This window comes from Silene latifolia, chromosome 10 (assembly GCF_048544455.1).
Source record: "Silene latifolia isolate original U9 population chromosome 10, ASM4854445v1, whole genome shotgun sequence".
In the NCBI taxonomy this organism is placed as follows: Eukaryota; Viridiplantae; Streptophyta; class Magnoliopsida; order Caryophyllales; family Caryophyllaceae; genus Silene; species Silene latifolia.
The window spans coordinates 20,368,146-20,512,324 of record NC_133535.1 but is presented as its reverse complement, the minus strand read 5'-3'; the positions used below and the strand labels follow the sequence as shown (position 1 = coordinate 20,512,324).

Below are 144,179 nucleotides of genomic sequence, written 5' to 3'. Positions count from 1 at the left end.
TAGAATATTGTAGAGTTAATGGTGTAGGGTATAATTTTTCTGCACCAAGAACTCCTCAACAAAACGGTGTCGTTGAACGTATGAATAGAACCTTAGAAGATATGGCACGTACAATGCTCTTGTGTAGTGGTTTACCTTGCAACTTTTGGGCTGAAACCATTAGTACTTCTTGCTACAGCCATAATCGTGCTATGATCCGACCTATCCTCAAGAAAACCCCCTACGAAATCCTTAGAGGTCGAAAACCTAATATCTCCCATCTTCGCTGTTTTGGGAGTAAATGTTTTGTACATAATAACGGTAAAAACCGTTTGAGTAAATTCGACCCTAGGAGTGATGAGGCGATTTTTATAGGATATTCAGATCATAGCAAGGTTTACAAAGTCTTCAATAAGAGAACTCTTTGTATGGAAGAAAGTGTCCACGTTATTTTTGATGAAGATAACGTGTTCGATAAGCCTTTACAGGATGAGGAAGAAGACTTGGATGAACCCAACTTTCGTCTTTCAAGAGACGATCCCCCGGAATTGGAATTAGAGGACAATAATATTGAAGGAATGAATGATGAACTTGATCGTTCCACAAAAGATAAAAAGGAGAAAAACAAAGTTATAGTTGATGATACTATAACATTGACTCAAGACAAGAACTCCCAAATCAATGTTATAGATGATGTTACTATAACATTGAATCCAAATCAAGGTGTAGAGTCCGAGGTCATAACCGGCTCAAATACAACACCCGAATTAGATTCAGGGGGAACTTCCTCTAATTCCGAACCAAATGAAGTCAGGTCAAGCTCAAATAACGATGAAGAACCAAGTACCTCAACAAAATGGAAATACAAGAGCTCACACCCCATGGATAATATTCTTGGAAATATTAAGAAGGGTGTTCAAACAAGACGTTCCTTAAACAACTTATGTTCTTTCTACTCTTTCCTATCCATGATCGAACCAAAGAACATCAATGAAGCTCTTGCTGAATCAGACTAGATTATAGCTATGCAAGAAGAGCTGTGATTCGAAAGAAACAAGGTTTGGCATTTAGTTCCTAGACCAAAAGATCGTTCAGTCATTGGAACTAGGTGGGTCTTCAGGAACAAATTAGATGATGCCGGAGTCATTGTCAGAAACAAAGCAAGATTGGTGGTCCAAGGGTATAATCAACAATAAGGAATAGATTATGACGAGACTTTCGCACCTGTTGCTCGTCTTGAAGCTATTAGACTTCTGATAGCATTCGCCGCACACAAGGGAATGAAGCTCTTCCAGATGGACGTCAAGACGACATTCTTAAACGGTTACTTACAAGAGGAAGTTTTCGTTGAACAGCCCCCTGGTTTTAAGAATATCAAATTTGAGGATCACGTATTCAAATTAGATAAAGCCCTATACGGATTAAAGCAAGCACCTAGGGCTTGGTACGATCGATTATCTAAGTTTCTACTTGACAGTGGATTCAGTAGAGGATCCGTCGACAAAACCCTATTTCTAAAAAATGAAGGTTCTGACCTTTTGGTTGTTCAAATATACGTTGATGACATTATCTTTGGATCGACCAACCGAAGCCTATGCAAATATTTCTCTGAGTTGATGACTTCTGAGTTCGAAATGAGTATGATGGGAGAATTAAAGTTCTTCTTAGGTCTGCAAATACTACAAACTGATGAAGGCATTAAAATCCATCAACAGAAATACATCAAGGAGTTGATTCGGAAATTCGGAATGGAAAATTCACATGCTATGCCTACTCCAATGGTCGAGAACAAGAAATTGACATTGGATGAAAACGGTAAATCAGTTGATGAAACTACTTATCGTGGGATGATTGGGTCACTGTTATATTTGACCGCAAGTAGACCCGATATTATGTTTAGCGTATGCGTTTGTGCGAGATATCAATCATCTCCCAAAGAATCGCATGTGACGGCCGTAAAACGAATTTTACGTTACTTGATTGGAACGGCCAACTTATACCTATGGTATCCAATGGAGTGCAATTTTGATCTAGACGGTTATTCTGATGCCGACTACGCAGGATGTTCTCTAGACAGGAAAAGCACGTCGGGTGTCGCCACGTTTGTCGGACCATGTATCATCACGTGGGGTTCGAAGAAACAAAATTCGGTTGCTCTCTCAATCGCCAAGCCGAATATATTTTGCGGGAGGATGGTATGTACTCAACTTTTATGGCTTAAGCAACAATTACGTGATTATGGTGTTGACGTAGGATGTATTCCTATTTTATGTGATAATACTAGTGCGATAATATTTTCTAAAAATCCCGCACAACATTCACGTACCAAACATATTGAAATTAGACACCATTTTATACGAGACTATGTTGAGAAAGGGAATATAAAACTTGAATTTTGTAGTACTGAAAAACAATGGGCGGACATTTTGACAAAATCATTAGCTAGAGAACGTTTTGAGATTTTACGGTTGGAAATTGGTTTAATTGGTGGCAACTAAACTTGTCATAAATATTTTATTTCCCGTATGACTGACTAGATTTGACGAGATTGTATGACTGTGTTCGTATTTTCCGCTGCAAGTACATTTATGTATAGTATTTTATTATCTTATGAGAATATTCCATTTGCTAGTCTGTTATATTTTGTGTTGTATACAAACCATAACTCAAGTTCATCACATAAACATTCTAAGATTTAGAGCTTCATAAACCAATGACATTCATGATTGGTTTCATTTAGGATGTGAGTAGTACTCCTTACATGGCATGTAACATCAAATTGCATAAGCATGAAATTTGTCTCTTATTGCCTGTATACACTCGATTTGTGGTGGTGACACATGTGGAGAGGCGACCCTTTCTTTACGTTTTACCTACTAAACCTCACTTAAGCCAAAATTTGCTTTGTTTTGACCTATTTACTTAACTACATTCCTATATAGCCTACCTTAGTCAAGCTAGTCTTGTTAGGAAGTTTGGAAGTTTTGTTGCGGTCAATTTTGTTGCTTTTGTGGTGGATATTGGAAGGAAGGTGAATAAGAAACAAAAAGATATGAATGGATTGAAAAAGAATATGAAAAAAAAAGGAGAAAAATGATACAAAAGATGAAAAGCAAGAATTTCTTGATACTCCTACTCTTATCATTTCATTTTACATAAGGAGAAGAACTTGTTGATGTGAGTGAGTTTGTGTCATACTTGGCATTGTGCATCATCTTTAATGTTGGGCTGGAAAGTGGAATATGGTTACTTTTGGTTGTGATCGGTGCTAGCTTGACTTTTACCTCCACATATCCAAATTATTTTGCCCCTTCTTACCCAATTACCGCACCTCACATTCATATGTAAGTCCTCGGCATGTGTTTTTGATCTCGATTGGTTGGAGTGTATATGTACGGTTGCTAGAGATATCTATCATGTTAGATTGCATGCATGCTTCTGTAGGTCGTAGTTAGGTGAGTGACTATTCTCATTCTCTCTTACAAAATCTATACTCTTCTTGGTTTGTATTACACACTTTATATTTAGAGCTTGCTTATGTTGAAATCGTTCTTATGCTATAATATGTGCTTTGATTAATATTTCTTGCCTCGGTTGATATCATTCTAGTCGTTTTATGTCTGTTCTCGTCTTTTCGATGATGTCAAGAGGGGGAAGAAATAACCATGATTAAGTGTTTGTCTAAGCTTGCTCCTTATCAAGACCTTTAATCTCTTAAGGTCCTTAGATGCTATACTTTGTATATAATTGTTTGATCTTGCGTTGATCTTTATCTATAAAGATGACGGTATTATATTGAGGAGGAACTATATACTTAGTCACAAATTTTAGGAGACTTGTCATCATCAAAAAGGGGGAATTTTTTGAACCATATAGGATATATGTTTATGTTTTGATGATGTCAAGAGTGCTTTATATTCTATATACTCGTTGCGCGTAATTGGTTATTTAGTCTTTTAGATTGGACTTACTAATCGCAAGCACTAAGAAATTGTGATGGAAGTATGATGCGTTTATATCATGATCAAGCCCTCAATCACAGATCAAGATATTACAAGATAGTGAAAGAATTATTCAAGCATTCATGAGAAGATGAAGCTCAATTGAAGATTGATCAAGCTTGGATGATGAAGTAGCCTACACTCCAAGATCTCCTAACGAAGATTAGAATAGCGTAGGTGATTATCTCGTAATGGTAACCTAAGAATGTGCTTCTTAAATTGGTAAAGTTATAGCTTCACAGCCATAACATTACTTGTTAAAGAGCTCAATGTTATAGCTCTTCTACTATAACATTGAGATGTGAAGTTTATATTATACACGACTAAAATGTTCTCAAATTGTTTTTGAAAAATGTTTTTGTTTCTTTTAAATGTTTTAGCAAAAAGTATTTATTTAATGAGGAAGCCCATATTCGTATAGAGTGTGATTTTATTTTAAACTTATAATTAGTAATTATGTTGGGTCAACTTATGAGTTGGGCCATATTACTAATTAGGGTTTTAATAAGGCAGACTCTTAAACCCTAAATCTAACCTAGTGTCATGCTAGGGTTTTCACGAAAAACAAGGCCTATGAGCCGTGTGGTTCTCGTGTAAGCCCAATAATATAATTTGATTATTGTTAAGATTTTATTCTCTAGAATTATCTTAACATATCTTTTATATTTGGTATGATATGGTTATATATGATAAAGATATTTTTGTTATGGAAAATCTTATCATAATCTTAGAATTTATGGTAAAGATAATAATTGAATAAGTTATATTCTATCTTTTGGAATATTCTTTATTATCTCCTAAGATTTTAAGGAAAGAAATAATAAGATATGATTTGTTTACATATCTTATATTTCGGCTATCTAGGGTTTAAGGAAAATATATTTGATTAGATTATCTTATATTTATCCTATATCTTTCTGAGAGATTGCTTAAATAAAATAAGGAAAGTTGTTATGATTTTTCCTTATTCATTCGGCATATCTAGGATATTAAGGAAAGAATATTAAGTGAATATTTGATAAGAAAATCTATTAACAACTTATATCTTTTCCTAAGATTTTATGGATTAAAATAATAAGATATGATTTTATTTCTATATCATATTATTTCGGCCTCTAGGGTTTTGAGAAAACCGAGTGCCATGCTTCCTTCTTTACTATAAATACTCTACACTTTGCAACATTGAAAGTAAGACCTTTGAGCATAACTTTCATATATTTTCACAAAACAAAAACCGTGTTTTAAAGCAAGAAAACCGTTTTGTTTATTTTCGAAAAAGGTCGTGTGAATTATAAACTTGTGCATTCGTTCTTATTTTATCGTTATAAGATAATATTTCTTAACTTGTTCATTAACGTGAACCTTTGTTAGAATCATTAGTGCTTTCTTATTAGCGTAAGTTAGTCACTCGAGTATTTAACGGTACTCATTGAGTTACAGCTAGAGTTAGATGTAAGAGTTGGGTTAGTAAATTTGTAATCCGTAGAAAGGTACTAAATTTATTAATCGAGAATAGTGGACGTAGGTTTCGACTTGTGAAACTGAACCACTTCAAAAACCGTGTGTCTCTTCGTTCTTTCGCTTGCTTCGTTTATTTCGTTTACTTTCATTAGTTGATTAGTTTTAGTTTAATCAATAAACTTTAAATAATCAATTACATTCGCATAATCGAAAAAACTTTAAAAAGTTTTAAATCCTCAATCCCCCCCCCCCTTTTGAGTATTTTGGATCAATAGACTTTTCAATTCATATAACTCTCCCCATTTCCTTATTTAGTAAAGTTTTATACATATTTTAATCACCTTACCCCACAACAATACTCATACTTTATCTTATTTTAATTACCTTACCCCACAACAATATTTATTTTAACCATCTTACCCCACAATAATATCTTCTTCTCTCCAATTACCTTACACCACCACAATGCTTTACAATAAAATATCCCTCCCCTTAATTTGCGTGACCTTTTGAAAGGGGGGAGTTATTATGAATAAGATGGAGTAACATTTTTCCGCTTTTTATGCATCGATTTTTTCATACATTATACTACGATTACATTACGATAACAAATAAATCACATATTATATCTTTTTTTCTAACCATCTATTTACATATTATCATAATCCGCATCACTTTCATCTTCACTATCACTCTCAACAACAGATCCATTGCCTCGTCAAATATTTTTGACTATGTTGTTTCTTACCTAATACATGGCCTTATTCCGCTTTTTATCAAACATGTCCAAATCTATTGTGACGCTGAAATTATTAATGAGAGGAGTGATTTTTTTTTTAAAATAATAATGTATGTATCGAATAATTAATGTCAAATGTTTTTGTATCGGTCTTTAAAAATAATACTCCTTATATATAGTTTTTCGGAACTAAAATTATAGGATCTGAATTTTTCTGAACTGAACTTATAGGATCTGAACTGAACTTATAGGATCTGAACTGAACTGAATTTATAGGATCTGAACTGAACTTATAGGATTTGAACTGAACTGAACTTATAGGATCTAAACTGAACTTGTAAGATTTGAACTGAACTTATAGGATTTGAAATGAACTGAAATTAAGTGGCTTTAAGTTCAAAAGAAAAAGGCCTTACAGTTCCAACTTCCCAAAGCAAAACAATGCCAAGTGCAAAGAATCTAATTTAAAAACCCTCTAAATGTGTGAACTTGGGAAATTGATGAACAGTAGAGCAGTGCTCTCGTGCACATCGTGTGCTGAACAGTGTTTTCTCTTTCCTCTTTCTATCTGTTTGCTTAACTCTATCCTCCTTCCATTTGTTTACTTTCTTCTTTCCATTTGTTTGCTCTCCTCCTTGCCCTCCTGTTACCATCACCAACAAAAACATTTTCTTTCTCTTTCTTGCTTCAATTCTGCAAATCGCTCGCCTTTGTTATGATTAGGGCTTCGATCCTCTTTGCTTCGCTTTTTTAAAAATAGGGTTTCGATTTCAGCTCCATTACGAATTTGATTCCCGTTATTTCTGGAATTTGGCTCAGTTTAAGGCTATTGATGATTCCCCATAGCCTGGGCACGAGCTTAAAAGAGGCTTTAGATCTGAAATTTTATCGTGCGGCTGGTTATAACTCGCTAGAGCCTAGGTATTGATTTCATTTGCTGATTTCCTCTTTTTTCATTTACTGATTTGTTGTGTTTTGATTTCCCCTTTTTTATTTACTGGTTATAACTTGCTTGCGTTACAGGCTGTGTTTTTAGGTCTTTGTAGAACTTCGAGATTACTTGCTAATTTGTTGTGTTTTGGTATTTTACTCGATTTGTGGATATATTGTTTTATTTTGCTTGCGTTTTCTCTTTACTGATCATCATCAAGCTAAACATCTTGTGTTTTGCCGCCAGCTAACCTTTACCTTATCTTGCTTGTGAAATCATATAATTTCCAATTCCGAGATAGATATACAGATGGTGTTTTCGTAGGGTTCATTACGCACGAGGCGTGGTGTGAGGTGTGGAGGTGGCAAAAGTTCCTTAGACTACCTGTTTGGAAGTGGTGAAGCTTCAAAGGCCGCCACTTCAAAGCCTGCTGCTAACAATACTTCTGTAATTGCCGTGAGAGATGTGTCCTCCGACTCAACCGAAAAGCCTACTAGCCAATAAATTGAAGTCAGGCAGACTCATGTTATTCCTGCCGGGGTTAATAGACCCATAAACAACTACAATCGTGTTGATGGTCAAAACATTGGCATTTTCATCATGGTATGACCGCAGCTGAATGACTATGTTTTTTGTTCGTTTTGAAATAATTACCAATAGTTTTGACTCTTTAGTCCTTAACATGCTGAAAGGTTATGCATTAAAATGTGTAGTTGACAGGTTTTAAGTAATTGAACATAGGTTACTAAAACTTAATTGACAGGTTTGAAGTAAACACCTCTTTAACTTAAATAGTTTTTAGGTTGAAGAGATTGTACAATGACCATAAGTCGAAACCATTAGAGCCGACTTATCATTTTCGTGAATTTGTCGTTAGTATGCGTGGCGTCTGTTTAATATTCAATCCCAAACTTTCACTCCTTACGTCTCTTAACATTACAATTTTAATCCCGTGATCTTATCCTTTTCTTACAATTTTTCCCGCGATAGGCCATTCACATGAACCTGATGCTGTGGAATATGTTATAATTGAGGTTCTCCCATACACCAGTGACAAACCTGATTCTCCTCTTCTGTAAAAATCATAATTTGCAGTAGTTAAAATGAGCTATTGGAGTAGGAATGATTATAAGTTTTTCTCCATGTACATTAAATGTTTACCATCCCTCACTCTTAGGTCCTTAGGAATAAGTGAAACTCATCACTATCATTTTTTTTCAGATGTTATTCTGAGTACCTAACAATTCCTTTGTGTGCCATATAGATAACACGGGTGTTGTGGCCTTTGTGTTACTTCTATTAAGATTGATGGGTGTCTTAATTGTTTGTACTTATTCATTGTTTTTTAGTGTGTTCTTTTTTATCGGCATGTTGGCAAGGTAATTTAGTGGGTTAGTGGTTGATGGCTTGAGCCATAGCAGCTTTAGAAGAGTGATACACTATTACCTTTACTTGACCTGGCCGTAGCTCTTAAAACACTCCCCATCCTCTATTAATTTTGTGTGTTCATTGTTAATCTTTTTTGAATTTTAGGGATTTATATCTGTTTGCAATCTTTCCCAATGAAACTTATGCTTTATCACCCTATAAAGTTCTGTATTTATATGGTGTTCATGGTGGTTTGAAAAATCTTTCTATTTTGACTAGGATTGAGTAATGAAACTAGGATTGAGTCATGATGATATGAAATATTGATATCATCTGGCTGGAAATATAGGTGTTGTGTACTCGATTCGCTACGTCAAACAAGTATTTTCCTTTCTTAGTTTATGTTCCATGACCTGAGTTATGCTCAATTCATCACATACGGATTTTTGTGTTTTTAAGACGCTCGAGTTTGATTTTTTTTATCTGGAGGTTTGGTTCTTTAGATAAATTAGTTTTGTGGGTATTGGGGGTAGTTCCTGTTTAGCTTATTCTTCTTGTGAATGGTAGGCTGAATTTTTTGCTTTATCACTTGAATTTAGTTTTGGTTTATCGAAAATTGTATATTGTCGATGGATATGGTGTCAATATTGAAGAATTACACTTTTTTGGGTTCTCTTAAAGAAGTACACTCAAGAGAAATCGCAGCAAATACCAGCATATTGTTTGTTAGATAGCATTGTAGGTACTGGTGAATGGTTCTCTTTATCATATTGTTGATCTTTTAGATCTTGTTGGTACTTTACGTCACACCACACCCAAGGGATGATCGGTTTTAAGCTTAGGCATAGATTCACATATTTACTTAAGCTCATTTCCCCTTTTTCAGTTTTAGTTGCAATGTTATTTATGGATTATTATGTTTGCTCCTATTGCACATGTTCTTCGAAACTTAGTTTTGCAAATATATTTCAGGATTTCTCATTTTCTCCTATTGCTCAGTTTATTTTTTCTTGTTTCAATTCGTTTTGCGATTTTATATCTGGGTTTATGTTTTTTCCTTTTGTGATTTTAGCTTATTTTGTTTTGGGTGACGCTGCTGATTCTGATGATGGCGGTGGAAATAACCAGGTATTTTGTCATACTATTTCTCTCTATTTTACTACTTTGGGTGGAATTAAGGTTTTGTTTTACCTTGATTATCATTGATGTGCTTAACACTACTAATTTGATTGGCGGGTTTTGATTGGGTTTCTCAATTTCCATTTTCAGTTTTGTTTCCTGGGGTTTTTTGTTTACTATTTCGATCTTTGTATTTCAGTCTCAACCAAAAAGCCTGCCAGCCAATCAGTTGAAGCCAGGCAGACTCCTGCAATTCCTGTCGGGGTTAATAGACCCTTAAACAACTATCATCATGTTGATGGTCAGAACACTGGCAATTTCATCGCGGTATAACCGCAGCTAAAATAATTACGGTTTTTTTTTCGGGCTTTTTAATTACTATAATAATTATGGCTTCGGCCTCCATCATTTTGGATCATTTATTTTTTGCTATTATTTCCTACTTATCCGGCTTATTTGTTTGATTAGGCTAAAAGGGTTACAATAATTGATGATTGAGATTGAATAACTAATCAATATCAAGCAATTTAGAGAATCATATCAAGCAATTCAATGAGGATGAGATAAGGATAAGAATAAGAATGTAGATGGGATAAAGATAGAGAAGCAATTTTGAGAATGAAGATGAGATAAGGATAAGAAAGGAGCGATGAAGAAACAAAGAGAGACGGAGCAACAACGATTTATAGATTGAGGGAGATGTAGATGATAATCGGATTTATGCAATGGTATGTCTTCTTAATTCCTGATTGCATCAATTTGGTATCATAAATTTTGATTTCTATTAACAATAGACTTCACCCATAGTTATATTCATCTTCTATACACCATAGGAGGTTAGGATTTGACATTCGCCCAACAATAAATTGGTAACTTCAAAATCAAATTGAAATTCTCCTTTAGTCTTCTGAGATATACTGAGTTATACAGCCGCTTGATTGCGTTAATTTGTTTACGTTTTTCCATTATCGTTTTTCCATATATACTACTGTTGCTGGTAATGAGGCTATAAATCCTACTTTTTTGTTGACTTTTCTTCTGTTTCCTATCAATTCGTCTCTCTTTTTTTGGCTCTAATGGATTCAAACTGGCACCTTGATGTCAAGTGTGTATCTTCTAACCTCATTATATCTATTATGTTATCTTGAGCAGCCAGGGACTGATTTTGGCATTTGGCTAATCCATTTACCAATGTTTATCAATGATGATTGACGGTAAGGAAATTGGTGATGATGCTGAGCTTAGGAACTTATCTATCAGGTATTTCTAATCACGAATTTCTTACCCTTTGGGTTGGTTTTATGTGTAGCAAATTTAATTTTGTTCGCATAAATTGAGGTCCAGGTACCTAATTTGTAAAATAGATAATTAGATCCATAAGTCATTCTTTTGTACCATGAATTCTTGATTAAGACCGTTTTACATTACGTCAACACTCACAATCGATTTAAATAACAATAAAAGAATCGTCTCATGCTGTAAGACGGTTTTATTCTATAATTTTTGCTTTACCAATCTACCATAGGTGCTTGAAAGATGGGTGGTTGAATTGGTTCATCTTATATTGGGTGATGATGGGAGTGTTGTTCATTGTATTCATGTCGAAGTTAGTGGCAGAAGTAGGGGGTTTTGAGATGCTGGTAGGTTATTTTGATGGTGGTGATTTCGTTGCTGAAGGTTAGGCTGTTTTCAATAGAGTTGTACCGCTGGCAGCATAATCACGGGCCCAGATTTAGTTGGCTTGTTGTCATAGCCATTTTTTAACAGTTCCTACTGTCACCTCAGTAGTTGTAACAGTCATCTTGGAAAAGCTCACTATTGTCCTCGACACTCCGCTTGCTTGTCATTTTTAATAGTATCGAAACTCCCATATTGATATAAAGGATATACTAAACCCATGTTCAAATTTCTCACAGCAAAGTGTAACTTCTTCGTCGTGTTACAAATGAAGAGACCTGACCTTGTTCTGGGTATGTCATTTCTTGTAATTTTTCTGGTAAAGTTAAGTGTTTTTTGTAGTGTTTGCTGGGTAGTACTAATTTGGAAATTATTGGATATCCTTTTGATTATTTGTATCTGTTTAGTATCTACAATGGTGGTGAATCATCTGAGAGACGACGTGGTAGGTTCAATGGTTAGCCCCGCAAAGGAGGGATGATGTGGAGTACATCGTGACCCACCCTTTTACGAAACCATGGGAACTGGAATTTGGAGAGGGAAACAGTTGAAGTAAATGATCAGGACATCTGATGTAGTAAAAATAGTGTAGGAAGAAAAGGTGGACACTCTTTAAGAAATAATAATTCGCGGTAGTTTTACAATGCGTTTGAAGTGAGTATAGACAAAGCTATCGAGATCAGAGATATGTTACTATACAATTATCAGCTTTATTCAATTCTAAACCATGAAAGCTCGCAAACATACCTGGCCATGGACGATGGTACTACCATTGACACTTTGTCAGTAGCAAGGCATGGTTAATATATGCAAAATGGTAGCGCCACTGTTAGTAGCAAGAAGGACATGCCTTCTACTAACTGTATAATTTACAGGTGATGAAGTGTTGAATGTCACAAATTGTGGATTTGGACTAACAACCTTTTTAGTTAACTTTCTTTACTTCTTCATTAATCTATCCCTTTTCCCTCTTTCTTCCTCCTCATTGCCATCATTTTTTTATACTTTTAGCATAGGAGCTGCACATACCATTACTGGGGGCAAGGAAGTACCTCAAGGAGCAGGATCCTGCTATAAAGGTTTTATTTTATGATTAAAAGCGTGGAGTTTGTATTTTTTCACATCGTTTAAACATTGATCCCTCTCTCCAAAATTTGTTTATAGTTTCAAACATTGTTTTAACATTAACCACATGTCAATTAGGGTTATGGTGTTGAGCCAGCTGAGTGCAGTTCTAAGTTCTAAATGGAGAAAAGGCAGACAGGCACTTGTGTCTTCAGATTCAAATTTTGTTCAATTATGGTTATCTTCCAGCTAAATTTCTGGAGTAGTTTGTCTTTATGTGGACTATAGAATCTGCTCTTCCCCGAGTTAATGTGATTCTATCCAGGTCACAGGTAACCACAAAATGCAAGGTCGGGACAATACTTTAGTTGGAGTTATGACGAGTGACCAAAAAAGTCGTTTCTCCGTCAATGGGAAACATTTAGCCAGTACTACTCTTTCGTTTAGTAGTACATTGGGTATGTATACTGTAATGTTGGGGTTGAAGTGTTGGCCAAATATGAAACTATTTATTAAAGAAACATTCCCAGTGTATTTGTACACGTTTGATATATAATGTGGGTCAAATACCGTAATGTTGGAGTGTTATACATAAGATGTACCCTGAATTATCGCTAATTAGATAACGAGCGGGCATCTTAGTCATTATCTAATCTTGTTTTCGCTAAACAAATATGTAGCCATTATTAACAATTATTACCTTTGAGAGTTTACGTAAAACAGACGTTACGTGACTAAATACTATATACAGATCATGTCAGGCTAAATATTTTTTTGAAAAGACAGAAATGGGATGCGCGCGGAAGAACAACTAGTCAATTCAAAAATCACTTCTTGGGATTGACTGAATCCTTTTTATATACTTCTAGCACGACTTAAGTTGAATCTGTGCAACTAACCCTTAGTCCCTACCTATCACTCAACCTGACAGTGGTAATCAATCTAACATTACTCTAAAACAATATCAAATCACAACCAGTGCAGCCTTCATATGGTGAGCATTGATGAATGGTGAAATTTATCGGACTCAGTGAAGGATCCAGGAACAACCTGACCTCATATAGACACCGGGAAGACGGACTACGCATGCAGCTGAGAGTCGGAGACGCCCCCCATTTACGTTGTAGCATTGTCCTCAAGATTAATGCTTGCTCGAAATTCCATTGAAGAGGATGAATAGGATAACCAATATCCGTCATGGTCTTGAAAAGATTAAATCTATTGAACAACTTGATGATGCAAGAAAAATAATCGTACGGATTATACACCGCCTGCTTACAACCATGAGAAGCCCATTGGCGACATAAGAAGTCTCCCACCCTACTAAAACTAAGCCCAGGCATAATCCTTCTAAGATTTGGCATCAAATCATGGAGTTTCGTCAAGTCCAAACTTGGTGACTGAAGTTCTTTCTCGGGCTCAGCGATGAAATTATGAACAAACGTTAAATGGCACTACTACAAATGAGCACTTGGGCCACGACTAAATTCGTGGCGCAAGTGCTAAATTTCCGTGGCTAAATCATTTTGCCACGGGAATACCTACCGTGACGCAAGTGGCCGTGGCAAATAGATAGCCATGGGAAAAACAAGAACGTGGCTATTATTGAATTTTTGGCCACAGATTCTCTCGTGGCTAATAACTCCCGTAGCCAAAAATATTTCCCGTGGCCAAAAAATAATTCCCGTGGCAAACAATATATATGAAAATTAAATAAACAAAACATAAAATAATTTGTTTTTTTTTTCACAATGGAAATTTTATCATATATAGAACCGTGACAATCTAGGTACTTGTTTCGCTAGTTAACTTGATTCATTTGAACGTTAACATGTTTTCACCAATCATCCGTGCGCATCGGAGAGGCTTCCCAGGAGGTCACCTATCCCAACACTACTCTCACCTGAGCACGCTTAACCATAGAGTTCTTTTGATGTGCTACCGAAATTGAAAGTTAACTTTGTTGATGTAATTAGCGCTTTGAATCCTTTTAAGTTTATTTTTTTTTTCTTTCAAAATTTACCTTTAATACTATTTAATTAGAAAAATGTTACATGATTTACAAATTTTTGCGAGAAAAACATTATTTTGGCCAAAACAATCAAATTTTTGATGTTAACCTCCCGACTATAATTTTGACGTAATTTTTTTTTTGCTGAAGTCAACAAAACCGTTTTCTCCAAAAAGTAAACTTAATCCTGTTTTTCTAACATTTTTTTATTTCTTTAGTTTATCAACATTCTTATTTTTATTTCTCATGTACTCATTTTTTCGTATATTTTTCTATGCAAATTCTTTAGTAAGACCGTCGTAACTGCGGTATGGAAAATGTGACAATTTGTTTGACTGAATATATAGTAGGAAGGAACATGGGATATTTGCTGCAAAAACATTTACATACTGTTAGAATGTTCTAGTATAATATCGTGTGATATTGTTATTATATGAAGACATTTAGTTTCCTACGTAGTAAATAAAAAATATGATATGGAACCTGTTTGTGTATATATACTCAAGCCTTGTATCATCGTTGATTATCGAAAGCAATAATATTACTAATATTCTAACACACCTTAGATTGTGTAAGCACCCTCGAACGTCGTGCACTAGTAGGTTTCATATCTAAGGTTTCATATCTAGGCCTCGGCTAACATGGTATGGATCAATACACATTGATGAGAGTGATATATAGTTGGGCACAACAAACAAGCTTAACTAAAATAAAGAATAAGCTATGTACTTACGAAGAAAGACTCTTAAATGACTCATCAGACGACGACTGTTGCATTTCCGCGCAAGATGCAAAGGCCTTAAAACAAAAACATTGAGCATTACTTCTTACGGATAGGAATATAAGTTTACAATTGCCAAAAGAAAAAAGAAATTACTTACATCACGCTCGGTTTTCAATTTTTTTTGACAAAGAATCGTACGACTGATTAAGGATCGCCATGTATTCTTTTTTGAGATCACTAGCAACTCGAAACTCCTTGAAGAACTATTAAAATAGATGAATATTGTCTTTCTGAGTCATATAACGATAATATAAGACAAGGAGTTAGGTTAAAAGAACAAAAGATTTACCTCCTCTGTAGATTTGTCGACATACGAAAGCCCTAAAAAAACTCTTCCTTGGATAGCAAATGTGAGCAGGAGGCATAAGTCAGTTTCCCTATCATGTCCAAGTGTGACGCCATCCTTAAGAATGTCTTTGAAGATGGTATGATCTTCCAAAATGCCAACGAAAAGCAACTCTAGCATCAGTGATAGTTTCTGACCCTTCTCTTTCGCCTCTAAACCTTTGTCCATTTCTTGTGGATTAAACCTTCTCATCAAATCTCATTTAAGCATTTTGGAGAAACTTGGGTATTGACGGTGAAGCAAAGAACAAACCTGTAGAGATTGATCATTATTTATCGTGAGAAGACAAATATTATATGGGTATAAAAACGAAATATGAATTAAAGAAATATGCGTTTGTTCATAGTAGGCTAGGCTCTTGCTCTCGTTAGTCTTGCCCATAAATTGGCTAGAAACTTAGAAAGTATGGTACATGTGTCTTCTGGTTATTTGATGTAAATTATATTACTGTATGTGCTATGTACGCAAATGACACCTACCACATTGAAGAGGTTAAAATTGCAAAATAATAAAATAAACAAATACAATACTACCTTACCTCAACAATTGTCTCAATGTCTGCCTGAGCTTTACATAAAGCTTCGACCGCCTCCATTAAGAACTTACCTATCGACATTTTCAAGTTCTGACATTAAACCCTCTTTTCCTTCTTTCGTAAGCTCCGTCAGTTTGCATAGAACTCTTGTTGCCCGGTCAATACTTAAATCACGTCTTTTACGATCTAGGAAAAAAACAAAAATAAATATCGATAACACAATGTTAACAAAGGCTATATCCATAACACGAACAACTTTTAAATACTTGAACAAATGTTAAAATATCCATACCGTTAACAATTTCTAAAATACTTGGAAAACTTACCGGGCTTTTGGTTCATGATACGCAGCTCGTTCCATTTTTCAATTGATAACTTTATTTCTTTGAATTGCACATCATCTTCATCTTCATCTTCTCATTTTCTCTTATTATCCATTTGTACTCTACTATAATACAATCCAAATCAAGTTTCTTCTTATTATAACATATACGCTTGTGAATTCCGATTAAGTTAACAAATTTAATTACAAAAAAACAACATTTTGCAATCTCCTCTCCAACTATACCAACACAATCAACAACATTTTGTTCGACCAAAATCCCACCAAATTGACAAGAATAATCCCAACTACGAGTGACCTTCTCATAATAATCCCGACTTTGTTTTATCCCATAATAAACACTGCTTTTAACTCTCTTCCAATAATGAACTCGGTAAATTTGTGACCTATAATCTCAGGTAAACATACAAGTCAAATAGGTAAAAGGAAGTTGCTAAATCCCGTGCTTTTTTCCGCCTTATTCCAAATTTAACCCCCTCATTTTCGCGTCTGGATCCTTTCCAGTAGCTAAATTAACTGGAGGGTCCAGTACCTTACCTAATCAAATGACACGTGTGAAAAGGCGAAATAAATGGCTGAGATGAACTGTTAGAAATGTGAGCCATTTGACTCCACCCAGCATATACTTAAAAGACAAACAATACTCCATCATTACCGACATCACCATTGAAGACTTGATCAAGCATCACAAAATAATGGCTCATCGGCCTCATCCCATACTTACACCAATACACCTTTCCACCCTACAAATACCCATCCCCTGAGATCCATGCCACATTCATCGACCGTCTTCCTATCCCGGATCGTCTTCCTCTACCGGACCGTCATGGAAAAAAGAGATGAAAAGTAGCAACATGCAAACAAAAATGGGGGTGGGCCTAAATAACTAAGGTTGTAGCCGGCATAAAAGTTGTCGACCAAGCAAATTAGCATGACAGACGAGTTAAGTTAATTGGCCATCAAAGTAAAAGCTAACTTTTTAATTAAAAATAGAAAAGAGGGGAGGTAGAAGAAGCATAGCCATCCATTCTTATTTAAGCACGCGCCAAATGACGAGATTTAATAAGAGAGATGACATTGATTTTGTTTTTCTTTCTTTTTTTTTTTTTTTGGTGTTTGGTAAGAGGGATGTTGAGGATGGACCATGGATTAAGGTTGACTGTGGACATGGAAGCTAAAAAAAATAATAGGGGAATAAGAGCAAGTCCAATGGTAAGCTAGTTGCAACTAGCTTACTATTGCCATATCACTTTTTAAGCTAATTTAATTTTAGGCTACAAATTTATTTCAATGGTTTAGCTTACATTTTAACTAGCTTGACTCAAATTTTAATAAATCAATTAATTTCTATTGGTTTTATTTTAGTGGTAGGGTCAATTAAGCTACTAGCTTTTAATAAAGCTAGTTGCTTAGTTTAAGTTATCCTATATGGAGTTGTCCAATGGTCTAGCCACTAGCTTGCAATTTCTTAAAATTGCAAGCAAGTCCCTAAGGCAGACAAACCATTGGACTTGCTCTAATGGGGAAGATGAATAAATGTGCAGAAATAGGAAAAGCAATCTCAGCCATTGTTTTTTTCCTTCACCCACGTGTCTCTAGATTATAAGGGTATTAGACCTACAGTCCTTGTAAGGTACTGGAGTGGAGCTGGACTCCTCATTTTCCACCCAATCTAGAGAGACAAAAAAAAACAAAAAAATAGATTCCTGTAAAAAAATTCCCCATCCCCAACTACTCCTCTTCCTCCAGCCAACCACCACTTCCCCGCGCCCCTTCCCTCCAACGACAACACCTTCCCCTGCTCCTACCAACGTCAACCAATGCCTGCCCACTCCCTCACCCCCAGTCGACGCCAACCACCGCCTGCCCTATACTAACCTTTAGAACCGGTAGCCAATCGCACCAGCGGACTCCCACCGCGTCAACTGCATGAGGCCGGCTACATCTCCGGCGACCACCGACTCCGTCCAGAGCGACAACCACCCGACTCCAGCCATGCCGACGATCACCAACAACCAATCTTTGTCCAACTTTAAGAAAGAATTGACAAAAAGAGTTATCAACCCTTACAGTCGTCACTTTACAGCCTTCCCCATCAACCCACAAACATCACCATCAAACTAAACGATCAAACCATGATGTTTATTCAATCCTATCCAAATCCCGAGTTCTTTAGAGTAAAGAGGAACCCAAATCTCATGAAAATAAACCACAGATTTGACCTAAAAACCGCTTGAAGTTTATCCAAAATACAATATCAAGAAAACCCCAAATTGACATGTTTCCTAATTAATTAACATATTAACCTTAATTGGAAATTCAAATTTCCACTCTATCTAATTTTCCTGTGTTTTTGTTCTAGGATGCTAAACAATATGCAAAACACTAGACTTCTGTTATTTTGACGAACCGAACCGAACCGAACCTTTATTGTTGTAATAAGACAGTTTATTTTGCAATGTCTTTTACTGTTTTGTGTTTAATTTGCGTATCATGATCAAGTAATTTGGTATTTGCATCAAAACTGGTAATGATTGCAAAATCCGCATTGGAGATTGGATCATTAATTGGATGAATTACCTGCTGATCAAATTAGAAGACGGATTTCTTGATTATTGATTTCTTATCTACTTAATGGCGTATTTGGTTAATATCCAATCTCAGGCGGCTGCTCTGTCTGCAAAATTCGATGCAGGTAGACGAATTTGTTAACAAAGATTTTCCTAAACCTAAACAATAATGTCTTTTACTGTTTTGTATTAAGACTATTGTTTCCTTCTACAAGAGAGGAGTGTCCATATTAGAGATTGAGTCCGTGGGAATATTTTCCTAAACCTAAACAATATAAATTTCAGACTCAACGCCTATATATATTACTCCCTTACAATTAAACCTAAAACATCACAAATTCACAATTCTCTTAATTAATCGTCAACCAAGGAAGAATCCTAAAACCTTTGAAAGAAGCAGATAACTCACCCTGACACCCGAACTCAACTCCCGAATTGACCGACCAAATATAATCCAACCCGAATGTGTATTGTTGCATACAGATTATTAACCCAAAAATAACACGAACCTGAAATGACACACCTAGCCCGATCCTGACTCGGATAATCGGATGGCCCGTTTTACCAGGTCTATTTAAAACTTAATTGAGCTGAAATTTTCTAACATAAATAGATTTGAAATAAGTTGAGCTGAACTAAAGTGAGCTAAATAAAAGCTGAATTTATACGAATCCATTTTTAAAATAATGTTCAAAAATAAAGTATTTCTCGTTCTGGGTCGGTTTTGAAATTATTTGTCAAAATGATGTCCACGTAGACTCGGATTTTCAAAACCAGAAACACGGAACAGACACGCCCTTACTAATGGCGTGTTTATAGTAAGTAGGAAAAAAACTTTTATAAAATGGACTAAAGGAAACACGCCATTCCAATGGCGTGTTTGTTCCGTATTTTAGGTTTTAAAAACCCGAGCCTACGTGGACGCCATTTTAACAAATATATTCAAAATTGACCCAAAATGACAAATATTTTATTTTTAGCCATTATTTTAAAAAATCATTCAATTTATACCTAGAAGAACGGGCCATAATAGCCTAAACTCCTACCGGTCCGACTTATACACAAAATCTCATTTGTGACGGCACGTATCCGTCACTTTGGAGTGACGGATACCATTTTCTCTCACAAATGACCCAAATAGAGAAGAGAGGGAAGCACATGGAGGTGCCCCACCTTGTCCCCCCTATTCGTTTTGTGAGTGACATTACCCGTCACTTGCTCCGACCCGTCTTCAGCAAGACTAATCTATAAAATACTATTAAAAGGCATCCTAAAAATTGCCAACTAGACAAAGCCACATAGGATGTGGAAAAGCCACATAGTCATTCACATTGCCACCTTGATTAAGATTGACACACGTATACCCAACCATTCTCCATGCAGACATATATACCATTTAATTTTATTGCACATGTCATTTTTAGATTGGTTAATATTAATTAATTTTAATTTATATTGTTTACTTGATTAATGACAATTGACAACATAACATTAACTTATAAAATTAACATTTTAATTGAATATTTTGTAATAAACCATGTTAATGAATCTAATTAAAGTTTTTCATAGTTTTTTTTTAATTTATTTTCATATGATGAAATATTGGTTGAAAATGTTGTATATTTTATTTTATTTTTTGGTTAAACTTAACTTTCCTGAAATCGTACCACTTAAAATTTACACCTACATCTATTTATTTAAGATCGTTATACAAACCCTTTTAATTAAAAATAAAATAATTGTGAAGTTTAATAATATTCTTAAAAGTAAAGGTATGACATTTTATTTCAACCACTATTTAAGATTAATAATAATAATAGTAATTTTCATTAACATTTTTTCCTATTTGTTTTACCTTTTGAGCTCCTCACTAATGAATTATCTTATTTAATAATACTCGTAACTCAAAAATAAATGAAAAGGCAAATTAAAAGATGGGAATCAATAGTTTATAATGGCTATTAAACCCATAATAGTTTCCATTCACTAATCCTCCATTTAATAACTATTACTCATGAACTTCCAAATTACAAACAATATTTCATGGTTGAATTAAAAAATTCCAAAAAAAAAAAAAAAAGATGTAACACCAAAATTCACATCAAAATTTCTTAATTTACAATTAAAATTCCCATTTTACAACAACAAAAATGTTAGTGAATTGATTAACATTTTTCATAGTAATATAGCTCATAAAAATTATACATTTATTTATTTATTTATTTAAAATTACACAAACTTGAAAAGAAAAACAAATGAGTAGCTTAATAATATTCTTAAACGTAAAATTATGGCATTTTATATTCAACCATAAGTTCAACCCACGATAATTTTCATATAAGTCAAATGATTTTCTTAAAGCCATCGTCGAATTTTCTCACAAGTCTCTTCTAATTCCCCATCCTAGCATAACCGTTATTCCATTTAACTCTCATACTAATTTTTCAATAATTCCTACCACCATAAAGATTATATAAAGCAACCCATTATATACAACCTTTAAATGCTTTTGTTTTTTCCTAATTAATATTTATGTCATTTAAAGTTTGTGAACACTAATTTTAGTGTATATCATTTAACTTCCAAATTAGCATTATTTAGCATGTCCTATTTAAGATCGTCTCATTTGTTTTCCTCTAGAACAATCATTTGGAGGTGGTAAAAATTTGCAGTATTTTCTTTAACTTGAATTTGGAATGACGAATTACTAATTTGTGTATTGTTTTTTTGTTGTACTTTTGTTTTATAGGCGGTACGAAAGGAAGACCTTGTGGTGAAATCGTATGGTTAGCGGCTAACTCTTGATGACATGCACACTCCACAGGTAAATTCACTTTTTATACAAGTAACAACTTCAATATTTCAATTTGGTTTTAAAGTTTTCTAATTCGTACATAATCAAATTCTAAAATTTATGAATTTTTATTAGATGATGATCAAAATTAAAGAATAGGAATATGTATCAATGATGAAATAAATTTCGATTTCATTTGATATTCACAAAAAAAATCCAACTATCTAAATTGTTAACTAGGTTTGTGACCCGTGAAATTCACGGGTTTATCTGTTTTCGTTTTAATATTTTTATCGTATCGTAATATTTGTTCGAGCAATTAGATGTTGATCCATTTAAAAATATACAGTCATGAAATACATAGAAATTTGTTACTTAATACCTTATTTCTTTGATAACTTTGGTTTATTTTTTTAAATCGAATCCTGCAAGTGACAATGTGGTAGCTACTAATTTTGAGAAACTTGACAACGGAGCAATGACAAAGACGACTCATTATATATACGTGTGTTTTACTCCGCAATATAATAAAGTGACTTTTTTAAATATTAAAAGTGAAACCATCCATATATAATAAATTCCGTATGGAAAAATCTTCAATGACGCCTTATAAGGTTGTAAAGTCAATACCTCAGTATAGTCATCTCCAAATTATTTCCATACCTCTCCATCAACCCTCCCATAGAAATATCTTTGAAGTCTTATCACCACGTGCATGTTTCAAATATTATTACATCCGGAAAACATTTATTATATCGATAGAAAAATATTAGATACGATTCAACGGTATGGTCGGTATCTACTCCATGTATTAAGAATTAAATTTTTATTTCAATTGCTCAATAATCTAAAAAACTATATTCTCTAAATTCGAATTATAAAAGGTTCATAAATTTTTTTAAGTTCCTTATTACGATTTCAAGAATTTGATCCATCTCTTGTTATGTCCACGATCCTATATAAAAATAAAAATAGTATTAAAGACTATAAAATAATCTATTTCGTTTTTGAAAAAAAAAACACATAAACTTAAAAATATACGGATTAAATTTAGAAACCATACTATTTAATATTTATCTGAAGGTTCACTTTCGCTTCCTTTTAGTACGCTTCCTTTTAGTACATGCCTTGATAATAGTTCATATGAAATAAAAAAGAAAAATATATGTTAGAGATGATTATACTGATGAATACAAAAATACAAATTCAAATAGGTTGATCGGGAAAGCATAATAGTAAAATTACACAACAATATACGCTTAATAACAAATTTAAAGAAATATTATAAGATCTCTATTTTGAGATCAACGATCATCTTATTATAATGGTTAAAAAAGCATAAACCACTTTAAAAAGTAAAGTAAATTTTATAGAAAAACAATCAAAAGATGGGAGTTGGAGAAAACTTAAATTAGAAGAGGAAATAACATAATTAAAATGATTAATTATTGTCATGGTGGTTCAAAAAAGTAAATTGTGAAATTTTAAAGAATTTTCATTCAATTATTTGTACTTATTTATTTACCATTAATTATGAGAGTATTTTTTTTTTTTAGGAAATTATGAGAGTAAGTTTTATGTATTATTCCTGTTTTGACAAAAAAAATACATAAACTTAAAAAAACATACGAAGTAGAATTTAGAAATGATACTATTTAATATTTACTCGAAGGTTCACTTTCGCTTCCTTTTATTACATTCCTTGATAATAGTTCATATAAAATGAAAAGAAAAATATATGTTAGAAATGATTATACTCGTGAATACAAAAATACAAATTCAAATAGATTGATCCGGAAAAATATAATAGTAAAATTACACCACAATACACGTTTAATAACAAATTAAAAACAAAAAGTTATAAGACTTCTATTTTGAGATCAACAATCATCCATTACTTATAAGTTTATACCTTACGTTTTTTTACCTTTAATTTTATCTCAGTTTTGTGCTATTTGTATTTCTTCCCTCTTCAGATTATCCACATGATGGTTTGCCTTATCTGCATTCATATATGTTTCATGGTGCTTTAAAGTTATATAAAAAATACATTGACCAAAAGATAAAACATCAACCTGGCAAAAACATGACAAACGAATCAAAACATTGTCACATATAAGTCACTTAAATTAAACCAACTGAAAAACATGAATTCAAATATAAAGTAAACGATTCATAAAACCAACAAAATAACAAATTAAAATATACTTTATTGGACACAACAACAACAACAACAACAATACCAACAACAACAACAACAACAACAATACTCAACAATAATACTCGACAATAATACTCAATATACTCAATATATTCCAATAAATAAATTAAACCATAAAATACAATCCACAACTTATAAACTCATGACAAATGGGCATATTTTAAATAAATAATTTGAATATAAACTATTATAGGTATTGTAGGTTATAGTCATTACACAACCATAAATTCCCATATTTTAATTTAATTTTTAATTTATTTTGTGGTATTATTAAATTAGATAATTGATTGCTGAGAACCTCAAGAGATGAATTAAATATGACAAAATGTCAATGAAAATTATAGGTGTTGAGTAATATAAGGAGTTTTGATAAAATTCTTAACATATTATATTACAAAAATTAATTAAATAGGAAAAACGTTTAATTAATTTGGTGTGTGTTAAGTATTATGAAGAGTTTTAATCAATTTATTACTATGTTTAAATAAAAAAAATTAAATAGAAAAATGTTAATAATGGTGGGTGTTCAGTAATATGAAGAGGTTTAATTAATTTATTAACAGGTTTTATTACAAAAATTTTAAAAACAATGAATTAAATAGGAAAATGTTAATAATGGTGAGTGTTTAGTAATATGAAGAGGTTTAATTAATTCCTTAACATGTTTTATTACAAAAATTTCAATTAAAATATCAATTTTAATTATAAATTATGAAATTTATTATCATGTTTTATTACAAAAATTTCAATTAAAATGTCAATATTAATTATAAATTAAGAAATTTGATGTAAATTTGTAAGGGTTATATAAATTTTGGAAGACAATATATTTAATATACAAAACTAATTAAAGAATAATGATAATATCTTTTCCTATTATAGATATAAGTGAATTAAATTAATTTATAGATAAATGGTTTAAATTAATGTCACGTAATAATAAATTGATAATACATGTCACATTAATTCGACATGTCACATTAAAGATATGCAACATCACATTTACATATGTCACGTCACATTAAATTTTAATCTAGGTGGCTTTTTAGATCCTACATGGTTTTGTCAAGGTGGTGTTTATTTGTCATTTTAGGTTAATGAAAATTATGGGTGTTGAGTAATATAAGGAGTGTTAATAAAATTATTAACATATTATATTACAAAAATTAATTAAATAGGAAAAACTTTTAATTAATTTGGTGTGTGTAAGCATTATGAAGAGTTTTAATTAATTTATTGCCATGTTTAATTAAAAAAAAAAAAAATAGGAAAATGTTAATATTGGTGGGTATTCAGTAATATGAAGAGGTTTAATTAATTTATTAACGGGTTTTATTACAAATTTTTTTAAAACGACGAATTAAATATGAAAATGTTAATAATTGTGAGTGTTTAGTAATATGAAGAGGTTTAATTAATTATTTGACATATTTTATTACAAAAATTTCAATTAAAATTTCAATTTTAATTATAAATTATGAAATTTTGAACATGTTTTATTACAAAAATTTCAATTAAAATGTCAATATTAATTATACATTAAGAAATTTGATGTAAATTTATAAGGGTTATATAAATTTTGGAAGACAATATATTTAATATACAAAACTAATTTAAGAATAATGATAATATCCTTTCATATTATAGATATAAGTGAATTAAATTAATTTATAGATAAATGATTTAAATTAATGTCACGTAATAATGAATTTATAATACATGTCACATTAATTCGACACGTCACGTTAAAAATATGCAACATCACATTTAAATATGCCACGTCACATTAAATTTTAAGCTAGGTGGCTTTTTGGATCCTACGTGGCTTTGTCAAGGTGGCGTTTATTTGTCATTTTAAGTTAATGAAAATTATGGGTGTTGAGTAATATAAGGAATTTTAATAAAATTATTAACATATTATATTACAAAAATTAATTAAATAGGAAAACTTTTAATTAATTTGGTGTGTGTTAAGTATTATGAAGAGTTTTAATCAATTTATTACCATGTTTAATTAAAAAAAAAATAAATAGAAAAATGTTAATATTGGTGGGTGTTCAGTAATATGAAGAGGTTTAATTAGTTTACTAAAGGTTTTATTACAAAATTTTTAAAAACAATGAATTAAATAGGAAAATGTAAATAATGGTGAGTGTTTAGTAATATAAAGAGGTTTAATTAATTTCTTAGCATGTTTTATTACAAAAATTTCAATTAAAATATCAATTTCAATTATAAATTATGAAATTTATTAACATGTTTTATTATAAAAATTTCAATTTAAATGTCAATATTAATTATAAATTATGAAATTTGATGTAAATTTTGAAGGGTTATATAAATTTTGGAAGACAATATATTTAATATACAAAACTAATTTAAGAATAATGATAATATCCTTTCATATTATAGATATAAGTGAACTAAATTAATTTATAGATAAATGATTTAAATTAATGTCATGTAATAATAAATTGATAATCCATGTCACATTAAAAATATGCAACATCACATTTAAATATGCCACGTCACATTAAATTTAATCTAGGTGACTTTTTGGATCCTACGTGGCTTTGTCTAGGTGGCGTTTATTTGTCATTTTAGGGTAACCTTTTAATTATAGTTTATAGATTTTCCTAGAGATAACCCGTGATTTTCACGGGTAACAAAACTAGTTGTGACTTATATACTTATAAGTCATATCCAACCCGAATGACCTTATTTCCAAAAGTAGATATACAATCCAATCCAGAAATCCCGTTCCCACTCTCTTTTTCCCTCTCTCCAAATTTTGTTGGAACAGCCTAGTACAACTTGTACAATCAAAGTATTAGCTAGCACACGACAAAGAAACAGCGAACAACATCATCATCATCAACAACAATGTCGAGTTGCATTCCGACAGCCGTAGCTGCAGCTACTGCCGTAGAAACCACCGTCGCAACAACCTCTTCTCTATCTCCGACACTCTCTCTACGCCGTCGCCGCCATGTTTTCTCCTCTCACTCTCTCTCCTCGCTCGCCTTCTCTCTTTCCTCTTCCTTCCCTAATCTTCGCCTTTTTTCTCAGGTTTCTTTTCTTCTCTCTTTTTCATAATTTCATTACTTAATTTACTTGTTACTTTTAACTTAGATGTGAATGCTCCTATGTTGTTAGTTGTCCAATGCTTTAGATCGACATAAATTATCAAAATAGACTTCTCGTATTGTCGTAATGCTTATAGGTCGCATTTATTGCTATCATTAAATGAGGTCGTAAGGTGTTACTCCGTCCGTCCCGGTCAATTGTTGTCCTTTGATTTTGGCACAAAGATAAAGGAAAGAGGAGACGACCAATAACTAAATGACAAGTGGAACAAATTGAATGAGAATGATCAAATTACTCATCAAGTTCATTCTTAAAATAGAAAGGACAACAAATGACTAAAATGGAAAAGGACAACAAATGACCGGGACAGAGGGAGTATAACTTATAAGTCGGTGTGTGTCTTACGGGATAATTACTGTTAGATTAATGTTATCCGTTCATATGATCTAGTGTAATTTGATTTCAAATTGAGTTGTTCATCATGTTAGAAATGCGTAGGAAACGCAGAAAGCTTGGTGACGTAGTGTATAGGGCAGGTTTATGTTATTTGGTAACAAGTGTTTTGGTTGGATCAATGATATGGTTGGGGGATTGGTGGAATATTGGTTGATTAATTTGGAATGCTATAGATAGTGAGGAGTAGGTTACGGAGACATTTCAAGCATTCAAGTGCAGTGTGGAAATTTGTTAAACGCCTATTGCGTGGTTAATCGAAGGTGTGAGATTGCCATGTACTCTCTCCGTCCCGGTCAATTGTTGTCCTTTGGTTTTGGCACAAAGATCAAGGAAAGAGGAGGGGGTCAATTACTAGATGACAAGTGGAACAAATTGAGTGTGAATGATCAAATTGCTCATCAAGTTCATTCTTAAAATAAAAAAAAGACAACAAATGACCGGGACAGAGGGAGTAGAATATAGTGACGTTGTTGTGATAGGTGGTTACATTGTGCAAATGGCAAAAATGATTTCGATTCAAGGCTGAGAGCATGACATTGGTTTGATATGAATATAGGAATAAAAGAGAGGGGAGGGGTAACATATTTTCACTCCTCATGTTCCCAGACTCCATTCAATGTTTCCTAAACAAAATGTGGTGGATTTCGACTTGTCCCCCTCCCCTATACCTCTTTTTCCTCTTCTAATCAACTGTAACTGTAACCGGTGTGTTTGCTTTGTGACCGTCACCACAATCACTATCAGTACCGCATTTTTAAACCATGATTGTGGCCGGGTGAAGGACGGCGGCCTTAGTTTTAGGAGAACATGCCTTTGATGCACTCAAGCCCTATGCTCAGTGAAGCACTAGTCAAACAAATCGGTGCGCCTTATGTGCACCTTTTAGATAAGTGCAACTAGCAAGAGGCACTACTACGCAATTTTCATATATATTTTTTTTATTATGTTCGTCTCTTTGACACGGTATCCCTAGCTTTTACCTCTTCACATTTTAGCCCTTTTTAAAATCCATAAAAAAGTATCGTTTAATTAAATTGAATTTTGAAAATACAGATTTGTTTGCAAAGATATCGTGTCTTGTGTCTATGAGGCATGACCCTTTCCATTACGTCGTTCGTCTCTGCGTGCCTTACGCCTTTCAAATGGTAAGGGGATGGCCAGAACAACAGCTCAATAAATTTGATCCCTTCAAGTGAAAAACCTTCTTCAAGAGCATGAAGTGCTAATTTAGGACTTTAGGTCTGGGAGTGATGTTTGTAGGATGCAGTCGTCTTCAGAATCAATAGAGCGATTTTCACAGGATGCTCAGGATTATTTTATAGAAGCTGAGAAGTATGCTTTGTTGTTTAAAACTTTGAATTAGTCCTTCGGGTAGAAGTAAAAATTAAAAAAATAGAAATTAACTTTGAAAGTCTGATAACTGGACTGGCTAAGGACTAAGACAAAACTACATGTATAAGGGCTGTTATGAATTATGCCTTATAATTGACGCAGTCCAAAAGCCCATTATTCCGTGGTAGATTCTATCGTACTTGGTCAAAAAGCAACTGTATAAATGCTGAATATGTAACATTTCTGAGGTGAACTACTGCTGCTTCATTGCTTTCAACCGTGATTTTGGAAAGAAAAATGTTCCTGTACTTGCTCTAGTGCAAGAAGAAGATAAGTGCATTGAAACGGTCGTGTCTAACTAATCTAAGTGTTTGGTCATGTTCTGAAACGCAGTGTAATGATCCCTGGAGAATGAGTAACTTAGAGATTGTGATACCCTACATTTGTGCTTAATTAACTTTTAAACGCTTTCCACTTGCTGTCCTGCGACATTACAGAACACACAGCAGGGTTTACGCACTGGTTCTGTTGCAGCTACAGCCCAGTTAAACAATGTAAGCTTCTTAAACTCTGTTGACTGAGCATCTTTCTTCAAGATTACTGTGCATTGATATCATTCAAAGACATTGTTACCTCAAGGCTAGCTTGGGTGGATCCTCAAGTGAAACTGCATCTACACCTGAAGCATCTGCACAGGAGATAAAGAATGGCAAGCCTTCAAGTGAGTCGGTCACTACACAAGCGTCAGAGGAATCTATATCTGAATTCATTGCCCAAGTTGCCAGACTTGTGAAGTAAATATCTTTTCCTATCTTTTCTCATGTGTTACTCCCTCCATCCCATATTTACCTTCTGCATATTACTTTGGTGGTCAAATGCTGTCGGCGGTGACTGATTTTGTTTCAACAGTAAATGATAGTTACAACTAACACGGCTTCCAATTTTTTGAAATTATAGTTGGTTTGAATAAGTGAAACCATGAACAATTTTACCTTGTATCTCTACATTTATTTGGAGAAATTGATTGTCAAAGGTCACTAACTCACAACAGTCGACCACCAATAGTTCAGCGGAGTGTTAACGTTGCTTTTGGGCTACTCTAGTTTTTTCCCTTTCTTTCTTCTAATTCCTTCTCATCTCTTTATTTATTTATTTATTAATTTTAATATCCCCTTCCCCTATTTTCATCCTTCTTTATTTGGTTCTACTATTCTTTATGGCAGTTCCTAATGCATCATAGTTTATGCCCTTTAGACTCGTAGATTCAAGAGACATTGTGGAGTTGCAAATGAAGCAATCCGATTGTGAGATATTAATCCGTAAGAAGGAGGCCATAATACAATCACCACCTGCTCCTGTGTTTATGATGCAGTCAACTTCTCAACAAGCAGCACCCTCATATGCTTCTGCCCCAGTTGCCGCTCCTTCAGCATCTCCAGCATCTGCTCCACCTGTTCCAAAGCCAGCCACGTCAACAGTTCCTCCTCTTAAGAGCCCTATGGCTGGGACATTCTACCGAAGCCCTTCTCCTGGTTCCCCAGCATTTGTGAAGGTAATTCTTTTCGTCTTCAGCTTCGCTAAAAAAGTAGTACTCCCTTAATCCCATTTATATTGTCTGGTTGTCCTCATTTGACTTTGGTGGACAGTCTTTGTCGACTTTGACTGTTGTTTCCTCAGTATATTCAATAGTTACAACTTTTAAAAAAAATTATACGAAGTAGCAACTGTGATAAATCAAATATGGCAAAGTTTACACCGTGTCTCTACTTACATTTGGAGGTCATAGTCAGAGTTGACAATGACCACCAAAGAATGGGATGAAGGTAGTAGTACCTTGAATATCAGATTTGCTTGTTGAAGCTCAATTTTCTACTATGCTTTTGGCAAACATGTCCTATAACCGAGTTTTGGTGTTTAGGTTGGAGATAAAGTGCAAAAAGGACAGGTTCTATGTATTATTGAGGCCATGAAGTTGATGAACGAAATTGAAGTAAGTTTTACGTTTATCTTGTCATATTGATCTATAGGCATCGCGGATTCGTGGAACCATTGGAAGCTTGTTAAATTGAAATGTTGTACCTGGTGCGATTGAGCATAGTTTCTGGATACATTTAACAAGCATCACCTTCATTTATTCATTTGTTATAACGGGCTATAAAACGAAAAAAATATTATGTATAGCTCTTCATACACCTTTGCCTAAGGTGTCTTATTAACACATACAACATTTCCAGCATATTCTCCTCTTGTTGTGTCCACCAACTAGTTACCATCAATTGAGCCTGAAGTTCGTTTAAACCGTTTTGTGATTGTATGGATTATGATGGACTAGAGTTAAACGAAACTATCCATGTCTTCAGGGTAGTCTGGACATTAGTTTTTCTGACATCATGGTACTACCTAGTTTCGCCCTGAATCCTGCCTTAGTGATTAGTTCTAGAAAACTTGCATTGCATGTGGGCTATAGCCTATAGGTAGGTTATCGTACAAAGTAGGATATTAAACTTTGTTTGACTATGGTTAAAGCCTCCTACGGCAGAAACTTGTTAGGGCTTAATTCTTGTGGACCAAGGAAGAGAGGTCGCTGTTTATAGCTTCTGTTTACTTGGTAGATAGGACGCTGGTACTTAAGACTTATGAGGGGAAAAAAAAGTCAAAACAAATTACAGCTCTTTTAATCGTAGCTGATTGACACAGCGCTTGTGTATTATGGCCCCATTGAAGAACAAAAGATAGTGAAACTGTGGAACATCACTTATGGGACGTTTGGTTCAAAAAGTCGTAATGGAATAAAATGAAAAGAAATGTAATACCATGAAGGCATGGACTAAGAACCCCATACCTCCTTATAAGTTATAATTATGTGATTCATTTTAAGATTATATGGTGAAGGAATGAAGTTTGAAACCTTGGGGAAGAGGTGGGTATGGGAGTCCAAGGGGTTGGAATGGAGTTAGAAAGAATCTTGCCTTTGTTGGTGTCGTATTGAAGAAAAGTTCTATATTTGTGCAGTAGGTATATTCTTTGATTTGTGCTCTAGGCATCACAGTTAAAGGTGACTTATTTATGCAAAGATGGTCATGGTTGCGAAGGAATACACTAGACTGCTATCTCAAATAAGCTTCAGTTCTAAACGCGGTTTCATTCAATTTTCTTGCATTATTTTGAAGGCATTGTGTTGGCAGTCATTCCCGTGCTTACTTTCCCCTGTGTAACTGACCTGTTCATTAATTATTAGATGATGAACACTGTTTTTCCATGTTTTCATTCTCTGAGGAAGTAGTCTTCACATTGTCCTGCAAATTTCAAGTTCTGATTCAACTTTTTGCTCATAGGCTGATCAATCGGGAACAGTAGTTCAAGTTCTTGCAGAAGATGGAAAACCTGTTAGCTTAGACACTGTAAGTTTCCTCCTCAATGTTATTCCCACAAAAATTTCTTATATATATTTAGTATGCCTCGATGTCATAGGTATACTCTAACCCGTTATATAATATGAAGTCTTTTTAAATTCTTTTGCTTTGCTTATTGTTCATGGGAAATTATGTTTCACTTTTAGAGTGTACAAAATAACATTTTACACTGGATAACCGAGTATAGAAACTCGATTTCCCATATAAAAACTTGTTCTCCTCATTCTATTGCAAACAATAAGAATCTCGTGTTATTCCCTTTTCAGCCCTTGTTCGCCATTCAGCCCTAGAGATGTTACGTCAGCAAGGAAACTGCAGAACCGTTATTATGAGGTCATGATAGTCAGTTTGTTTAAAACTCTTTCCTAAGCTTGTGGGCAAATTTATTCCAAGCAAAATGAGGTACCATTCAGTAAGAGCAGGAACATATTACATTATTTTTTCTCCCTCGTAGATAGTTATCGAGGGGTTGTCAAATTTTTGTCAATGTTGTTTGCAGTCCGTTCAGTTTTTGGTTGATTTGGTAGAATAGATTACTCTTATGATGGTGTATTTTCTTATAGATATCAAAGTTGCTCATCTTATTTCTAGGTTATTACTTCGTCTCATTTTTATTGTTTCATTTTGATTGTCAATTATGTTTGTCCAGTTTGATCTATCAAAATAATCGTTTTCATGTTTTTTTTCTCTCTGTAAAGTACTAATAAAGTCGACAACCAAAGTTGAATATGAACTATCAAGATAAGAATAGTTAGCTTTGTGTGCTCGTTTATGAGAAGTCACATGCCTCTTTTTTTTTTTTTTTTTTTTTCCGACTACCCTCAAAGTTCAAACTCTTCTCAATATGTAACGAATTCAACAGATGTACAAATTTATGATTAGGGTGTGGGTTGCACCCACCTAACTAGATTCGGTAAGTGAGTCATTTAGATCGGGGTTTGTCATCGCGACTTCAGGTCATATTTGGGTGAGTTACTATTGGGTCCTTAGGTAGAAGATCAATTGGGTTTGGCTCAATTTTTGTCAAATGTCTCGATGAAATGGTCTGTGCTAATGGGGTAATTATATGTTCGTTCAATTGTAGATACTAACTAACCACTAGGCACAAAGAGGATTATACATTTGGTAATATTCGGGTCTTGTTATGTTTGGATTGGGTCGTTTTCAGGTTTGATTTTAATGGGGGCTAAAAAAGGTCGTCGACGTTTCTTAAAAAAAGGACACACTATCCTTGACACTCTCTCTACTCTATTATGTCCCAAATTCTCCCAAATAACAAATTAAAAAAAAAAAAATACAACATTTTGATAATCGAATTCAAAGACAAGATTAAAACGTTACAAAATATCGAAAAATATTTGACATTAAAACGTTAAAAAATAAGTTCGAATCCGCATGACATTAACGTTCATTCCTCTATCTCCCATTTGCATTAACGAGATTAAAACGTTAAAAAGTATCGAAACACAACAAACAAAAAATTAAAAATTAGCAATTTAATTAGCAAAACACGGTTAAAATTAAATTTAAAACTCCGACCCATAGATGAACTTTGAATTTCAAAGTCCAAACCATGATCGGACTTTGAAATTCAAAGTCCATGTATTGGACATTGATAATCAACGTCGACCATGGTGTTGCACGTTGATATTCAACGTCGACCATAGTTTGGACGTTGAACACCAACGTCTGAACCATTGCCAACATTGAACAACATCGATCAACCCCATGAGACCATGAGCAACGTTGAACACCAACGTTCATAACCCTCACAAATGTTGAGATTCAACCTTCACCACCCTCACAAACGTTTAAGGACAAACGTTGGAAATGGTACAGGCTTTGTTTACCCACTTTGACAAACTTATTCAAGATTCTCTAAGTCTTAAAACTCTGTCACATAAACTTTCTACTAACTTTTATTATTTCTTTATTGTTCAAACATACCTCAGACTCACCTCAGACTTTATACATTATGTAACACCCCGACCCAAACCGGGTCGGGAGCGATTACTTATGATAGCTCGCCAGGCTGTGTAAATGGCCCACGGATCAACACGTGTCCTTTCCAGCGTATTTTATCCTCACTCATGCGCATCCCGGAACCTTCCCAGGAGGTCACCCATCCTAAGACTACTCCCAGTCAAGCACTCTTAACTTTGGAGTTCTTTTGCATGGATAACCAGAAAAGAAAGTGCACGCACTAGTCATCTAAGCCTATCACTGGACCTCTTCAATTAACGTGGGGTGTTACACATTATCCGTCAGATTCACCCCAAACTCTACTTTTTCACTTACTCATTTTTTTCACAAAAAAAAATGACACATGGATTCACTCATTGGTTAATTTCCCTTTAAGGCGGGGTCAAGACTCACCCAAAGTCTTAAGTTGAGTATTGGATTTCCAAGACTCAACTTAAGACTTTGTCAAGACTATGGTAGATTATTGGTAGTTTTGAGAAGTCTTGTCTTAAGACTTACCAAAGCATTGTCTCAAAACTACCAATAATCTTACCCTAAGTTTTCTAGTATTCGTTGCATTGTTATTTATTAATGGTACTATTGTTTAATATTGTCTTTCTTTTGTCATAATCATTTGTTTACATACTAGTTTAGATCCCGCGCAATGAATGCGCGGTATTTATAGAGTTACTAATATAGACCCCGTGCAATATATGCACGGTATTTATAGAGTTTTACTTTTTAGTGTATTATTTATAGAATTTAAATTGATAATTCACTTATTTTTCATGTTTCTCCTTAATGTATTTTAATTAGAGAAATAAATAAAAAATTAAATCGTAAGAAGTAATAAAATGAGTTTTTTTTTTGTTTTTTTTAACCGAGAAATTAATGATGTTAATTTACAAATATTTACTAATAACATATTTTTTAGCTGCATTTTTTTTATCATAAAAAGTCAATGAATTTTAACAAATATTTACTATTTTTTAGCCACAACTTCTTATCATAAAAAGTCAATAAATTTTTATCAATAAGTTCTTTAAAAAAAAGAATTTCTTTATCCTAAAAAGATCGGGGATAAATTTGTGCAGATTGTGAAATATTAAATGTTATAAATAGTTAAATACAAAAGATTATATCAATTTATAACTTATCATGTCCACACATATAGTATATGCTAAAAATACCAAGCACTATTCTAGGAAATATGTTTTAGGCGGAAAAAGTTGGAGTTTCACCTATTCATTTAGTAAATAGGGGATTTTATTCTATGTAGTACTTCCTCCGCCTCATTCATTAGTTTTACCTTTTTTATTCTTTGTAAGAAGTACCCTAATCAAAGGTAAACATATAGTAGTTGGGACGAAGGGAGTATAAGTTATTTTACGAATTTAAACAAATGATTGATACGGAAGGTCAAGTTTGTATTATACTAATGCTCGATGCATGTTTTATATTATATTTGAACAATATTGAATGGTGTGTGAAATGGGGTTTTGATTGGGGTGGATGCGGTGTGGTTAGTGGCGACAAGGCGGTAGTTAGGGCGAGGTGGAAGTAGAGACGATGTGACATTGGGGCAAAGTGGTAGTGGGGCGGTAGGGAATAGCGATGAATATGATGAATAAAGTGTTAGAGGGAAAGAGGAGAGAGAGTAAGAGTATGCCAATTGCTAAGGGTACCCTAAAATTAGTACCCCTACATTTTTTAAAACATACATAGTACCCTAATTGTTGTCATTATCACTAAGTGTACCCCTAAACTTTATTTTCCGTCAATTAAACTCAGTTTCAGGCGTTAAATCATAAGTGATTACTTGGACGCGTAACCAAGTTTGTCATTTATCATCCCATGACATAAGGACCCTATTAGGCTCAATATCCATCTTTGGACGTGATAATTTGGCAAGTAATCAATAAATTTTTCGTCAAATTTTTTTTAGCCCATATATATCAATAAATATTAGGATCGAGATGGATATTGAGCCTAATAGAGTCCTTATGTCATGGATAATAAATGACAAGTTTGGTTATACGTCCAAGTCATTACCTAACACCTAAAACTGAGTTTAATTGATGAAAAATAAAGTTTAGGGGTACACTTAGTAATAATGACAATTAGGGTACCATGTATTTTTTAAAAAGTGTAGAGATACTATGTAAAAAGTTGAAAAATTAAGGGATATCATGTAAATATCCAAAAAAAAAAAAAAAAAAAAGTTTGAGTGGGTTCGCAAATTCAGCATTTGATACTTGACTTGAATTGCCGACTTGATAATCATCTACCCCACCGCTCCCCGGACCCTGCCCCACTCAACACATCATCAAATTGACAACTAAACCACCCCCAGGCCTCAACAAATAACAACATTTTAGAGTTTGAACAAGGTAGATGGTCTGGTTTTCAGTCACTTTTCAGAAAATGACAATGATCCTTGATTCTCCAACAAATCAGCACCATTAAACATCAAAACCTGGGAAAAATGAAGGCAGAAAAGTTGACATTGATACTAGTAAATTTAGCAGGAATAATGGAGAAAGCAGATGAATCATTATTACCAGGTGTATACAAAGAAGTTGGTCAAGCACTTCATGCTGATCCAACTCAATTAGGATCACTTACTCTCCTTCGTTCTATTGTTCAATCTGCATGTTACCCTCTTGCTGTTTATCTTTCTGCTCGTCATAATCGTGCTCATGTTATTGCTCTTGGTGCTTTTCTTTGGGCTTCTGCTACTTTTCTTGTTGCATTATCCAACACTTTTTCTCAGGTACTTTCTTTTTAAGAATGTTATTTGAGCTTGATTTCAGATTTTTTGGGCAATTAAAGATGTGATCTGAAGTGGGTTTTTGTTTTGTTTTAATGGGTCATTGATTTTAATTTCGTTTGTTTTGTTGCTTGATTATTGGACTTGTGGGTTTAGTGACGGAACTAAGAAGGGGGGTTGGACAATGAAAATTTTGGGTAAATTACGAAATATATTCGTAATTTACCTTATTACATTACTAGTTTGCCACCCCCTGGAATTTTTCACCACCTTTGACTATAAATCTTGGTTATGTCATTTATGGGTTTGTTAGATTGTTGAATTGTTGAAAAGAGTGTGTGGATTGATGGGTTAATGTTGAAATGTTATACTCCCTCCTATTCTTAAGAGCATCCGCAAAGGAGAGAAATCACCTCCCCATTTGCCTTCTCTTTCCTCAAATGAGCAACCCCATTGTTGCACCAACCTCCCCATAAAATGGGGCTCCACTGTTTTTAGGGAAGGTCCCCAAAACAAAAAGTAAAGTAATTTGTGTTACTTTTGGGAAGGTTCCCAAAATTTTGTGTGTGAGTTGGGGAACCCCATTGTTGCATAATTGTAGTTATGAAATGGGGAGGGTAAATGGAAAAGTTAGTGGAAAATGAGGTGGACGAATAAGAAAAGGAAAGAGAACATATGGGGAGCCTCACCTTTGCGGATGGAGGGCACGAAAATTAAGGGAGGGGAGTATTATATGATAAAGTATTGTAGTGGGGTAGAAGATTGGAGAGAGGGAAGGTATTGTGTGATTAAAATAAGTATTGTTGTGGGGTAAAGTGATTAAAATAAGTATTGTTGTGGGGTAGGGTGATTAAAATAAGATAAAGTATGAGTATTGTGGGGTATTGTTGTGAGATAAGGTGATTAAAATAAGTATAAAAGTTTGTCAAATAAGGAAATAGGGAGAGTATTGTGAATAGACGAAAAAGGAAATAGGGAGAGTTATTTAGAATAGGAGGGAGTATAGTTTAGGAGTAAACATTGGCTTGTTGGAATAGTGGAATGAACTGTGGGTTTGTTGGACTGTTGAATAGTTGAGTTTGATGAAAGAAAGGAGTATATACAATTTGTACAAGACCATGTCATGCCTTTAATTGAGTGTCTCTAGGGATGGTCTTGAATAAGAGAGAGTAATGGTGCGTCGTGTACGGCATGGTTTCGGCTTAGACCCTTGATCAATGGTTCACTAGTAAATGTAATGGACCATAGTGCTGGATAAAAATAGTGGGGGTGTTGAAACTGCAGTGGTGGTTATGATTAGAGCATGTACAATAGAAAAAAGTGGCGAATACTTGTTTTTGCTCTCCGTTTACCATCTTTCCATGAGAGAAAAACCAATTTACCTTATTCATTTTATATTTAAAACATAAATTAATACAAAATTGGTTAAATTTTTTTGCTTGTTATGATCCATTGCTCATGGGAAGAGTATGCAGACCTACCGTTCATTTTTCTACATGAAGAGCATATGAAAACAATGTGTTTTGGATAAAAACATTTTTTGTTCTCTAATAATGAGGTCTGCTCGGTCTGCCTTTGAGCGCACCTTGGACTTGAAGAGCTCCTGTTGTACTTGCTCTTACGCCCTTGTTTTTTTTTTTTTTTTACACTTGCCCTTTTTCAATATGTCTGCAATTTAATAGGGAGTCACTTCCATTTGTTTGAGTTTGAAAATGACATTTAACATTCATAATTTTAAAGATCAATGATTTGAAATTCAGCTTTAGTTGCAAAATGCCTTATGTGATATTGGGATTTAATATTGTGTTGTGGATTTTAGTGTGAAATTTGGTGGAGATGTGTTGCATATAATATAATGATAAGGTTATGCAAATGCATTTTGTACCAGACCATGTCATGCCTTTAACCTAGTGTCTCCAGTGAAGATCTTGACTAAGAAAGCGGAATGGTGCTTCGAGAGTGGTGTGGTTTCTTATAGACCCTTCATCCAACTGATTCATTGGAGATGGCAATCACTGTTATTTTTTCAAGCAATATGATTTTCAGTTAGGAAGGGCCCACAAATTGTTAAATGTGAATCACCGGGGATGTGGATGTAAAATTTCTTTTAGATAAAATGGAATCGCAGCAGAGAGTGTCACCCGTGCAATAAAAACATAGGTGCCACACAAGTAGAAATATCTTGTGAGATCAATATCTTTTTTTTCGGTGGAGTGAGTGGTGCGCTATCAAGTTTGTGCACATGAAACAGCTCTTGAAGCATCTGAACTTTTTTCATTAAATAGCAAATGATTGTCCCCTTTTTCATTAAAGGGTGACTTAGAAACGGTCTGTCTGTTATTGCTAGGAAAATGATGATGATGATGAATTAGGAGGGGAGAGGGTTTGCACCATTTTGTTTATTTGCTACCTATGTCGTCTTCCCACTTCTTAAGGCTTGTTTTACTATTGCTTAGTTATTCAAGTTAATATCAATAATACTCCTCAGTTCCGGTCATTTGTTTACCCTTTTTACACTTTATGAGGGGTATTTTAATCAAAGGTGAACAAATGATTGGGACGGAGGGAGTATATCATTGTCGATATATTGTCTATCTTTGCTCTCTATGTCTTCCTCATCTCCTCTTTCTTTACTAGTCATTTTTTTTATTACTTAGTATTATTCATCAATTTTTTTAAATTTTTTTTTTTTTTTTGCATAGGTTGCTATATCAAGAGCGCTTAATGGAATAGGACTCGCTATTGTTGCTCCTGCTATTCAGTCTCTTGTGGCCGACTCTACTGATGAGACGAATCGAGGGACAGCATTTGGTTGGTTGCAGCTGACAGCTAATATTGGCGCAATTTTGGGTGGCCTGTGCTCAGTGTTAATTGCTCCGTTAACATTGTTGGGAATTCCAGGCTGGAGGATATCTTTCCACATTGTCGGAATAATCAGTGTTTTTGTAGGTATATTAGTCCGTATATATGCCAAAGATCCCCATTTCAGTAATGGCAACCCTAGTCCGCATGGCCACAATCCCAATGCATCATTTAAGATGCAAGTGAAAGAATTAGTAAATGAAGCCAAATCAGTCATAAAGATACCATCTTTCCAAATTATTGTGGCCCAGGGTGTTATGGGCTCGTTTCCTTGGTCTGCTTTGTCATTTGCTCCGATGTGGTTGGAGCTCACAGGCTTTTCTCACACAACAACGGCATTCCTTCTTGGGCTTTTCACTATAGCCGGTTCAGTAGGAGGTTTGTTTGGAGGATGGCTTGGGGACAGGATGTCAGGGCGTTTACCGAAAGCTGGCAGGATAATACTTGCTCAGATAAGCTCGGGATCAGCAATTCCTCTAACAGCTGTGCTTTTATTGGTTTTGCCAGATGACCCTTCCACTGCTGTCATGCATGGTTTGGTGTTTTTTATCACGGGATTTTTCATATCCTGGAATGCTCCTGCTACGAACAAGTATGCTTTATAAATCCGTTGCTCTCTTTATATTGTTTGAATTACAGGGCCTTGGGAATGTTTAAATGATGTAATCATTCTGTCCATGAATAAACTCCATAATTTCCATTTTGGGGTGTCCGTGAATGTATCTGCGAATATACTTCCTACCTCGAGTTTTTTTTTTGTTCTGGTACGTTAGTGGTCTTTATAGATTGTGACTTGTGAGTTGTGACCCTACTACATCTTTCGTCAACTTAAACTTTCAGCCACAAATCTCATGTTCCTTTATTTTTCGTGCAAAACAAATTGGGAAGTTTATTCATGGACGGAGGTGATAGCAGAATTGAGCCTTCGTTTAGGCGGCCTTCACTGGAGTCCTAAGTTTAAATTTTTGAGTGGGAACTTTTTTCAATTTTAGGAGCATTATAAAAATTAGAGTTTTCTTCAAATCTTTTTTCTAAATGTGTTTGCAATGATTGTGGTCTATATTTAACCAAGTTGAATGTAATGAGCAATTTTCAAAGTTGGTTATGAAAATCAAATCCTCATGGAACTGTTCTTTGGTCTGGAGTAAAGTTTTCCAAATTGACTAGCTTCGTTCAATCCTTCCCGATGAAAAGTCTAAATGAATGAATGTTAATGAAAATGTATGGACTAATCGAGCTAAGTTCGACCCTTTTACCCTGTCTTGGGAGCGATTCTCATATAACCGTGGATAGTGGCATGGTTATCATTAGTTCTTTGTCCAAGTTTCTAAAAAAACCTTTTCACTTTTCCTTGAGGTTTTGGTAAATTCCATGTTTTATGACCTTGAGATTTCACAAATCACTTTGCTCACTTAAGATTTGAGATTTCACAAATCACTTTGCTCACTTAAGATTTGAGAATTTCGCACAACCTAACCCATCGTATTGAATTTTGCCCGAGTTACATCCTTGGTCACTTAGATGGAAAAAAATATTACACTGAAGATGAAATTTTCCTTTTCTAAATGATGCTGCACCAGTAGTTTACTGTATGTGATTAGCCATGGGGTGATGCAACAATAACTTATTTTCCTGGATCTGTCCAGAAAGGGGTGATGTAACAATAACCGTAGTTTAACTGTTTTTTATCTTTTAGTCCGATTTTTGCAGAAATTGTCCCTGAGAAGTCAAGAACAAGCATTTACGCATTAGATCGTTCCTTGGAGTCAATACTATCATCATTTGCTCCTCCAGTTGTCGGCCTCTTAGCTCAGCATGTTTACGGTTACAAGCCTGTTGCTAAAGGATCAACATTATCCCAAGAAATTGAGACAGACCGTGGCAATGCTTCATCATTAGCCAAGGCTCTTTATCTTGCAATTGTAGTTCCAATATCCCTATGTTGCATTATTTACTCGTTCTTGTATTGCACTTACCCGAGAGACAAGCAGCGGGCCCAGATGCATGCGTTGGTCGAAGCTGAAATGCAGCGGCTGGAAACCGATCATTTGATTGAAGGGCAGGACCCTTCGGCCGAGTTACTAAAATCTGAGGAATTGCATTTTCACGATGAAATCGTTGACATTGATTATGAAGTGGTTGATGATATCGATGAGCGTGTTCGTGAAGATGCTGATGAATGGACGATGGTTCACCGGGGAGCATAGTTAAATTGAGGAAAATAGTGTTGTATAAAAAGTTAAAATGAAATATGTAAAGCAGATGTCATTAATCTCAGTGATAGAAGTAGAGTTTGCTGAGCTTAGGATAGTTGTTTTATAGATTTTGCTGTAGACAACAAGAAAACATGTACAGCACTACAGCAGTGCAGGCTCACTCCAATGATCATATCCTTTCTTTCAGTCTGTATATGTGAATTTGTTTTAATGTTTCAGTGAGCAGAACTCAGAAGTTACAAGTCTTACGACTTTGGCGCTGTTTGGTAAACGGCATATTGGTCAATTTTTAGCATATTCAAGGGTTTTAGCATGTTTGACCAATCAATATGCTAATTTTACTGTTTGGTAAACAACATATTGAAACAATATATTTGGGGTCAATATGCTGTTTTACAATATACTGCTTACCCCAGCATATTGGTTAGCATATTGTAAAATAGGAAATTTTTCTCCATTTTACAAACAAAACCGACAATCTACTAATCGTAATCTGCTACTCCCTCTGTCCCGGTCATTTGTTGTCCTTTTCCATTTTGAGGTGTCTCAGTCATTTGTTGTCCTTTCTATTTTAAGAATGAACTTGATGAGTAATTTGATCATTCTCATTCAATTTGTTCCACTTGTCATTTAGTTATTGGTCATTTCCTTTTTCCTTGGTCTTTGTGTCAAAACGAAAGGACAACAATTGTCCGGGACGGAGGGAGTAATTACCAAACACCCAAATTAATTCTGCTAATTATAATATGCTAGTCAAAACTTCTGATAAAATCTGTCATTTATAATCTGCTTTTGCAATTTGTTTATTTTTTTTTTTTGGTAGAAGGTAAGTTCTTCTCATCAAGCACAAAAGCAACTATTACAAACTAAGGACAATAATAATTAAGAGTAGCTCCTATACTATAGAAGCCATCCAGTTTGCATCTACACTTGTTACAATCTTACATCTAATCATTCTTAATTTGAGACATTGTTGAATCTGATAAATCACAATGCTCGGTCTCAACAGAATCCCTTCCAATCTTGCTTGATTTCTTTGATGCCACACTGCATAATAGACTGCCATGACAGCAGCCAGACAGACATTCCTCTTCAGCAGGCTCCAATTTATTCTTCCCACCCAAATTATCCCATTCACAGAGGGTCTAGGAATACAGAGCCAATCACAAATCCCTGCCAGTACCATTGATGCATACTGACAGTCTTGAAAAACATGCTCAACTGTCTCTTGCCCAACATTACACAGGCAACATATATCATCCTGACAAATGCCATGCTTGAACAGTCTAACTTTGACATTCAGAGCATTCCTAAGATTGCAATCTGTTTATGCTGAAACTAATCCGCTGTTTACCAAACAGGGCCACTCCTGCTACCAGAAAGAAACCGAGTATTTCCTCCGTTCCATTCATTTGTTTACCTTTTATATTCTTTGTAATGGATATTTTAATCAAAGGTAAATAAATGATTGGGAAAAATGCACTATTTGACAATATTATTACATTATTATTATTATTTCTTGTTTTATCTATTTAGCTAGTGAGACAACAAAGGCGGTAAAGTGCTAAAACTATGGATTTTAGAGTTTCAAATGAAGACCAGTATTTGATAAGGAAATTGCAAAAATAAGTTATCGATAATATCGTCGGTCTCCTTCTAATTGACTCGTAGTTACATCGGCCTTGTTCTTTTAGGCTGAAACAAAGCTACATCAAAAAATTACTCCGTATAAATTAATGTTAAGCTAAGTAAAATTTAATACAGCTAAACTGAAATAATTGAATTAAACTTAAACAAAAGTGAGCTGGAGGCCTTAATCTTATGGAGTAATTTTTTATCAATAAAATTGAAATTGTTCCGGGTGTAATTCCAGAGCAAGTATCGTTACCACCCGTGGCTCTCCTGCAACAATGAACGAACTGAGGACTTGGCTTTGTGCCAAGCGTACTCACTCCGACGCTCAAGTCAGTAAACTTAGAGGGATATGGTACGGCCTAAGAAGAACCAGGCCGAGATAGAAGAAGCCGATACACGGCCTAAGAAGAACCAGGCCGAGATAGAAGAAGCCGATACAGAAAAAGTTTCAGAAATTACTTTCGCAGAATATACGCTCAGCATACATCGGAGCCCATACCACGATGATAGACTACGCTGGGGCAAATTGATGGGGCATATTCGCACCACGACCAAGTTGACATATTGAGCAAGGTCAAGGATATCCACAAAGAAAGTCAACGACTTAGATAGTCTAGCCGATGCAACCCATCGGCTGTCACTGGGGTCTCTTTGTCAACGACCAAATAGGGACACATATCCGCGTACTCATATCCAAGACCTCGTAGGCCGCCACGGGTCCATCGGCCGAGGGTAGAACGGTCTTTCCACCTGCTAGCCACTTGGCCACTACGTGACAAAAGGTGAAAGTCTATAAATACTCCTCAACCTTCATTGAGGAAAGGACCCATAAATTAACCTAAGAATCACTATTCATCTGGTAATATCTTCCTTATCTCCCTATAATACATCCTTAGCCAAGTAATAACAACTTATCCTCTAAGTTTACATCGACTTGAGCGTTGAGTGAAAGACGTACGCTTGGCACAAAGCCAAGCCCTCAGTTCGTTCATTGTTGCGGGAGAGGCCGAGAGGAACGATAGAGACGAGGGATCCAACTCAAGACATCATTCTACAAGTCACGGGTGGTAACGATACTTGCTCTGGAATTACACCCGGAACAGAAATTATACTAAGCCAAATTAAAATAAATCGAGTTGAACTAAACTGAAATAAGTTGACTCATATTTTTTACATAAATTCTCATTATAGACGGACACTATCCGTCTATAATGAAAGACGGACCAAATACAATGCCACTTTTCTAATAAGACAAATAACAAATGAGGTGGTGGAGGCAAAAAATGTCACAACTTTCATTATATTTGACCCGTTTATAGCAATAGACGGATATACCCTTCTATAACAAGACTAATTTTTTTTTTTTTTTATTGACAAAGCGGATCATTAATGTGAGAAGACAGTTGCACGGGTGCATATACAAGAAGCAAACTAGGATAACAATTTTGTCTTATAGCAAGTTGCCGTGTTATCAAGGTTTCCCTGCCAAGACTTGGAACAGAAAGAACATTTTATGAAAATCTCTCTTAAATGATTTTGTAAATGCTTACTACCACATGTTAATATGTTACTCTCACATTTTGGCTTTAAAAGCTGGAGATGATTGTGTTACAAACTGTAGAATTCAAGTTGCTGGGTAAAAGGTTCACGGGTGACCTGAGAAATAACATCATTCATTCATTGGAATGACATTCTTCTTATCTTAATCTACATTATTGTTCATCTTTGCATGATTTTTGTTTTGTTTTTTTAGTTATTGGTTGCTTTACAACTATGTCCTCCGAATTTTAGATGAAAACGTGACTTTTTTAGGTAGTACATTCGTCTTATTCCAAACAACCCATATTTATTTTCGGACGGTTAAATTAAATTGGAAAATGAGATGGAGCTATCAAGTGATATGGAGTGTGTGAGTGCTACTCTTTCACAATATTTCTATAAGTGCATATTCCAACTAGTATAGTTTGGTAAAATCATAGTTATAAAAGGTGGTGCTTATGATATAAGTAAACTCCATCAGCATTAAAATCGTCTTTATAACTCTTTTTTCACAATAAAAGAAAACTTTTTCTATTGGTATTGCAGGAGAGTGAACATTCAAAATCAAGTTAAACTGAATGTAGATAAAGATACAACCGACTTACGCCCTATTTTTTGGGTTGAATAAAGTTGAACTGAATTGAGTTAAATTGAATTGAAATTTGCCGAGATGAATAGAACTGAAATAAGTTAAGCTGAATTGAGCTAACTAAAATGAGTTGAATAAGTGTTGAAATTAAGCCGAAAAAAACTAGACCTTAATTAATTTATCTTATCTATGTGTATCCACCCGTGAAAACTACGACTATACTCCTACAAATTGTCATAAACAATTGGGGTGAAACCTTCCTCAGTGCATGACATCCAACTCTGCCAGTAACCATAACTTGGCCACTTCCCCAAAAAAGGCAGGTGCTCATTTAGTTACCCCCACTTGCAAACTTGCAAAGGCACCCATCGTTTCATTTTCACTATTAGTTACTTTTTATCGATTTTTTTAACATATACCCTCCTAACGAGAAATGACGCATGTTAAATGCCTCAACTGAAATATTTTAAGATATAAAATTGGAGTTCCAATGCTATATTTATCGTCAAACTTTCTTATTCAATCCCTCTTAGGACATATGTTAGAAAAACCGTCACGAAAAACGGAATCAGCTATAACTATAGTAATAGTGCCAAAGAAACATAATAATGCAAAGTACCCGTCCTCAAAAGCCACCTACTAAAGTTGAAAGGCACCTTCCCTTTTTACTTTGGGCACACTTGCCGTGTGAGGTCATAGATTATGAGTACATAACAAACTATTTGTGGTCAGCTCCTAATACACCAGCTGTTTCACGTTCACTATTTTGAATCTTCTTCCATACTTCCTTTCACTTTTTTTCGCATACAGTGGTTACTTCAGTAATCACTAGCCGCCTTTCGCCCTATAAATACTTCCATTTCATGCACACAATATATCAAACCATCAAATTAAAACAAACTTCTTAACATATACACTTAAAAACCATATCAATATGGCTAAACTTGCTACTCCATCCTTAATCATTGTTATTGTAGTACTTGCTTGTATGATTTCCGCGGCTTTTGGTGTAGCCGATCTCTATAGAAATATAGACGTCACTTGGGGCGATGGTCGTGGCAAGATCCTTAACAACGGTCAGCTTCTGACATTGTCCCTAGACAAGACCTCTGGGTCCGGTTTACAGTCCAAGAGCCAATACCTCTTTGGAAAGATCGATATGCAACTTAAACTCGTTCCTGGCAACTCTGCTGGAACCGTCACTACCTATTATGTAAGTCCACTTAACCAACAGTTTCATAATACAATTTTATACGATATTATTTGTCTAATTCTTCGTTAAATTACAGTTATCATCCCAAGGACCTACACATGACGAGATAGACATGGAATTCCTAGGCAATGTTACCGGTCAGCCTTACACTCTACACACCAACGTATTCAGCCAAGGCAAAGGTGGCCGGGAACAACAATTCCGTCTCTGGTTTGACCCCACTGCTGACTTCCACACCTACTCCATCCTCTGGAATCCTCAAAGCATCATGTAAGTACTCACTTCACATAGTTACAATTGCAGTAAGTGGATTATACGTCTGATGCATTACCTCCAATTCTATAGTTTCTGAGCATTATAATAAAGTTTTTGAGTTTTGTTTTAAAAATTACTCCGTATTAGTTTTATTATAAAGTTTCTGAGTTTATTCACTTAAACATTAAGTTCTAAAAAATTACGATAAAACTCAAAAACATTACAAATAAGTTTAGTTAAATTTGAGTTTTGCGGAAAAAAAAAATAAAAATCTAACTTATAAACTTGAATATGTTCAAAAAAAAAAAAAAAATACACATGCTTAAAAACAAATAAATTTGAGGTAATAAGCTCAAAAAGAATACATATATGTTCCTTTTTCTCGTTACAATTGGGCTACTGAAAAATGTTATCATGAGACCGTCATATATGAGAAATTGTGAATAAAATATCTGACGTATGTCATTATATGGTATCAGATTTTCAGTGGACAGAACACCCATTAGAGAGTTCAAGAACAGGGAATCAATAGGAGTAGCATTCCCAAACAAACAGCCAATGAGGGTATATTCAAGTCTATGGGACGCCGAAGACTGGGCCACCCAAGGCGGGCGAGTCAAGACAGATTGGAGCAAGGCCCCATTTACAGCTGCATACAGGAACTACAACGCGGATGCGTGTGTTTGGGCCAGGGGTAAGTCTTCTTGCCGTGGTGCGACCTGGATGAACCAACAGCTTGACGCTACGAGCTATAAGAGAATGCAGTGGGTTCAGAAGAACTATATGATTTACAACTATTGTACTGATTTTCAAAGGTTTCCTCAGGGTCTTCCTAAAGAATGTACTGCCTCTAAGTTTTAGGGTTCAGAGTACTCTGCCTATTTTTGCTAGTGTAAAATTTGTTATTATGTATCTATTTGATTCGTTATTCTTTTCCTACTGTATTTCATTACATGTTATATAGATAGATATTCTTCCATTGTAATATAAGTGTAGCAAATCATTTTAATTGATTAAGATTAATGTTTATTCTTGCCTTGATACTATGTCTCTCTCGATTCTCGATTATTTGAATGTTACAAGACTTCAAATACAATACAGTCACTCGATTAAAATTAATCGTCTCATATGAAGAACAATCATTGGCCATCTACATCACCGCTGCTCATATAGCCATATACATAAGAGAGCCGATCATTCTCAGCCACTTGAGTTTAGTTCCGAAATAATTTGAAGTCGGTTAACATAATCCAGATATGGGAATCGTACCAACTACCAAATGTGGTGAAATAATCCAGGGCATAAAGAATGAAACACCAGCTAAGTGATGTTTGCCCACAGGGCCACATCCACCGTATATAGTATCTATGCCATTTCGAGGAAAATAAAAATGTCGGATATTCTTAAATGCCTCTCTTTGCTTGATCAACATCTAGTCAGAGGTTATACCCCCATGAATAAGATGAACCACCGATATTATTACCTCAATTTTCACACGTACAACATATGTCTACTTAAGGCCTTAGCAGCAAGTTTCTCAAAGCTACGGCTGTACATGATTGCTAGTTACCGTAGTTACTAGCCTATGTTTTCAGCCAAGCATTCCAGCTTCTGAAATCCCAAATGATCATATTAGAACCACTGGCAGAAACTAAACAACAGGATAAAAAAATCATAACGGAGTAGTGTATTTATGAATGCAGCTATCAAAAACGTTCCACTAGAACTTGCAAATGATATTGGGAGCATATAATAAAGTTTTTAGTCCACTACAAAAAACTAACTTCATCAGTTAATCTCCTATATAAGGCTATTGTATTTGACGTGAATAATCTAGGGAAATCAATTACTTTCAGATCGGACTTCGAGAGACCCAAGTTCAAACAAATAGATTTCACCAAGAAGCACCACCAGAAGACCTCATAGCATTACCAAATCAAATCATCTTTTCCCTTTGTTATTTTGGGTACTGGTAGTGTGGTATTACTGGACCATGCAGTACCAGTATAACAAAGGTATAGAGGGGTTGAGATAACGGTGCAAATGTGCAATGACCAAATCTCCCTTTCCCTTCGTTATTATGGGTACTAAATCCTTCGGCTATACGTGTCACGGAATGGTCTCTCTAGTACCCAAAATAACAAAGGTATGGAGTGGTGATTTCGTCATCACACAATTATCGTGATTGTGTGATTATCGAATGACCTTTCCCCCTTTGTTATTTACAATACTGAACCCTCCAGCTATTGGAGATCAGATGGGGGATCCAGATACCTGTCACGGGTGGTCTCACTCAGAACACGTGCAAACATGTAAACGGCTCAAATAACATATCAGATATTTGCCACCCCATTGACTCCGACCTCATGGTAGATGGCGCTTATAGACTGTAAGCTCCTGTATAAATAAACTTATTGTTTCCTTTCCACAGTCATATTAGTTTTAGACTGTGTGTGCGTGGACAATTGCTTAGCGAAAACATAATAAAAGGGAGAAAACAACTACCCCATATGTTTTCGTTAAGCATATAATTGGAATCAACTAATCTTAGGGTACAGCAACATAACCCAGTGCTTATTACACATCTGAAGTCTGAAGATAGAATACATGCATCAGGAAAATGTGTTAGATGTAACCAATTGTCTACATTCAAAATTTCAGATGGAATGCCTTTTCTAGAAGCACATAATCAACATAACTAAAGGGAAACTTGAGCTTACTGACAAGAAACGTATCCTGTACTTAAAACTTCAACCTAATCGTTTCAATTCGCTCTCAATTTGTACGTACATAACAGCAACATAACCCAGTGCTTGGATCCTATCTGCGGCGAGTTAAAAGGGTTCAGTAGCACTCCCACGACTTTTGTTGATGACCGATAATGAAAATTGTGTATTCGATTAACTATTACTCTTATAGTACTATACAGCATAATAAAACTGCAGCCAATTGTCTTATTTTTTTTTTTTTTTGAAATCCCAAAGTGGGTTATCTCATACTCCGTATTACCCCAAATTCGTCCCCCTAAATGCAACGAGCCCAAATGAGCAAGTTCATGCGCCAGAGAACGGTTAAAATCTTCCTAGTATCAAAAGTAAAACAGTCAAACAATCTAGCACAGTCGACCCATATAGAGGTGAACATGAAATAAAACAAATATGACGGAGTAGAATAAAATGTAACGTTCGATTTGAATAATCAAACATAGTATTCAAAATCTCTCATATCCAAGTGGTCAGGGAACTCTTGCGAAGGTGAAAACCAAAGTCGAGAAGGATCCCATTCAATTGCCTTCAGTATCTCACTATCTCAAAGAATACCGTCTTAACTGTCGATAGAGGTACTCTGATAAACACCAAAAAGAACTCTCGTATACTATAAGCAATGAAATTGAATAGAAAAAAAAAGGCAAGAAACGTGTCATTTGAATGATTTCCAGAGTAAGAAACTGGGAAATTGATCATTTGATCGTCGGCAAAGAAAATGGGATGGTTGGTGACGAAAAAAGGACAAAAGACGTTGAGAGAATTACGGCGAAACAATTGTGGTGCCATGGTGCTATACTGCTATTCGCCCTTTCCTTTTTCTTCTGTTTCAAACTTAGTAACCGTTTTAAATTTTAATGTAACAAAACAAGCAAACAGCCCGTCTAGCTCAGTTGGTAGAGCGCAAGGCTCTTAACCTTGTGGTCGTGGGTTCGAGCCCCACGGTGGGCGTGTTATTATTTTTTAATTTTTTAATTCACATCGAACTGTATCTCTTTCTCTGAAAAATTACGTAGAGCAACAAACCAAGCGCGTATGACAGTTGAATATGGTTATTACTTTTTAACAGGAAGAATTGAAGATGTTTTAATTAATTTGGTGGTAGTACAAAGTTGTTTTTATTTGTCAACAAGATTACAGATGTTAGTTACGCATATGCATTAATATTAAATAAATGGTTTACTTTGATGAATGTCATTGTTCACTTTGACAAAATTTTATCCTTCAGCTGTATAACCAATTCATATGCAATTCTCTTCAAATGATTCAGTGATGCTCTTTAATAGGAGGTTATAATTCTCTTCAACATGAAATTTTAGTACAAGTTTTAGTTTTGATACTTTCATCTATTTTTATTCGTCTGGAGATTTATGAATCAAAGGATTTATTGTCTTTATTACTCACAAAGTTTAATTTCGACACTTGGTCTTTTCTATTCATTTGGTACCGTTGTAAATCAAAGGATTTTCGTGTCCTCATTACTCTTAAATACGTGTTAATCTCGACAGCTAATATTTTCTTCGTTTGGTGAATTGGTGCGGTTATAAATCAAGGATCATTCCTAACTACACTCGAGTCTAAATAACAAAAACTGAAAACATATTTTTCCCCACTCAACCCTCATATATACTTAACATGACCAACGGGCAACGACCAACGTAATGCACATCACGTACATGCAGAGATGTCGTGGCGGTCTAGCGGAGCTAGGATTTGCAGTTAGGGAGGTGAAAAATTCTAACAAGGGTGAACTGGTGAATGATACTATAAAGTAAACCTCGAAAAAAATCAAAAAAAAAATGTAACTACGAAATTCAAATTTTTCCAATATCCAGCAAAGGCAAGCGCCCCTGATAACCTTCTAAATCCGCATTAAAGCCAAATTTTCCAAAATGGCACACACAAGAATTTAATCTAAGAATAAATGAAAGAGAAGTGACCCCTAAAACATAAATTTCCAATATAAGAAACTGTAAACATTACTCTAAGAATAAGAAAGAGAGGTAGACACCTGTAATAAGTCTTTATCAACTTTACATGTGCGTTGCAGTAGCACTTGCGACTTGCTTGCTGTAATGATTCCGAAGAATGAGTGAGGTCCGCCCTCAAAGGGTTTTTGTCAGAACCATCATATGACTCTAAATCACTTTGGTGGACAGCAAGTTATTACCCCGCAAATTCTTGCATGCTAGTATGATCCTTACCAATTCTGTGCTGCTCAAATGTACACCTCTACTTTCTACTTAGAGCAACAATAAAATAAAACCTACTCCTAAAATAATTTTGATTGATTAATACGAGTATGAATCATAATTTTAGTTGTTTCGATTAGCGAGTTACTTATAGATTCAATTACTTGTTTATTGTTTACTAAGATGAAAACTACTCCGTATAATAATTTTGAATGATACCCCGTATTTTATATAGAATAAAGTGTAAACGTTTTACTTTGAGTCGTGTCATATACAACTTATTAGTTATTTAATTTATTCATAGACGAATTCATGTTTTGGAAATTAAACAATGTCAACCTATCTCGAGTATATGATCACGAAAGAAAACTCCAATATGGCAATTACCAAGTAGTCCGTAAAATGGGGATAGGCTTAATTGAGAGGACACAAAATCTCATTTGTGACGGCACGTACCCGTCACTTTGGAGTGACGGATACCATTTTTCCTCACAAATGGCTCAAATAGAGGAGAGAGGGAAGCACATGGGGGTGCCCCCACCTTGTCCCCCCTATTCGTTTTGTGAGTGGCATTATCCGTCACTTGCTCCGACCCGTCGTTGAGAGGAAGACCCATACACACCAGTACACCACAGCATGGCAGTGGCACAAGGAAGAAAAAGAAAGACTAGGTTGAAGGAAGGACAAGAAATTCCACAAAGTACAGAGCAATGTCTGACAGAATTTAGTGACTTAAAATTCCACAAATGACACTCTGGTTTCACACTTTAACATTTACCCTATACGAACCACTCCGTACTTAATCACAAATTTTTATTTCAGACCGCCATATCCGTCTGAAATTGTCAGACGGATACCATTTCCTCTCACAAAAAACTCATTTAGGGTGTGAGTGGGAAGCACATGGGTGGTAGGACCACCTATGTGCTTCTCATTTGTGAGAGGTCTTATTGCGGTCTGAAATAAGGCGGTCTGAAGCAAGACGGACTGGTACTTAATACTTCCTCCATTCAACTCCAAACTACCATAGTACACTTTTCACGTTTGTCAACGCATGTTTTGCGCGGTAAATATCATTAGCTACGTATATGCAAAAATTATAAAAGTTACATATTTTTAATGTACTCGTAAAGACGAATCAAATAAGATCCCACAAGAATATATTTTCACTTATATATTGAGAGAAAATTGCAATTGAAGATTCATTTGTGAATAGTATGCAAAAACCAAATTGGTAGTTTGGAGTTGAATGGAGGAAGTATAGGTCGTGGTTGTGCGTTAGTAGTGCCTATCAAAGCTTCCCTTGTTCCAACTATCCTGAGTCTCAGAACCTAATTCTACACTTTTTGCACTTGTTTTTCTTTTTTTCTTTATTTTTTTGTACGACCTAATTGTTAGGGACAACTGTACAAGTTTAAAACACATGTCAAATATTTGTTTAAGTTAGTTTTGAAATGATATATCATTATTTGAAATTATTGGAAATAGGACATCGATCTACTTTATATAAGTGACAAACATTGAATCGGATAAATCCACACATGCAATTGGTTCAGGCAACTGTTCCTAAACATAAGGTCATACACAAACTAGCTACAATTGATAAGCTAATGGTTAGGCCGGGGATGGTCCTAGTTAACAGATGTGCTTTATGCATGACTTGAGTGCAACTGAGTCCCACTCCCACAGACATCTCTTCTTCAAATGCCCATTTGCTCAGTCTGTTTGGGACAGTTTGAAGCAATGGACTGGTGTGATAGGGAGAAGCAACAGTTGCAGGCCCATGAACTTCAATGGAGTTTGCAGAGAAAGAATATAAAGCATTGGAGGAACACTTGGTACACAGGTTGCATTAGTGCAGCAGTTTATACTCCCTGACAAGAGAGAAACCCACGAATTTTTATTGATTTTAAGCATACTGCTGAACATCTCATTCATAGGATTAAACGTGAAGCTAGTATTATTAGACTACTGAACACACCAGGCAGGCCCGTCTTTGACCCTGTGCGGCCCGTGCGGTCGCACAGGGCCCCCAAAATTTTGGCCCAAAGTTACTAAGAAAGGGCTCCTTCGTTAAACAAAAAATTCAGGAAAACTATGGCCCAAAACAAAGCCTTGGCCCACGAGATATGTCAGGTTGTCAACAATCCATTGCATTAATGTCTATGCCTAATTAGTAATTAGTAATTAGTAATTCCTTCCTCTTTTCAAGAATATTAATTGTCTCTTTAATGCAATATATCCTTAAATAAAAAAACGTGTATTTCCAAGTTTCATTTTCTGAACTTGCTCATTAATTTAAGATGAAATTATTTTCAAACAATTTTCCGAAGAAACTCAAGGATGTGAAGTTGTGCGCAATTAATTTCAACCATGGTTATAATTTAAGGTAGATTTTTTTTTTTACTTTCAAGCTTCAATATGTAAGAATTACTTTGCTATATTTTAGTTTATTATTTTTCGATTTTGATATTTACTGTTTTACTATGAAATTTTTTATAATTGTTTATGATTTTTTTGTATGAACATAACCAAAATTTGCTATCTTAAATTTATAGGATCAAATTTTTATTAATATTGTTTAAAGATCGAGTATATGAATTTGTGGAATATTAGACCAAATAATAAAATATTATTTGATTAACTTCATTTTTTACAATGATATATTAGTAGGGCCCCAATTTTTGATTTCGCACAGAGGCCCCCAAATCTCCGAGACGGCCCTGACACCAGGACAGTTTGATATCATAGTGCATGGGTTTAATTGTTTTTAAGTCTAGCTGGCAAATAATGACCCGACACGAAATTAACGGGTTTGGGTCGAGATTTAATGACCCATTTATGTAAGTGAGTCGACACGAACACGACGCGATATTAATTGGGTTGGGATTGGGTTGAACTCTCTAAACACGAACCCGATACGAATAACCTATTTACCAAAGTAATCCTAATTTTTCTTGATCCTACATCACATAAATATACTTAAACTTTCCAAATATGGACATTACACGAAAACACGACATGAACCCGACACAAAATTAACGGGTTAAGGTTAAAGCTTGATGACCCATTTATGTAAGTGGGTCGACACGAATACGACACGGTATTTAATTGGGTCGGGTTTGGGTTGAAGGGTTTGTGAGTTGTGACCCATTTACATGTGACACGAATATGAATCTGACACGACCTGATCTGTTTGCCCGGTCTAGTTAAGTCTAATAGTCTCTGAGATTTCTAGAGGTTATTCTTTGTATGAAAATTTATACTTTTTTTACCTCAAGTGGAGGAATGAAAAGGATTATAATTTCTTGCAAAAAATAAATAAATATAATATACACAAGATTAAGTAATATGAATAATAATTAATTAATCTAATACAATATTCGTATGCTATGTTTGGTAAAACTAGCTGAAAATATAGTTTAAACCTGAAAATGTGGCTAAAGATGTACCTGACTTTTATTAGATGACGTAAGAGAACATGATTTATCGTTGTTACCATTTATATTTATATTTTTATTGTTATTATTGTTGTGTTATTGTCCTTGACATTGTTAGTAATAATGTTATAATGTAATTCTTTTCACTGCATTGCAAATTCTCCAACGCGTTTCAAAATGAATAAAAATAATAATTAATATATCAGGTACGTAAAATAAATAAAAATACATCAAACAATATACTGTATCATTTAAAATGTACTTTGTAGATACAAAATTAATTTTCTATTAAACTCATACATAAAAAAAAATTAATTAAGTTGCAACTCAAATTAAAATAGCTATATTATCAGGGTTTTTTAAATCGGGTTACCTTATTTTATAGCATAAATAAACTGTAATAAATAATAACATTTCATATAAAAATTGAAGGGTAAAAAAGGTACAAGCAATAAGATTAGGTAACTCAAATCTCAAATGATATTTCATTTCAGATATGGACAATTAAGTATTTGTCAAACACTTTCAAAAAAATTAAGCTACATGAATTTTTTTTTTTCAGAAAATGCTATTTCGGTCAAAAAGAGTATCTAAAAGGTATTGCCAAACATAGTCGTAGTTCACCACCTTAAATTTCTTTTTTCTTATTCGGATCGATTACCTTAATTTTGATTTCAGTTTGATTGCAGTCGGATTTATTTCGATTAGCTACTTTAATCGGTTTGTGCAATCGAGTGGGGTACAATTTGGGTCTGTCAATTTCATTTCGATTGAGTTTTCGTTCATAATTTTCTTGAGGTGAGGATAAAAAGTTAGCTTTAATGTACCTTATACTCTTTAAGTTAAATGTAATAATTCATAATACATTAATAAATAAAGAAATAATGAAAAAAAACTCTAAAATATGAGTGTATTTGTGAGAAAGTAAAAATATTTTTAATTCTGGACAATCGATTAAGTTTTTATTGATTCAGATATATTCAGGTTTGAGTATGATTCGGTTATTATTGAATTTAGTTCAGTTTCGGTTCAATTCAAATTGAGTCGTGTTTTGGGTGATCAACCAATTATTAATTCAGATATTTTAGATCGATTTTTCGGGTTCAAGTTTATTTTGCCAGATCATAGTATATACGAGTGGGAGTAGATTTCACCCGTTTTCATCTAAGGACAGATATTATCATCTTAAAACTTATTGAAATCCAAAAGTTAAATACAGGAAGATATCTTAAAACCGCAAATCTTGCTTAGTCAAATCATTAATCATGATCAACAACATATCTTATCTTTACTCAAAAGATCCATTTCAAGTCCATATATAATCAAAACAAACTGAAATTCAAAATACTCCCCTCCCTCCCTCCTATATCCACTCACCTAAAAAAACGTTCAAAAAATACGTTACCCAATACAATCACACAAATAACAACAACCAATCAAATCCAATAAATTACAAATTCAAAATCTCAATTAATTAACCTAAATCACCCTCCTCACATAACATACCAACACGTGGCGATCCCACATGCATCGAAAAGTAAAAACTCATTTTTTAAACAGCTAGTCTTTCAGACGGGTCAAATATCATACCAAATGTCTATATAGAATAAATGTTTTGTTCTTTCCAATGTATTATGCTTTTGTCTTATCCAAATTAAATAGTTTATACTTGACCCGTTTTAAACTTAAAACGGATATATACATCTTAAATGAGAATTAGTGTTTTTAAAAAGAAAAACATGTATTTGAAGTAGCGTACATAAAACGGCTATATAAAAAGCTGATATGATGAACACATAACAAACAGGTTATTTAGCTTAAAGCTACGGTATAATAGCTGGGCAACTGACACACAAAAGCGTAGTAGTACTCTATTCATCAGATTAATCTTAAACGGCAATACAAGGCCATTTTCGTCATTTTACAACAACCTCTCAACCTTTCACATCCTTTTTTTCTCCTTGTTTTCCTACTTGAACAACAAACACTTGAATCACAAAAAAAGCAACAAAGTTAAACAACAAAGTTACCTTAAAATTCTCTTTGTTTATAGTTTACAATTCCAATATTATTGTCATTTTTTTTGAAGTTTTTGAAAAATAGAGGTGGAAATGGAGCACCGTGGAACTCCAGTGAGACGGCCACATACATCGACAGCGGATCTATTAACTTGGGAGGAAACTCCTACGGCTGTTTTTTCTGATGCTAATAACTCAAATCGCCCTGTTCGCAATGTTCAGGTTTCTTTTTTCTTACCTTTTGTCTTAATGTCTTCCATCGTCTCGTCGCCCTCATTTGTTTATCTTTTTATTCTTTGTGCGGCTATTTTAATTAAAGGTAAACAAATAATTAGAACTTAATTTTCATTTTTTTCAATTGTTTAGTTTTTAAAAATGGGTGAGTGAGATGTTTAAAATTTGCTCTTTTACTCATTTTAGTTTCTAAATGTGTTGATTTTGATCAGAGTTTTAAACTTTTTTGAGTTTTTGTAAATGGGTAAAGGAGAAATTTGTAATATTTGTCTAAAAATGTGATCTTTTATCTCATATCTCTCTTTTATTCATTAATTCATTGATTTTATTTTCATATAAATGTGTTTTTTTTATCAAAGTTTTAAACTTTATTGAATTTGCTCAATTGGGCAAGTGAAAAATTTGTAAATATTTTTCTAAAAATGTGCTTTTTTATCTCATACATCTCTGTTTTTTCATTCATAGTTTTCAATTTAGTGTACAAATGTGTTAGTTTTGATCAAAGTTCTGAACTTTATGCATATTTTCAAGTGGGTAAGTGAAAAACTTGTAATATTAGTCTAAAAATTTGATCTTTGAAATTTTTAAAATAGATTATTGTAATTTGTGGTTTTTTTTCACAAGTTTATATTGGGTGACTGAGAAAATTATTGAGCATGTTTAAAACGTGAAATTGGAAAATGGGCAGCCTTCAGATGGAATAAGCAAGGTGGTGTTTGGAGGGCAAGTCACGGATGAAGAAGTCGAATCGCTGTTGAAACGGTAAAGATCTAATCTTTGTCTTCCATTCTTTACCCATCATTCATTTTTCTCGTTAAGAAACCATCTCAACCAAAAACTTAAGCCGATGGTTGAAATCTGATCGCTTTTATAATTCTAACAGTTCTTATTTTTTATTTTTCCTCACGTTTTGCAATTTATTTGATTTGATTTCACCAATTCCTTATAATTTGTTATTTTGAGTTTGTTTGACAAGATTACAAATTTAATGAAAAAAGACATTTTTATTTTTTTAAGGTTGGTGGCGAGTCTATCCAATGTAATCATCCATTTTGTCCCTTGATTTGAAAGTTGATCCATATCTAAGTTACTCAACAACAAAAATTCTATTGTCCCTCTTATTCTTGTTTGATTAGTAGTATGTCTTAATACTTAGATGTCGGATATGAAATGTGGATATTGCAGGAAACCATGCTCGGAAAACAAGCGAAAAGAGATGACAGGAAGTGGCATTTTCGCTGGAGAAGGAGAAAATGACGAAGAAGAAGTTGAAGGCGTCAATGCAACCCCTGGTAGCAAAACCGGTTTGCGTATGTACCAGGTATATATAGCTTCATACTCATTCTCCATTACACAACATCCAGGAAATGGAAATAGACCATTGGATGAGTCGAACTGAACTGAAATAAAATATGCAAACTATTCGATTAGATTGGGAGGGTAGAATATTATCAGTTGGTGGGTGACATACAGTGTATTACGCACTAATGCACTATTACCATTATTGTCTAATTGCAGTTAAGGTTGTTCCTAATTTACAATCAACGACCGAGTCATAACGTCTAATCTAGGAATTAGGAACCTAGGAAAGTTACCTCTTTGTCATGATTTGTGTGTGGTCAATTGTTTTGGTAAGTTTCTTTTTCTTTGCTGGTTTGTTTATTGCAGTATTATTAGGTGAGTTCATTTTATTACTAATACCAGTGCTTGAGACAAAGAAACTGTTTTCGGGTGACCCACATTGAAAAGTCGAAACTGCATCATTAATTTCTTAATCCACATCTTGCTTTAGTTCATCATGTTTTAAAACTGACTGAAATATGTGACTATTGTTCCAGCAAACCTTAGCCAGCATGAGTCAAATCTCATTCACACCCGACGAAAGTGTTTCCGCGAAGAAACCCTCCAGCTTGCCAGAAGTAGCCAAACAGCGTGAGCTCAGCGGGAACTTAGATAGCACAACAGAGGCCAAGTTAAAGAAGCAACTCTCTGATGCCAAGTGCAAGGAGCTTAGTGGCAACAACATATTCGCACCACCTCCTGAAATCAAACCCCGGTCTGTGCAACCTTCACCAGCATTCCGAGAAACAGACGCTGAGCCCGTAGTCAAGACTGCCAAGAAAATCCCTGACCAGAAATTCGCCCACTTGTCCGGTAACAACATCTTCAAGGAAGACACGTCTGAAATATCTGCAGAAAAGCCTTTGAGCACGGCCAAGCTGCGGGAAATCAGCGGGAATGATATATTTGCCGATGGGAAGGCAGAATCTCGAGACTACTACACTGGCGTTCGTAAGCCTCCTGGTGGAGAAAGCAGCATTGCATTGGTTTAATAATAATGGGATCTAACATTGGTTTATCTTCATAATATCATTGATTGATTATGTGTGTTAATTATTCTTCAGTTGTGGGTAAAAAAGGTCCTTCATAACTTGATCTTGGTTGCACTCGATTCCTCCGTTCCTTAGATTTTAACTTGTTTATCAGAGAGCTACTGATATTTTGCTAATTGGGTTGTAATGTTTATATTTAAAATGTTGGTGTTTTAAGTGTTCTTGTCATATATCTTAATGAAGTTGAAATTTTAGCAGAACCTGTTTTCGATCACCTCACAGAACAGGAAAAAGAACGTCGTATGAATCAACAAATTCCACATAATAGAGCAATTACATTCCGAAACATCAACCACCGAAGCACTTACAAAACCACAACTTTTGTAAAGGAAAACCAAGTAGAAATGTATTTGTGTTGCAAGATGGTAGTGGCTGTGGCTCCAAAGCTTTAACCAACCGCTCTAACAGTTCAGCATTATTCTTTGTGTACCGCGTTATTTTTTCCCGGAACTTGATCAACTCCACTTCGCTCTCATCACCCTTAAGCAAGTCCTGCCTTAATCCATTTTGCGGAATCCAGTAATGCTGTTCCAGTCCGACTTCAAGTTGATATTGCAAATTTTCCAATAATTGTCGCTTGCCATGGTCATGGTTCAGTACCACAGACCCGTACACAAAAGACCATTTCAGTACCTGTCTACACTCGACAATTAGTTTCCAAAATCCTACAACGAACTCCAGTTGGGTTATTATTGGTTCGGGTAATTCAGTATTTTGCGATTTTTTCAAGTGTCTCTTAGCATTTTGCAATAGCTTGTTGTTCTTTATCCACCCTTCATAACATTTGCTTGTAAAATTTGTCCGGTTTTCTTTATTTGGTTTTCTGGTTTTTTTGCAGCCCTTGCAGGGAAAGTACTGGCCACTCAGATCTTTAAGGCACAACCAACAAAATCGATGCCTGCAAAATCATGCAAATAAAATTATGATATTAGTACGTCTCCTCAGTGGTGGAGTTAGGGGGGGCTAGCAGAGGCGGTCGCCCCCCCTGGCGGATAAAAATTTTCGAAGTTTTTAGTTAAATTTCCGAATTTTTTTCAAATGTACCTTATGAAATTAGTCGTTCGCCCCCCCTAAAAATTTTCGCCCACCCTAAGTTCAAATCCTGGCTCCGCAACTGCGTCTCCTTTAAGAGAGTCTAACCGTAAATTACAGGCTTAAAGCCAAAGGCGTAGTATAAGTCATAACGACTATTTGTGAAAACACAAATATTATACGTATATAGAGTATATATAAGAGCTTTTTGTCGTTTTAACTATTTCCACGTCATTATTTTCAAATAAAGCCGCTACTTGAAATAGCAGCTTTACCTGTTATCAAAAGAAGTCTTACCAGCAAGGCGCGCTGCATGTCATGTGATCACAACCATCGGCTTTTTCGATAGGCCTCCTACACTTTGGACAAGGCTTAGTGCAAGTCCGAATCCAATTAGTACACAAGTCCTTGCTTTCCGACCTTATCTTTGCGACCCACTTAGCCACAACCTTACATTCCACCGGTCGATGTGCTTCTTCACCACAATTCCAACAAAAACAATGCGAACAATCACACTCAACGTCGTACCCACCAGTCCCACCACTATGTTCAAACTCGATTGCTCGGTCACACCCTTGTCCGGGACACCATTTGACACTCTCCCTGTCGTCCACATAAGACCGGATAAAATAATCATAGTATTTTCGTCTATCGTCCTTAGAGACTAAACGAATTATCCTATGTCCCACTACTGCAGGGCAGGTCGGATCAGGGCATCTTAACGATAGACACCCTGACCCGTTATTGTTGATTGATGTACTGACATAATTTCTCCAACAACTTTTACAATAATAATGTTTGTCACAATTGGCTGACATTACCTCATCGACTGATAAATTCTCCTCGAAACAAATTCCACAATTGATAACATCACTGTGTTTTGATAATTTCGATTTTTCAACAAACAATCCAATCTCATTACGAACGGATTCTTCATTATGGAACCAATGATCAACAAACCGAGATGTATTCCACTTGTAATGACATAGAAGAACGCTAGCTTCGTATTTTGTTACTGAAAGAACAGAGCTAACGTGTGAGATTTGTTCGCTTTGACAGTGTTGAATGTCGGACACGTTCAAAACAATGTAGCGTCTTTTCGATAAATTGGTGACGGATAAGTGTCCATCCGGACGCTCTTGGACCTCCTCCATGGCCGGAATACAATGATTATTTGGTGGGATTCGTTGACGGAGTAGTTGTTGTGTTTTGCAAGGTTAAGCTTTTTAGTGTTACGGTTGAATCCAAACTCTACGTTATTATTTTGTTTTAATAGCTAGTCCAATTGTAGTTGTATTAATTAAAAGATTATATAAGATTTATATTTATAGTGGATATAAATTCAAACAACTCTCCTAATTTGAGATAAAGTAATAATTTTAACCCTAATTTTAATCATAATAATAATTTCTTGTAAAATTGTTTGTGATCTCAATAAAAATTGCGTTTTATTAAAAAAAAAAATATATATATAGTATAGTACTCCTAACACACTAATTTTCTAGCATATGGTTCTCATATATACTCCTGAGAATTCGGGGGGAGGGATATGGAGGTGAGGTGATCGAGGCGGTGACATTAACATTATCATCTTCTTTTTCAATAGGACCGGTGATCAAGGTGGCAAGAGGTAACCAAGTTTGAAAAGGTTGCTAGGTAGGGCAGCCAAGTTTATAAGGGCGACCATGTGAATGGTCAAATTTACGCCATAAAAGGACAGAGTTATAAGGACTAATAAAGGGATTATATATAAAATTACCAAAAAACAAAGGAACTATAATATTTTACAATCCCTTTTAAATTCCTGAAATATATTTTCTTTTGTGTTGATCATTATATTTTCACATTTCACACACACACAAAAAAATTAGGGCACTCTACACTCAATAGAAGTATATAGAACTCATAGCAATGACGCTCTAATCTGACGAAAATGATAATATTCCGATCGCCTCACAAAATAGGGGAAAAAAACTTGGATGGATTGTCAATTTCCACATAATAGAGCAATCTGCTAATTTTGAATTTTATTCAGGAAACAATTACATTAGTAATTGATGAACCATGTTTTTTTTTTCAATCCAATACGATCAACCAAACAAGCAATTAGAAAACCATCGCTTTTTAACAGAAAAGGCGCGTGGAGATGTTTTTGTGTTGGCCGCGGACTGTGGTTGTAGTTGTGGTTGTGGTTCCGGCTCACACAAACCATTCTCTAAAGCTTTAACTAATAGCTCTAAAATTCCATAATTGTACGTTGTGTACGACGTTATTTCTTCCCTGAACTTGATAAACTCCGCTTCCCTCGTACCACCTTTGATAAACAACTCCTCACTTAATCCATTTACCGGACACCGGTAATGACATTCTAGCCCGACTTCAAGTTTACGTTGCAAACTCCTCAATAATTGTCGCTTCTTATCTTCATCCTCAAGTAACATAGACCCGTACACGAAAGACCATTTAAGTACCTGTCTACACTCCACATTTAGTTTCCAAAACTCTACAACAAACTCCAGTTGGGTTCTTATTGGTTCGGGTAATTTGATATTTTGCGATATTTTCAAGTGTCGCTTCGCATTTTGCAATAATACGTTGTTCTGTGTCCACCCTTTATTATAATATTGGTTCGTCAAATTTGTCTGTGTTTCTTCTGCTTTTGGTTTTCCGGCATTGTTTTTGTTGCAGGTATGCCGGTAGTCTGGTCTTAGTTCATTTAGACACAACCAGCAAAATCGATGCCTGCAAAATTATGTAATCATAAAAATAATGATATTAGCGACAAGTCTCCTAAGACAGTCTTATACTAACTTAATTACCGACTTAAAGTCAAAGGCTGCCCTATTTGGTAAACAGCGGATTAATATTAGCAGGAGCAGATTTAAAAAACAGATTTGACTAGCATAATGATTTAGCATGTTTGACTAGCAGATTTATTTAGCAGAATTGTGTTACAGGTGTTTGGTAAATGGTAATTGACAGTTGTAGATTAGCAGATTGTTTAAATCCTTTGTAAAAGGAAGGTTAATCTTTTTTAAGGAGTAAATAAGACAAAATTTTTTCTTTCTAATCAGCTAACCTAATATGCTAGTAGATTCAGCATATTGCAAAATAGCATATTGGACCGCCAATATGCTATTTCAATATGTCATTAATCAAACGCTTTAAATAGCACATTCGTAAGTCGAACATGTTAAACCTCTCCAATATGCTGAAATTTGGTCAATATGACATTTACCAAACAGAGCCTTAGTAAAAGTCATAACGACATTAGGTAAGTATGGACTATGGTGATACCGAGACTCAATCCATCTATAATATTCTAATAGTTTACGAAAATAAATTTTACCTGCAAGGTACACCGCATATCATGTTATCGCAACCACTGACCTTTTCGATAGGCCTCTTACACTTTGGGCAAGGCTTAGTGTAAGTCCGAATCCAATTAGTACACAGAAAGTCTTCCTTTTCCAATCTCATCTTTCCGACCCACTTAGCCACAACCTTACATTCCACCGGTCGATGTGGTTCTTCACTGCAATTCCAACAAAAACAATGCGAACAATCGCATTCAACGTCATAGCCACCGGTCCCACCACTGTGTTCAAACTCAATTGCTCGGTCACACCCTTGTCCGGGACACCATCTGAGACACTCCTTGTCCTCCACATAAGACCTCATTAGATAATTACGGTATTTTTGTTTATCATCCCTAGAGACTAAACGAATTATGCTTTGCCCTACTACAGCAGGGCAGTTCGGGTCAGGGCATCTTAACGATAGACACCCTGGCCCGTTATTGTTGATTGATGTACTGATATAATTTCTCCAACAAGTTTTACAATAATAATGGTTGTCACAGGTAGCTGACATTACCTCATCGACTGATAAATTCTCCTCTAAACAAATTCCACAATTTATCACATCATTTTCTTTTGATATTTTCGATTTTACAACAAACAATCCGGTTTCATTACGAACGGATTCTTCATTGTGGACCCATTGATCAACCAACCGAGTTGTATTCCATTTGTAATGACGTAGAAGAACGCTTGCTTCGTATTTTGTCACCGAAAAAAGAAAACTTACATATGATAATTGTTCGCTTTGACGGTGTTTAATGTCGGACACGTTCAAAACAATGTAGCGTCTTTTTGATGAAATGGTGACCGATAAGTGTCCACCTGAACGCTCTTGCACCCTCTCCCGGGCCGGAATTAAATGATTATTTAGATTCATTGATGATGAGAGGGTTAAAATGAAGTGTTTATATGTAGCAACTGATTAGTTGTTAAGTGTAGTTGTTGCGTTTTGCAAGCGTTACAGTTGAATCCAAACTCTACTTTCTGTTTTAATTTTTTTTTTTTTTTTTTTTTTTTTTTTTTTAGAACAAACTCTACCAGGCTTATTTGGCGGTGTATTCCAGGTACATTATTTAGTCAGAGTAGTTTATTTGACTCAAATTTTGGTTACTTCATATTTTTGCAAGTGTTTGACAAGTAGCTTATTTACCTAAATAAGTTACTGAAATGTAAGGCTACCTAGAGTAACATTTGGAATTTCAGGTACCTGAACCTAATTTATATCTTTATATCTTTTTTCACCTTTCAATCTATAATATTAATTAATTATTATATTTTTTTTTACGTCATTTCACCAAAATAAACTACATTTTTAGTTAATTTATCACACATTTTTTTATATAATCAGTTACCTTATCAGCTCATAATTCTCAGTTACCTTAACCTTTACAGGCTTCAATACCTTATCAACTAACTTTTCAGGTCTTTTCAGGTTTCAGTTAGCTTTTCAGTTTTCAGGTAATTGTTCAGGTTTCAGCTACCTTTTCAGCTAATTTTAACAAATAGAAAGCAAGACTATGTAATATTCCTAACACGATCCTGCAAGAAGGACGGCCGTAATAAGGGCGGAGTGACTTTTTATAGTGATTATGGAGAGTAATTGCCTTACGTTGATTAAAACTTTAAAGGTTTCATAAACAAGGGCAAAGTGATTTTTTTTATTATTATTATCAATGATATTCCATCGCTTTGAATCAAGGCTGGAACTAGGGGTAGCTACTTAGGCTATAGCCCAAGATAAAATGATAAATAACATTGACTGAACCAAAATACCATTAGCAAAGTAATCCCTCCATTCAACTCCACACTAAACATTTCTATTTGTACACTATTCCAAGTGGATATTTAATGTCAATTTTTTTCTCAATACATAAGTAAAAATATATTTATGTGGGATCTTGTTTGATTCGTCTTTATGAGTCCATTAAAAATATCTAAATTTTATAACTTTTGCAAATATGTAGTTAAAGATATACGGCATAAAACACACGTTGACAAACGTGAAAAAACAAATGTGCAGTGTGAAGTTGAATAGAAGGAGTATATCTTAGATGGTTTGTGTCTATCAGACAAGTGAGTGGGGTTCGACTCTCACGCCCGGCATTTTTGACTTTTTTTCCAATTTGATCCAATTTGATTTCTATCGTCAGATTTCTCGTCGTCCCCCTTATACTAAAAGAATAAGAGTTCTTCAAAAAAATTCCACCTAAATAAATTTGGCTATAATTAGGCTTTTATTATATCATATCTGTAATTGGGCTTTTATTATATCATATATGTAATTGGGCTTTTATTATATCACATTTGTTAATGGCCTTTCATTATATTATATTTACATCTGGATCATATTGAACTTTCCTTTTTTTTTCCACCGATTAATACAAAATATTAATTATAATAAATTTACAATTAAATTTCAAATTTAGTTAAATATCATTTTTATTATTATTCTTTTTAATGTTTCTATCTAAAATACCGCGCATTCGCGAGAGATTTATATTATTTAATTCATTATTCATTTATACTACGTACATAATTTGATTTTATTCATTTCTTAATACATGAGATCCCTAATTTTAATATCAATCATTCACAAACTACAATATTATTTATTTCTCATATGAAAATCCAATTTTATTTGACAATTTATTATGGATATTTTCTTATTTAAATCAAGTAATTATAATTATTGAGTGTGGTATATTTTTATCATTATAAAATATTTGATTGATAAAAAAGATCGAATACTGCCGAAATAAAGTAATTTTATATTGCGCCATTCGTTCTGCTTATCGTTATTATTGGCAATGTTAGATTTTTTTCGCATTGCTTATACATGATTAATTGAATTAATAAAATATTTGCCTCGTTAGAAAGGTATTTAGCGGGTTGAATTTTTATTTTTTTACCGATGTAGTTTAGTACTCTACAATCTAGCTCTAGATACATTTCATTCTTAATTCCACCCATACTTTGATTCAGTTAGTTGATCTTTTATGGGTAAAAAGTACAATTGGATTGCACATGGATTAGCTTAGGGGGTGTTTGGTTCAAGCATTATAGGTATAAGGTATGGGTTTTGAATGAGCTAAACACATACTTTGTGTTTGGTTCACTGTTTTTGTAATTTGATACTCATACCTCAAACCCATGAGGTATGAGTTTCTCATACCCAGGGGGGAGGTGGATATGAGAATTATACCTTGGGTATCATATCAAAGAAGAGTATTGGAAAAAATTAGCATTAAAAAAATTTATTTTTTCCTCACAAAACTAAATATATTTATATAATTATTTTTTTTTTCCCGAATTCTTTCTGTTCCGTGAAAAATACAAACAATAATTTTTTTTGAACACTTTTAATAATATTTAAGAGTAGAAGTATTAAGATATCAAATAATGATTTAAATATATATAAGAAACTATATTCAAGTTTTTAACTAATTAATATATGAAAATTTAAAGGAGAAAATTAATAAATAAGTAAATGGTACAATCAATAAACTAAACATACAAAAAAGAGTTCATTCCTCATTCCCGAGTTGAACCAAACACAAGATACCAGGAATGGAGTTTTAAACCCATACCACCCTGATTTGATTCCTGATTCATACCGATACCTTTATGCGAACCAAACATCGGTCGTAGTCTCGTAGATTTGGTCAAGGTACGTAACTCCTAACATTTTGAGCTATGCTTTTGAAAAAAAAAAAAAAAACTAATGACGGAGCATAATTTAGAACCTGTTTTTTTTGGTTGAATAGAGTTAAACTGAACTTAATGGCATACTGCTGAAATGAGCTGAATGAAGCTAAACTGAGATAAATATAGCTGAAATTGAACTGACTTGAACTTAGGAGTGTTCATCGATCCCGGACCGAACCGGACTAAAGTCTATGAACCGAAGACCAAATGAGGGTAAAATGGTGGGTCATGGACCAGACCGCGTTTACATTGTTTTTGGCCGGCCTGGACCAAATAAATAGGTGGATCGGACCAGACCAATAAATAATATATTACTTATTGTTTTATTATTTCTACAGTGAGTTTAATTTGCATTAGGAATTTAGGTTTTAGTTTGTTATGAATATAGAAAATGTCAAAATAATACATATACTTAATAAGATAATATTATTAGATTAAGAGAAATATTTGTTACTCGTACAATTTTTAAGATTTCCGTTACAAAAGTTTGGTCCACGGCCGGTCTGCGGTTCATTCGGTTTGGTCCAACACCGGATCAAAGATACAACGAACGGAAATAGGTGGACCGTAAACCTAAACAATAAAGTATAATCAAGTCTGGTGCATATCAAATTACATAGTCTTGTCAGTCTGTAATTAGAACCATCAAATAAACATCTTTATTTAAAGTAAGCTGAAATTAAGGCAAAAGAACATGCCTTTAAACTAGGGAGTAGAGATGGCAATCCGGGTCAGGCTAAGGTGGACGGCACGAGCACGACACGACACGGATGAATAGTAATTAATGACGACACGGACACGACACGAACGGGTTAGATGTAACACCCCCTCATACCAAGGTACCTTACCAAGGACTACCCTAGCATGAAGGACTGTTACCATCTCGGTTTCCCGGGGTTAGTATATCAAAGTTACCAATTGCAAACAACCTTTATTAAAGTATAAAGAGTTAGCGAATACATGTTTTCAAAACCAAACCAAAACATAACTGCAAAATAACTATTAATTACAAAGAAAGCAAGCTAAGTCTCTCGACGGCGGAAGCTAGACTCGAGTGATGACTCCCCATAACTGTCCCATAGCTAAGCATCTGTATTACCTGTCACAATCTGCTCACCATCCCCGAATGGATCACCGCAGGTTTTATAAAACAACAACAACGGGGTCAGTACCATTCAATCAATGTAAGATAACTAAACATTGTAACCGGCTGATCATCCACACTCTCCGGTCTCCCGATCTCACATAGTAACCGACTACACACCGAAGTGTGTAGCCCTGTTACCCATCGCAACAGGTAATCCACGCCGCCAGTGGGTGACCGCAGCCGATCCCACCAAGTCCAGCTCATCAACGAGCGACTGAAAATCCCTGTCCCTTAATGTGCACATCCCCTCCCGTGACGGGTTCCACGGAGGGCGAACTAGGGTGTGAAGCCACTCCCGCAAGTGACTCCACCACAATCACAACACACACAGCATCACAGCTGTCACAACACCACAACCGTCACAACACAACAGCCATACTCCGATGATCAGTAGATAACAACAATTACAACACAAGCACAGTCTTAAATCAATTAACAGTAACCGAGTAGGGAAACCCTACCTTTCCGCAATCCAAGCACACATAAGCAATCAATATCAATTCCTCATGACACCGTCACCTACATACAATAATCACATAATTCCAATTACCATATCGCACAATCCCATTTCCCCCAATTCATAAATAAAGGCAAAACCCTAAAAGAACATAAATGACATGAGGAATATGTTGGAGCTGGTGTCCTCCACAAATTAGTGTGATAACATTTGTAAATCTCTTACAGGTTCACAAGGGTATACTTCGTATATTTAATCAGTTGATTAACGTTTACCTAATAACGGTTGGCTTGCTAGAAAGTTTGACGTTATTATCATACAGATGGCGGTGATCAACTGGTCCCTAAAGGTCACACCTATAGGACGTATTTGAGAAATGTGGTTATAGAAATATAATTACATTGATGCCCAAAATGACTAAAAAGTTAGTCAATGTGTTGATGAGATAATTATTTAATGAAAATTAAATAATATTAAGTTGAGACGAATTAACTGTAAATTCGTAAATTAAATATAATAAGTTATATTTAATTAAATATATATAAGGTTAGTTTGGACGAATTAATCTGTTAATTCGTAGTTAAATATAATCAGTTGTATTTAATATCAACAAGTTGAATGTGTCATAGTGGTAATAGTGAGGGTACACAAGCCAAGAGGTCATGGGTTCGATCCTCACTAAATGACAATTTAACACACTTTATAGGAGGTTATTTCTTTCCTAATTGATTTCGGATTTCGGTCTATATAAAAAGAAAGGTAGAGAATTATTTCTGACCTAATACTTTTTTCCGACCTTGCCTCCTCTTTCTCATCACAAGAACAAAAAGACAATAAAATTTTACAGAAAATTTTAGATTGATTTCTAGCATAATCAAAGGGCATATCTCAGATCGTCTTGGGTGCAACCAATAGGCGAATACCTACTTTGGTATTGTTCTTAGGCCATATTTGCTAGGACCGGAGGTTAATTCTAAATCTTTTTACTTATGTTTATGTATTTTATTTTATGACCTTAGATCATCTTTATTAAATCGTTATAATCCTTCTAAATTAAGGGGAAGTATACAGATTATTTCCCACAAGTGGTATCAGAGCACTAGGCCACGATTTTAATTTTGATAATTTTCATAAAATTTGTATGTAAACTATAACCTAATTTTCGAGTATAAAAATTAGGGTTACGTTTTTTTTCGGTTAAATTTTTTTGGCCGAGTTTTTTTTTTCTTTCGGATTTTTTTGTTTTTTCCTTTTGTTTGATGATTTATATCCAATTTCTTTTGATCATATTATGTTTTAATCGGTTAAAATCATCATATGAAGAATTGGCAAATTTTGATTTAATGCAGATTAAGTTAGAATAGATATAGTATCATCATGTCATTGATACAAGAACTAGTTTTTGCTATATAGTTTTAGCATATAAGATTAATCATGCTTGTTAATTCATTTGCTAAACCATGTTCTATTAGCAACTGTAAACTTTGTTCTTCATCAATTTTGTTTTAGGGCTTTATGCCGCAAAAGGAAATTTTTGACGGCTCAAATTTTTTTGGTTTCCGTGAAAAAAAAAACTGATTTTAGGTTATTTTTTATTACCGAATCAGAAAAAGAAAAGAAGGAAAGTTTTATTTTTCCCTAAAAGAATAATTATGGAAAGTTTTTTTTCCTCTTTTCTAATTGCCGAATAAAAAAATAAAGGGGAAGGGGCTGTTTTTTTTCAGCCGTGTAGTGGTTGTCAATTATAAAAAAAAAAAAAAAAATTATTTTATTTTTTTTCAGCCGAACCAATTTGTAATTGGTTTTTGTTTTTTTTTTTAGTTTGGCCAATTAGTTATTGTGAATCGATTCACAATTTAAAGATACCGGGTTATTTTAAAGCGGTTTAAAATTTTGACGGATAGAATTCATATTACAAGTTTAATATGGATTGAGGATGAAATTAATGTGATTAAATTACGGAATTGTCACTTAATTTAATTTAAATAGGTGGTTTGGATAAATTAATCAACATAATTAATGTATTGTTTTATGTATGTTTAATTTATTTTAGTTGATGCTTTTAATTATGTTGAATGAATCGAATGAATGAATTTTATTTACGTATTTAATTTTGCAATCGGTTGTAATTTGTAATACTTAGTGTGGCCTTAGACAATTATGTTTTCGTAATGAAGGAAACATGATTTTTATGTAATTATGAGATCTCGAATCTCCTTTATTTTAGTTTTGGGTTTTTGAAATTAGAATGTAATTAATAGGTCAATTATGTAATTTTATTTATTGTAATTTCAAAGAAGACTAAAAATGAAGATTCAAGGTCACTCCCGCTACATGGATCAAGATGGAACATCAAGACAAGCTTCTCGGGTCCAAGGATGGATTCCAAACTTGTATTTATTGTTCATTTTGATAGGATAGGCCACACTAGGACTTTTACTGTTTTTTTTTTACGTTTTTCATTTTATTGCTTTTCATTCACATGCTAGTAATTGCATCATATTCCGCCTAAAACCAAACTACCTACTACTAAAATGCATGAAAATTGATTCATATAGTTGTATGTTAGTTTTCATGGACATGCAGATGTCACAGTCTATAAGCCATCACTTTAGTTTAAATCATTCTCGCATGCTAGATTATAGTTCACTTAAAATGAATTAAAAATAGTTGATGGGATCTTCCTCCAAAATGGAAATTGAGATTAGTCTTTATAAGGGCAAACATCTATGAGTCCCTTCTTCGTCGGTAGGCCTAATATGACCCCTTCTACGTTGGGTAAGTAGTTGTGTTGACTTAGTTTACCTCAACATTATATTCCGAAGAGTTTCTCGTGATTATGATGGACTAAAGATAGAATTTACAGAAATTTATCGACCAGGAATTCTAACGGTAGAATTAGCTAAAAGGTTAGCTTATCAATTTACAGAAAATTGAGTCTTGGGGTCATTTATATAATTCTTGAGGGAGGTCAATTGTATAAATTTTTTTGAGTCTTCGCGTTATGACATTAGTTCATTAGACTTAAAATAAAACGATGCATGCTTATTATTTTATTCTTCTTTCGCAGTGTAGAACACGCTTATTATCAATAATACTGTTACAACAAATGACTGGAAATAACGCAATCCCAATGCCTAGTGCCACATTAGATCGTTCGTCCTGGCTTAAAATGTTCATGGACCAAATGAATCAGTCCACTCGACTGAAGAATGATGGGTCCAATTTTGCGGACTGGGAGGCGGCACTACGGAATGCCGCCACTGCTCACGGTAAGCTCAAGTATTTAACTGAGCCAATACCGGTCAACCCAGGCCCAAATGCAGGAATCAACGAGTCACTCGCTTATAGTGATTTCGTTATGGAAGCGGGTGCGATAAAGAACGTACTCATCTTTGTAATGGAAACCAATTTGCAGAGACGCTTCATTGCCCAAGGTGCAAACAAGATTTTCACCACGCTCACTAACGAGTTCTCAAAGGCACCGAGAATCGTTACATATGAGCATACCTGTCGCTTCTTTGATGCGAAACTCCAGAAGGGCCAACCGGTTAGCCCACACATTCTTCACATGATTGAGAATGTCGAGAAACGGAGTCACCGAATTGTAGAATCGGTGAGAGCATTGTCATTGACCGAATGCTTCATTCTCTTCACGATGGTTTTGCCCTTTTTCAGGGCGAACTACTACATGAATGACTTGAAAAAGAGTCCTCATGATCTACACTCCCTTCTCGTACAGACCGAGAAGGATATGAAATTGAGTGGGAGCATGAAGCAGGATGTTCTCATGATTCACAACAAGAGTAAAGGTAAGGGCAAGGTTCATGGCGACCTAGCTGTAGGTAAGCCAAAGTTTAAGAAGCCAGGAAACGGTAAGAGTGCGCCTGGTGAGACTAGTGGCTCACAGGGCAAGACAAAGAGCAAGGGCGGTGACATAGAATGCCACCATTGTCACAAGACTGGACATTGGAGGAGGAACTGTCCCGTCTACCGTGAGGACATCAAGGCAGGCCGCGTCGTTCCTGTTGGTATGTCATCTTATATTCATATGATTGAGATTAACCATGTAAGTTTCGGAACTTGGGTACTAGATACTGGTTGTGGTTCTCATCTGTGTAATCATTTGCAGGGCCTAAAAAACATCATACCTCTCGAAAAAGGTGATGTGGACCTGCGAGTCGGGAATGGAGCACGAGTTGTTGTTGCCTCGAAGGGAACATATGTAATCCAACTCCCTAGTGGTTTTGAGTTATCTTTAAATAACTGTTATTATGTACCCAGTTTATTTAAGAATATTATTTCTGTTTCCGTACTTGCTAAAGACGGTTACATTTTCAATAAAGGATAATAGTTATATTTTCTCTTTTAATGAAATGATTTATGGCAAAGCAGTTTCCATGAATGGAATTTATATCTTAGATCAAACCACGGAAGTATTACACATGAATAATAAGAAATTAAAGGTTGGTGACAAATATCAAACTTATCTATGGCATTGTCGAATGGGACACATAAATGAGAAACGCGTAAAGAAACTCGTCGATAATGGGACTATTCCCTCATTCGGATTTTCTGCATATGGCACGTGTGAATCATGTCTCATTGGCAAGATGACTCGAATTTCCTTCAAAGGTGTTGGAATGCGCGCTAGTGACCTATTAGGACTCATACATACGGACGTATGTGGACCTATGTCAATTACCGCTAGAGATGGCTATAGATATTTTATCACTTTCACGGACGATTTGAGTAGATACGGATATGTCTACTTAATGAAGCATAAAAGTGAGTCCTTTGATAAATTCAAGGAATACCAGAATAGGGTACAGAACCAACTGGGTAGAAAGATTAAAGCACTCCGTTCAGATCGGGGTGGCGAATATCTTTCAAATGAGTTTGATCAACACCGAAAGATCGTGGAATTGCTCTACGATTAACTCCACCTGGAACACCTCAATTAAATGGTGTGTCCGAACGGAGAAATCGAACCTTACTTGATATGGTTCGATCCATGATGAGTCACACCGTAGTGCCTGATTCATTATAGGGTTATGCTCTTTTGTCAGCTGCTCTTATACTTAACCGAAGTCCGTCTAAAGCTGTCGACAAGACTCCATATGAAATGTGGAAGGGAACAGTACCTAACTTGTCCTTTATTCGGGTTTGGGGTTGCGAGGCTTATGTCAAGTGGAGACACGAGGATAAGCTCGACCCGCGATCGGTCAAGACATACTTTATAGGTTATCCAAAAGGAACATTTGGTCATTACTTCTATTCGCCTACCGAACATCGAGTATTTGTTGCGGCTAGTGCGACGTTCTTAGAGAAAGAATTTCTCGAGAACAAGTCGAGTAATAGAACCTTCGAGCTGTCGGAGATTCCAGAACCAACAACCGAGGAATAGATGGAGGAAGCTGTACCTCCAACTGATGATACGGTTAATATTCCTGAGAAACCTAGGAGGTCGGGTATAGACTCTCATCCTCCGGACAGATACATTGGTATGGTCGAGGAGAATGATGTTTTACTTCTAGAAAGTAATGAACCCGCAACCTATAAAGGTGCTATGGCCTGTTCCGACTCAAAGTTATGGCTCGAAGCCATGCAATCCGAGATGGACTCCATGTATGAGAATAACGTATGTGATCTAGTTGATTTACCTAATAAGGTAAAACCTCTACAGTGCAAAAGGCTTTACAAAATAAAGCGTTCTTTAGACGCGCAACCAGATATCTATAAGGCACGACTTGTGGCAAAAGGTTTCACTCAAGTGCAAGGATTGCATTATGATGAGATTTTTGCACCTGTAGTCATGCTACGTTCCATTCGGATAATCTTAGCGATTGCCGCATTTCATGATTATGAGATTTGGCAAATGGATGTGAAAACCGCCTTCTTAAACGGTTATTTGGAGGAAGAGTTGTACATGGTGCAACCCGAAGGTTTCATAGATCCTAAACATCCTAATAAAGTATGCAAGCTTAAGCGTTCCATTTATGGACTTAAGCAAGCTTCTCGGAGTTGGAATCATCGTTTCGACCAAGTGATAAAAGAGTATGGTTTCACTCGATCGGTCGAAGAACCATGCTTATATATCAAGTCGAGTGGGAGCAAGATTGTATTCTTGATATTGTATGTCGATGACATACTCCTGATTGGGAATGACATTCCTCTCCTATCTTCGGTTAAAGAATGGTTGAAGAACCATTTCCAGATGAAAGATCTGGGTGAGGCACAGCGTATTTTGGGAATCCGTATCTACCGAGATAGATCACGACGGACGTTATCACTTAGTCAGGAATCTTATCTAGATAAGGTTCTTGAGAGGTTCAGCATGACCAACTCCAAGAAGGGGAACCTTCCTATGACGACTGGGATGCAGTTGAGCAAGTCTCAGTCACCCACGACGCCTGAAGGAATTGAGCGCATGAGTCGTGTTACTTATGCTTCTGCAATAGGATCGATCATGTATGCCATGATATGCACACGTCCAGACGTGGCATATGCATTGAGTATGACGAGTCGGTACCAAAAGACTCCAGGTGAGACACACTGGATAGCAGTCAAAAATATCCTCAAGTACCTACGGAGGACTAAGGATTGGGTACTGACTTATGGAGGCGATATTAAGCTATGCGCAACCGGTTACACAGATGCTAGCTTCCAAACGGATCGAGATGATTCAAAATCTCAGTCCGGGTTCGTCTTCAGTCTTAATGGTGTTGCGGTCAACTGGAAAAGTTCCAAACAGAGTGTTGTAGCAGATTCTACTACTGAATCCGAGTACTATGCCGCTTCGGAGGCAGCAAAGGAAGCGATATGGATGCGTCAATTCTTACAAGGGCTTTCGGTAGTTCCTAGTTCGAATGACCCGATCACCATCTATTGTGACAATAGAGGTGCCATCTTCCAGGCTAAGGAGCCAAAGTCTTGCAACAAATCTAGACATGTACTTCGGAAGGCTCACCTGATCCGTGATTACGTGGAGCAAGAAGAGATAGTGATTGACAAGATTGCGACGGATGATAACATCGCAGATCCTCTCACCAAACCGTTGAATTATGATAAGCATGTAGGGCATGTTAATTCCATGGGAATTAAACATGTTCCTAAGTTGTAGTACTTGATTATGAATTTGATACATTATCTTTTTCATATATTATTTACAACTTCATCGTATTATATATAATATTTTGTTTTTCATGTGGATTGTACCGACAACATTGAACGCCACAAAGTGAACTGAATTACATTATATTTGTTTAGGTCCGTAATCGCCAATGTGAGTTGATAACTCCGGCTATTATATTGTGCAGTCGATTGATGGTGGGTTCAACGAGCCATAAGTTAAACGGTTGACTAATCGATCACAGATACGAGATTATGACAATACCTCGTAGGACAATTTTTATTTGTGACAACGTAATGGAGTCCTAAATGTTTTATAACATTCGGTGTCAGGTCGTAGATATGACATCTATTGTGTACCTAGAGTCGATTCTTTTGACTATCAACTGTCTCTTGAGATTAAGGCAGTCTTTGGGTGACTTTGGTTTCTTTCTCACGATCCCACCGTGAATCGGGCTAAGTAGATTTTTTTGGGTCATTTCATATCGTGCTTACATCTCGCAAGATTTGAGTTGAGGAAAATATCCATCCCTTATCAGGTATAGTTATTTCTCAGGGCCACTCGAGGAGTTGTAACTGAAATGCATGGCCATGCTCGAATGTTGATTCGTTTATCAGTTAAGTTACTCTCTAGTCGGGAAAACCACTCACTACTACAGAATTCATCAAGGACATCAGTGGATGGACATCGGATTTTTGAAAAAACAGATGTAATAAGTTTGCACATCGGATTTTTATAAAAGTCTGATGTAATTATATTATATGGACATCGGTTGTTATTTTCAACCCATGTCCATTATAATGGACATCGGATTAAATTACAACCCATGTCCATATAATCCTCAATTTGGGCGCAAAATGAAAACAATTCCCCCGCCCCAAATTATTTTCACTAGCATACGGAGTCAATCTATTCTAGTGATGGAAATATGCACTTGGTTATTAACATATCTCGCGTGTCTCTCTCTTCATATCATATATACTCAGTACTTTCCCAAATCAATCAAGATACCCAAACCCTAACCCCCAAAATCGGCACCTACCATATATCCCCCCACCATCATCGGCACCCCACCTCCGGCCACCCTCCGACTCCCTTCTCTTCCCCTGACCACCATCCGGCCTTTTTGGCCTTCTTGAACTTACTAGGTATTATTCACGCAATTCAATCAACTTTTCCGTAATTTTAGCGCTTCACCTTTTGCTTTTAAGTGTTTCGTTTTGATTTTCAAAGCAGTGCTCAATTTTTTTTTCGTCAATTTTTGTTATTTTAATCGAGTATTGCTCTTTGTTTTAAATTGTTTTCTTATGATGTAGGTGATTCAAATGCTTATATACTAATTGTTTGATTGATTAATTTGTGTTGTGTAATTTAGTTTGGTTTAATGAACTGTGCATAATTTTGATAATTTGATAGAGCCATTGAGGCAATAAGGTGATTTGGTTACTGTTGTATTATCTAGGATTTTGAGCTATGGGTTATTTAACTTATGTTGATTATTACTCCCTACGTCTCAATCGTTTGTTTACCTACCCCTCACAAAAAGAATTAAAAGGTAAACAAATGACTACGAGGGATGGAGTAATTTGAGTATTTGATTTTTCAAGGGTGGAAAGTATGGATGCATTTTATGAAATGCAGAGTTAAACCTTCCCTTGGGCTGGTCAGGATATGGGTTGGTGGTTATAACTTAGTTAATGTCATCAGAAGAGAATGGAAAGCATGATAGCAATAAGTTGTTGTGATGTTTTTATTATGAACGGGATTGTGCTAGATAAAATATCAAAGTATATGTACATCATGAAGCTATTATAAACTAGATAAAGAAAAGAACTTCGGACAACTTGCAAGCGCACTAGACAAACAGAAGAATCTAGGACAAACAAGTGTAGTGTCTTTATTACATTGGCATTCACATTCCACGTCAATTAGCTCCTGGGGGTTGCAACTCACCTAAATGGTCATCATCATAAAAATAAGGAAATTGAGAGAATGTTAGAGAGAGAAAGCTTAGAGAATCCCTAAATTTTCAGCAATGGCTAAAAATAAAAAAGGTAATTCTAAGATTTCTCTTACGCAATCACCTACTAAAAATAACAAAAATAAGAATAAATCAATTAATAATAATAGTTCATCTCCTAATAATTCACAAAATAATACTATTACGCCAAATATTATAAATCCACAGGAACAATCAATCTCGGAACCAGGATCATCGAGTCATACGATTTCGTCGGAGAATGTTATACCAGCTTTTGCGATTCAGCCTTTTGACTTGCAGCATGAAATGGAAACGATCTCTGAGGAAATCGTTGATGAAGAAGAGGATTGGGACCAGGAGACTCAATCTCCTCCTCGGGAGTCTTCGTCTAGCGTGTCTGACAAGGTAACTCTTAAACTAGACATTGAGGATGTCCAATCGGAAATTGAGTACTGGTCAAATGCTATCTACTGCTATGTTCTGGGTGCAAACCCGCCTGGGTATGTTCTGGGGGGATTTGTTCGAAGAGCATGGAGATTTCATGATATTGACACTGTTTCTACTCTTGCTAATGGTATATGTGTTGTTAGATTTAAGGATGTTGCTAGTAAACAAACTGTTTTACGTTCAGGACCAATTTTCTTTGACAATAAGCCTTTGGTTGTTAAGGATTGGACTCCTGATACTAAGATGGTTAAGTCTGAGTTGGAGATTGTACCTATCTGGATTAGATTTTATGGCTTGGACCTGAAATTCTGGGGGCTTGCCTTGAATAAAATTGCTAGTCTGGTGGGTAAGCCTGTGCGACTGGATACTGCTACCCAAACAAAGTCCTACTTAGGCTTTGCTAGGGTTATGGTGGAGGTCAGTATGGGCCAGGATTTCCCTGATATTATAGAATTCATGGATGAAAAGGATGTATTACATCGCCAGATTGTTCACTATGAATGGAAGCCTGTGAAGTGTACTGAATGCTCTGGTATGGGACATGTTGCAATGGTATGCAGGAAGAAGAAGGAGGTGGTTCAGGCTAAGGGGAAACAGAAGATGGTGTGGAGACCAAAACCTGTCATACCTCCTCCAGTCCCCTCTGCTCCCTCTGCTCCTGTGGAGGACCACCAGGAACAGCAATTGCCTACTATTGACCCTACTGCAATTGTAACACCTATGCCTGTCAATGGTCATATTTTGAATACTATCACTCCTGCACGTATTCTCACTAGGCTTCTCAGGCCTGGTCCGGATAGGGTGCCAGGGGAGGGTAGGTCTTTCATGGATAAAATGATTTTGAGTTTGGGGAGAAGTAATGGTACTGGAACAGGGATAAGGAGGAATAGATTGTTTGAAAATGACTAGCCTAGCTTTCTGGAATGTCCGAGGAATAAACAAGCCCAATAAGTAAGGAGATGTTAGACGTCTCTTGCACCTTAATAATATTGGCTTGTGTGGTCTCTTAGAAACTAGAGTTAAGACTAATAATATCAATAAGGTGAAAAGTGGACTTGGTCTCAACTGGCAGCTTATCCATAATAATGATATTAAAGAGGGAGGTAGAATTTGGCTTCTCTGGAACAATAGTGTGTATGATGTTGAGTTACTTCTTAAGGAGGAGCAGCTTATCCATGTCAAGGTTACCTTCATTCCTAAGGATTTCTTTTGGGAGCTCACTGTAGTTTATGGTTTCAACAAACTGCAGGAGAGGAGTGATCTCTGGCACACTTTGACTTCTCTGGGTAATGGTATGAGTAATCCTTGGATTGTAATGGGAGATTTCAATAATGTCTTGTTTATGGATGAGAGAATTGGATCTACTATTACCACTGCTGAGGTGAGGGGATTTCAGGATTGTGTGGATAATTGTGGGCTTATGGATTTAGCTTCTTCTGGAGCCTTCTTCACTTGGAATAACAAGCAGGAAGGTGAAGCTAGGGTGTATAGTAGGATTGACAGGATTATGGCTAATGATATTTGGGTTCTGCATGGTCCTGAGGGGAGTCTTTCCTTTCTCCCTGAAGGGTTATATGATCATAGCCCCTGTGTTATGGATTTATGGAAAGACAATCCTAAAGTGAAAGCTAGGTTTCATTATTTTAACATGTGGGGTAAATGTGAGGAATTTCTTGTTGTAGTTAAGAAATTTTGGGAGGTACCTATTCAGGGGTTTACTATGTTCCAACTGGTTAAAAAACTTAAGCTTCTCAAACAACCTCTAAAGCAGATGAACAAGGAATATTATAGGCATATTGAGACTACTGCTCATGTTGCTGAACTGCTTCTTCATGATCTTCAAAGGAGAGTCCATGCTAATCCTTTCGATCTGCGATTCAGTGAGGAGAGACAGTCTGCTAAGACCTTCTTATGAGTTAGAGGAGGCTAGGAGGAGCTTCCTTGCTCAGAAAGCTAAATTGCAGTGGTTAAATACAGGGGATGACAACACTCACTTCTTCCACTGCTCAATTAAAACCAGAAGAACCCATAATAAAATCTTAAGAATTAAGGATATGCAGGGGCATGTTTGTGATACTAATGCTACCATTAAAGCTGCTTTTATTGATTATTACAAGGCTTTACTTGGGAGTGATAAAGCCGTGGTGCCTGTTTGTTCTAAGGTCCTTGAGCATGGCAGCCTTATCTCTGATGAACAGGCCCATGCTCTGATCAGAACTGTCACTGCTGATGAGATTAAAACCTCCTTGTTTTCTATCCCTCCTGATAAGGCACCTGGCCCTGATGGGTTCTCTAGTCAATTTTTTAAAGATGCCTTTGAGATTGTTGGCCCTGATATCATTCAAGCTGTACAGGAATTTTTCTTGACTGGCAAACTATTAGGTCAAGTTAATTCCACAGTCATTACCTTGATCCCTAAGAAGGACCCGCCTGAATCAGTCATGGATTTTAGACCCATTGCTTGCTGCAATGTGGTCTATAAATGCATTACCAAGATAATTTGTTCCAGACTGAATGAGGTTTTGGGTAGTCTAGTGAGTCATAATCAGAGTGCCTTTATCAAGGGCGGAGACATTGTTGATAATGTGCTCATTTGCCAAGATTTAGTGAGGCTCTATAATAGGAAAACCTGTTCTCCTAGGGCTCTTCTTAAAATTGATTTGAGGAAAGCCTATGATACCATTGAATGGAGCTTTATTGAGGGTGTGCTTACTGGGCTCCATTTCCCTAAGCAAATGGTAAGGTGGATTATGGCTTGTGTTTCTTCCCCTACGTTTACCCTGTCTTTAAATGGGTCTCAGTTTGGATTTTTCCCTGGCAAGAGGGGCATTAGACAGGGTGATCCTATGTCTCCATTGATCTTTACTTTGTGCATGGAGTATCTAACTAGGATTCTTAATGTTGTCACCACTAAACCTGGCTTTCACTTCCATCCTCTGTGTAGAAGCCTGCAACTCTGCCATCTGAGTTTTGCAGATGACTTACTACTTTTTTGCAGAGGTGATTACTCCTCCATTAAAATTTTGATGAGGGCTCTGAAAACATTTGAAGTAGCTTCGGTCTTCTTTGTCAACCAGGATAAGTCCGATTTGTATACTAATGGGGTTAACTCGGGAGAGAAGGCAGGAATTCTTCACATGTCTGGATTCCTTCTTTGGTGTTTTCCCTTTTAAGTACTTACGGATACCCATCTCCTATAAAAGACTATCCATTCTTTGATCGCAACACGGTGGTGGAGAAAGTTATTGCTCGTGTAAGAAGTTTAGGGGCTCGGAAATTAAGCTATGCTGGGAGGAAGGTTCTTATTCAGGCTGTTTTCTCTCAACTTCATACTTATTGGGCTAGAATCTTCCTCATTCCCACTACTGTCATTAAGAAGATTGAAGGGATTTGCAGGAACTTTCTCTGGTCTGGTGATGATCAGTTCAAATCTCCTTTGGTCTCTTGGGTTCAGTGTTGTTATCCTAAGAAGCATGGTGGTTTAGGATTCCTCAAATACTCAGACTGGAATATTGCCAGTATTGCCAAATTTACCTGGTGGATTGCTAGCAAGCAAAATCACTTATGGATTAAGTGGGTTAATACTATTTATATCAAGAATAGGGATTGGTGGAATTACTCTCCTTCTATCAATTCCAGTTGGGCCTGGAGGCAAATCTGTAAAGTTAAGGATATGTTTAAAAGTGGATATATCAATAACTCTTGGCATACAGGTTGTCCTTATACTGTTCAGAGTGGCTATGATTGGCTCCATCCTCCTCCTACCAGAGTTTGTTGGTGGCCTGTTATTTGGAACAGATTGAATGTGCCTAAACATTCCTTCATCTTTTGGCTCTACAATTTGAATAGGCTCTCAACCAGAGACAGGTTATTTCAGCATGGGATTATTCAGGATACGGCTTTTCTTCTTTGTCAGCAGACTGATGAAACCAGAACTCATTTGTTCTTTCAATGTGCGTATAGTACTAAGTGTTTGGAGTTAGTTCAGGCTTGGTTGAGGATCAATTTGTCTGGTGAAGAACCACTTCAATGGTGCTTAGCATGGAGATGTTCTTCCCTTCTGAAAAAGCAGGTTGTTTTTGCAGGGATTGCAAGCCTCATCTATCATCTTTGGAATGCTCGTAACAAATGTCGGGTAGAGGAAGCTATTCCTCATCCTACTGTGCTGTTTAACAATATTAAGGCGTCTTTTCTTGGTAGAGTTGCGAGTAGAGTTCATATTTGTAGGTCACGCATTGATTGTAATTGGCTTAAAAGTATAGGAGTTACTTGCTAGGGCAGTCCTTACCTAGTATGATGGCGTCTTGTATTGGTGATGTAATTGCTTCATGCTTATGATTTATGAAAGTTCACATTTCACCAAAAAAAAAAATTAGCTCCTGGGATATTAAGCACATTGCTTTTCTCTAATAAGCTAATTGTATTGTGTCACTAGATTAGATAATACTATCCTGCTGTTGACACAACATTTCCTGGCATGTGCTTTATCTTATTTTGGTTTTGTGCAGGAGCCGTTCAAGCAGCTAAAGGAAAAGGCGTAGAAGCTGAAAGGTGTGAAGGAAGATCTGAAAGTTAGGTATGAGTTTCGTCTCCGCTTTTATTTCTTTTTTCATATAAAAGTAGTCTTGTTTAAGATCGATGTATGAATATAAGTCATGTTCACAATTATGAAATAAGTCGTATCACATGAAATTGGACCGTTGGAAGCATACTAGGGCCTCAATTGAGTTTTTCCGTGCATATATATATATAGCCAGAGTGAATGTCTTTAATATGAACTCTGATATGCAAATGTTTTAATATTTCAATGCAAGTAAAGCAGACGATGGCTGAGCAGCTGTACAAACATGTAGATGGTGTGTGGAAAGGAGCTAAAGAAACATAATGTAAGTTGTTGCTTATTATGGCGACAAATTCAATGTCCGAAGACGATGGCCGAGCAAACGATGGTCGAGCGAGCAAATCAGATCGCAATGGCTGCAACATAATGTAAGTTGTTGCTTATTATGACGACAAATTCAATGTCTGATCATCAATCACTTTTAATTGACAAAGTCATGTTATTGGTTTAATTCTTGTCGAGTTGTTGTTTTAGTGTGCTCTTCATCGGCGATATCATCAGTCTTCGTTCTCATCACCTCGCGACATCAAACCCTAGCTGCTGCTGCTTCGTTCTTCGCTCTTTATTATTAGGTAATTAATCTTCCCCTATCATTTATATATTTATTCTCGATCATTTTATGTTTTATTTGAATATTTTTCTTGAAATGGTTTTTGATTTGTTTGTAATTTTGATCAAGAATGAATTATAGGGTTATAATTTAATTGATAATCTAATTGGGGGTTTATTATTATACATTGCTATTATTGTATTACATGCATTTATATTCCTACTTTTGAGACTCTTACACTTACGGGTGTCAACGACGTGGTGCAATCTTCTGAGGGAAAGTCTACCAAAGCACTTGAACTCCATCGGTTTGCTCGGTATGAGTTATTTTTTGGATAACATGATGTCTGTTTCATGTTCGATTTATGGCTACATGGACACAATAGTTTCACAATTGTAGTCTGCAAATATGTTATTTTCGGTTAACTAAGCACCGTGTATATTCGGAAGTAGTATGTGTGGATCTTTCTTATACGGTTGTTTAACATCTCTCGGGAATTCAAAAATCTTTGGCACGTCTCCGTGTCTCCACCCATGTTCAGCAGACTATTGATCTTCCGGTAACTCATTATACCTTTAGATGCTATTCTTCATCCGTCTCATCAAGAATTTGAGAAAATCGGCGCTTAGTTTAATTTTCAATTACCCTCTTGTTGTGGAAAACATAGTTGTATATTCTCTGATGCTAATCCGTTAATCACTGCTTTCGTAATGTTTCCATCAGTCTAGTTTGTATCCGTTAATCACTGCTTTGGTGCATTTTGGTATCTGCTTAAAGAACGTAAACATTTATTACTATTTTGCTCGCTATTCTAAATGTTGTGTGTAATAATCTACGCTTATTGGCTGCCTTAATCAGTTTTTTACCCTATTTCGACGGGAGGATAGGATCACTACGTTTATGAAAATGGAGGTAGAGTTGCTCTCTTACCTTGCATGAGAACAGTTCTTTGATGTTTGTATACTTTGACTATGTACCAATGTGGTATACGGAGTATGTAATTATGTAACATTGTGAGGCCATGTCTGACTGCCCCATTGTCATTAATATGCATTACAGGTTTTTCAAGACACCACACCATATTCACAAGAAGAATTAGATGAGGTTCGGGACTTGTGGGCGAACTATTTTCTCAATATCTAGCCGTAGATAGCTAGCTAGCGTAGTAATGTATTAGGTAGTTGCATTTTGAAAAACTGATTACATGATCTGCAAGACCATATGTTATGTTGGTTGGGATTTGTTATGCCCTTTGTTGTTGTTCGTTAGTTGTTGAATTCGGATGACGGAGACGGTTGCGTTGTATGTTGATTGGGATCGGTTTTTATTAATTGAAATCGATCATTTTGGTTGAATGGCAGTTGGCATGTTTTGTATTAATGTTTTGGCATTCAAATTGGTGTAATGCAATATGAATTGGCCTGCTCTTTTCAAATTTTTTAAAAAAAAAACAATATAAAGGACAGCGGATTTATAAAAGTTCGATATAATTCTAGCTTCAAAGGACATGGGCTTTCTATAAAAATCTGATGTACATTACACATATGGACATCGGATTAATGTTAAAATCTGATGTTCATTACTCATATGGACATCGGATATATTTAAAAATCCGATGTGCATATATTAATGGACATCGGTTTAAAGTCCCATGTCCATTACACCCCATATGGACGGGACTGAACTCTACATCGGCCTATAATCCGATGTCCATGTGTCTAGAAGTCCGATGTCCTTCACGATTTCTGTAGTAGTGACTCTTGATACTGATCGCTTGTAAAATACGACCCTTGTGAATTCGGATTTGCAAATTGTTTTACATTGAGTGGGAAAATTTTTAAAGGATATGAGAATCGGTTATCGCACATACACTTGTGAGGACAAGTGGGAGTTTGTTGGAGCTGGTGTCCTCCACAAATTAGTGTGATAACATTTGTAAATCTCTTACAGGTTCACAAGGGTATACTTCGTATATTTAATCAGTTGATTAACGTTTACCTAATAACGGTTGGCTTGCTAGAAAGTTTGACGTTATTATCATACAGATGGCGGTGATCAACTGGTCCCTAAAGGTCACACCTATAGGACGTATTTGAGAAATGTGGTTATAGAAATATAATTACATTGATGTCCAAAATGACTAAAAAGTTAGTCAATGTGTTGATGAGATAATTATTTAATGAAAATTAAATAATATTAAGTTGAGACGAATTAACTGTAAATTCGTAAATTAAATATAATAAGTTATATTTAATTAAATATATATAAGGTTAGTTTGGACGAATTAATCTGTTAATTCGTAGTTAAATATAATCAGTTGTATTTAATATCAACAAGTTGAATGTGTCATAGTGGTAATAGTGAGGGTACACAAGCCAAGAGGTCATGGGTTCGATCCTCACTAGATGACAATTTAACACACTTTATATATTTTTGGAAAGACCAAAATAAGGAAAATACACTCCTTATTTTCGGTCTGTTTGGCCGAAAATTAGGAGGTTATTTAATAAGGAAAATACACTCCTTATTTTCGGTCTGTTTGGCCGAAAATTAGGAGGTTATTTCTTTCCTAATTGATTTCGGATTTCGGTCTATATAAAAAGAAAGGTAGAGAATTATTTCTGACCTAATACTTTTTTCTGACCTTGCCTCCTCTTTCTCATCACAAGAACAAAAAGACAATAAAATTTTACAGAAAATTTTAGATTGATTTCTAGCATAATCAAAGGGCATATCTCAGATCGTCTTGGGTGCAACCAATAGGCGAATACCTACTTTGGTATTGTTCTTAGGCCATATTTGCTAGGACCGGAGGTTAATTCTAAATCTTTTTACTTATGTTTATGTATTTTATTTTATGACCTTAGATCATCTTTATTAAATCGTTATAATCCTTCTAAATTAAGGGGAAGTATACAGATTATTTCCCACAGAATAAAACTTACCAACAGTAGAATGAGAGATTACGCGCAAGGACCACGACGATTGCACACACAACGAGATTAGGGGATAATTAGAGAGTGATTAGAGAGTGGTTAGAGTAATCGTAAAATGACTAGGGTTGAAAACGGTGTTTTAGAAACTGACTTTGAATATAAAACAACCCTAAACACTCCCGCATCAAACCGCTAAAACAATACTCGCCAGACCGGATACTCGGTCGAGTAAAGTGCATACTCGGCCGAGTATCCTCTACTCGGTCGAGTATTCTTCATACTCGGTCGAGTATTCCTCGGCAGAACCAAAACAGACTACACAACTAGCACTACTCGGCCGAGTAGACTCTACTCGGTCGAGTATACAACTTAAGAAAAACCGTAGTATTACATTAGAGACAGGTCGCGGCTGTGTTTTTTAGGAATTCTCATGCCCAGGCACGGAGGGTCCGACACGAGCCAGACACGACCCCAGATTTGCCCGTTATTTAATTATTTAATTAAGTTCATTTTTTAAATTTATAAAATATAATTAAAAGGTTACCCTCAAATGACAAATAAACGCCACCTAGACAGAGCCACGTAGGATCCAAAAAGCCATCTAGATTAAAATTTAATGTGACGTGGCATATTTAAATGTGATGTTGCATATTTTTAATGTGACATGGCGAATTAATGTGACATGGATTATCAATTTATTATTACATGACATTAATTTAAATCATGTATCTACAAATTAATTTAATATACTTATATCTATAATATGAAAGGATATTATCATTATTCTTAAATTAATTTTGTATATTAAATATATTGTCTTCCAAAATTTATATAACCCTTACAAATTTACATCAAATTTCATAATTTACAATTAATATTGACATTTTAATTGAACTTTTTGTAATAAAATATGTTAATAAATTTCATAATTTATAATTAAAATTAAAATTTTAATTGAAGTTTTTGTAATAAAACATGTTAAGGAATTAATTAAACCTCTTCATATTACTAAACACTCACCATTATTAATATTTTCCTATTTAACTCATTGTTTTTAAATTTTTTGTAATAAAAATAAATTAATTAAACCTCTTCATATTACTGAACACCCACCATTATTAACATTTTCCTATTTAATTTTTTTTTTAATTAAACATGGTAATAAATTGATTAAAACTCTTCATAATACTTAACCCACACCAAATTAATTAAAAGTTTTTCCTATTTAATTAATTTTTGTAATATAATATGTTAATAATTTTAATAAAACTCCTTATATTACTCAACACCCATAATTTTCATTAATATTTTGTCCTATTTAATTCATCTCTTGAGGTCTTCGGCAATTATCTAATTTAATAATACCACAAAATAAATTAAAATAATGGGAATTTATGGTTGTGTAATGACTATAAAACCTACAATACCTATAATAGTTTCTATTCACTTTATTTAAAATATGCCCATTTGTCATGAGTTTCTAAGCTGTGGATTGTATTTTGTGGTTTAATTTATTTATTTGATTATATTGAGTATATTGAGTATTATTGTCGAGTATTGTTGTTGTTGTTGTTGTTGTTGTTGTTGTTGTTGTTGTTGTTGTTGTTGTTGTTGTTGTTGTTGTTGTTGTTGTTGTTGTTGTGTCCAATAAAGAATATTTTAATTTGTTATGTTGTTGGTTTTATGAATCGTTTGCTTTATATTTGAATTCATGTTTTCCAGTTGGTTTAATTTAAGTGACTTACATGTGAGAATGTTTTGATTCGTTTGTCAAGTTTTTACCAGGTTGATGTTTTATCTTTTGGTCAATGTATTTTTTATATAACTTTAAAGCACAATGAAACGTATGTGAATACAGATAAGGCAAACCATCACGTGGATAATCTGAAGAGGGAAGAAATACAAAAGGCACGAAACTGAGGTAAAATTAAAGGTAAAAAAAGTAAGGTAGAAACTGATAAGTAATGGATGATTGTTGATCTCAAAATAGAAGTCTTATAATATTTCTTTTAATTTGTTATTAAACGTATATTGTGGTGTAATTTTACTATTATACTTCCCTGATCAACCTATTTGAATTTTTTTTTTGTATTCAGAAGTATAATCATCTCTATCATACGGAGTATATTTTTCTTTTTCATTTTATATGAACTATTATCAAGGCATGTAATAAAAGGAAGTGAAAGTGAATCTTCGGGTAAATATTAAATAGTATGATTTCTAAATTCTACTTCGTATGTTTTTAAGTTTATGTGTTTTTTTTGTCAAAACAGGAATAATACATAAAACTTACTCTCATAATTTCCTGAAAAAAAAAATCTACTCTCATAATTAATGGTAATTAAAAAAGTACAAATAATAATTGAATGAAAAATCTTTAAATATCACAATTTACTTTTTGAACCATCATGACAATAATTAATCATTTTAATTATGTTGTTTTCTCTTCCAATTTAATTAAGTTTTCTCCAACTCTCACCTTTTAATTATTTTTCTATAAAATTTACTTTACTTTTTAAAGTGGTTTATGCCTTTTTAACCATTATAAGATGATCGTTGATCTCAAAATGGAGATCTTATAATATTTCTTTAAATTTGTTATTAAGCGTATATTGTTGTGTAATTTTACCATTATGCTTCCGATCAACCTATTTGAATTTGGATTTATGTATTCATGAGTATAATCATCTCTAACATATATTTTTCTTTTTCATTTCATATGAACTACTATCAAGACATGTACTAAAAGGAAGCGTACTAAAAGGAAGCGAAAGTGAACCTTCAGATAAATATTAAATAGTATGGTTTAATTTCTAAATTCTAATCCGTATATTTTTAAGTTTATGTTTTTTTTCAAAACCGGAATAGATTATTTTATAGTCTTTAATACTTCAAAACCGGAATAGATTATTTTATAGTCTTTAATACTATTTTTATTTTTATATAGGATCGTGGATATAAATATAACAAGAGATGGATCAAATTCTTGAAATAATAATAAGGAACTTAAAAAATTTTATGAACCTTTTGGAATTCGAATTTAGGGAATATAGTTTTTTAGATTATTGAGCAATTGAAATGAAAATTTAATTCGTAATACATGGAGTAGATACCGACCATACCGCATATACGTTGAATCGTATCTAATATTTTTCTATCGATATAATAAATGTTTATTGGATGTAAATAATATTTGAAGCATGCACGTGGTGATAACATTTCAAAGATATTTCTATGGGAGGGTTGATGAAGAGGTCTGGAAATAATTTGGAGATGACTATACTGAGGTATTGAGTTTACAAACTTACTAGTTTTAAACCCGTGCAAAAAAATGCACGGGTCGTAATAACAGATGTTATTATTGATACATGATCATATAAATGAGTGTTATTAAATGTGCAATGCCGTAACATTATAAATAAGTCCATAATTCAAGATTTGACGTAATATATTTTCATAATTTCAGTAGCAGTCTTCATTTTGATGACATAATACGGTTTTTCATCATTAACGTAACTAACCAATATATAACGTACGTATAAGTAAAGAAAAAACAGTTTTCATCTACGACAATGGTTTTCTATCATTAATGTAATTAAAATAATCAATTCAATCTATCAGTCGCTGCTTCGAACCACTATCACGAGGATATCACCCTGGTTGGGGCTCGGGGACATTGCACGTAAGTTGTATATGTGAGTAGTATTTTTTTTCAAAATGTGCTTTTCCAAAGCATGAGAGTCTAATATCTCCCTGGCTCACTACCACCGTCACCTCCATCATCTCTCCAACTCCCCTCAAATATTAAATAAAAATGAAAATCCGTCCACTCTCAATTTCATCTTATACCCTCATTCTCACTTGGAGGCCTCTTTCTATTCCCTTCAAATCCCGATTGAAAAATCTCTCACATCAAATCTGCCGTCAAAATTTACTTCACACCTCATATAACGACATTTGCAGTCAATTATCGAAATTATATGTATGATACAAAAAGATCGATCTTTATGTATTTCCGACTATTGATTTCTTTAAAATTGATTTCTTTTTCTTCCATGTAGTATTGTTATTTTTTTTTACAGTAATTCACTGTTTTTCCTTTTTTTTTGTTTTTTTCACTATTCTTCAATTATTATGAATAATTATGATGTCTTTCAGACCTTTTAAAAAAAGTTATTTAAATATTGTTGTCTTTAATTATTTCTGGTTTTTAAGTATTTTCCATATGTTCATCTCATTCAAATTTAAAGGATTTGACTTTTAACATTAACGCTAATTAAAGTGATATAATCGGAAGAACTTCTTGTAAGTATGATACGAAACTTATATTTCCTCCTTTTTATATTTCTTTGCATTTATTTTAAAGTTTACATTTTTTTCGATTTGGAACGGGAACTTTTTCAAATCTACTTGTATTATACTGGTTATGTTATATTTAGTTCTTTTTATATTTGCTTTCATTTATTTTAAAGTTTATATATTTTCGATTTAAAAAAAAAACTCTCTTACGGAGTAATCTATTTTCTACGATTTTTTTATCTACCTCTACTATATTGTTTATGTACGAAAATTTAAAAAAAATGACATATCAATATATTTTGTTGTTAAAATGTTAAGAAATAATATACTCTGTATTTGTGATGTTGGAATATAATAGTTATACTGATTTTTTTTATTTATTTACACAATGAATTTAACTACTCATTCCGGATGATTAATCAATATGCATTGTTCACATTTTATTTGTTCAGGTTAGAAGTAGGAGGACGGTTATTTGAAAATTTTATTAATTTTTCGTAATTGTAATTTATTAATGTGTAATTGTATTGTATAATGTATGATTTTGTGTAAATGTAATCTTAAGTAAATAAAATTAAGATGGTAAAGAAGAGTGTAACTAAATATGTAGAGATCATGACGGTCCCCACGTCAGAAAAAAAAGAACAAAGAAAATTTGTAACAGCCAATAGAAATCCTTTAAAGAACCCATCTTTTATACTATGTAGATAAGGCGTCATTGAAAATTTTTCCATACGGAATTTATTATATACGGATGGTTTCAACTTTTAATATTTAAAAACTCACTTTATTATATTGCGGAGTAAAACACACGTATATATAATGAGTCGTCTTTGTCATTGCTCCGTTTACAAGTTTCTCAAAATTAGTAACTACCACATTGTCACTTGCAGGATTCGATTTAAAAAAATAAACTTAAGTTGTTAAAGAAATAAGGTATTAACTAACCAATTTCTATATAGTTCAAGACTGTATATTTTTAAATGATCAACAACTAATTGCTCGGGAAAATATTAACAATACGATAAAAATATCAAAACTAAAACAGATAAATCCGTGAATTTCACGGGTCACAAACCTAGTTCCTTTTTTAATTATTTAATTAAATTTAGTACATTTAAAATACAAGTAATCAACTAATCAAGACATTAAGTGCATCAATATTTAACAAAATATATATTTAAATCATTAATATTCATTATTTATATAAATCAAAAAGTATTTAGAAAAAAAATACTAAGGCTATTGGGCCGGCCCAGGTGCCATACACGATTAGTCCATGGACCAGGCACGGCCCGAGCACGAAACTGGGCGTGCCAGGAGCGGGCCGCAGCGGGGATTTGGGTGAGTGGGCCAGACACGACACGACACGACCAGCCCAATATCCCTATTTGGACCGGGCAATTTTTGGGCACGCGGGTCGGCCCAGCACGGCCCAATGCCAACCATGGGAGGTTTCCTTAAGAAAAAAAGAAAAAAGAAAAAAGAAATAAACAAGTAAAAGGTGAACCTCAGACACAAAATCCCTTTGAAACCCTAATTTAATCAATCTACCCCTCTTCTTTATCCCATAGCTCAATCAATCTCCAGAAGAACAACAACAATGTCGCACTTCGGAAGAACAGGTCCTCCTGACATCAGTGACACTTACTCCCTCCTCGTTCTCAACATCACCTTCCGTACTCTTTCTTTCTCTACTCTCTCCTTTTCCCCCAATTTTACTTTGTGTATTTCTTGTAATTTGTAGTAATTTGTAATTTGACCATTTGTAGGCACTTCAGCTGATGATTTGTACCCGCTTTTCGACCGTTACGGCAAGGTTGTTGACGTCTTCATTCCCCGTGATCGCAGGTTCTTTCTTTCTCTACCTCCCCTTTTTTCCACTTTACTGTATTACGCTCCTTTCTAATTCAATTATTCTCCTATGAGACCGTCTCATGAAACTGGTCGATATCGTGTATACTAAGTAGTTGAGGATTCTAGTTGTATTGGGTTCGTCTCACATTATATTAATTCAGACCTCCCGCCGACATTCTGGTTCAGCATTATATTAATTAATTTGACAATGTCTCACCGAGACGAGTCTAATTGTATTACTTTAATTTATTTGATTCAATTGGTGATTATAGGACTGGTGAATCGCGGGGTTTTGCTTTTGTTCGCTACAAGTATCAGGATGAAGCAGCCAAGGCTGTTGAAAAACTTGATGGTATTTTATTCATTTTTTTTTTTTGAGTTTTGTTAGTCCATTACTCCCTCCGTCCCGGTCATTTGTTTAGCTTTAGTTTTGGCACAAAGACCAAGGAAAGAGGAAGGGGCCAATTATTAAATGTCGGGTTTTGAAAGCTTCAATTGATTTAAGGTTCAACTGTTTAGGGTTTGTATTTTTAAATGCTCCAATTGATCTTGTGTTTGTTCAGGGAAAGTTGTTGACGGGAGAGAAATCATGGTCCAGTTTGCCAAGTATGGTCCTAATGCTGAAAAAATGTATGTACCCTTCAGCTACCTCTACTTCGATTTCTGTGTTTTTGACGTGTAATGTAATCATGTGGTATAAGATTGCTGTTTTGATATTAGATTTTGCATTTCTTGATTATTTTATCAGCCAAAAGGGAAGGGTAAGTGAACCAGTTACTTCAAAAGGAAGATCAAGAAGCCCTCGTCCAAGGTTAGTCACTGAGTTTGTGTGTAATCAATTAGTTGTCTTGCTTATAAAATCTTTACTAACTGTTTACCTAATAAAATTTTCATTTAGGTACCGAGATGACCATAGAGAAAAAGATTATAGAAGGAGAAGCCGTAGTAGAAGCAGAGATAGGCACGATAGGGATAGGTACCGTGAGAGGGACAGAGGTCACCGTCGTCGAAGCAGGAGCTACAGTAGAAGCCCAGGCTACCGCAAAGATAATGGTAAAGGAAAGTATGATGATGAAAGGCGGAGCCGAAGTCGGAGTCGTCCTCAGGGAAGGTATGGTCTTCACTCGTTTTCTTACCTTTTGTCTTGATACAAAAGGAGCAAAGGCGGAAGGATGGAGGGGAGGGGGATTGAGGGAGGGAGAACAATGCCATTTCCTGCCAAAATATTCCCTTGTCAGATAGAAATGTAGGGATCTGTTTCTCCTTTCCCAAGTTAATCTTGCAAACCATACAAAGAAAATTGATTCTTTAGTTTACCTCTCTTCCGTTTCCCTTCTTTCATCAACTATTGGTTAGGGTTGCAGTTATGCCTTTTCTCATTAGAATCATGAGACAGTTTGCTTGTTTTATGGCAGTGCTTCTCCTCGTAGATCCAGCCTCAGTCCAAGGAGAAGCCCATCACCTAAGCGATCTCCAAGGGTTGAAAGTCCAGCTGCACGTGTGCGAGAAGAGCAATCTCCAATCCCAAGGAATGGTTCTCGTGAGCGTCGTGCTGATTCTCGTAGCCAGTCTCCCCGCAAATTTGATGTGGATGTGAGTGTTTAAGCAACACCAATGCTTCACCAATAATAACCTTACAAACGATTTCATTCCCATTCTAATGTTTGTTTTTGTGTTCCTTCAGGAGTGATTGATGAGTTGCATGTCAAAGAGATTGCTGGGGATGGATGACGGCAATACTCTTCCTGCCAAAGAACATGAACCTTTTGCATGTTACTGCTGTATGCATGTGTTGATTTGAAGTCTGTTCAAAGTAAAAAATCTTTCTTTGTTGAACTTCATGCAGTATTCGAGTTTCATCGGTATGATGCTGTTTGAATATTTTGCAGTTTAATCTCCAGTTTGTTGTAGAACATAAAAGGATATGATGTCTAATAGTCCTAGATTTATTTTGTTAGTCTCCTCTGTTCTTTATGCTATTGTGTTGTATGATTATTGTGGGTGTTGCTTTCATTCATCGTCTGTGGATGTATGATGCTTTTTGTCTTCTATCAAAGGGCTTCTTATTTGTCCCCAGTCTACTGTAGAAGTTAAGAGGGTTTGATGTATAATAGTGTTGAGTTTAGCCCTTTAGTCGGTTTTGCTAAATCAAACACATCACGTTTCACTTTTATCTCTACATATGTTTAACAAATTAATGGCCGATGTTGACATCGATTGACCAACAAAGTAAAACCGGGAAATTAATTTGGGGAGGAGGTAGTATACCTTAAACTTATGCATGTTCCTTTACTGGGATCGAGCAAGATCATCTATAGATTTTGGACCTTATCAATGGGGTGTTCTATATGTTGTTGATGAACACAGACATATACTCTTAATAAACATGGCAATCCCGATCTGATGTGAGCTGTGCTCAAACTAAGTATATCAAATATGATTTGTATACGAACCCAACCTAAACCAAATTTACCCACTACATGAAATGACTCAAAACTCAAACACGCTAACCTTCCTGAACCTTACGTCCCCCAAACTGACTCACATTTTGAAATGGCCCAAAATGACACACCCGAGACACACACTAACCCAAATTCCTCCCTGCATGTGATTACCTGAATCGAAAATACTCGACCACAATTAGTCTCTTGCCAGGTCTACTTATGAGCCATAAAATACTGCCTTTTTGAATTTCGTTGTCACCAGCACATATTTCCTGGTCTTCAGTTTAAATGTCTCTTGGTCCTTTAAACTGCAAAAAATAACAAGGAACAAGCTAATGGTTTGCCCCTTTATCTCAGCACGTGAGCTCGTGGCTGTAGCTGAGCACGTGAGCTCGTTGCTGTAGCTGAGCCTGTGTGTCCGTGGTTGTTGCTGAAAAGTAATTTGCTGCTGCTTTTGCTGCTAATAACAGCTCGATATGTTGCTGCTATCATTTCTGCTAATAGCTGCCTGATTCGTTGCCGGTGCTTATTTTTTTGGTGTTAATGAACCAACATATACGTCAGATCCGGTGTCTTAGCTGAATGCAGCTGGTTGATTTTGAGCACATCTCAGTCTAAATAGCTATCATGAAGCGTGACCTTTTTTTGCTAGAAGTGAACCAGAGCCGCAGTCTGGCACCAGTAATAATTATAATTAGCTCTATTAAAATCAGCCTTGACCTGTCTACACTGCTGTTGTCCCTGTTGTAGTTGGTTGTTCTCCTCACATGTAAGTCTTTCTTGAACGCATTATAGCTACTGCTTCGATTTTGTTTCTCTCGTTTTGCGCAATACTTTCATGTGGTCAGTTAGTATGTACTGTGAGTCACTAGGGCAGTTTGAACCTAGGTTATATGTACTACCCCTTAGGGCTCGCTTGGGATGGAGGTAATTGTTACTAGGGTAATAAAGCCTAAATGAACTGAAAAAAAATGGAGGAAAGTGATGGCAGTTGTAGATAGAAATGGAGCAAGATAATGTAATAGTCCGTCCATTAAGGAGGTAATAGTTCCCCCCCTCCCCAGGTAATTTGATAATTCCTCCATTACCTCCTGTTTTCACCTTTCACCACCACCACCACCACCACCATCACCACTCACCACTCACCACCAATCTCCTCCCATTTTTTCTTGTTTAGCCTCCATTACTCCGGTAACAATTACCCCATCCCAAGCGAGCCCTTAATGCATTCACCAATCACCAGCTAACTCGTTTGCTAAGTTATTGCAAGATACCAAAGTGTCACGAGGTTTAATTGTGAAACTTGAAAAACTTCTTGCAAAAGCTAACTCTCAATAGTTACTTTATTAACTTTACATGAGCTGTTCTTATGCTCTTTATTTTTATCGATGTCACTGCCTCTGAGCGGTCAGATTGTCTTGTCATTACTTTATAGTTGGTGTGGGACTGTTAGGTGATTGCTGTAGGTTATAAATTTGTAGACGTGTGTCAGGCCATTTGACGCTAGCCTTGCTGGTTGTTAGTACCTGCTTGTTTGCTTGTTCCCTTTGCAGTTGATGGCCATTTGCATTCCTTAACCGCGTTGCTGATTTCGGCTGGTCCAAGTTTTTGGCTTCAAAATTTTTTTGTGAGATGTTTACATTACTTACAGTTGGTGTGGGACTGTTAGCTGATTGCTCTAGGTAATTTGTAGAAGTTTGTCGGGCTATTTGACGCTAGCCTTGCTGGTGGTTAGTACCTGCTTGTTTGCTTTTCCCGTTGCAGTTGATGGCCATTTACATTCCTTGACCGCGTTGCTGATTTCAGCTGGTTCAAGTAGTATTATACAATTATATGAAACTATCTACTTCTAGTAATTGTATTTTGGGTTTTCAATTCTATTACTTCTAGTAATTGTATTTTCGGGTCACCTCTTAAATTGCATGTCTTTGCTGTTTTAGACTTTTAGTGTGTGAAGTGTGGATAGTCATTCTGGAGACCGACTCTCGGTCTTTTCTGAAGCTAGTTGTGTGAGTAATTTTGTAAAGGCCATTGTCGGCTTTTCGCTTTTTGGATGCTTTACTATAATTTTGAGAAAATTCATTTGCCGGCACTGCTGATAAAGTTCACAGTTCTATTACTTCTATATGATGCCGAGGAAGTTTAGGGATCAAGACTGGGGATTCCCACAACTTTACTAATCGGTTTTAATCTCGCAAAATTCCAGTGTTAATTTTGATTATGCTGCTTATGGTACGAATATGGATGGCTAATGTATTGTCTCTACTCTCTAGTCAAATACAGCACATCAGTCCTGCTCGGGTCTTGAAATTAACCTGAACTGACCTGACGTAGTGAGTGAAGCTGGCAAGTTAACATGAACAAAGGCTCCATTGTCATCTTTACAGCGGTCAGACGCAATTAGCTACCCGATGTCGCCTGAAAGTCTTGGATATCAAGTCAATCTGGCAAAGCTCTAATTATCTCTTCATCATCCTACCCTCTCGATGTCATGTACTCATGTCATAACAAAGCCATATATATCTATAAAAATAAACTTTCGTGTCAAAAGAACTTTAATGTGCTATAATTACGTTCAATTAAACTAACTCAGTTGTTTATATAAATATAAAGCATACTCCGTATTAAACAAGACTTGAGTGGGTGGAAGTACGACCAATGTCGAAATTTTTGCACTATATCGGCTCAATGGCTCTTGATTCTTGCTATTAGTAAAATAAGGGTGAAAGTGGCAATTGAACCCCATTACTTTGGCTAATTGTGAGATTAAGTCCCTTAAGTTTAGATTGTAACAATTGAGCCCTATTACTTTGGCTAAAGTTTAGATGGTAGCAATTAGGCACCATGAGTTGGATAAGGGAAATTAGGCCCTTTACCCAAAATCTCATGAGAAATTCATTTTCTCATACAATAAAAACTCAATTAGGTTATGTTTTGTTAAGAGCATGTGCACTAATTGGGTGCCCCAAATCTTCTCTCTCTTTTCCATATCATTTTTCACTAATTATTTAATCTATCCTCCCTATTTCACAATTACTCCCTACATCAATAGGGTCCCCCACAGTCATTTTTCTACCTTTTCATGCCCACCAAAAATTTTTGACTACAATATTCGATAATTAAAATACGTAATTAGTAACTCATTAAATAATTAAATAAATAATTACTAACTCGATAATTAAAATGCGTATTTTTGTTCGGGTAAATTCTACTCTGTATTTAATTTCAGTAACTCATTAAATAATTATCCCTGTTATAATAAAATTCAAGCATTAAAAATAATTAAAAAAAAATCTAATACCCTAAAATTAAAATCATACATGATGAAATAATTAGCCTTTGTTTGATCTGTTCCTAGCTCCGGATCCCCACCACAATTTAAATAACCAGAAACGAGAACTCTATATTATTCTTTTCCCATATTTCCTTTGTTACTTTGCCTTTACCTTTGGTCTGACTCATTCCATCTTCCACTTCATCTTCATCACCATCCTCTTCGTCAACACTATCTTCATTGACTTCTTGCAACGTGTAATACTCTCGAACTGATGTCTTGTTACTACTTCCATCTCCTCTTGGAGTAGTTGGATATTGGTCAATGTGTTGAGACATTGGAAAAACTACCCCAAGTGACGAATTATAGAACATTTGTGGAGGACACTCATTATTGGAAACGTGTTGATTAAGAAAAGCTTGAAATGTAGCCTGAAAAACAGGATCATTGAACATTGCCGGGTCAAAACGATGATTATTATTATTATTATTATTATTATTATTATTATTATTATTATTATTATTATTATTATTATTATTATTATTATTATTATGATGATGATGATGATTATTATGATTATGATTATGATTATGATTATGATTATGATTATGTTGGAAATTTTGGTTTGGTGTTATATTTGGATTTCTTTGGGATCAATTTCCATAATTAGGATTATTGGGATCCATATTTTTTTTAGATAATTAAAGAAAGGAAATTATAATTGAATATTAATTAGAAAATTGGTAGAATATTTGAGAAATTTTGGTTTGTAGATTTTATTGTAAAGTTAAGCTCTATTTATAGAGCATTCAACTTGTTGTATTTTTTATACATAATTTTTTATTAAATAATTTATTTATTTTATAAAACTGAATATGTGGACAAAAAAAATTTAAATCCGACTAATTGTAGTTGGACACTATCCGTCTAAAGTTGTAGACGGATAGTGACCCTCTTACAAAATACAAGTGAGTAAGTGAGAGGGCAAGTAGGAGTATCCATTTCTCACCCACTTGCACTATCCACTCTCATTTTGTGAGAGGGACACTATCCGTATACAGCTTTAGACGACACTGTCCGTCTAAAGTGAGAATTTGTGAAAACAAATTAGCCGTTTAACTTGTAAATGTGTCCGTTGAAAAGTTCAATTGTTTGTTCATATTGCTTTTGCCTTTGGGAACCTACCCTATATACTGGGCAGCCTCATTAGTTGGGACTGTAAAGGTGAGGCTCTCCATATTTTCTCTTTCCTTTTCTTATTCGTCCACCTCATTTTCCACTAACTTTTCCATTTACCCTCCACATTTCATAACTACATCTATGCAACAATGAGGCTCCTCAATTCACACACAAAAATTTGGGAACCTCCCCAAAAGTAACACAAATTGCCTTACTTTTCTTTTGGGGACCTTCCCTAAAAACAGTGGAGCCCCAAATGTTGGGGAGGTTGGTGCAACAATGAAGAACTCCATATGAGGAAAGAGAGTGTATATGGGGAGCTTAATTTCCACCTTTGCGGATGCTCTAAGAACATTCATGGGGCTCCCCATAATAGGAGAGATGTAGCATTTGGGGCACTAAAACTACACCAATGCACATGCTCTAAAGAAAAGTGCAATTTTTTTTTAAAATGTAAACAAAGATAATATTTTAAAATTCTAGAAAAATAAAAACATTAGTTTTATTTTACGTTTTTCTAGAAAACCGTCATTTTTATTAAAATATATCTCTATTACCTAAAAAAACTAAACACTTATATTTTTTTACATTTCTCATCTTTTCACAATAAAAAGTTAAAAATGATTATATATACATACTTTTTATTTTGTAAAGAATTGTTACAAATTTTAGAAAAATATTCATTTCTTTAATAAAGCATAAATTTTTTATTTTTTATGAAATAATTTAAAAGCTTATCTAACCGATAATAATTCATTTTAAATTTTGATTTTATTATTAATTTTGATTTTAATTGTATATTATAAAAGTGTAACCAATTTCACTTATGTAATATGATCTACGGAGTATTGAATTTATCATGAGATTTTGGGTAAAGAGCTTACTTTTTTGCATAACTTATAGGGCCTAATTGCTACAGTCTAAACTTAAGGGGCTAAAACTCTCAATTAGCCAAATTAATGGGCTCAATTGCCACTTCCGCACGAAATAAAGTGCTCCTTTATTTGGATAAATGAGACCAACTTTTTGCTTATCTCTAGACATTCTCCTTTTATTTCATCTATTAGTTTGACTCGTTTTAAATTTAAAATGATAATTTTCATATTAAAAGAGAATAGTTGTATAATATTTTATAAATAAAGATCGAAATACGGAGCATATTGAATTTTTCATGATCCTATATGCATCAAAATGGCTGTGAGATTAACAAAAACTCGGTCGTGTTTCATTAGTAAACAAGTAACCCTAACTATATATTGAATCCATTATTCCTACGTCCCAGTTAATAGTTTACATTTACTTTATTTTCTTTCACTCTTTTTGGTTTTGTGCCATCATGTGATTACTGATTAGTCATCACTATAGCAAATCTATTTCATTTGTTAAATTTTCTTCTTTTTATTTAGTAAATAGAACGTAAATGCAGAATATTTAATTCAATTTGAATACAAAAAAATTGATTTATTCCGTACATGTTACTTGTACACTATCCTTTCGGATTTATTTGTCATCGATTTGATGTTTCTCTATTAGAAATACTCCGTTTACAGAAACACTGCCGTTAAAGCTATACAAACTTTTTTCATAGAAGATCCCAATTATTTCTTACCTTTCTTCAACAATACGATTTTCAAATTTCAACACCAATTAAATTACCAAGTACGTAAAAATAATTTCAATATTTTCTTATAATTTTAAGTTAAAGACGACACTTACAACCGATTTAAATTAGGTAAAAATAAACAGATGGGTTTGAGTGGTCTTAACTCTTAACTTAGTATCTTAAGCAAGACCCACTGTAGAAAGAAATCAACATGCTTATCCTTTTTTTTTGCCGAATATCTCCATGATGATTTCATACCTTGTTTGAACAATATCAATTTCAATAACTCAGTAAAGAAACTTATCCCCCGATAATATCAAGTCGTGAGTGGTTAGAGTTCAAAAACTTTGTTCGTAGCTCAACTTCATTTGGGTGAAGGTAAAATATCAATAGTTATCCTTGTTTGAAATTTTCAAAACAAAAATTAAATAGATAACACTGATTTTTTTTTTGGTACATAAGGGAGGCAAGCTCCAAAATTAACTACCAATAAAACGAGGTAAGGCGACACCTAACACGTCCTCCCGGAGAACCTGAAGATGACACTGAAAACACTTCCCCGCAATGCCCGCCCAAAAACAAGTACTCCTTATTTATTAGGACGAAAGGAGTAGTATATAAGCATAAATATGTTAATATATTAGATTTGCGCCATTTGAATATATTTCCTTTATTCAAAAGCTGATTTAAGTAGTACATCGCTTTATTGGTGAACAATTTAGGTAGTTTGATTTAATTTAATTTCTCTATTCTTGCTTTTTAATTATTTTTTTACTTTTTATTTGACATAAAATTCAAGAAAAAGGGAAAATACAATTTGTGATTATTGTTATTAAACGATAAGTTGACTAGATGCAAGTCTATAATCAGTATTTTTTAAACATTTTAAAAAGTTTTTAAAAAAAAAAGAATAAATAAGACACCCAAATATAAATGATAATTAAATACTAATAAAGAGTAATAAATAGAACACAAATTCTTGATTAAGACTGTTTTAAGTTAAGACAAGACTTACAACCGATTTAAATAACGTAAAAATAAAAGAAGGGTTGTGAGTAGTCTTAACTTAAAACGATCTTAAGGAAGACCTATTGTAGAAAGAAATCATTATCTATTTTTTTGCCGAATATCTCCATGATTTCATACCTTGCTTGAACAATATCAATTTCAATAATATTAAGCTAATATACATCGATCATATTTAAGATTTTATCTTCAAAGATAATCAATATACAATTTGTTCTATATATTCACACATTTCATATAAAAAATTGAACAAAAGAAAACATATATAATGTCTATTGTACACAAACTCTTCCTCTTATTGTACTTTATTGAGATAGGCATTATATCATTCATCTCTAGCAGCAATGGATTTTCGATGAGAATGATTCCTATAGACTCGCACCATTTACAAATTATACCAGAAAAAGCCACCATTGATGAACGGCTTCAACTTTTTAATAACATAACAATGTCACGAATAAACACCCAGCGAAAAAATTTGCCCCCCGATAATATGGAGGCGCGAGTGGTTAGAGTTCAAAAAACTTTGTTCGTAACTCAACTTCATTTGGGTGAAGGTAATACTGCCTACACTCCTTATGTACTTCTAGACACTGCTTCCGATATAACTTGGGTTCAGTGTAAAGGCTGCAATCCTTGTTTTGAGCTAAAGGGTCAAAATTTTGATTTCTTAAGGTCTCCTTCCTTTAGACGAGTCAGCTTAAATGATGAAATGTGTATTCCTCCTAAATTTAACTATTATGGATCTTGTGGCCTTAATAACTATTATGGGACATACCCACCGTACCCGAGTATCACGGGCCTTATTGGTAGAGAAACATTTTATTTCAAGAACTCAAGAACAAACAATATGGATGCTTATAAAGGTTTGCCATTTGGATGTGTACTCCAAAGTAAAGACATTACTTTTGGACCAACACTCTACATGCGTCAGAACGTTGTCGCGGGTATTTTTGGGCTTGTTGCAACACCAAAATCACTCATAACCCACCTTGATGCTCAGATTCACGGTAGGTTTTATTACTGTTTACCACCACAGAAACAATTAACCTTTATGGAATCAACTATTTACTTTGGAGATGATGCCCAAATTAGTGGTGATGCTACAAGAGAAGTCAAAACCATCTCAATGAAAAGTCCTAATCTTCATTTTTTGTCATTAAGTGGAATAAGTGTCAATGGAAAACGACTACCAATCGATCCGTCTATCTTTGAATATGATGAGGTAGACTACACAAAGGGTTTTTACATTGATACAGGAGCACCTTTTACCGTGTTAGCAAGAAGTGCATATAATCCCCTGCGAGAAGCAATAGTCACATTCTTTCGCGATACTTATGGTTGGCTTCCTGCTAGAGGAGCTGGTCAAAATATGGATCTTTGTTATTTAATATACCCGGGTTATGATACAAACCTATTTCCAACTGTAGTTCTTCATTTCTTGAATAATGACCAAGTTGGAGAAGTTGACATGGTATGGAGCAAGGAACACTTGTTTGCTGATGTGAAAGGAATTATTGGTGTTGATCAAGGACTTTGTTTGATGGTCTCACCTACTGATGACCCTAATAGATCATTTCTCGGTGCATTTCAACAAGCTAATTTTGGGATTTTATACGATATTCAAAATGGTCGTTTGTCTTTCGTTCCGAAAAATTGTTTATTAGAAAACATATAATAAATTTATATGTTACTCCGTGCTAGTTTTCATATTTTGATGAATATCGTAATAATAGAAAATTAAATTAATAAAGTATATTTTACCAATTTATCAGAATATTTCACTTTTTTTTTTAAAATTTTTTTTTCATCTATTACGGTTTTTTTTTTTTTTTTTTTTTTTTTTTTTTTTTTTTTTATCAATTCTCCCCTAGTGATTCGTTTTCTAATTTAACAATATTTTCTACTCTTTTTAGTTTTCATCCATGTAATAGATTAGCTCCTGAAATAACTTTGCCATAAGCCTTAAATGAGCCTTTTGGGAAGAACTAGCTCGGACTCGAAATATGCATCTAATCATTGTAAGTGTCTCACTTTGGCCACATTGATCACATATGAGAAACTAATCTATTTTATAAGCTAATAATCTATTGTTAAGTGGTTTTGGAATAATATTTTCTGACCTTAAATTTATGAAGCAGACTGATGCTTTTCATAATTTGGGGGCAACCTATGCCCATGTGTAAACTTTAGTGCTCAGGGTTTGAGGGTAAGTGCCAGAATATTAATAGGTGTTTTAATCTAATTTTTAAATCTTTGAATATAATGGAATTAATGTTAATGGAAATCGACTACCCATCGATCCTTCAATCTTTGAATATAATGAAGGACACAACGGGCTTTATCAATGATTCTGGAACACCTTATACATTATTAGCAAGAAGTTCATACAATCCTTTGAGAGAAGCGATTGTCAAATTCTTTGTTGAAACTTATGGTTCGCAACCTAGTCCTCCGAGACAAGTTATTGATCTTTGTTACGCATTAAACCCCGGCTATGCTCAAAATGTATTTCCAATTGTAACTCAGCTTTTCTTAAATAATGAGCAAGTTGGAGAAATTGACATGGTATTGAGCAAGGAACGCTTGTTTGTTGACGTGAAAGAAATTATTGGTATAGATCAAGGATTTTGTATTATGGTAAAACCTATTGATGACCCCGATCAGTCGATATTTGGATCGTTTCAACAAGTTAGTTTCGGGATTTTGTATGAAGTTCGTAATAGTCGTTTATCTTTCATTCCTGTAGACACCTCGCTTTCGCACCTCCCGTCAACCACCTAGTGATGATTGGGTCGCATGTTTAATTATGCGGAGCGATTTATGACATTTCTTAAGTTCGTCAGCACGTGATAGCTCAAACAGTCGAGTCAACCTCATGGTCGTCATCTACGCGCCGATACGGTCATTTTGACAGTAATTAGAGTTTATTTGGGGTCCGGGTCAAAAACCGCTTCCATTTTTCTAAACCGTCTTAAACCCGAGTCGGAATATTCTAGAATTTTCCGGATTAATATTCCTAAATTTTATCTTTTATCACGAAAATATCTACCTTGCGGAATAAGGAAGCCTACATCTTCCCTAATTCATAAAATCAACCGCGAAAATCTTTCTTGCCGAGGAGGAGGAAACTGCCCAAGAGAGAACACAACAGGTAATGTGCCTCTTGGAAAGGTCGCAGTTCCTACTGCGCCTCTTCTTGGGCTGATTTTTCTCCAGTTTTCAGATTTCTTCCGGATTTCTTTCCTAATTCTACTTTTACCATAATTTATCCACGTGATTAGTATAAATAGAGGCCTCCGCCTCACATATTTTTCACGCGAGTGTCCGCCCTTCTCTTCTCTCTTTACATTCTAAGACCGCGCTCTTACTTTTCGACGCCTACGTGCTTGATCTACTCAACCACGTAAGCTCAGATAATTCTGAGTACCAGTCACGTTTGCATAACCGACCAATTTGACAACTACACTTTAATCAACTCAATCAATTTGTTCTAAATCCTCTTAAAAGGGCACTTTAATATTACATCGAGTCAAGCAATCACTAATTCGACAATTTAGTTAATCTCGCTTCGTTAAACATGTAAGTCGTAGGGTGTAAAATCCAATTTTATTTATTGTATTTTATTTTGTACCAATTAATGTACGGATTTATATCACAAGTATGCTCAAAACCGTTTTCAAAACCATTCTTTCAAACCTATTTTCAAAACAGCAGCGAAAGACGTCCTAGAAGAAACACATCAGCAGATGCCCCTTCTGGAAGGATCGCAGCATTTGTTGCGCCTCTTCCAGAGGTTGCTTTTCTGCTGCTGCCTTTCTTTTTCTTCCCCGAGTACCTGTTTTATTTATTTTCTTTCGTTTTCTCTTCTCCTTTCTTTCAAAGTTCTTATTTCCAGTTTTTAATTTGGTTTTCATTAATACTTTTCAATAATTTCCGACCTAAATCTCTTATAACCAATATTTGCGGGTTTTCGTCATTAAATTCGAATCCGGATTTAAGAGGCTCGATTTGTTCATATCAAGACCGTTGAATTCGTCTTTGATATATGATTTTGATTCTGTTTCTTCATCGATCTTTATTTTCCAGTTTCCGTCTCTAACTCAAGTTTTGTATATAAATCGATTTCGACATCATAAATAGTCATAACTTATAATATTTCGTTTTAATTCATCCTTTTATCACTTTATGACGGTTCTGTATGCATGTAATATGATTAATCACTTCTACTCGAGTCGTATAACAATAGTCAATAATTAACTAACGAACAATAACAATTTAATGAGTCTGACTTTCACAGTCGGAACCCAACTCAAGAACAGACGCACGGTCTGATGCGCCTCTTCTAAGGGACGCAGCAGATGTTGCGCCTATTCTGAGGTGGTTTTTGCCTCTGAACTCATCTCGTTCAGACGTAGCTTTAGTTTAGGGCTTTAATCGACTATTATCTCGTATTACCACTAATAATCCGGCATATTTGCATGTTTTCAGTTTCAACTTTCTTTTATTTCTTTTCAAATCCTTTTGTTTTCGAGCGTACTTGTGACGTAAATTCAAGTTATCCATTGTAATTCAACTGTGATATGTTTTTGTAATTTATTTATTTATTTCATATTATGTATGATTTATTTACTTGGCATTCACATGTAATTAATCTAACCTCCAACTTCGACTTAATTAATTGCTAATTTTCTTGTTCACCGACTTAGTCTAATTCTCACATGTTAGGATTAATCAATGTTTGTTGCATTGCATGCATACAATTGACAACATATCAAGTATAAACAACTTCCCTAATCATTAGTAGAGGTCGCTATCGAGGTAGGCGGGATTAGGTGTTCAAATAAACGAGCTTCCTAATACGTACCCTCACCCCTTACTCAAGATCTCTGTGAACATTCGTACGTGTTCATTGGCATCACGAGTCATTCTAGACATTTATCTTTGTTACTCATGAATGTTATTGTAAGTCTTTTTCTAATACATACCGGTACAGGTTGAAATGAATTTTACAATTAGCTCAGCGTTCTCGGAAAGCTTATTCACACCATATGAATCCCAACTCATGGTAAGAATGCACTTTTGATGAACCTTTATCTTGAAAATAAATTTACGATCAAGTAAGACATTCAGTTCACTCGGATAAGCATCTCCGTCTCCATTCTGTAAAAGCATAACATGGTCAAACATAGTTGGGAAAATTGTACATAGTTGATCAATGTGTGTGTTTGCGTGATATATATACCTTTAGTTGGTTTTCTCTTAGGTCTTTTGCAGATTGTTGAATTAAATCAGTAGCTTTGGTATCAATGAGTATAAATGTCGCATTACCTGTATGATCAACAACCTTAACTCTTACTTTGTACCTGTGATAATATTTAACGTGTAAGTCATTATCAATCAGTTCAATTCGAAGCATTTTTACCGGGTTTTATGATCAATATATACTCATTATCAATCAATTCAATTCACAGCCTTTTTTGGTTGTTTGCTATTTCCAATTGCCGTCACTATTAAGCTGATGTCTTTGAACGATGCAATGTTTAAGGATACAACGAGATCTTACCAATTAAGTACTTTGTATTAAGCCTATCGTGTATGATGTCTTTGAACGATGTAAACTCCATGCATCTTTCTGGGATGATGGTCTCAGAATCAGAGAAAGTAGTTTTGGCCGTGAAAACTATCTTGTACATGTGATTGGTAACTCTATAGTCGCCACTATTTTCGCTTACATGAAAATTTGTAATAAATCTTACTCCACCTTCGACTATTAATGGCTTGTATTTCCACATAAGTCTTTAATGAATAGTAACTTGAATCCCCCCCTAATGAGTACGCACGTAAAATATAATAGTCTTATAACGTATATTTTTTGAATGTTAATTGATGCAAGTAGTATAATGTTACCTCGGAGTCCATGAGTATGAAGTCTAAGTTACTTGTTCTTCAGCACCAGGGTATACTTGCTCCCAATGCATAAACAATTCATCCTTTGATGCGCCAAGTCTCCTCTCCTTCTCTGGAGTAATCGACTCAATAGCACCTGAAAGGTTTCCTGCCATGGTAGAATAATGAAATTAATGTGTAAATCTGGTTGAGATAGTTTTGGCGAATAAACACTGGTGTACGTTTAAATATATATAATGTGAGGTATTGAATTTTTGTAGGTATTTGCTTACTGTTTAATGTTGTTACTTTACTACTTTTTAGGGATCTTTTTTTTAGATGAGTTGTAGATAAGTAACGTGAGCAAAGTGAGATCCTTTTTCGTTATATTGTTTGGATATTATTATCAGTTAATTATTGGCTAAATTGTTGGAGCAAAATTAGGAAATAATCTATCTCTAAGAGCATCCACAATGGTAAGCAACAACCCAACTAGCATAACTTTCCATATCACCTTTTTGAGCTAGAACACTTTTAAGCTACAAACTCCTCCAATGGTTAAGCTATAAGAGTTGTTGCTTAAATGAACTCACATACATTTATTTAACAGTAGGTCTCCCTTGTGACGGGTCGGATATTGCGACGGGTATTTTGTGAGTGGAAATGGGTAGAGGGGACAAGGTGGGCACCCACCCCATGTGCTCCTTCTCTCACCCCTATGGGTTTTTTGTGAGACAATATGGTACCCGTCACAAGTTTGTGACGGATACCCTCCGTCATAAGGGAGAATTTGTGTTTATTTAATTGGCATATATCACTTTGTGGGTCCATTTGAGCTACTAGGTCAATGGAGCTAGTTGCTCAAACTAAGCTAGTTTATGTGGAGCTCTCCAATGGTTGAGCAACTAGCTTGAAACTTTAAGAATTTGCAAGCAAGTCCTTTTACTCAACCATTGGAGATGCTCTAAGAAATCTAGATTCTTATCATTTCTGATATGCACAATACTGTGGTTTAGTTGAGCGGGAAAAAAAATCTATTGGTTCTTGTATTATTATATTATATAGATGTTAATAGAGTTTTTCTAAAATGCGCCCAATGGGCACATGATAAGACTTGTCTAAATTCAAATTAATGCCCCTAATTAATTTATCTTGGTCATAGAATATTTACTCTCTCAATTAGGGTGGAGAAAATTAAGGAAAGGGTGTTTAATTATAATTAAGATAATTTAGGAAATTCAAATAAATTAATGATTGAATAAAAACCGAGAAAATGGTAATTTAGCCCCATTACTTTGGGGTTGTTTGGTTGACAATGAGAAGATGGAGTTCCCATAAAATAAAATTCATATGATTTTGCAATTCATGTGAATTGCAAAAAGTTGTTTGGTTGGGATATGAGAACTCAATTTATGTGGGAAGTTCCACTTACCATGGGGGGGGGGAGGGCTAGGTAAGTGACTTCCTACATTATGTAGGAATTGGAGTTCCATAAAAATTCCAACTTCCCATGAATTGGGTAGCGAAACAAGACCTCATTTTTGCACTTCCTAGGAACTTCCAATTCACATGAATTTGGAAGACAACCAAACAACCTCTTTGAGTAATGGTGAGATCAAATCATTTAAATTTGGATTGTAGCAATTAGGCCTCATAAGTTATGTAAAAGGTGAAATTAAGCCTCTTTACTCAAAATCTCATTAGAAATTCATTTTCTCATACCCCAAAAACTCAATTAGGTTATATTTTGTTTAAAGAAAAGTGCAAAATCCTTTATTTATGTAAACAAAGACAATATTTTTAAAATCTTGAAAAATAAAAACTTTAGTTTTATTTTACTTTTTTCGAGAAAATCGTCATTTTTATTAAAATATATTTCTATTACCAAAAAAAAAAAAAAAGCAAAGCACGTATATCTTTTGTCAGCTCGTCTTGCTTCAGACGGCTGTTTCCGTCTGAAATAAGACGGACAACATGTTGCCATTTTACAATAAAATGTTGTTATTTTCTGATAACCATGTTACCATTATTTTTCACATCATTTTCAGGGTAAAAAGTGACGCATCTAGTTATATCATTTTGTTATTAAATGGTTACATTCTCTTAAAAAATGGCAACATTTTGTCCGTCTTATTTCAGACGGGAAAACAACACGTCTGAAATAAGAATTTGCGATCTTTTGTATTTCTCATCTTTTCACAATTTTTTTTTTAAAAACAATATTATATATATATTTTTTTTCTTTCTTAAAGAATTGTTAACAAATTAACAAATTTAAGAAAAATATTAAGGTTTTTATAAAACATAAATATTTTTATTTTTATGAAATAAGTTAAAATCTTCTTTAACTGATGCTAATTCATTTTAAATTTTGATTTCGTTGTTAACTTTTATTTTGATTGTATATATTGTAAAAAGAGTAATCAATTTCACTTATGTAATACTCCATGATATATTGAATTTATCATGAGATTTTGGGTAAGAGTTTAATTTCACCTTTTACATAACTTATGAGGCCTAATTGCTACAATCTAAACTTAAGGGGTTTAATCTCACGATTAGCCAAAGTAATGGGACTCAATGCCACTTTCGTAGTAAAATAAGTACATTTGACTAAAATGTCATATGTATAAACCCTTTTTTTCACAGTTGTCAAAAAAAAAAAATTGCATACAGAATTGCAACTTTCTTGCCTCATAATTTGCAAAGCAGTGTAGCAAAATCCCATTCGATATTATTACGATAGTACAAGGTACATGATCGGTTTAATTTGTTGATGTGAGTTTCTCCACAATTTTGTAGCACAAGGGTGTCTTATTAAACCGGAGTTCTGTTTGGAATTCAATGTCTCGAAATTTCCTTAGCGGTACAAAACAGTTGATTTTGAGTCACTACATTTGGGATGGATCAATGAGTCAAGTGTGACTTGTCACTGAATCTCTTTTGATGCTCATATGATACAAATAAGAAGATGGTAGTAGAAGAAGAAGAAGCAGCGACCATGTCCATGCACATTCGATTAAGTGTTACCGTGATAAATTCTATCAAATTATTTAGCTGTTGACGGAAATAAGTTCAAAACTTGTACAGTAACGTCTTTAGCGATAGCTTATGATTTTTTGAGGGAAAGATGCCCGAAGGCATTACTTTATTAACGATTGATCAAACAAAACAGCAGCGTTAGCCGTTGAAGGCAAAACAGAGGACCAAACAAACTTACCAACTACTCTAGGAACTAAATGTGCTAAAACATGAGCAACACAATTGTTAAGACGATTCGTATGTGACCATCTAACTGACTGAAAATGAGAAACTAAAACAAAAATATCATCAATAATATTAAAAAAGACACTTCGGCCTTGCTTTCGCGAACGCAGAACCTCGATCACAATTAGGCTATCGCTTTCCACTTTCACCCTTGTGATTCCTTTCAGAGCAACTTCCTCCAATTCATCGAAAACGGCCATAGCTTCAGCTTCATACACCTCCCAACTCTCATCTCGTATGACGGACAGTCCCCAAAGCACCTCCCCTCGCCCATCTCGACACGCCACCCCCGTTCCAACACCCTCCCCCTCCTTCACTCCCGCATCCACGTTAATCTTCACATAACCATCCTCAACCACCGTCCATCCCTCCACACTGTCCGAATCCCCTCCCTCACCCCTTCCCCGTCTCCTCCGTCTCACTGGTGTATGCACTTCATTGCCGCCCTCTTCATATACCACGTCCCACACCCTTCGCACAACTCCTTCTGGATCGATCCTAGCTTCGTCAAAAATCACCTTGTTACGGTGCTCCCAAATGACCCAGCATCCAACCATAAAAGTGCTGCACTCCATAGGACTCAACTCCGTCCACACCTGCTCCACCCATGCCCGAATATCCCCTCCATCATTACCCATACCACCCGTTAAACCCAGCTCTTCTCATACCCATTTTGCCACTCCACACCCCTAAAATAAATGAAGACTCGACTCAATACAGGATGAACAAAAAGGACAAAGAGAATACTCACCTCCAATCCAGGCTGCAATGTTCGCTCTCGTTGCCAGTGCTTCACTACACATTTGCCAAAAGAACAGTTTTATGCGGGGCCAGACCGAAACTTTCCACATCCGATTCCAAAGCCATCTTCCTCGCTCCCACTCAGACGAACTCACCATATCACCCACATCCCCAGCCAGCATTTTATAAGCACTCCGGACAGTATACAAACCATCCCATTCCCTTCCCCAAAACCAAATATCTCGCTGCCTAGTCGGGCTCACCCGTAAGTTCATAACACGGTCACATTCAAAAGGTAAGAGCAGCTGAGCAATCCTCTCCGCATCCCAACCCCTCCCATCCTCGTGCAAAAGCTCACTCACACGCATCCCCTCATTCCCCGGCAAGCATGGTGAGATAACTCGGCCCGTTTGTGTATTCGATACCCAGGCATGTCCCCATATCAACGTCTCCTGCCCGTCTCCAATCCTCCTTCGAAGTCTCTGCTCCATCACCGACCTAGCCTCAAAAATGCTTTGCAAAGTATAGCTGGGATTGTGTCCCATTGAAGTCGTCATAAAATCTCCCTCGGGGTAGTATCGAGCCTTCATCAACCGTGACCATAAGCTGCCCGAATTCGTGATTAAGCGCCACGCCTGCTTACCCAATAAAGCGAGATTGAAAAGCCTGAAGTCCCGAAAACCGATACCTCCATCAACCTTGGGTTTTACCAATTTATTCCAAGCTACCCAGAAAATTCCTTTCTTGTTTTCATCATGCCCCACCAAAATCGTGACATAATCGATCGTAACTCTTCGCAAAAATTAGCGGGAATCTTAAAAATACTCATCACATAGGTAGAGAGTGAATTGGCCACAACCTTTATGAGGACCTCCTTACCAGCCCTAGACAAAAATTTTCCACGCCATCCTTGAAATCTTTTGCAAAGTTTATCTCGAATGATGTCAGTGATTACTTTCTTCGACCGCCCTATCACAGTGGGTAACCCAAGATATCTCGCCTGCTCCTCAACCACACTAACCATAAGTCTCTCCGCAACATTCACCCTTCAGCCCTCAATGACACACTTACTAAATGAAACAGTCGTCTTGTCTAAGCTCACCAATTGACCAGACGCCATTTCATATCTCCGCAAAATACCGTTCACTGTCTCCGCTTCCTCCACCGTTGCTCGAACAAAAAAGATGCTATCATCTGCAAAAAGAAGACGTGAGATGACTGGTGCTGTGGGTGAAACCCGTATCCCATGTATGGTATTATTCTCAACAGCCCATCGCATCATGTTTGACAAAGCTTCACCACAAAGGAGGAATAAGTATGGTGAAAGCGGGTCTCCCTGTCGCAAGCCACGACTTAGCCGAAATTCCCGAGATGGTTCACCATTAATGAGGATCGAAAACGTGACGGATGACACACAATCCATAACCTGATTCACCCATGTCCCATCGAAACCCATAGTCCTCAGTACACCACGTAAGAAGCACCACTCGACCCTATTATATGCTTTAGCCATATCAAGTTTGATCGCCATGTACCCTTCCGAGTTTCTATTATTCTTCATATGATGAAAAACTTCAAAAGCAATCAAGATATTATCAGATATGAGACGGCCCGGCGTAAACGCACTTTGATTTTCTGAAATAATATCTCCCAAGAATAATTTCAATCGGTTGGCTAAAACCTTTGACACAAGCTTGTATATAACATTACACAAGCTAATCGGTCTAAAATCTCGTATTTTATCCGACGCTTTCTTCTTAGGAATTAACACGATGTAAGTCTTATTTATCTGCTCTGGGGACACCTCACCTTGCAAAATGCCGAGAACAGTAGCCACCACACGCTGTCCAACCACATGCCCGTAAGTTTGGTAAAAAAGACCATTCATCCCGTCTGGTCCCGGAGCCTTCAATGGGTGCATTTGATTTAAAGGTTCAACGATCTCTATTTCACTAAACTCGGCTTGAATCAGGCCATTCATGCGGTCCGTGACTCTTCCCTCCAACCCAACCAAAACATCATCAAATTGGGTCGGCATCGATGAGGTAAACAGGTCTTGGAAATAAGTGTTAGCCACTCTGGAGACTTCGTCATGCCCCTCTCGCATCAAACCCGAATCATCAATTAACCCTCCAATATAATTCTTTCTTTTCCTCTCGCCTGCTTTGGAATGAAAAAACTTGGTGTTTCGATCCCCATCTTTTAGCCATAAAGCACGAGACCGTTGTCTCCAATATTGCTCTTCCTGTCGATATAGGTCCGCAATTTCAGCCACAATCTTCCTTCGCCTCTTAACATCCTCTTTAGTTCGAGTCCCCCCATTAATCTGAGCTAGCTGTCTTCGTTTAGTCTCTAGGGATCGTCGGATTTTCCCAATACTTATCTTCTTCCAAGCTTGCAATTCCCTCTCACATTCCTTTAAACCTTCCACCAAATTCCCATGCCCCCGTGCCATACCCCTTTCAACGGCCTCTTCACACCCCGGTTCCCCTACCCATATTTGCTCAAATCGAAATCTGCTTCTTGTTTTCCCACCAATTTCCCTTCGATCAAAGATAAGTTTAATCGGAGCATGATCCGACCATTCCCACTCCAAATGATATAATCTCGCATAAGGAAATAGTTCTAACCAACTCTCCGAACACATATCTCAATCAATCATACTTTGTGTATTCGCTTCACCTGCTTGCCCATTATCGAAGGTAAATTGATATCCTTCCCACGCTACATCCTTGAGTCCACAATAATCAACAGCCGCTTGAAAATTATTCATTTGCCACTGTGCTCGGCTACCTCCCTTCATCTCAGTTAAAAAAAGGATCTCATTGAAATCCCCAACACAAATCCACGGTAGTGATGATTGTCTATGTAAAAGTCGAAGCAAATCCCAAGATAAATGATGCTCTGAAACAGCTGGCCACCCATAAAAACCCGTAACTCTCCATTCTTTATTGCACTCTCGAACATGGAAATCCATATGATGAACATATGCCGACACAAACTGACAATCGATCTCCCTCTTCCACATAAAGGCAAGCCCCCCAGACCTTCCCGTACTATCTACCTCAGTTCCGTCATACCTTTCCACCTTCTCCCTCACCCTCCTCATCTCACGACCACAAAGTTTCATCTCACAAAGAAAAATCATGGTCGGGGCTTCCCTACGCACTAAAGCACGTAGGGCATTAACCGTGTCGGGGTTACCCAAGCCCCGACAGTTAATGCTTAGGAGATTCATTGGGCCCGGCGGGGTTGAGCTCCCTCAACCTCCGCCTCAGGTATCATGACTCCCCCGTCGTTGCTTAATCTTATTCTCTTCCCCCCCAGTGATGCCCTCCTCCAATCTGTCACGCTTTCTCATAATAACCCGCACCTCCTCAGTATATGTTATTGCTCTCCCCTCCCTTGTAATCTTCTTCCACTCCCGTTTTTTCCCACCTGTACTCTCTTTCCTCTCTCTCTCCAGATCACCAGCTACCCCACTCCCAACTCCATACTCCTCCCCCATCTCCTCTACACTCTGCGCTTGTTCTGCTGGCATTCCCATCCCGTCGCCCCCACTTCATTCTCCATGCTTGCTTGCTCCACAGAAGCTCATCCCTCAACTGAACAGCTACTGCCGAGCATTCTACATCTCTGTGGGTGTTCATCAGCTCCTCCGTCCTTTCCCCAGAACCTCCTGCCTCCATGGATATGGCTTCTTCCTCCTGGACATGGTGGTGTTGTTGAACAGTAGCCTTCTTCAGTTTCAGATCAATCGCTATAGATTTTAACCGCTTAATCATCTGCGTGATATCCAGCTTCTCATCCCATTTCTAAACCTCATTAAAACTCGCATTCAAGTCCCTCCTCGCCTTCTCAGAGCCCTCACTCTTTGTTTTAACAACCTTCCACGGTGTTGCCCGCAACCACTCTCCAAAACGTAACTCCCCCTCTTCATACGGTCCATTATCACAGTCTTTTTTGCCATGACCTATCACACCGCAGCCATAGCAAAAGATAGGTAATCTCTCGTATTTAACATCAAAACTAACTACCCTCCCATTCTTCATCTTAATGGGTACCACCACCTTCAGAGGTTGTCTAACAACATGGATAATACGAATCCTCACAGCCCTATCAAGCACATTATTCTGTCCATTATCGACATCCAAGGAAGTACCCAAGCATTCCCCAATTCTTCGAATATTTAATTGGCTTGAACGACCCGAAATTGGCAAGTCGTAAACCCTAGCCCAAATAGGAAAATGAACGAGTGGAACGTCAGACAGTTTACTTTCACGGTTGGGTTCGTTGAAGCACCAAACAAACTTCTCGAAATTCCATGGCTGACCTTCAAGAACTCGCGCCTTATCCCTCTCTCCATCGAACTTAAAGACGAGACTTTTCTCTTTAGCATCAACAACATTCCCACAAATTGCCTTCGACGGATTCCAGAGTCGAACCATGGTGTCGACGGCTGCCTTGATATTGATCGCTCTGGACGCTCATAATTTCCCAACAAGCATAAATTGTTCTTCCGATTTGCTCCCTTCCGCCTCATCATCCCAAAGAAAAGCCGTCTCTTCTCCCTCATCTTCATCCTCTAATGGCTCTTTTCCGTTTCGAATCAAGCCCCGCTTATTACTCATCCCTGGTACCTGCATAGAGAAACAACAAAAGCACAGAAAGACAAACTGATCGCACAATCCCACGACAAAAATCGCGAGATAAACCCCCATAAGGAGGATAAACCCTAAGACTCTATAGACGGAACCCTAGGAACCCTAGACTTTTGTATTTCCTTTGAGATAACCCAATTTGTTTTGTCGAAATTATTGATTAAAATGAGATTCAAGTATAGCTTATGATTTTGATATAACTTGTAAGAATGTGGTACATAGCCACCACAAAGTATTTAATGAGATCCGTTCGAGTATAAATAAATGGACTACAAAATTATTAAGCTTGTTGTATGCTTTATAACGATGTTATCTGAAAAATTATATTATTTGACGTATATGGAATTTATGATTATTTGATGTAAATGAAGCCATTTTAATTCTTTACCGTAAGAACTCAAATTGAACTGAGTTTATATGTAATGTATTTTGAATTAATATACTGTAATTTTTTGAGTTTAATGTTTAAGTTAATGAACTCAGAAAATTTATAGTAAAAGCTCATAATTTTTAAAACAAAACGCGAAAATTTTATTATAATGCTCAGAAACTACACAATTGGTGGTAATACATTGACTCTATAATCTACTTACTGGTATATTAAGTGACAAGTTGTATGAAATGCGAACTCAAATAACGGTAGGACGGCGGAGGATTAGTGACAAGAGAAGGATTATGAAGAGAGTTAAAATGAAATGTATTTTTACATAAGAACTTTCTTTGTTGGGATGAGCGAAATCGGTCAATCAATCCGGATTATTTTAAATCCAATTTGATTAACATTTTTAAAATTAGGTTTTTCAAAACCGAAATTGAAGCGGTTCACACTGCTCACCGATTTTTTTTTTACAATTTGTAAACTTAACTAAAATTCGATTATCTAAAACCGGATTTCAATTTGTATTTTACTTCTTAAGGAGTATATTTCTTATTGCACCTACTAGTTTTCAACTTTTCACAATAAATTGCATTTGATTTGTAGTAAAGTTCTAATCTATAAATATTATTAAAAAGGTAAACCTTAAAAGCCACGTTGACAATGTCACCACGCATTACTAAATGCCACCTTGCATTACCAAAATTCCACGTCACCAATCCTCCATGTAATATGACGTGTTTAATTAAGAGGGTAACTAGTCTTAAACCCGTGCAAATTGCACGGGTTTCTTTTATAGATTTTGTTATCAAATAATGTACAAAAAAGTGATTATTTTTTAAAGTCGTGTTTAAGATTTTGAATTTGTACTATAAGTTAATTGCGATTAGCAGATTTGTGCATGACGAATGTTGTAATATTGTGTAGCGTAAATGACGTAGTAAGTTAGATTAGCCAAGTATTCATTGTAGTATGATATTTCATCTTGTTAGCTAAGTTTGAGTTGCTATTTTGTGTTCTTATTTGGGTGACTTTTTACTTATATAATGAAACTAAATTATATGGATAAAAATGAACACAAAATATTACGTAAAGTAAGATATGGTTTAGGTAACTAAAAGTAGCATTTGACAAATTGATACGATTAATGTTGCACTTGTCGAGTTGTGATATGAAATTAGGTACATGTCAAAATTGGGTTATGATATGCACAGTTCAAGGCGAAAGGTTATACTATATTACATACTCGTATAATTTACTTACTATAAATAATTTTAAAACTATATATGAAATATGATACCAATGTTAAATAATATCGACCCGTTCCTATATATAAATATATTTACATTCATATTCCAATTTATGAATGCATCACATCCTATTTTTTAGGGTCAAAGACTTATTAATGTTGACTCGCGCGTGACCTGTTGATCTGAACACGAAAATTATACCAGCGTGGAAACCCAACCCGTTTGACGCGAACACAAAACTTATTTAAGGGTCGAAACCCAACCCGTTTGACCTGTTGGGTCAAAGATAAATGAATAATATGTTTTATTGGCTTAAAATATGATAAAATGAAGGACGACAAAAGTTATTTTGCCCTGATTTCTAATTTGTACCGGTATGTTGTTTCAAATTTGTTACTATAGAAAGTTTATTTAAAATTATTGTTATATTAATAATCATCTTCTTTTAAATTTAGATCATTATATATAAATGAAGTTTTGAAATAAAGTAATAAACACTCTCCTCTTTTGGTTAAACAATTTTAAATTAAAGTCATATTTAAAAAAGTTATATTTGAATTATAAATTTCATTTGTAATTAGCGTAATGATGCATTACGGTCAATTGACCGAGCAGTTATTATAGTATGTTATCCTATTGGTAGCTAAGTTTGAGTTTCTAATCAATTATTCTTTTGTTACACATGTCTGAATAGTTGGAGACCCGTGAAAATGGGTAAGCCTATTTTTTATTTAGTCTAATTTATGCACGTTTGTAAAAACCATGTACGGACAAAATGGAAATTTTGACCCGTGCACATTTAAAATAACAATTTCCCATTTTTTATTTGGTACATATTTCCTCTAATTTATCAGATTCTTTACATTTTTTTCCTTTTTTTCGATATATTCAACTGATTATTTATGTTTCCTTTAATGGGTTTATATGGTTGGTTAACAAAAGATAAGTACTCTCCTTAAAAGTCACATGTATGTGAGGGTTTTAAACCCGTATAATTTCGACCAATAATTCTTTTACTCCGTATAAAGTAATAGCCCATACGAAAAAGAGAAAGTCTCTTATAAAACGATATATTGAAAAACCATAGAATGGCGGTTGGTAGAAATTATTTTATTGAGGGTTACAAAAATAAATTATCCCTTGATTTCACAATAAAAGTTATGTAAAACGGTTTTAAATGAGAATTTGCCTACAAAAAATACAGTTAGTCTCTTTTAAAACAAAAGCGGGTCAATGTCAAATATGATCTCAGCTAAATATATAAGACAAAAATTGGTTATTTTTCCTTATGTATCCAACTTTTGCCATATTCATACTAATTTACCCATCTTAAGATTAAAATGAATACACTCGTTTTAAATTAAAAATTATGTAAAAAATAATATGTAAAACGGGTGAACCTAATTTGAGTACGGCTTTAGACGAATTCCATAGTGACCCATAAGCCCACGCCCAAAGATACCTTATCATATCCTCATGCCCTCATATATAATCATATTTCCTACTTTAAAAAAAAAAAAAAACTTAAAACAACCACGGCCACCATTTGTTACTCTCTTTCTCGCCTCTCAAGTAGTCTCACACTCTCACCCTGCACTCAACCCCTCACCTAATCACTTGGCCTCTCATCTCCCTCTATTCTAAAACTTGAACCCCACGAATCAATCACTACCCTTCACTTGAATATGATATTCACTGTATATTTGCATGTATGATGTTTTATTATTATTATTATTATTATTATTATTATTATTATTATTATTATTATTATTATTATTATTATTATTATTATTATTATTATTATTATTATTATTATTATTATTATTATTATTATTATTATTATTATTATTATTATTATTATTATTATTATTATTATTATTATTATTATTATTATTATTATTATTATTATGTTGGTTAAGGAATTTTGTTACTCTTATTTTATTGTTTATTCGATTCGATATTAGTAAAGAGGGTTGCAATTTTTTAGTTTGATTTTTATTCATTCCAGATTTATTTTAAAATATTTTTTATTTGCTTTTCCTATTTTTAATCATTAGTTTCAACCATAATTCATTAACTAATATTTTTATTTAAATAAAGTATTTCATGCAACTGAAAAAGAAGTAGATCTATGATTTTATAAAATATTTGCTTCTATAAATATGTTCTTTCATTTGAAATTTTTTTGATGTGTTGTTCATTGACCTTTTATTTATTTTTATTTAATTTATCAGTTTTTACGTTTTGTATTTTCTGTGGCAATTTTCAACTCATTAACATTTTTCATTTTTTTAACGCAACTTAATTTAATGAATGTCTTATATCAATTTTTTATTTTTGTTGGTCTTTGGTAGTATTCTTTTATGTAGCATTTAATTTTAAAAATGGAATTTATAGATTATAATTATAATTATAATTTTTTTATAATTAACCAAGGAGATTGATGATTTATATTATCTAAAACTAATGAAACAACAAACTAAAAATGAAACAAATAAAATGATGCCAAGAACGTGGGTACACTATTTTTGCAATAAATAAATGGCCTTTTGAATAGTCAACATTCAACCACAGGCTGACAATTCAGCTCTGTGGTTGTTTGTTTAATAAAGAGGATTCATCTTCGTATAATGATTCATTTAAAACGATACATAAATTAAAAAATATTTACATAAAAAATAAACTAGCATAATAAACATTAAATTTTGGCCCTTTTAATTTCTAGATAAATTAAAAAACAATTAAAAATCAAAATTCATACTAAATTTTAAATTTCTACGTTTATTCTTAGAATATTTTAAGTAACAAATAAATATCATATTGTTCCGGGTGTAATTCCGAAGCAGTTATTTGTTACCACTCGTGGCTTGTAGAATGACGTCTTTGGTTGAATCCTTCTTTCGGCCTCTCCTGAAACAATGAACGAACTGAGGGCTCGGCTCTGGCCGAGCGTACTCACTCCGACGCTCAAGTCAGTGAACTTAAAGAGATAAGTTGTGTGTTACTTGGCGAAGTATATATTGTAGAGAGATAAGGAAGATATTACCAGATTATGAGGTGTTTTAGGTTAGATTGTGTATCTTTTCCTCAATGAGGGTTGAGGAGTATTTATAGACTTTCACCTTTTGTCACGTAGTGGCCAAGTGGCTAGCAGGTGGAAAGACTGATCTACCCTCGGCCGAGGGACCCATGGGAGGCGGGCGGGCCCTGTTGACTCCATGCCGAGGGGTCTTGGATATGAGTACGCGGATATGTGCCCCGGCTGGCTAGTTGTCCCAGCCGAGGCACAAGAGACAGCCGACAGTGCGCGTCGGTTAGGGTTTGTCTAAGTCGTTGACTTGCTGTGGATATCTTTGACCTTGCTCAATATGTTGACTCCGTCAGCGGGTGCAGAATATGCTCCATCAATTTGCCCCCAGCGTAGTCTATGCCGTGGTATGGACCTTCGATGAGTGTTGAGCGTATTCTGCGCAAGTAAAAATTTTCTGTCCCGGCTTCTTCTACCTCGGCTTGGTTCTGCTTAGGCCGTACCGTATCATATCCCCCCTCCACATGGATGTGTAATGGACATCAGATGTGGAAAAGAAAGTGGCGCTGGCCGAGACCGAGGTTGTGAGTGCCGTGTGCTTTTGATTGCCCCCAGCCGGTGCTGCCAAGCTTGGTTGAATCAGCGGGCCGTTTGGCAAGTAGATACCAAGGGGCGTGTTGAAGAAGATACGTCAATTGGCATTCTGTCAAGGAGCGTGTTGAAGAAGTTTTGTAACTGTTTGTCGATTGACATTCCATGGCTGCATGCTTGACATGTGTCTCGTTGTTGATTGGTTGACGCTTCATGGGCTTTACCCTTATTGGTCGGATTGGGTGGGCTTTGCCCTATAAATAGGAGAGTTAGCCCCTGAATTTGGCCTTCCAAATTCATTTTCTCAAAAAATTTCTTCTTTCTAGCCCTCTTTGACGAAACTTCTCTCTAGTCTTCAGAATCGTTACTTCGGCGTAGCACTTTTTCTTCCAGGTAAACAAACAAATTTACCAACTTTTAATTGTTAAGTTTTTGTTGTGAACATGTCTTCTGCTGATGCCGAACCTAGTAACCCTGCGCCGGGAGGTTCCCCGTCGCGTCTTGAGGAAGAGGAGGCACTAGCCGCCATCCCGCTAAGGTCCGGGGGTCCTAGGTCTCCTTCTCCTGAGGTTGATCCAAAAGTTTTGGAGGAATGGGAGGATGAGGATGATGATGTTGATGATGACGGTGATGATGTTGAAAGGACTCATCCTAATGAGGAGAGGCCGTACATTATGGATCACGGCGACGCCTGTAAGGTCTGCCCTGACCGTGCTTGGACTCACAAGTTTGCCAGTTGTTCTGGTCCTGACTTTTTCGAACGTCACTTCTCCTTCGGCAGGGAGTATAGTATTGTTATTCCTGGGGAAGGTCAGGCGGTCTGTTGCCCTCCCAAGGGCTGCATCGGCGTATACATCAGACACCTGGAGTATGAGCTCTGGTTTCCTCTGAATGAACACGTTATGGCCATAATTAAAGCCATGAACGTCGCCGTGGCCCAACTGCACCCGTTGGCCATTAGGACTATAGTCGGCTTTGTGTGGCTCTGCCTTTTCAAGGGGGAGGTCCCAACGGTTAACTTATTCCGCCGGATTCATCACCTTCGGCCGTCAGCTCCTGGTCACGTTGGGTGGTACAGCGTGCAGACGGAGCCGGGTTACGTCTTCGTTGATAAGCTTTCTTCCTGCAAGGACTGGAAGGCGCGGTGGGTGTACGTTGAGGTTCCGGAGGATTATCCACTGCCCCGATCCTTCCAGCACCGCGCCAATTTGCGGTGCGAGAGTAAGGTGGAGCATGACAAATGGGTCTCCCGAAGTAAGCTTAAGATGGACGCCAACAAGGTCCCTCTTAATGCGGATGAGAAGCGGGCGATGAGGCTGTTTGAGGCGGAGAAGAATGGGATGCCGAAGGGATGGATTCCCCCGACGCAGATCATTCTTCAGGATGAGCTGCTCTGCCACGTCGGCCTCATACCGGCCCTCGAACGGGGTGAGTGGGGTCGGTGTGAGGCCCATCTCTGCTTTTAATGTTTCTGTTTTTTGAACTTTGATTTATTTCTTCTGTTTAACCCTTGCTTCGTTTCCTTTGCAGACCGTTTTGGCCCGGACCTGTCTGAGGATATCATCCGGAGAATGGGGCTTGCCAAGGACAAGACAGTTGTTGATTTGCATCCCAAGGCCCAGGCCCGTGATCGCAGACCGGCGCCAAATGATCTCATGGATCAGCAGCTGAAGGGCTTAGATACGACGGAGGCCCAGGCGAAGGTTGCTAGTAACATACCGCGCCGAACGCGGAAAACAAAGTCTTCGGCGGCGACGGCGTCAACATCAGTTCCACCTCCCATCCCTTCAGTCCAAAAGGAGACGGTGGAGATCGTTGATATTACCGCCGAGGAGGTGGTCACCTTGGCAGTGGAATCTCCTCTCTTTCGTAAGAGGAAAGAGCCTATCTCGCTGCCTTTGCCGCCGCGCTGCCATCGCATCGCCGCTACCGAGGGCGGCAAGGAAATGGGTCCTCCGACCTAGAAGGCCAAGCCTGGTACAGATCTATCCTGTGGCTCAGACTTAGCCGGTTCATTAGGCGTTCCTGATGACAGGCTCTCTGGTATGTCCATGTATGTTGACACGGATGCTTTGATTGAATTTTTTGTAGATCAACCGCTGCCGTCTACCGGACACAATGTTGAACGACGTCCTGAGAAGCGACCTGCGCAGGCAGGTGGTAATGATGACACCGTCGTCTCCTCCTTCCCGAAGCCTACCCCCGCTCAGATTAGGTCGGAGGGCCTGAGTTTGTCCAGGATGCCGTCGAAGTGGGCTGATGCGGCCGGTGCTATTATTGTGGAGCAAGAAAAGGCCATGGTGAAGCCGCCCACGGCTCGAGCGGCTCGAGCTTGAACTCGATCTTTGCGAAGAAGTAAGCTGAGAGGGCCAAGGCTGAGGCTGAAAAGGCGGTCCATGCTGAGCGAAAACTTAGGGAGGACGCTGAAAAGGCAGTCCTTGCCGAGAGAGCCAAGGCTGAGGCTGCGGAGGCTGATGCCGCTAAGTTGCTGGAGGGGCGTGACCACCTTCAGAAAGTCGCCGACTTTAATGCTAAGAAGAGGGACGAATGGAAGGCCATGTTTCAGGCCCAGGGCAAGGTGGTTCGGAATAATGAGGCTATCATCGCCCAGAGGGAGGAGGACATTGAGACGCTCCAACGCGTTATCCTCCCTAACATGTGCGCCCAATACCGGGACCTGGCCGAAGAAGCCGCCAGGGAAGTGATTGGGGAGCTCTTTCTTGATGGCTCCTTTCCGTGGCCAAAATTTGACGAGCTGCTTGATGACAAGCTCGAAGCTAAGGAGAAGGCCGCGGAGGCGAAGGCCGCTGAGGAGGCGAGGGTGAAGAAGGAGGAAGAGGAGGCCGCGGAGAAGGCGGCCCTTGCTGAGAAGGCTAAGGCGACCAAGGAGGAAGCTGAGAGAATGAGGGCAGCTGAGGCTGCTGAGGCTGAGGCTGCCAAGACAGCTTCTGGGTCGCCTACCAAAGATGATATTGCTAACGTCGCCGATGGCGGGCAGCAACAGGCATAGGGAGACGGGCGGTCGTCACCAGGCTCACCCGGCATCTCGGATAGCTTCAGCTGTTCGGGGGCCAATTATTAAGCCTTTCCTCCCTGCCATCTTTTGGCGCTTCAAATGATATGTCTGTAACCTTTTGTTCTTCTTTTCCTTGTTTTTTGTAAAACTTTGGTAGGTTGTGTTTTGGCTTATCCCTATGGGGACGGCCGTCGTCTGTATTCTCCTTGTAATCATTTTCAGTAAAGTTTGATCACAATCCTTCACTTGTCTTCTTACGTTATTAATTGAGAGCTTTTTCGTTTTTACCTTCGGCCTGGCCGAGGCAGTTAGAATGCATATCTCAACTGTGTTCAACGTTTTTTAAACATGTTGGCATGTTGGTCGCTTCCTCTTTCACTCTCGGTCTGGCCGAGGCGTCCGATTTGCGTTTTCCAACCGCCGTTGTGAACATGTTAGCGTATCGACCGTTGTGTCCCCTGCCAGGCCTTCGGTTGGCCGAGGCGGCTAGAGGTTACGGCTCGACAGCGTTCGTATCTGTAGACATATTGATCGCTTCCTCTGCCAGGCCTTCGGTTGGCCGAGGCGGCTAGAATTGCGTCTCAACTGTACTTATACGTTCCTAAGGCATGTTGGTCGCTTTCGCGAGTATCAATCGCTATTTGGTAGTGACTGCCGTGGCGTCTACTTCTTGGGGTGACTGCCCGGCTTGGGCCGTGGCGTCTACCTCGATATGACTATGGAGGGGATAAACACTTTGATGGAAAACTCGGATGATTCTTCATTAGATATAAACACGCGTCGGGGTGCCAACAATTGTTTTGGACACCTCCGCCGCTATACAAAGTATTTCCTGAGATTGTCAGTGTTCCAATGGCTCATCAAAGGCACACCCTCCATGTCTGTCAGTCGGTATGTACCCGGCCTCATTTCTTCAACCACTTTGTAGGGACCCTCCCAGTTAGCCGTCAATTTACCATGAATGTTCCCTTTGTTGGTGGCGGCCGACTTTCTTAGGACTAGATCTCCTACTTTTAAGTCCCTTTTGTGGACTCTTCGGTTGTAGGCTTTTCTCATTCGGTTTTGGTATACTGCCAAGTTGAGGCGTGCTGTATCTCGGCTTTCTTCGACCAGGTCTAGGGAGGCTTTCAGACCTTCCTCGTTTTCAACCGGGTTAAAGGTGGCCGTTCTGAATGTTGGCACCGCTGCTTCAATTGGCAGGACTGCTTCAGATCCGTAGACTAAGTGGAATGGACTGTACCCCGTTGCTTCTTTCTCCGTGGTCCGGAGGGACAACAGGACGCCGGGTAGTTCATTGGCCCATCTTCCCTTTAGGTCTTCGACTGTCTTCTTCAGACCGTTGAGGATTGTTTTATTGGCTGCCTCCGCCTGTCCGTTGCTCTGTGGGTGGCAGACGGAGGAATATGCAAATTTGATACCAAGTTCTTCCAACCAGTTCATTATTGTGTCACTCCAAAACTCTCGGCCGGGGTCAAATACTATGACTTGGGGTAACCCAAAACGAGTTATGACATTTTCCCAGATTACCTTTCTTACGGCCGCCGTCGTCTTGGCTGGCACTGCGACAGCTTCAACCCATTTGGTGAAGTAGTCAACGGCGACAATCAAGTACTTTCTTCCTCCGGATGCCGTTGGAAATGGCCCTAGTAGATCCATCCCCCACTGTGCAAAAGGAAGGGGACTAAGTACCGGCTGCAGGTCTCGCGAAGGTGCATGTATCACCGGAGCATGCATTTGATGATTGTTGCACTTTTTGGTTTTGGCTCGGAATCCTCAAGCATGGTGGGCGAAGTAGCCGGCTCGGAGAGCTTTATGGGCTAGTGTTCTTGCCCCCATGTGATGTCCACAGATGCCTTCGTGAATCTCTGTCAAGATAGCTCGCGTCTACCGGGCCGACACATTTCAAGAGTGGCCTTATCACGGACCTCCGGTATAATTCTCCTTCAAACACCAAGTACCTTGCTGCGATCCTCTTTATCTTCTCGTGAGATGCGGTCCTCCGTAATTCATTCATCGTTTGTACTTCATTATCGGAGTCATCCACGTCGTCTCGGTCTCTATGTCGCCCACCATGCCGACGGTCTCGGTAATGCTTTTGGCATTCCCGATGTCTACCAAAGACGGTTCGACCGACATTCTTGATGGTTGAACGGCAAGCTTTGAGAGAGCGTCGGCTCGGTTGTTCTCGACACTGGGAATGCATTGTATCCGGAAAGATTTCAATTTTGAAGTGTCACTTTTACCTTTTCCGGGTATTTTACCATCCCGTCGTCTCGAGTCTCGTACTTTCCTCTGATTTGATTAGCCACTAAAAGTGAATCTGTTTTCAAAATGATGTGTTCCGCCCCTGCACTCTAGCTAGCTCGACCCGGTTATCACCGCCTCGTATTCGGATTCGTTGTTTGAGGCCGAGAAGGTAAATTTCAAGGCGTACTCAAACTCGTCCCCGTTTGGGCTGATGATAAGTATGCCGGCTCCTGAGCTGTTCGCCGTGGAGGACCCGTCGGTGTATACTTCCCATACTCCGGGGTTTTGCTCTTCTTGATATGTGCACTCGGCCAGGAAGTCTGCAAGTGCCTGTCCCTTTATGGAGGGCCTCGGCTTGTATTGAATGCCGAAGCCGGATAGCTCTACTGCCCATTTGATGAGCCTACCGGATTGCTCAAATTTTTCCAATGCTTTCTCCAATGGTTGGTCGGTTAAGACCGTCACGGGATGTGCGTCGAAGTAAGGCTTGATTTCCTTGCGGCAAACGACGCAAAAAAGGTCGCTTTTTCAATCGGTGGGTAATTTCTTTCGGCGGGCAACAATGTATGGCTGACAAAGTAGATTGGGTGTTGCTTTTTGTCTTCTTTCTCGATGATCACGACACCGACCGTGGCCGAGGTAATAATGCTATGTATAGATATAGCGTCTCCCCAAAGATCGGCATGGACGGGGTTGGGAGAGTTTGAAGATGAGCTTTCGATTTTGAAAGCCGTGCTCTGTTCCTCCCCCCAGTTGAAGTCCTTATTTATCTTCAACACTTTGAAGAATGGGGTGCTCTTGTTACCGACCGAGAGATAAAACGGGCTAGAGCCGCCATCCTCCCGGTCAACATCATAACCTCTTTTCGATTCCTCGGCTCCGGCAGGTCCAGGATTGCTTGGACTTTCTCTGGATTGGCATCAATTCCCCCGGCTCGACAAGCACGCCGAGGAACTTACCCGACCCAGGACACCGAAGTTGCATTTCATTGGGTTAAGTTTCATCTTGTATTTCCTCGGTGAACAAAATGTCTCGTGTAAATCGGCTAAATGCTCCGTCGACTTGCTTTTTACAATAGGATCGTCGACGTAAGCCTCAATGTTTCGCCCTTTTTGATTTTGGAACACTTTGTCCACCAGTCTTGTGTAAGTTGCTTGTGGCGTTTTTCAAACCGAACGGCATCATTTTATACATGTATGTGCCGTTATCGGTGATGAATTCACATTTAGGCATGTCTTCTTCGGCCATGAATACCTGATGATACCCTGAGAAGGCGTCCAGCAGCAGCTCAAAGATAGTGTAGCCGCCGTGGCGTCGATTAAACTTTCTATTCGAGGCAAGGGATAGCAATCTTTGGGGCACGCTTTATTAAGATTGGTAAAATCTACACACATCCTCCACGCCCCGATGATTTCTTCACCATTACAACATTAGCTAACCACTCAGGATAAGTACAAGGCATGATAAAGCACGCCGCTAGTAATTTATCTACCTCGGCTTTGATGGCCTCATCTTTCTCGACCGAGGAGTTCCTCATCTTCTCGCTTTGACAGGCGAGCGGTGGAGAGTACGTTCACTTGTGAACAATTACCTCCCGGCTCACGCCCGGCATCTCGCCGCCGAGTAAGCGAAGACGTCTTTGTTCTTCCTTAGCAGGTCTAGGAGAGCGGCCCTGAATTTTGGCTCCAGGTTGACACCGCGATTACGGTGCGCCCGGGTCAATTTCCACTTCTTCGGTCTCCGCTCCTTCGACCATGCCGACAGTGGCATCCATGAGGTCGCCCTCCTGTTGTAAGGATGGGCTTTTCCCCTTCTCTGACTTCTTCGCCACTTTGAGGGATTGCATGTTGCACCCCGGCGGATATCCGGACGTTGACTACTTCGTCTTTTTCGTCCTTTGAGATGAGCTTATGCGCTTCCCCCCGGTCCGAGACATACATCGGTGTCGGGCACGGATGGACATTATCGCATCGGCCTCGCTCGAGTGACTCGGCCTATGAGAACGTTGTAGGCGGACGAGCCGTCAATGACCACGAACTCGGATAGGACATTCTTAGCCGCATTCCCTCGCCGAACATCACCGGGCGATCGATTGACCCAGGGGTACCAGGCCGGCCCCGGGAAAAATCAGACAATGGATTGGTGCGGGGCTCAAGTCCTCAATCTTGAGACCGAGATTGAGAAAGCACTCCCCGAACATAATGTTCGTGTAGGCGCTGTGTCAATCGTGCACCTCTTGACCAGGTGGTTGGCTATGTCCAAGTGGACTACAAGTAGGTCATTTGTGCGGGGCGATGACTCCCTCGTAGTCCTTCTTCCCAATAGTCATATCGGGGATGTTGGAAGCGGGGATCGCTGTTTTGGGCACAAAGTTGATGGCCTGATATAGCTCGTTCAGGTGTCGTTTGTGCCCATGAGCGGACCCACCGTTCTCGTTGCCCCCGATGACAACATGGATTACTCCTATCCGTTCAAAGACGAATTTTTTATTTGAGCCGCCGGTATTAGTCTTTTGGCCTCCGGCAACATATTTGCTGAGGCTCCCCTTCCGGATCAGCTCTTCAATGGCATTCTTCAGATGCCGGCAGTTGTCAGTTAAGTGACCGGTGTGGCCGTGGTACTCACAGTACTGGCTCGTGTCACCGTCCCCCTCGCCCTGGGAGGCCTTTCCCACTTCTGACCCTCGTTCTTGCTCAGGGAGAAGACCTCGGCAGCAGATACGACCGGGGGGGTGTGACCATTGTACCGCTTTTGGTAGTACGGTCCCGAACTCCCCTCGGCGCCCGCCGAGTTCCATTTCTGGCGGACTTGTCAGACCGTGACCTATTATTGTCACGGCGTCCTTCATCCGGGTTGTCCTCCCGGCGGCTCTTTCTCTCTGAGTGCCCGGCCTCGCTGGGGCCTACCCAGGTTTTGTGATAGTCCTCCACCTTTATGGCTTGGTCGGCCATCTTCCTGGCGGAGTCTAGGTTCAGGCCTCCGCACTTGATGAGCTCGTTTTTTAAGTCTCCTCTCGGGAGGCCTTTCATCAGTGCGAAGGCCGCCAATTCATTTGTTCACTCACGAATCCGCCGAACCTTGGCGTCGAACCTCTTCACATAACTTCAGAGAGACTCACCTCCCTCCTGTCTGATAGTCAGGAGATCCGATGTCTCGACGGCCCTCCTCTTATTGCAAGAATACTGGGCCAAAAATGTGTCCCTTAGGTCGGCATAACATTATACCGACCCATCGGGTAGCCCCTTGTACCAACTTTGCGCCATCCCATGCAGAGTCGTTGGGAAGACTCGGCACCAAACCTCATCAGGTTGCTCCCATACCGACATGTAAGACTCGAAAGCCTCGGCGTGGTCGGTTGGGTCGCCTTCTCCTTTGTATGATATGGGTGGCAACTTTAGCTTAGTCGGCACCGGGACCTCTAGGACATAGGCATCGAGGGGCTGTCTGACCACGTGTCGAATGACACACGGCGATCGGCTCCTCGCATCCTTAGTCCGGCTCCTCTCCCCGTGGCGGGAAGGGCTTCTTCTCCGACTCTGGTGAGTCGGGCTTCTTCTCCGACTCTGGTGAGTCGGACTTCTTTCACTCCTCTGGGGCAGGCCTCGTCGGTGCTGCGGCGACACTGTCCTCCCGCGAGTGCGGGAAGGACTCAGGTCTACCACTTGCACTCTGGGCTCCCCCGGCGTCTTGACATGGTCAGCTTCCTCCAATGCTTCGTTTAAGTTTCTCGGAGTCACTTTTTGGACCCTGATCTCCTGTGGGGGTGCCGCCGCCCTTGTCGTTGTGACAGTGTGAGTCGGCGTGCTACCCATTAGTTCCAGGAGTAGCTTCAGTTTAGCTGCATCAACCACATGTCCCATGATAGTGACTTGGTCGGCGGGCAGCGGTGTATCTTGTTCCTTCGGCATCCCGTTCGTCGTATCAGTGATACGGCCGGTGGGGGACTGCCCGATTTCAGAGTTGTGGAATGTGTCATCTTGGTAGAATTCAGTTTCCACAAGCACCGTTTCTGGTTGTTTCGACATCTTCTTAGCTCGTTGGGTGGGTTTCGTTTTGTTTGGGAATGAATGTGACTAGCTTCTAGTATCTCTTTCCCACAGACGGCGCCAATTGTTCCGGGTGTAATTCCGAAGCAGTTATTTGTTACCACTCGTGGCTTGTAGAATGACGTCTTTGGTTGAATCCTTCTTTCGGCCTCTCCTGAAACAATGAACGAAGGCGAGGGCTCGGCTGCGGCCGAGCGTACTCACTCCGACGCTCAAGTCAGTGAACTTAAAGAGATAAGTTGTGTGTTACTTGGCGAAGTATATATTGTAGAGAGATAAGGAAGATATTACCAGATTATGAGGTGTTTTAGGTTAGATTGTGTATCTTTTCCTCAATGAGGGTTGAGGAGTATTTATAGACTTTCACCTTTTGTCACGTAGTGGCCAAGTGGCTAGCAGGTGGAAAGACTGATCTACCCTCGGCCGAGGGACCCATGGCAGGCCGGCGGGCCCTGTTGACTCCATGCCGAGGGGTCTTGGATATGAGTACGCGGATATGTGCCCCAGCTGACTAGTTGTCCCAGCCGAGGCACAAGAGACAGCCGACAGTCGCGCTTGCGTCGGTTAAATTTGTCTAAGTCGTTGACTTGCTGTGGATATCTTTGACCTTGCTCAATATGTTGACTCGGTCAGCGGGTGCAGAATATGCCCCATCACATATAATTCTATTTTATACCTTTTATGAAATAATAAAGAATTTGTAAATATTAAGGGCAAATAATAACATACTTAACATTAAACATTGACATTTTAATTTTTAAAACTACATTTGGTTAAATGAAAAATAAGAATTTACATCACTCTAAATTTAAATTATTTATAGGTGCAACTTCTTCTTAAATATTATTGCAATAAACTTGCTCAATTTCATTAAACTGAATACGGAGTACATATGTAAATCTATAATTATGATTTATAAATAAAAGGTAAGACAAAATATCTACCATTTTTTAGTTCGTAAAATAACTTCCTAAACAATTCTCATGCGATATGGATTTTATAAAGAAAAAAAAAAGTAAACCTTTTATATTTCATTTCTATCTACTCTATATTTATGTCCATATTAAATTTGTTAATAATGAAAATGAATGCTCAAAACTCATAAAACATTTATACATATTTATGTATATATTAAATTTGGTAATAATAATAATAAGAAAAAAGTCATCAAACACATCCTCATTTGGCTATAAATATTTGATGGAAGGCAACATTTGTGATTCAAAATTCAAGAAAATATTTTTTTACCCCCATCGCCAAAAAAATTATATATATCTGTCAATAATCTTTCTTATCATTGTATCAATATCAAAGTAACTAGTGTACTAAGGTTTTAAATTAGGGATGTCATTGGGGCGGGGCGGTGGTGGATATAGGCTCCCCCGTACCCGTACCCGTCAAGCAATTCTCAAACCCGTACCCGCCCCACCACCCATGACGGGTACAAGTTTTCATACCCGTCCCCGCCCCGCCGGGTGAAAATCTAGACCCGTACCCACCCCATTTACCCACCAACCAACTATGTCATAATTTTTTCGATAAATTTTTGGATAAAATGTAGTTTAATCACTATAAATTACCTCAAATTTTCATTTTTATATTTATAGTTTAATATTTTCTATAAAATTTAATAAAGAACATCATAAAAGGTCATAATAAAATATATATTTTTTGATAATTGGCGAGTAGGCGGGTATTAGGTGGGTATGACATAAAACCCATCCCCGCCCCACCACCCATGGCGGGTGGTATTTTTATACCTGTACCCGCCCCACTACCCGCAAAAGCGCTACCCATACCCGCCCCAACTGGGGCGGGTGCGGGGCGGTACCCGCTTTTACCCGCCTCACTGACATCCCTATTTTAAATTAATAATTTATTTAGTTATTTTTAACTTCCATTGGTATGAAGTAATCTTCACATTTTTAACTTTCACATATATGTTGTTTTGTTTTCATTTAAGGGCTATCAAGATTTGTGAAGTTGTGATATTCATAGGTAAATATACTTACATCTTTATGATTCAATATTCTATTTCTTACATTATTTAAGGGAAAAATTTAATTAATAACGATAAGATTAATATTACATAAATCAAATTCCACCATTTTGTTTTTTTTATTAATCCCTCAGTTGATTTTTTGTAAGGGATAGTTCATTAGAGAAAGAAATTATTTGAAGAAGAGAAATAATAGAATTGTTTAAACAAATATTCCCTCTATTCCACTCAATACTATGTATAAATTAACTACAAAATTGACTACATGAATGTGAATGGCTAATTGTTTTTAGGTTCATAAATAAAATTTAGTGTTTTAGAAACTTTCAAATGTATGTTTTATTTGAGTATGTATTTCTTTGTTATTTATCATTTTTCCTTTGAAAAATAACTCAATAGAATAAAATTGGAGTTGCGAGTATCTCAATCTTATTAACAAGTTGGACAAAATTTTTTTATTGACATAGATAATGACTATTGTAAATTATTATCTAATATTTATGTGTACATGCCATATTATCTAATGCATTATGTCTTATAACACATAAGAGATTGCAATGAGATTTGTAGTAGGCTATTATTTAACTTATTTTATCATTTATGCAAAAATATAAAATTTAGAATTTTTGACATATTGGTATAGATGATATAGTAAGACTAGCATTTATTAAAGTTCATAACTATGCTATTATATGATTTATGACAATTAAAATATTGAGAAGATAAAAAAAACCCTATAATTCTATTTGATTTAAGCTCCTTACATTGTGAGATTTATTATCCTCGAAAAAAGAAGGAAAAAAAAGAGAAATAATTCAACATTATGCATTAATTTGCCCTTTCGTTTACTTACTAACTTTATTTGCCAGAAGACAAAGCGACGTTCAAACTTTTACATAAAAATTTTAGTACAAAATCTATAAAATCTAATCAAAAAGCAATCTTAAGCATTTAATTTTTTTACATGGTGTCATGAATTATTGGACTCATTGAGAGATAACTTTTTCTTAAAACCACATGTATTTAGTATATATTAATCAAAATGACAACTAAAATACAATATATAGTTTTGAAAATAAACTAAATTTGTCAAAGAAATAAGCCTGATGGTATCAAGGTATACCTCGCAAGTGCACGATTTGTCGATGCACACTTTAGAGAGTCGATCTCACAAGGAGTAGGTAGATTACTAATCGTTCTAGTTCACGAGCTTAGCTAAGTCAAACTAAAATTGAGAGGTGGTAACGATCTATCACTAAACTAGCAAATTGAAAGGCTAATAAACTAGACAAGCAAAGAACAAGCTAAGAAGGATTAAGAGTTGATCAAATAATAGGAAAGGCTAGAACTCGGTTCTCCCACGAATATACGTAATTCCACATATTAATTCCTTCGGCTAATCTCAAGGGGTAGAAAGGTAAGGGGGAGATGGCTCTAATTCGCCTAGAACCTCCCTCTCGGGTTTGCAATAGGACACTAGCTACCCCAACTAAATGTAACACTCCCATACTCCAAGTGCCTTACCAGGACCACTTAAGGCATGGAAGTGTTACCACCTCGGTTTTCCGAGGCAACGATAATCATAAGACAATAACGAAACATACTTAAAAGTAAATAATGTTTAAAGTGATTACATACCAACTCCAAAACTGATAAAAAGAAATACAAGACTCTCAAACGGTCTACTGCTAAAACTATCAAAGCTATAAAACATCGCCTGACACAACGGAAGACTTCTAACTGCCACGTGATGACTCATCCCAGCTATCCTATACGCGTCATATCATACCTGCTCAATAACTGCTCACCACCCCCGAATGGATCACCACAGTTTTTAAAACATTAAACGGCGTCAGTACTAATCACACAATTTATATAACCAACAACACAGTAAACAAGCAGCTCAAACGGTCACACACACAATCATACCCACTCAAATCAATCTCCGTCACCGACTGTCCACTGGACAGCCCGCCGGTGGGGGACGCAGACCGTTCCCACCTAAGCCCCGCTCATCATACCGAGCGATAACCCTGTCCCATTAATGTGCACATCCCCTCCCGTGGCGGGTTCCACGGAGGGCGAAACTAGGGCGTGAAGCCACTCCCGCAAGTGACTCCACTCAGCCGAGAACACATCTCGGGAACCAGAGACAAACAATCACAACCATTAAACAGCAATCAAAACCAACAACCGTCACAATACTCGTATGACAACATTCAACAATCACAAATCATCACCAACACATTATGGGACTAATACTGAGTAGGGAAACCCTACCTGGAAAGCAACACAATCAGACGGTCTCACAGCTGATATCAAAAGGCTTCTTCTATGAATCCTCCTCCTAACATACAAACATATAATCACTACCAATCACAAAATACAACAAAACCCCCAAATCCCAATATTAGGGTTTAACCAACTTTGACTAAATACTATAAAAACGGTACGTAGATCTTATCCTCGACACAAGGATCACAACGGTATAAAGAAAGGTAAAATCCGACCTTCCACGCTCCGGGATTTGCCAACAATGCGATTGATGCGAAGAACGTAGTTTGATTTCTCTTTTCAAAGTAATTAGGTTGTAAAAGTGTTTAAAGAAAAGTGACGGAAGTAATTATATACTTAATCGCATTATTAACAAAACCCGAGAAATCATCCCCCGTAAACCGGCTACTCGATCGAGTAGCTGAGGTACTCGATCGAGTGCCCCCTTACTCGATCGAGTATCAACGTTACTCGATCGAGTACCCAACAGGTCAGAAACTATTTTAAAAACACAACTCACCCTTACTCGACAGAGTAAGGCCTACTCGATAGAGTACCCAGAGACTCATAAAACCGTAGTATTACAGTATTCCCTCCTTAAAAAGAACTTCGTCCCCGAAGTTCAACCCATACCTAAAAACAACCATACTAACTCGACCAAGACACAACAACATACTAAGAACTCAAGAACTCGACCAAACATAAAAAAAGAACTCTTAACACCCACTCCACTAACGATGTTTACTTCCACAACATGACTCACGATATCGTATCTACCACATATATATCTCTCACGACACCAACTCCATACATAACCAACTACCATCCTCTAACGCTGCTAGCTCCATAATATCATCCACTATCAAATCCAATATCAAGACACTCATAGACATCAAACGGAATGTTACATTCTACCACCCTTAAAAGGAACTTCGTCCTCGAAGTTTACTCACACTCATAACCTCATCATCCAACTGTCAACACTAGTGAAATATTCTCACACTCCTAAACATCACACTACTACAAGCTCGACCATGGCCTTTTAACAACATCAACCACAAAATATTCAACTTCCTTCTTTATGCTACACCAACACTCTACTGCGAATATACCACCATATCTACTGCGAATATACCACCATAAGCACAACCATCAAAATCTCTTTTATCGCATCCTACTCCTCTTAAGATAAATGTTACGTCCTGGTAACACACTAATACTAAATCCGAGCTATATCGTCTCATTATCCTCATCACCACCGCATGTCAAAGATAACCACCTATAATCTAAACACTCGCCATGCATATATCCAAGGCTCTCTTACTTAAACATTTCTCATACCTCAACTCATTCGGCACACCACCTAACCTATACCATAAAACTCGTAGCAAAATCACCATACTAACTCTCCATTATTACTGCAAAACAACATACCTCTCTATGTAAAGCACCTATCTCCCAAAAGCATAACTCACGATCCACACTCGGTACGTATACTCATACTAGATCCTCAAGTTCTTTCTTTCATTACCGCAAAACTCATACACAACTTAACATGACACTAATTCCCCCAACACCCTACACTCACTGTCTCAACAAAGGATTATGAACCACCTGCATCTTTCAGGTCATTACCACACATGTTTTACGAATCACTTGCCATTACCATATCCACTAAAGCCTTATCTAGAACAAGATCAAAATTATCAGAACAACCTCTCACAACCGTGTCTCATCAACAGAATATCACTATACCATGACAACAACGAAAACATATACAACTCTATTTCATATCATACTCTACCCTGATTTCCAAACTTAACTGGTAAGAAACATCAATAACAAAACAACTGTCTATCGGTACAAACTGAAACTCACAGGAAGCAACATCAAACAAAACAACAATCTATGTATGACTGGTATGTACTTTTGAAAACTCGTATCATAATCATCCCGCCTACTCCACCACAACCGGTGACGGCATCACAACACCGCCACCAACAGCCACACCGCAGTGCGAAAATACCCGCATCACAACACTATGTACCGTGCCCGGATCACCACCCGAGGCACAACAACCACATCGATAGACATCACAACTGCATACAATTCCCATAAACACTGACTCAGAATAACTTCTCAGACAAGAAAAAACTTACTCAAATCCACTTTACTAAATCACAACGCAACATATTTTATGAATTAAACAGGTAATAACCTCATGAATATCATCCCCTTACCATATCACAGATTGACATGTATCATGAATACATACAAGTATAACCAGTCATGCCAGATCACTCAATTTATTACCTTTTTAATAATCATTCAATTAGATTAGCGTACCCAACATACATTACAGAACATTCAACTAACAACATTATGATAACCACACCATATCACGTCTTGTGAGGTCAAAACCTCACACAAACATTTATATATATATATCACAGGCCCGTAATCACATACAACCAGTCAATCCTGATCACGTAAGTTACCACCTGAAAAAAAAGTTACCCTTCACCCAAGCTTAACTCGTATATCCCTCATAACATATTCTCCCATTCGCATATCCATCACCCCCTGCCAATTGTAACCATACCATTAATACTCAACTACTAACAACCGCCTCATATAACCACATCTTATAGTTTCTCACAACCATACATATCAATCTGGTCTCTACAAAATCGACCTCATTAGAATTGCTACCTTTCTAATATACCACCACCCTTAACCACTAGTCACAAACCATAACACTACCGCTGTCCGGACATCAAACCTCTTACACTCATCTCTAAATATCGCGATTTCTTTCTATCTTTGGTTAACATCCCAAACAACAAACATCGAATCCACCAACACAATTACCTCAACATTCTTCCCAATACTATCCTTAATTGTATCATCATCTAACTCTCCACCAAAATCTCGTATCGTGCAAATACCCCACCAACTTCATACTCCCTTAATTCCTCGAAACTCATGATTAATCATGTTTTCCTGAAATTCCTATATAACCCTTAACTAATATCCTCATGATAATATCATAAATCTTGACGATTCCTTACTTCTATATCACATAACTCTGGTCAACATTTTTCTCAGCTTACTTTTATCCTTCTTTTCTCTTTACACTCAACAATACCAATTAATAGTTCAACTCCTTATTCCTTCTAGCTAACTCTTTAGTAATCCAGTTACCCTTTCGTTGCTCCAAAACTCAAATTCCATTATTTTATACCGATATCATCTCACTCTTTCTTACCATGGATCTTCTCTTATTATGCTATCACTCACACTTGCCACTAATCTATCCATAAAATCAACGTTCACTGTCCAAACAATTGCATCTCCTTTGTACCTCTCTAGAAATCAAGATTCATTTCATACCATTAATTACCCAAGGAAATCACACAGTAGTTTCATCTCTTAATAAATCAAATCTCCCAAACTCACTCACTGTCTACAAATCCACCTCGCGACATGTCTCCACAAAGTTCACTATATATTACTCTTCTCAACTCCTTTAAACGAACTTTCACTATTCATACTCCTAACCCACACGACTCCTAACCATCTTCCTCCATAATTCTTTACACATCTCAAGTTGCCATTATCCACATCCTTACTCTCAATCCTTTCATTCTCACGTTCCTTAGACTCACATCATCCCTTGCCCATATTCACTTGCTTTTACGTTACTCAACACACAATCATATCACTCATCTCATCTCAGAGAATATGCTCTATGTCTCAATTAAGCCATAACGATCCTCCTTTTCTTTTTCCACTATCTATCACAACCACATATAACTCATGTCCTCCCACCGAACTCATACTCACCCCAGGTGCCACTTCTTACATCACAATATTGGGTAACTTACGCATCAAGACCAACATACATGTAAAACAATGCATAAAGAAGCAAAATAACACTTTTGAATTAAACATGATATGGAACAAAGTCTAAAGATAAGCATATGACCCAAAATAGGGGTCACTAGATCGAGTACAGGCCACTCGATCGAGTAGGTGAAGGTCAGAAGCACGTAAAACAAATTTGACCAGGGTTACTCGATCGAGTAAGGGGTACTCGATCGAGTACCAAGATGCACTCGATCGAGTAAGGGCCACTCGATCGAGTACCCTACGCATTTCTCATCACTGTCCAGTTTTCGTAAAATGGTCATAACTCACTCATTTCTTGTTCGTTTTGGGCGTGTGACCTATCGTTAGAATCGTAAAACAACAAGCTATCACCTCCAATTGGAATCACATTAAAATCATTTATACATATCAAGTTATAACAGTTTAAAGACGACCTCTTTATAATCGAAAAACACAACTACTTGACAAACGACTTAAACAACAACAAGGTAGACAAAAATAACTCAGCACTCATAAAACCAGTATTGCTAATCACATGTTACTATCTTCAAAAGTCAAGCAACAACATCCATCATGCACATATATTATTTAATTCATTAATCATGTACTAACCGCATGCTTTAAATTTTATGACTTTTCGTAAAACAAAACATACTCATACAATTACAAATCCTATTTCCATGTTACTAACACAACAATATTACAACTCCACTTCGTCATCTAAACATATTCATATTCACAAAATCCATATTCTCATGCAATTGACACTCCATCTTTTCCAACCAGTTCATCTATTTCAACCACATTCTTCATTTACAAGTGCATATGATACCACAGTAGACAATTATATGAACTTATTATCTAACTTTACGCAAACCGAATTATGTAAAATCGTATCAAATCCCCTAATCACAAGTTACTAGTATATACACATTATAAACCATTCATCCTGCAACATCATTATTCATCACATATTATCACATATGAACTACTTCCTTTTTCCACCACATCATTCGTCATTCTCACATACCTTTCCAACTATTCCAATCAACATGGTAAACCAACTATCATCCAACATACTTTCAACCAACAACATAAAAAATCACACTTATTCATGCCACACATCACCATATTGGTACACAATTCACAAAATAAACACATAGCGATCCCGACTCATATCCCCTGGTGATCGGTTCAAAATTGTAGGGCTAGTTCGCGACTTTAGGACGTCTTCCAAGTCTTTGCATTAGCTCCTACAACTTCTACCCCGGGTTCATTTTATTTGACTCCCTATATTCATTGGATTCATTGGTTACAGGTTTCAGGATCATCGCTCTGATACCATTTTGTAACACCCCCATACTCCAAGTGCCTTACCAGGACCACTTAAGGCATGAAAGTGCTACCATCTCGGTTTTCCGAGGCAACGATAATCATAAGACAATAACGAAACATACTTAAAAGTAAATAATGTTTAAAGTGATTACATACCAACTCCAAAACTGATAAAAAGAAATACAAGACTCTCAGACGGTCTACTGCTAAAACTATCAAAGCTATAAAACATCGTGTGACATAGCGGAAGACTTCTAACTGCCACGTGATGACTCATCCCAGCTATCCCATACGCGTCATATCATACCTGCTCAATAACTGCTCACCACCCCCGAATGGATCACCACAGTTTTTAAAACATTAAACGGGTCGAGACTCATCACACAATTTATATAACCAACAACACAAGTAAACAAGCAGCTCAAACGGTCACACACACAATCACACCCACTCCAATCAATCTCCGTCACCGATCGTCCCATTGAACCACCCCGGTGGGGGATGCACTGTTCCCACCTAAGCTCCGCTCATCATACCGAGCGATAACCCTGTCCCATTAATGTGCACATCCCCTCCCGTGGCGGGTTCCACGGAGGGCGGAACTAGGGCGTGAAGTCACTCTTGCAAGTGACTCCACTCAGCCGAGAACGCATCTCGAGAACCAGAGACAAACAATCACAACCATTAAACAACAATCAAACCAACAACCGTCACAATACTCGTATGACAACAATCAACAACCACAAATCATCACCAACACATTATGGGACTAATACTGAGTAGGGAAACCCTACCTGGAAAGCAACACAATCAGACGGTCTCACAGCTGATATCAAAAGGCTTCTTCTACGAATCCTCCTCCTAACATACAAACATATAATCACTACCAATCACAAAATACAACAAAACCCCCAAATCCCAATATTAGGGTTTAACCAACTTTGACTAAATACTATAAAAACGGTACGTAGATCTTACCCTCGACGCAAGGATCACAACGGTATAAAGAAAGGTAAAATCCGACCTTCCACGCTCCGGGATTTGCCAACAATGCGATTGATGCGAAGAACGTAGTTTGATTTCTCTTTTGAAAGTAATTAGGTTGTAAAAGTGTTTAAAGAAAAGTGACGGAAGTAATTATATACTTAATCGCATTATTAACAAAACCCGAGAAATCATCCCCCGTAAACCGGCTACTCGATCGAGTAGCTGAGGTACTCGATCGAGTGCCCCCTTACTTAATCGAGTATCAACGTTACTCGATCGAGTACCCAACAGGTCAGAAACTATTTTAAAAACGCAACTCATCCTTCTCGACAGAGTAAGGCCTACTCGATAGAGTACTCAGAGACTCATAAAACCGTAGTATTACACTAACCCCCCTCTCGGGTTCGAAAGTCGGTATCCCAAGTCTAAAGCCCAACAACCCGAAAACACATGTAATTCTCAAGGTAGCCTAGCATTAACTAAGGTCATTAGGCCCCCATCAAACTCCGGGTCATCCCACTCCCTCTTTCGAGGGTCGATTTCAAACGCTAACTTAGAGGTACCCTCCCCCGGTTCTCCCTTTCGGTCTCAACCGCGGTTAGCAATAGGGTCAAGTTCCGGGCACCCAATTTCCAACCTAACCAACTCTCGTTGGTGGACAAGGGTCACAAATTGACACTACCCAAAATCAATCCATAAACAATTCATTCCTCTAAGCTACCCTCACCAATTTCCCCCAACAAATTAGCCTAAATGAGAATTAATTAGTGAAATTACCCATACCAGGTCAAACCGAGTCCTAGTAGAAGACTACTCACTAATCATGTTTCAAGAGGCAAGAGAAACAATAAAGATGGAGTCTTTAAGCATAAACATAATGGGAGAATGAATTCTACTTCTAAACATGCAACAATCCAACAATAATTATGAAGAAAGATAATTTAATCTAATAATGAGGATGATTAAACTAAAAGACACAACCTTTAACACAAGTAACTCAAAGATTCAATCTTTAACACAAGGGAATCAAAGACTCAATCTTTGGGTGTAAATAACAAAGATGAACAAAGGAAAGATGAACAAGAGTGAAAATAACAACAATCAAACAACAAGGATCACAAATTTAACATAAACAATTAAACAAAACTTAATGGAAAAGCAAATGTAAACTAATGAAATTAGGAAGAGAAATAATACCAACTCAATAGCAAGAA

The 144,179-nt window shown here is 36.4% G+C and overlaps 10 protein-coding genes, 1 long non-coding RNA gene and 1 other non-coding gene across 19 annotated transcripts; 10 read left to right on the top strand and 2 right to left on the bottom strand.

The window, feature by feature from the left end:
• The first annotated feature begins 9,417 nt into the window (after nucleotides 1-9,417).
• Nucleotides 9,418-11,071, top strand: LOC141608432 (uncharacterized). Its single transcript, XR_012526997.1, has 3 exons — nucleotides 9,418-9,607; nucleotides 10,067-10,326; nucleotides 10,751-11,071. It is a non-coding gene; the product is annotated as an uncharacterized LOC141608432 (long non-coding RNA).
• Nucleotides 11,072-26,665: 15,594 nt separating this feature from the next.
• LOC141605330 (biotin carboxyl carrier protein of acetyl-CoA carboxylase, chloroplastic-like) lies at nucleotides 26,666-32,839 on the top strand. Its single transcript, XM_074424044.1, has 7 exons — nucleotides 26,666-27,013; nucleotides 29,317-29,373; nucleotides 29,459-29,613; nucleotides 30,074-30,371; nucleotides 30,738-30,809; nucleotides 32,155-32,220; nucleotides 32,499-32,839. The coding sequence occupies exons 1-7, from the start codon at nucleotides 26,828-26,830 to the stop codon at nucleotides 32,520-32,522; spliced, it is 858 nt and encodes a 285-aa protein (XP_074280145.1). The 5' UTR covers nucleotides 26,666-26,827; the 3' UTR covers nucleotides 32,523-32,839.
• A 3,666-nt stretch (nucleotides 32,840-36,505) lies between these two features.
• Nucleotides 36,506-42,258, top strand: LOC141605328 (uncharacterized). Of its 2 annotated transcripts, none has more exons than XM_074424041.1 (3): nucleotides 36,506-36,967; nucleotides 39,667-40,418; nucleotides 41,523-42,258. In XM_074424041.1, the coding sequence occupies exons 1-3, from the start codon at nucleotides 36,680-36,682 to the stop codon at nucleotides 42,031-42,033; spliced, it is 1,551 nt and encodes a 516-aa protein (XP_074280142.1). In that variant the 5' UTR covers nucleotides 36,506-36,679; the 3' UTR covers nucleotides 42,034-42,258. The 2 variants fall into 2 exon arrangements, with proteins under 2 accessions (XP_074280142.1, XP_074280143.1); XM_074424042.1 differs by having other exon boundaries at nucleotides 36,581-36,967; nucleotides 41,537-41,659.
• Nucleotides 42,259-46,545: 4,287 nt separating this feature from the next.
• Nucleotides 46,546-48,314, top strand: LOC141605329 (xyloglucan endotransglucosylase/hydrolase protein 22-like). The gene is made up of 3 exons (XM_074424043.1): nucleotides 46,546-47,018; nucleotides 47,095-47,288; nucleotides 47,753-48,314. The coding sequence occupies exons 1-3, from the start codon at nucleotides 46,740-46,742 to the stop codon at nucleotides 48,132-48,134; spliced, it is 855 nt and encodes a 284-aa protein (XP_074280144.1). The 5' UTR covers nucleotides 46,546-46,739; the 3' UTR covers nucleotides 48,135-48,314.
• Nucleotides 48,315-50,916: 2,602 nt separating this feature from the next.
• TRNAK-CUU (transfer RNA lysine (anticodon CUU)) lies at nucleotides 50,917-50,989 on the top strand. Its single transcript has one exon. It is a non-coding gene; the product is annotated as a tRNA-Lys (tRNA).
• Nucleotides 50,990-57,468: 6,479 nt separating this feature from the next.
• LOC141605327 (uncharacterized) lies at nucleotides 57,469-60,515 on the top strand. Its single transcript, XM_074424040.1, has 4 exons — nucleotides 57,469-57,910; nucleotides 58,611-58,684; nucleotides 59,108-59,243; nucleotides 59,761-60,515. Exons 1-4 carry the CDS (start codon nucleotides 57,782-57,784, stop codon nucleotides 60,253-60,255), a joined length of 834 nt encoding a protein of 277 aa, XP_074280141.1. The 5' UTR covers nucleotides 57,469-57,781; the 3' UTR covers nucleotides 60,256-60,515.
• A 41-nt stretch (nucleotides 60,516-60,556) lies between these two features.
• Nucleotides 60,557-62,574, bottom strand: LOC141605326 (putative E3 ubiquitin-protein ligase ARI5). The gene is made up of 2 exons (XM_074424039.1): nucleotides 61,645-62,574; nucleotides 60,557-61,213 (listed from the first exon to the last, which is right to left on the bottom strand). The coding sequence occupies exons 1-2, from the start codon at nucleotides 62,499-62,501 to the stop codon at nucleotides 60,604-60,606; spliced, it is 1,467 nt and encodes a 488-aa protein (XP_074280140.1). The 5' UTR covers nucleotides 62,502-62,574; the 3' UTR covers nucleotides 60,557-60,603.
• Nucleotides 62,575-63,359: 785 nt separating this feature from the next.
• Nucleotides 63,360-65,587, bottom strand: LOC141608425 (putative E3 ubiquitin-protein ligase ARI5). Its single transcript, XM_074427781.1, has 2 exons — nucleotides 64,697-65,587; nucleotides 63,360-64,089 (listed from the first exon to the last, which is right to left on the bottom strand). The coding sequence occupies exons 1-2, from the start codon at nucleotides 65,584-65,586 to the stop codon at nucleotides 63,438-63,440; spliced, it is 1,542 nt and encodes a 513-aa protein (XP_074283882.1). The 5' UTR covers nucleotide 65,587; the 3' UTR covers nucleotides 63,360-63,437.
• Nucleotides 65,588-79,185: 13,598 nt separating this feature from the next.
• LOC141607254 (uncharacterized) lies at nucleotides 79,186-81,493 on the top strand. Its single transcript, XM_074426613.1, has 2 exons — nucleotides 79,186-80,440; nucleotides 80,589-81,493. Exons 1-2 carry the CDS (start codon nucleotides 79,186-79,188, stop codon nucleotides 81,491-81,493), a joined length of 2,160 nt encoding a protein of 719 aa, XP_074282714.1.
• An 11,987-nt stretch (nucleotides 81,494-93,480) lies between these two features.
• LOC141605325 (uncharacterized) lies at nucleotides 93,481-98,363 on the top strand. 7 transcript variants are annotated; one of them, XR_012526325.1, is made up of 10 exons: nucleotides 93,481-93,663; nucleotides 93,757-93,835; nucleotides 94,114-94,193; nucleotides 94,405-94,471; nucleotides 94,590-94,652; nucleotides 94,740-94,952; nucleotides 95,257-95,434; nucleotides 95,526-95,703; nucleotides 96,669-97,054; nucleotides 97,979-98,363. XR_012526325.1 is itself a non-coding variant. In XM_074424037.1 (8 exons), the coding sequence occupies exons 1-8, from the start codon at nucleotides 93,588-93,590 to the stop codon at nucleotides 95,529-95,531; spliced, it is 762 nt and encodes a 253-aa protein (XP_074280138.1). In that variant the 5' UTR covers nucleotides 93,481-93,587; the 3' UTR covers nucleotides 95,532-95,913. The 7 variants fall into 7 exon arrangements, 1 of the variants encoding a protein (XP_074280138.1); XR_012526323.1 differs by having other exon boundaries at nucleotides 97,839-98,363; XR_012526324.1 differs by having other exon boundaries at nucleotides 96,643-97,054.
• A 5,272-nt stretch (nucleotides 98,364-103,635) lies between these two features.
• LOC141607251 (aspartic proteinase nepenthesin-1-like) lies at nucleotides 103,636-105,045 on the top strand. The gene has a single exon (XM_074426612.1). It carries the CDS (start codon nucleotides 103,636-103,638, stop codon nucleotides 105,043-105,045), a length of 1,410 nt encoding a protein of 469 aa, XP_074282713.1.
• A 587-nt stretch (nucleotides 105,046-105,632) lies between these two features.
• Nucleotides 105,633-106,151, top strand: LOC141607250 (uncharacterized). The gene has a single exon (XM_074426611.1). The coding sequence runs from the start codon at nucleotides 105,633-105,635 to the stop codon at nucleotides 106,149-106,151; it is 519 nt and encodes a 172-aa protein (XP_074282712.1).
• Nucleotides 106,152-144,179: the final 38,028 nt, after the last annotated feature.

Excerpts from the sequence above, each read along its gene's own strand:
- LOC141605330 (XM_074424044.1), top strand. The coding sequence starts at position 26,828 with ATGTCGAGTTGCATTCCGACAGCCGTAGCTGCAGCTACTGCCGTAGAA. Across the intron at positions 29,374-29,458 it reads CTACAGCCCAGTTAAACAAT|GCTAGCTTGGGTGGATCCTC; the intron begins GTAAGCTTCTTA and ends TGTTACCTCAAG. Across the intron at positions 32,221-32,498 it reads AACCTGTTAGCTTAGACACT|CCCTTGTTCGCCATTCAGCC; the intron begins GTAAGTTTCCTC and ends TTCCCTTTTCAG.
- LOC141605328 (XM_074424041.1), top strand. The coding sequence starts at position 36,680 with ATGAAGGCAGAAAAGTTGACATTGATACTAGTAAATTTAGCAGGAATA. Across the intron at positions 36,968-39,666 it reads TATCCAACACTTTTTCTCAG|GTTGCTATATCAAGAGCGCT; the intron begins GTACTTTCTTTT and ends TTTTTTGCATAG. Across the intron at positions 40,419-41,522 it reads AATGCTCCTGCTACGAACAA|TCCGATTTTTGCAGAAATTG; the intron begins GTATGCTTTATA and ends TTTATCTTTTAG.
- LOC141605329 (XM_074424043.1), top strand. The coding sequence starts at position 46,740 with ATGGCTAAACTTGCTACTCCATCCTTAATCATTGTTATTGTAGTACTT. Across the intron at positions 47,019-47,094 it reads GAACCGTCACTACCTATTAT|TTATCATCCCAAGGACCTAC; the intron begins GTAAGTCCACTT and ends GTTAAATTACAG. Across the intron at positions 47,289-47,752 it reads TGGAATCCTCAAAGCATCAT|ATTTTCAGTGGACAGAACAC; the intron begins GTAAGTACTCAC and ends ATATGGTATCAG.
- LOC141605327 (XM_074424040.1), top strand. The coding sequence starts at position 57,782 with ATGGAGCACCGTGGAACTCCAGTGAGACGGCCACATACATCGACAGCG. Across the intron at positions 58,685-59,107 it reads GTCGAATCGCTGTTGAAACG|GAAACCATGCTCGGAAAACA; the intron begins GTAAAGATCTAA and ends TGGATATTGCAG. Across the intron at positions 59,244-59,760 it reads CCGGTTTGCGTATGTACCAG|CAAACCTTAGCCAGCATGAG; the intron begins GTATATATAGCT and ends CTATTGTTCCAG.
- LOC141605326 (XM_074424039.1), bottom strand. The coding sequence starts at position 62,501 with ATGGAGGAGGTCCAAGAGCGTCCGGATGGACACTTATCCGTCACCAAT. Across the intron at positions 61,214-61,644 it reads ACATGCAGCGCGCCTTGCTG|GCATCGATTTTGTTGGTTGT; the intron begins GTAAGACTTCTT and ends ATGATTTTGCAG.
- LOC141608425 (XM_074427781.1), bottom strand. The coding sequence starts at position 65,586 with ATGAATCTAAATAATCATTTAATTCCGGCCCGGGAGAGGGTGCAAGAG. Across the intron at positions 64,090-64,696 it reads ATATGCGGTGTACCTTGCAG|GCATCGATTTTGCTGGTTGT; the intron begins GTAAAATTTATT and ends ATAATTTTGCAG.
- LOC141607254 (XM_074426613.1), top strand. The coding sequence starts at position 79,186 with ATGGCTAAAAATAAAAAAGGTAATTCTAAGATTTCTCTTACGCAATCA. Across the intron at positions 80,441-80,588 it reads GAGTTTGGGGAGAAGTAATG|AAACTAGAGTTAAGACTAAT; the intron begins GTACTGGAACAG and ends GTGGTCTCTTAG.
- LOC141605325 (XM_074424037.1), top strand. The coding sequence starts at position 93,588 with ATGTCGCACTTCGGAAGAACAGGTCCTCCTGACATCAGTGACACTTAC. Across the intron at positions 93,664-93,756 it reads CGTTCTCAACATCACCTTCC|GCACTTCAGCTGATGATTTG; the intron begins GTACTCTTTCTT and ends GACCATTTGTAG. Across the intron at positions 94,472-94,589 it reads GGTCCTAATGCTGAAAAAAT|CCAAAAGGGAAGGGTAAGTG; the intron begins GTATGTACCCTT and ends TTATTTTATCAG.
- LOC141607251 (XM_074426612.1), top strand. The coding sequence starts at position 103,636 with ATGTCTATTGTACACAAACTCTTCCTCTTATTGTACTTTATTGAGATA.
- LOC141607250 (XM_074426611.1), top strand. The coding sequence starts at position 105,633 with ATGGAATTAATGTTAATGGAAATCGACTACCCATCGATCCTTCAATCT.